Here is a 122,909-nt window from a genome sequence, read left to right on the forward strand (position 1 = left end):
CCGCCATTTTAAGTTCCCATGATGCCTGGAGTGATACTAAATTGGCTGCTTTGGGCCATTATGAGAAATTCAAAATGGTGAGTGGATTGCCAGCTGTTGCAGCCAGATAAGCCCATGGCTGGAAGACCAGGCGAGTGGGTGAACCGGATCTTCATTCCATCACTCTAGCCACTTTTCTTCATTCCCAATTAACTTCTCGTATCTGAGCCAGGAAGGGAGAACAGTCAAATCGAAGTGGTTGGGGCAACTGATTGTGAGGAAATATGTGGGAACCAATCATTTTAAGCTAAGGCTGTCAATCTCTTTTGCGGATGCGGCCTCTGTGCATGCTAGGGTGGCGAGAAGGGTATGAATAAACCTATGTTCCAGAAAGAAGGGATCACTAAGCAAGAGAGACAGAAAATGATGGCGTGATTATGTAAGAGTCACCAGATGATAACCTGGCTTTGAAAAAGTGGCCTTATCAGACTCCTTGGAAACAGAGAGAAGAGCCAGAGAAATCTGCATAATAACCATTGGCTAAGCTGATGGGGCATGGCATCATTGCTCCTCATTAGCTCAAAAAATCTGAGTTTGTAGTTTACAGTGACAAAATAATCCACACAATTCAGAACTAAATTTGATAATTAGTACAGTCAGAAGGTATCTTTGTGTCACAGCTGCTTGCAGTGCAACTGCCTGGGCAGATGGCGTTTCACATGTTAAGCTGTTTGTGTGAGCAATTCTCCTTGTGGTTCGAGCATATTTTAACCATGGAAATGCAACTCATTTGGGCATGGTTAACCCCCCCCCCCCCAAGCCACACTGGAAAGGGCGGGGGGAGGAATTGCTTACCCAGTTGGTTTCCACATGGAGTTCTTCATGTGGCTACGTTGCAAGCAGCCCCACAACCAAATTTGCACAACATATATCCCATATACTATAGGTTAGACGGTAGGCAACCTGGTGCCATCCAAATGTTTTGGACTACAATTCCCACCAGCCCCAGCCATCATAGCCAATGGTCAGGGATTGCCTACCCCTAGAGGAAGCAAAATGGAAGTATATAATGCTGTGGCTTTGGGGATTTGATGGGTTTGCACTGGTGTGTGCTTAGTAATCAAGGCAGAAACAAGAGTAAACATCAGATTGGTACTGGATGGAGAATTGATTGAACCAAATGCAAACGTCTTACCTGTCTTTATAAACTTGTCTTCTTCAAGAGCAATTATATTAATTTTATGCATTCTCCTTTTTCAGCCAGGAGTTTGCTCAGAGTTCTAGCTCTTAAAAGGAGTGTTTTCAATATTAAAATCACGTGAAATTCATACTGTCTCACAGACTTAGCCACCATCAGCTGGCTGCCTTTGCTCTTATAAAACAAGGCTTACCCTCTCAGTCTGTTGCAGACCAGTACAATCTTGTGTTATTTGTGCCCCTGGAGCAGGGCTAGCATGAGTACCTAGCTAAAAGAAAACAGCTTTTTTTTTTTTCATCTGGAAAGGTTCTTAGTTATATCCTCCTTACAGGAGGATATAACTAAATTAAGACAAGTAGCAACCTTCTTTAGCTGCTAAAACAGCCTCTCCAGTTCCCATACAGATAGATGGCAACACAAAATTAGGCTCATCAAAGCACTCCTTGCCAGACAGAGGGTCCATTCGCATGACACGTGGGTGACAAGCTATGCACTGTGGGTTGTTTTGTGAACAACCTACTGTGTGCGGTTAGTGTACCGGACAGACAATCAGGGTTGTCATGGGTTGTTTCCCCGCTCCTTCCCCCTCCGTCCTCCAGCCAGCTTCACCTGGCATCCCAGGGGACTTGGCAGCAGAACCTGTCATGTCTGCTGCCAAGTCAAAGTGCTGTCAAAAGTGCTCTGTACAGTGGGATTGGCAGGACGAAGGGGGCACAGTTGGAAGGGCTATCATTAACAATGGGAAAGCGGCACTGCAAGCAGCTTGGCCGCGATTGTACAGGAAAAGCAGCAGGCGTTTCTGTCATTCTTGCTGAGTGACTCCTTGATCACTGCCCTTTACCCACAATGGGTTGGCATGTCTGGGTTCGGATGACACGCCAACCCATCATGGGTAGAACAATCCCTAGAACAACCCCATGGGTTATCAGAGTGGCTTGTTTCCAAAAAACAACCCACCCTGCGGAAAGCTGTCCAGGTTCGGACAACACACTGACCCACAGTGGGTTGTTCCAGACAAGAATCCACAATGGGCTGGGATGTTGTGCGAACCCAGTCAGAGCATTAGTGTTTATATCTTGTAGGGAGTGGGGAAACTACGAAGTACCTCTGCGCGGGACAGCACTACCAAGCGACTTTCTCTATGGGACTAGCGCATCTTGCTGGAAGGAATGGGGAGCAGAAGGGTTGCCATCGCCCAATGCCTATATTCCTGGCACTGTTGTTTGGTCTCATCCCTCTTGGCTGAGCTTCCATCTATTACAGGAAGCTGCCCATCTGTCCAGGGGTTATCCAGCTGACATAAATCTCATTTATTTTCCCTTCTAAGCTCTACATGCCAAAAGCTGCTGGGCACCAAAATGTGTTGGGTTTTGTCTCCTGGAAGCTGCCTGGCCTTGCATATAACACATTCCACAGGCAGTGAGTTCATCCCAGCTGGGCTCTGATGGGCTCCAGGTAACGTGAGCCAAGGCAGGCCTGTGTTGTGTGCCTCTTCCAGCCTTTTGACAGCACTCAGACTAAACCTTGGCTTGCAGGCTTTGTGTTTTTCTTTTTTGCAAAGTATAGTTTTGTCTTGAGCCATTCAGCATGGAAGTGCATGCATGACAAGGAAACAATACACATGGATACAGCTGAACATCAGGAAAAACGTCCTGACTGTTAGAGCAATACGACAAGGGAACCAATTACCTAGGGAGGTAGTGGGCTCTCCCACACTGGAGGCATTCAAGACGAACCTGGACAGCCATCTGTCGGGGATGCTCTGACTTGGATTCCTGCACTGAGCAGGGGGTTGGACTCGATGGTCTTGTAGGTCCCTTCCAACCCTACTATTCTATGATTCTACATACACACACAACTCCATGGTAATGTGCATGCACACACATCCAAAGACATCACATGCAAATATCATGATGCCTGTATATATATGCACTATGACAGTTGCATTACACTGCAACATACTACATACACAAGTAGAGATGGGGGAGAAATTCATTCGGTTCACATTTTAATGCAAACTTACCTAATTTTGCACTTTCAAATCAATATGAAGCGTAGTTAGCCTTTGAGATATGCACATCTCCGAATGTTGCAATGGAGCTCTCCGATCACAACATGAATAGAAAAATGCATATATTGGGGGAAAGTGCTAATATTGGTGAAAATAACTTTTAAAACTGCATTACATTACAAAAGTTGCTTGCAAAATACGTTAGGCAAAATTGCATGCAAAAATGCATATATTACAAGAAATGTGCACAAAAATGCTTATGAATGTAAAAAAAAAATGTTTGGGATGACCTGAACTTAAGACTGGAAAAATGAGAAACAGAGAGAAAATGAAATTGGCGGATTTGGCCATCCCCATGCCAATGAAGCTGCATTCATGAACAGATAAAGTGATGTACTGGCTGGCTGCGCAACTGCTGGCATTGCCAGTGGGCCCAGCTGCTTCTGTCACTCATGGCAGAGTGATGTGATGTTGAGAGAGAACCGCTCTGGCCAGCCAAGGGGCTGAGGAGATAGGCCTGTGCATGTGCCTTTGAATGCTCAGAACAGTACCGCCTTTCCAGAGAAAGCGATCGCATGTCATTCTAGCATCCACAGGAGGATTAGCAACAGCCTTCTTCCCGGCAGAGGCCTGTTTATTGATGGAGCATTTCTCTGCACAGTGTCCCTGCTGCTGCCCCTGAAACTCCCTGCCTTGGGAAACAGCTGCAATCCCAATGCTGCAGCTGCCAAGTGCTTATAACAGACTTCAAAGAAGAAAAGACATTCCTGGAGGGTTGACCTGCCATGGCTCTTAGCCAAGACATGCAATACAGGCAACCTTCTGAACCTCTTCCTCACTGAAATGGGCCTGTGTCTCCATCCTTCTTCAGAATCAGGTTTTCACCATTCTTACAGATAAGGTGTAGGACTGGAAGGGCCACTGGTTACGTCAATAGCTACAGTAACTGCATGGCAACATTCTTATTTCCACAATACAGAGTTAAGGGTTGACAAACTCTGGCATTATAAAATATGAGACTCATGGGCAGGGTTTAGTGATGTCATGGGGCTGCAGGGCCGGCCCAAGACATGTTGCTGCCTGAGGTGAAGGACAAGATGGCGCCCCTCCCATTCCATGTACAAAATCTGACTGGACAAGCAGATGAATCTGTCTTCAACACTAATGATGAGGTAATGTCCTCCACTGAACCTGAAGGCTGCAGGCTAACTTAAGGGGAACAGAGTAGGCTGCAAGGAACACAGCTCTCTCCTTGAGCACCTTGCTGCAGCCTTCCAGCATCTGCCACCTGAAGCAACTGCCTCATCTCGCCTAATAGTAAGGCCAGCCCTGTGGGCCTGCGTCCAGGGGAACACCCACAATCTGTACTTGGTCCTTCAGGGGGAGTCAAAATAGATCTAATAAAAATAGATGTATTTAATCAAAAAGCCATTCAAAGCTTACCCATCATAATGTCAGGAGCGCCCTAGCGGCCTCTTTCAGTACACTCCAATAGCCAACTCAAGACACAGATGAAAGGATTCTTTTCAAGGCTTTAATCCTTTTACAACTTAATGACTCTTTCAGATGCTAATCACCAGCGACTAAGCAATGAACAGCAGAGTAGCCTATGCTCCAGGTAGGCAGTTGGTCCCTGTTTGAATGAGAATCACTTGAAGACCCTGAACTTATGGGCTAGGGAGAAATCCTCCCTCTTTCCCTTGGGTCCACAGGACACGGCCATTGCTTGTGCGCCAAACGGGCGCTACACCTCCTTTCCACACCCTCCATCGCTCATCGCTCCCTGCGTCTGCGTCGAGCGTCTAGCAAGCCCCCCTCCCGCACTTTCTCACTGCCAGGGTCACTATCTCAGGAATGCTGGCAGGAGGAATCTCTGCCAGCTGCTGTGCCTGTGAGGGATGAGCTGGCTCCTCTCCCATGGATTGCTGATCCTCCTCAGAATCAGAACTGCTCTGGAGTTCTATCGGCTCAGTTTCCACCCTGACATATAAACTGTAAAACTAGGCAGTGATAGGAATCACTGGAAACATGGCAGTGATAGGAACATGTTTCAGGGGAGAAGCAACCATTAGACTTTTAAAAGCCTGTTTAATAAGTTGTCAACTCTCATCTAAACATAGGAAGAGAGCCCAATGGATCACCCGAGGGAAGAGAGCAGTGGAGGCTGGTGGCTCCGATTTCAGTGGGGCTGTGAATCCATTCTGGGTATTAGTCAGAACCAGCCAGAATTCTGAAGGAGCTATCCAAAGTGCTGAACCTATTTTGGGCCTAGGCTTCAGCACCTTGGATATCTCCTTTAGAGTTCTCTGGCTGGTTCTGACAGAAAACTTCACAGCCCTACCAAAATAGGAGCCACCAGCCTCCACTGGAAGAGAGTCTTTTGGCACCACCAACAAAAAGGACCCATCTTTTGTACATGCCTACTGTATCTCTCATGGTGATGGGCCAGAGAGCAAGTCCGTTGAAGGTGATCCTAGGGCAGAGACAAGTTCATAGGGGAAAAGATCATTCTTGCCATAGTTCCTAATCTTGCCCCCATGATAATAGAAAGCAGGCAACAGTAGAGTCATGCATGTAAATCCAGGGCCCAGAATAAAGCTGCTGCCTGAACTATATAGCAACTTTCACCCCAAAAGGATTGTTGACTTCCAAGAGATGGCCCTAAACTACAGGTTGGGTGGATCATAGCTCAGTGGTAAAGTGTGTGTTTTGCATGCAGAATGTTCCAGGATCAATCCCTGACATCTTCAGTTAAGAAGAAGAAAAAAATCAGGTGACAAGAAAGACCACTTCCGGACACCCTGGAAAGCCACCGCCAGAGTAGCCAATACTGGGTTAAATGTTCCGGTGTGTTATAAGGCAGCTTCCTATGTTCTTAATATTAAATGTATGACTTGGTTATAAATTATAATATTATAACTGTGTTTGCCTTCTGTTTACAAATGCAAGGGTTAAGTGTAGCACAAATATAGACTTAACTGTTTTAGTGGTTCAGATATTTTAAGAAATTAGCATGAACTTTTGTGCATGACAACCCACTTCATCAGATGCTTTAAGCATAGCACCTTGAAAGCTCATGCTAATTTATTAAAATATCTGAACAACTAAAGCAGTCAGTCTATATTTGTGCACACTTAACCCTTGAATTGGTTATAAATCCGTCATTGTAACTCAGGGATAAGCCAAACTCCATCAGGAGGGAATAATTACTATAGCATCGCAGCATTCAATGCAATGTAACCATGTGTTGTTGCATTTAATTTATATCAATATGCAAACCATGTCGACGTAATACCGAAAGTGAGAAGGAATGTCATGAATGATGCAATTGCTATAAGTAATGGTGTAATAATGTACCAACTCATAATAAGGCTAAGACTTGACCTCCTTGGAATCGTATTTAATAAATCTCTCATCCCCTGGATGCCTGCTGAACATTAAAAGAGAAGCAGGGTGAAGGGGGTGTGTGTGGAATGACAACACAGAGCAACGAAGTAAGCATGACTCATCCTGTGGCAGCAATGGGAATGATAAAGGGGTTGGAGGACACAAAAAGGACAAAACAGCAGCCGCACATGTTGGCAGAGTGTGGGAAGAGAAAGTTCTCCCTTTCGAGGAGAAGGAATTTCTGCTCCCTGAGAGGAGGGGCAGCCTGTCTACAGCCTCCACACGAAGAGCGTGAAAACAACCTGAACACAACAACAGACTAGCTGTTCGTTCGTTCGTTCTTTTCTCTCTCTCTTTCTTTCTCTCTCTCTCTCTTTCGATTCTGCGCTCTTTTCACAACACTGTGCTTGCATGCTAATTCTCTACCACAAGATGTGCCAGGGCCAGCCCAGGGCATTTTGGTGGCTGAGGCAAAGGACAAGATGGCGTCCCATCCCGTCCCCTCCCCCACCCCATTCAGAAGCTGAGCAGAGTGGCGGTTGAATCTTACTTCAACACTGGTGATGGGATGGCCTCCTCCACTGCTCCCGAGGGCAACAGGCTAGGTTAGGTGGTGCAGGGCAGGCTGCATGTTGCATAAAGTTCTATTTGCCCCTGCCCCTCAGCACTGGCTACCTGAAGGGGCTGCCTCACTCTGCCTATATCACACTGCCCTATATCACATAACAAATCTATGGTGTGACCACACCTGGAATACTGGGTACAGCTCTGGTCACCACACCTAAAGAAAGATATTGTAGACTTGGAAAAAGTGCAGAAAGGGGCAACTAAAATGAAGAAGGAGCTGGAACAACACTTCCTGGGAATCAGGCTTCCTGCATTGAGCAGGGGGTTGACACAATGGTCTTGTAGGCCCCTTCTAACCCTGTGATTCTATGATTCTATGAACTCCCCTATGAGGGAAGTTTACAACAGCTGGGATTGTTTAGCTTGGAGAAACGGGGAGTAAGGGGAGACATGATAGAGGTGTACAAAATTATGCATGGCGTGGAGAAAGTGGATAGGGAGACATTTTTCTCCCTCTCTCATAATACTGGAACCTGGAGTCATCTCATGAAGCTGATTGGTGGGAGATTCAGGACAGATAAAAAGAAGTAATTCTTCACACAGCACCTAGACTATGGAATTCACTCCCACAAGACGTGGTGATGGCCACCAATTTCGATGACTTTAAAAGGGGTTAGATAAATTCCTGGAGGAAAAGGCTATCAGAGGCTACTAGTCCTGGTGGCTATATGCTACCTCCAGTATCAGAGGCAGGATGCCTATGTCGCTGGGGAACATGGGCAGGAGGGTGTTGCTGCACTCATGTCCTGCTTGTGGATTTCCTGTAGGTAGCTGATTGGCCACTGTGTGAACAAAATGCTGGGCTAGATGGACCCTTGGCCTGATCCAGCAGGGCTCTTCTTATGTTCTTATGCCTAATATTAAGCCTGGCGCTGAGATGTGCTGATGGCCACTGTTTCAAATGGCTTAAACAAAAGAAAGTAATAGATCAATTCAAGGAAGCAGAAAGATCTATTAGCCATGACAGACAATTAAAGTCTCCATCTACAGAGGCAGTAAGCCTCAGAATATCAGTTGTTACTGGTGTCATGGGGCAAACAATAAAGAATGAACAACATCTTGATGCCTTGCCTATGAGCTTCCAGAGGTATCTGACTGGTTGCTGTTAGAGACAGAATCTTTGATAAGATGGACCTTGGTAAGAGCATAAGAGCCCTGCTGGAGAAGCCTGAAGGCCTGTCCATCTAGTGTAGCAAGCTGTTTCCCACAATGACCAACCAGATCCTCCCAAAAAACTCCAAAGTAGAGCATGAGGAGAGTAGCCCTGTTGCCTGCCAGCAACTGGTATTCAGTGGCATACCGGCACTGAACGTGAAGGTTAAATTTAGCTATCCGAGTTAGTCGCCATCAGTAGATGTACTCCATGAACTTGTCTGATCTATCAATTCATATTTATTTAACATTTTCATTCCCCCAAAATGGATTCCAGGGCAGTGTACAAACAATACAAAAGTTCAATGTTACAAATACAATGCTAAAATCAAACAATTAGGTATCATAACAATAAAACAGAGGCAGTAGACAATAAAAATATAGAATCAGCAAAACAATACCGTCAATTAAAATGTCTGGGCAAATAATTACGTTTTGACCTAGTGATGAAAATAATGTAATGTTGATCCCAGTTGAACCACCCTAGGGAGGGCATTCCAGTCAGGGTGCCACCACAGGAAAGTCCATCTGTTTGTGCATATATAATTTATCTCTCCTACTAATGATACTTGGAAAAAGGTCTCACCTGACAATCGTAAGGCATGGGCAGATTGGTAGGGCAGTTTTCCTTCAGGTACTTGGGTCCCAGGCTGTTTAGGGCTTTAAAGGTAAGCACCAGCACCTTGAATTGGCTTTGGAAGTAAATAGGCAATATGTTCTTATTCTTGTCCCTTTTTCTTCCCTAGGCTCATGCATACCATTGCACTTCTCATGATTGCTAATTTTCCTCTGACAAATGGTGGCGGTTTCTGAATTGCAGAGAATGGGGCCATCTGGTTTCCTCTGACAAATGGTGGCGGTTTCTGAATTGCAGAGAATGGGGCCATCTGGTTCACATACCATGAGGAAAAAGTTGCAATTAAGCAAACCAACACTCAACCTGTACATTGAAGTATCCTAGGGGTGCCCAAGCTGTGGCCTTCTAGATGTTGTCGGACTACAACTCCCATCATTTCTGTCCATAGGCCATGTTTGCTGATGTGAGTTGCTGGTGTGAGTTGGTGTCCAACAAAAACTGGACCGAGGTGTTTGCTTGATGGATATTTATTACTTGCTGCTGGCTTTTCTAGGTCTAAGTTTTGTGGTGTTGGCTGCATTTTTGTATTTCAGATTTTATATTTTTGGATGAATGTTTTATTATCTTATGTAAGCTGCCTTGTGCATCAAATTTTGATGCACAAATTTTGTGCATCAAAAAGGTGGGAGTAATGTTTGTTTATTTAACAAAACACATTAGTTAAGATGACATTCTTAAACTTACAACTTTAAATGGTGAACAATAGATGTAAGGCTTCGTTGTTTTTGTTTGCCAGTTCTCACCTTAAGTAACTTACAGCTGACTGCCTGCTTGAATGGGTAAAGCTGAGTTCAGATTTTGCAAAACGAAGTTTGCTTACAAGCAGAGAAACTGAGGTTTTGCAATATGTTTTTGTTTTTCAGCTAAAAGCTGTCTTGTCAGCCTGGGCTGAAATGTCCTCCTAACCACTGCCTGTTGTGATTTCATTGTGATCCATCTGGTGCCTTAAATGAAACCAGTACAGCTGAAAGATACCATCTCTCTGGTTTAGAAATGGGTGAAACTCCTTGAAATTACAATTAGGTTACCTGGGAAACAACTTGGGAGGGCTGTAACAACATCAGGGGTAGGCAACCATTTCTGTCGAGGACTGCATTCGCTGTTGTAATCCGTTGGGGGCCACATATTGGTAGTGAGTAGGGCCAGAGCCGTGGAGGCTGGTGGCTCCGATGTCAGTGGGGCAGTGAATCCACTCCAGGTTTCAGTCAGAACTCTAAAAGAGCTATCCAGGGTCCGAAGCACTGATACCAGAGCCACCAGCCTCCCCTGGCCAGAGCCATAATAAGGTGGGTCCTGCCCTTTTCTCTCTCTCTCTCTCTCTCTCTCTCTCTTTTTCTTTCCTGCCCAGCAGGCTACCAGGGACCACTTACCAGAAGTCTGAACTGACCATGTGCAGAGGGCCTGTGAAATTAGTCTGAGAGCTGCAGGTTGCCGACCCCTGTGCTACATAATTAATTATGCCAGAATGATGATGGCCCAATCCTCAGTCCACAACTGCAATGTCCTTTTCTTCCCACCATACTCAGCTGCCCTTTGAGGAACCATGTGAGCATCTCTTTGGGCCAAGTTTTGTTAGCCTGCAAAGAGTTTATCTGGAAAAGCACGGGGGTGTAGACCAGGGTGGCCTTTCTTGGATGCTGCCCTCCCCCAGAACAAAGGCCATATTTTTGACCTATGCAGCTAAGCCACAAGTTCCACAGGAATAATCCACCCCAGAAGCTCACAATGTCTCTCTTTGTGTTCTGGCACTGTAGCAACATGCTCTGTAGTTTGGCTCAGTTGTTGGACATCTGCTGTCAATCAAAATTAAACACAGACACCATTCCACCCCCTCTGTGTTATAATCAGCTAACCAAGCCAAGCCCCTACTGGGCTGCTGTCCAATGGGAGAAGCGTCCTTTTTCCTGACCGTGTGTAGGAGACCTGCCGATTGGATGAGGGTGGAAACATGGAAACCGTGGCAGCAAATTGCTGCAACAACAAAGCCAAACCCTTGGAGGCTTGTTCTATAAATAGAGATGTGTAGCAAGGATGACAGAAGTGTGTGCTTAATGTTTATTCCTCAAAGGGAAAAACCTTGGTAACTCATTGGAGCTCTGGACCTCAAAGGTGCCACAGCCTTCTGGGATTGCGAGACTGTTCTATTCTGGCTGTGAACATTAAAAAGCTCACCAGCTCTAAGTGGTCTTAGAGCAAGGGGCTGCTCTCAGTTCTGTGTCCCCCCCCCCAAAAAAAATCTGTAAGTTTGAGCTTCTATATTTTAATATACTAAAGCTGTAATGCTAACCACACTTACAAGTGAGCCCCATTCAAAACATTGAGATTTACTTCTGAGTATACATGCATAGGATTGTGTTGCAAGTGACTTTAACGTTTTTGCAGAAGTTAAGCTTAAATAGCAACCGTGGCATTTACATGCTGCTTTTCTGCCACTCAGCAGTCCTCAAAGCCTACAGTCAATACAATGCAAGAGAAGAACACAACACAGCTCAACAAGTCAGTTAATATAAAATTGTATCTCCATCATAATGAACAAGCACCTGTGAGGATGCTTACATGCTGCCTGTGAGAAACAGTCTCAATAGAAAGTGCGAGACCTTTCCCACCGTGTGGACTCTGGCATCCATGTCCTGGGATAGCAAAAACAACTGGGTGCTTTCACACATCACTTTGAGTCTAAAAGTACTGTGTGTGCGCATGCACGTGTGAATGTTGTTAATGCAGGCAGGAAGTGGAACTAAGGCATTTTATCACCAAAAGGGACATTCTACAAGAGAGAGAGAGAGAGAGAAACTAGCTTTTTACATTCGAGCGACCAATGCTGGGAAAGCGCTTATACAGTCCTTTCATATCTCCTTGGAAACAAGCCTGACAGATGTTTTCAATGGTAATTATTCCGAAGTAAGAGCATGCAGAGGGTTGCAAGGCCTTGATACCCGTCCCACTCGTGGAGTGTGTTCAGGGACCTATTTTCTTTCCCATGACCCAGCGTCAGGGCCGGTGTCAAAGGTAGGCATAGTGGGGCACCTGCTGAGGGCCCACACCCCAGCAGGGCCCAGCCCATTTGTCCCCCCGCCTCTCGCTCTGCCCCAGGCCACGGTGGGAGCTAGGAGGAGCAGATGCCCCTGCCTACTTCCTCCCTGGCTGTCTGCCAGTGAAGCAAGCAAGTGGTAGCAAGGATGAGAAAAAGGCCGAGGCGCAAGAACAGCTGGTGGCAACGGATGTGAGACGGTAGACTCATTGAGGGAGGGGGTCTTGCCCAAGAGCCCTCAAAAAGCCGGCCCTGGGGCCTGTGCAAACGTGATGCACCTAAAAAGGCCGGTAGGGAACGGGGCCGCGTCCATGGCCCCTGCGGGTAGTAGCCAATGGAACCGGGCCGCGTCCATGGCCCCTGCGGGTAGTAGCCAATGCTAGTCCTACTTAGAGTACACGCACTGAAGTGAACGGGGCTTCAGTTAGTCATGACTACCAGACGTCCTGCTCATTTCAATGCGTCTGCTCTGAGGAGGTCTAACGCTGGGCTCCCGTCCCCTCAAGACGCTCGGCGAAACTTGGGCACGCGCGACCCGGCGCGCAACGCCTGGAGAGGAGGCCTGGTGGCGGCTGTAATGGGCACTGCGGAGCGGGAGGAGCGGAGTTCCTCCCTCGGCCAGAAAACGCCGCCCTGCGAACGAAGATCTGCCTTCTCCCTCTTTCTCCCTTTCTGGCGCGGCCGCAATTGCTCCAGGTCTTTCCCGGCGGGAGGCGCTCCGCCCCTGCGCTCCGCCCGACGCTTCGTCCTGCGCCGGCTCCTCCCCGTCCTGTTCCCCTGCGCCGCGGTGGGCGGCTGGACTGGCGGGCTGTGCGGCGCGGCGGGGCGGATGTCCGACGGCGGGGGCTCAGTTGGCAACCATGTAAGTGCGGGACGGGGGCGAACCGGCGGCGGGCTCCCCGCCTCATCCTGCGGCGTCTCTTGGCTCTTTGCATCCTTACCCCGCACGGCTGGCCGGCCTCAGGGCTTGGGGTCCTTCCTTCTCCACCCCCCGCTCTTCCTCGGCGTCCTTTCCCCACATACTTTGTGAGGAGAGACACTCCCCCGCCTCTCCCTGGGGGAAAATCGAAGGCAGGCCCCTTCGCAGTTTTCCTCCTCTCCCCTGAGTTGCGCCTAGATGGGAACAGGGCAGTTTTCTTCTTGCCTCGCCTTCCCCCTCCACCCCCCCGGACGCGGAGATACGTGGGAATGGTGTATGTGTGTCTCGTGCCGGAGACCCTTCGTCCAGTTCACCTTCGAGGCTCCCCATCGGAGGAGGATCATAGGGGAATATCTCCCCCCACCTTGAACCCTCCTTCATTATGTCCCCTTATGAATAAGAATATCAGAAGGCAGCCTTCCCCACCTGGTGCTCTCCAGATGTGTTGGGTTACGACTTCCAGTATTCCCAGCCACCCGCCAGGGGATGCTGGGAGTTGTAGTCCAACACATCTGGAGAGCGCCAGGTTGGGGAAGGCTGCTATAATACAAGGGGTTGGTTCCTCCAATTTCCTGACACCATGGAATGGAAGCGGTTAAGGGATATCTCCGTTTTCTGTATCCTCTGGGATGACTATCCTGAAGTGGGCCCTCAGAGTCTTTGTTGTTGTTGTTGCTTTGCTTAATGGTAAGTGGAATAATGTGGTGGGACTTGCTTTCTCTTTCCCCCCACCCCCAATATTCCATCTCCTGGAGGCTTCAGAGCATGTAGTGGCGGCAGCAGCAGGGGACAGGGAATGATTTCCAGACTGGTATTTCTGAAGACCTGATCAAGGGCTAACTGGGAAGAATCATGTAGCTGCAGTGGCTTGTCAGAATTCCACACCTCCCCCTGTTTGCCACTTGTGGGACAAACCGTGTTTGTTTCACTGGTTCAACAGGCACTATGCTTAACTTCTACAAAGAGAGGCTGTTGGAAGTCACCCCCTCAACCCTAGAATGTGGGCCAAAATAGACATTATTGTATATCTGTGTGTAGCAGCTATGTTGTTCCTCCCCACCCCCATTTTTATTCAAATATAGGTGCAGGGTCCCCAGTTCTGATCCAGACCCTACTGTGGGGAGTAGGGCGCCTTTAAGATCTGGATTGCCCCCCCTGCCGCATCTATTGTAGAGTAAAAATTAAAACAAAGAAGTAGCTGCTAGGCACAGATTTAAGGTAATGTCTGTTTGAGCTGTGTGTGTGATATGATATATCTCCGATCCATTCTATGCAAGATGTATATGTGTGCGTTACTACTTTCACCACTGTGAATAGTACTGTGCATATGTTCAGAACTTGCATGTTCTTATTGCATCATGTGTTGCAGCACTAAGAACAAATTCTAGGAACTAAGGCCTCTAGTTTAAATTGATGGTGTTTTTAATGGGGTGTATATGCAGCTTCTCCTATTTCAGCTGTGCTGAATGTTGGGAAGAGAAGGTAGAAGCCTGCAATAGCGGCAAAAAGTGTGGAGAAGATTTGGTGATTGTGGTAACAACAGGAAGTGAAGGGATCTGAAGATGTGGAGTTATGGGTGAGGATGGCTAGTATGTGTGTGTAGGTTCCAGAAGGTGGGAGAAGAGGGATGCAGAGGTGAAAAGATTTGTGAACCGTTGGCAATGCAATCTGTTTTCTCTTGCATCCTTCTGGTTCATCTGTTGTGGGCAGTAGCCATGTTGGTAATACCAGGTAATCTTCGTTTTCCATTTCATGGCTGAGTAGCCATTCTCTGCAAATGCCTGATTAAATTTCCAGTTCCGGAGAGCTCTGTCTGGTTTCCAGTTGGCTGTGATTTGCCTGCCGCCTGCCCGTTTCTGCCAGCAACTTGTTGCATTATTTGTGTAATTTGCAGTGTGGGTTTCACAGCCTGAAAGTTCTCCCGAGAAGGTTAGCAGGGTGTAATTTTCAGATGAAAGGGTTCTGCTCCCTGCCACTTGCCTTTCCAGCCTGGAAATTCATGCTGTGACTTTGATGGGTTTGTGTGTGTGTGTGTGTGTGTGTGTGTGTGTATGTATTTTCTTTTTTCTGGTGTTGGGGTGGTGAACACAAGAGGGATGAGGAAAGAGCAGCAAAGCACAGACTGAAGGTGGCCTTCTCCTGTGCTCCCCCTTCAATGTGTAATAGAAGTGCTTAATTAAGGAACAGAAAAAGCTAACGGGGAGCCTGTTTCAGACACGACTTCTGGAAAGTCAACATTCTGAGGTTTTGGGTACCTTGAAGAGTCTTGCTATGGGTCAAACTAAATCAGTCTCCTGACACTTAAAAAAATGAAAATCACCCTTAGGGTGCAATCCTATGCGTGTTTAGACAGAAAATAGTCCTACAACTCCCATCACCTCCCAGGCTGGGGGATGCTGAAAGTTGTAGGGCTTTTTCTCTCTCTAAACATGCTTAGGATTGAACTCTTAGATGCAGAAATTCAGAGTCAGGAATGTCAGTGGGAAGTGGGTTAACTCTTTCCTTTCTTGCCCACTAAGAATTTCCCCCCTCCCTCAGGCTGCTTTTCTCCATATGGAAATAGAGGCATATTCTCTCTCTTTCTACTTGGATAGGAAAACAGGTTGAGGGAAGGGGACGGTATTCTCTTCCTGCTGTTTGTCTGCTTAGAATCCTCCCCCCGCCCCCAATCAAGCTGTTTTCCCATCTGGGGGGGGGGAGGATTATGCAGTGTCCTTGTATTTTCTGTGGGGAGAACAGCATGAGGAGGGGGAAAGTTCTGAGTGTTCAAATGGCTGGAAGGGGAAGGGTTAAGCAGCCCCTCTCCTCACTATAGATTGTTGCCTCCAAAGCTGCTTGTCTTCTAACTTTTTATTGTTTACATTCATTTTTGTGTTTATATCCTGTCTTTCAAGGCTAACTCACATATTAAAACAGGTGAACATGTTAAAATATAAAAATAATTACAAACAATGTATATAATCTTAAATGGAGACTGATTCACACATCTGGTTTGCCTGTTGCACGCTTTCCTGTCTGCATTGTAGCATGCCTGTGTTCATGTTTACAAGTGGAGAATGTCCATAAATACTTATGTGGTGCTAATTCAGGAGAAAATGTGGTAATTTATTGAGGAGAAGATACGTTACCATTGTATTCTTCATGCTCTCGCTCTTATCACCATACACTTCCTCGTAACAAGGTTTGTGTTCAGTGAAATCATATGAAGCTATCCTGCAGTTCACTTCTCCTTTCTAGAGAGGAAGTGGCTGTTATCTCTATGGTGGGCAGAGGCACTTGCTTGTAGTGATCTCTGGATCAAATTGTTTCATAACTGGTGGTAACCCTCCTCTCTGTTGCAGAGTATCTGCTCCTACATTCTCCTCGGTTTAACAAACCCACACTAAGTTAAACTGTTTATCTGAATGTGGCCTCTGGTCCTGAACATCTATGGATGAGGGGAAGGTTTTGTTATTATTTGTTACTTTTTTATCCCACCTCCCCTCTAAAGGAGCTCTTCACCCACCCTTCAGAATTTATCCTCACATAACAACCCTGTGAGGTTGGTTAGATTAAAAGAGATTGGCCCAAGGTTAACCAGTGAGCTTCATGTCCAAGTGGGGTTTTGAACCTGAGTCTCTCAGGTCAGGTCTTATATTCAGGATATATATTTGGGGCAGGGAGGATGGATGTGCATAAGGCAGAAGGATCTGTATCATATTAGAATACATGTGAGCAAAAAAGATTAAGACAAACAGAATATTGCCATAAACTGCCTTGGAGATTCAGAATGTTAAGTTAAAGCTGAGTTTGCCCATGGTAACGTATAATTTGTTTGTATTATTTCGAAATTTTTGTATTTCTGTATATTCTTTTCCCTTGATGTATTTGTTATGGCCTTTGGGTAGTACAATAAACTTTGAGATTGACTGGTATTAGAATACTTTTGATATCCAGTTTCATAGCTGTACAGTAGGGGCAGGAATATTTCCCCACCCTGCACATACAATACCATTTCCAGCCATCAGCCAGAACATATACTGATGTTTCTGTCTAGCCTGCAGTAGATTAAGGGCACAATCCCACTGCGATAATCGTAAACCTCCAAACTCTGAGGCATGCTGTCATCCTATGCAGGGCAGGAGGAGTGGTGGAGCTGATCTTCGCCTCCCTGTCCTCCTGCCCTGCATTTTTGCTAGACAGGCTTTTTTGCCCATCTAGTGAAAGCCTCTCAGAGGGGGAGGGAAGGAGGCTAGAGAGGTCTCAGGGTAGCTTGTATCTTGGTCTCTCCAGTCTGCTCCCTTCCCCACCCACCGAAACACCCCCTCTTCCTCCTCTCCAAATTTGCATTCCTGACCTGGAGAGGCAGCCAGCATGGTTCTTTCTGTCAGGTTTTTCATGTTCAGGATGTATGTATCAAGGTTGGGAGTCAGAAAGGTATTCTGTCTTCCATCTCTGATCGGGTGGCTAGAGACTTGGGGATATCCCCCCCCCCCCCGGTCAGTTTGTGATGGTATGTTTCTAAGCTTCTTCATTTGTTTGTTACACATGCTTCTGGTCTTCTGATGCATCTTTATCTGTGTTTTTCTTGCTTGTGTCACACTAATATATAAAGCACGTTATAAATTAGAAGGGCTGCTTTGGAATATCAAGGTTCTTGGGTTTGCAATAGGTGATCTCCAAATCTCTTGAGAGTCTACTCTACAATAATAAAATTGCTTGAATTGGGAAGCCAGTGTATACCAAATGTCCTCAAGCTCTCTCATTCCAACTCATTACATCAAAAATAAATTGTTTTGCCTTTTTTAGGTGTGACCTAGGGAAAGATTCCTCAACTTATACATTTGGCTGATCAGCAGGGGAAACAACGCAGCACATGCCGGTTGTGTGTCTGGGATTACCCTAATTACCCATGCTGCAGGTTGCTGTGTTGTCCGAACCTGGCACGCAGCATGGGCAAGTGACTTTTCACCCACTCTACAACTCATGGCTTGCAGTAGGGGTTGTAGGATGGGTGAAAAGTCACTATGGCTGTGCAGCGCGCCAAGTCTGGATGACACAGCAACAGGTGGCGTGGGTAATTAGGGTAATCCCAGTTGCATCACCAGCACACGCAGGGGTGGGGGAAACAACTGACACACTGTAGTTTTCCTTGCTGTTCATCGAAACCCGCTCTGTGTATAATCAGTGGTACTCCCTGGGCCAAGTAGACCAATCAGTCACCTTTTAAAAAATCAGTCTTTTAAGTAGTGCTAAAGCAGTTTCCCAGCTATATGTATTTTTTAAAAAGATTAAAATTATAGCAAATACCATAAAATGAAAGCATTATAGTGATATACCCCATTATAGTGATTAAAATATATGACATTTTAAAATAATAAACACCTTTTCCAGTCACTGCCATTTTAGCAAGGTGTGATGACTGGAAATGCCTTGTTAAAATGATTTAATACCCCTGTGATGCTACTTTAAAGAAAAAGTCCTATACCCCACTTTCCAGTCACTACCATTGACTGCCTCCCAAAACAGCAGTGAATAGGGAGAAAATTAATTATAGCATTATATGGGTTTAGTGTCTTTAATTTCAGTGGTACTTCACATTTCAATCTTTCCCCCCCCCTTCTCTTTGGAGAGGTTGTGGGTATGCTAGACTGTGTGACTGCAGTAATGAACTGGATGAAAGCTAACAAACTGAGGCTCAATCCAGACAAGACAGAGGCATTATTGGTAGGTGGTTACTCTGGATTAGTGGGATTCACCTGGTTTTGGAGATGCTGGTTTGTAGCTTGTGGGGATTGTTCTTGGATCCATCAGTGTCATCAGAGGGTCAAGTAACCATTGTGGCATTGGGTAACTTGACTGCAGTGATTCATTGTCTGGTAACTTTGGACTACTGTGGTGCTTTGTACGTGGGGGCTCCCTTTGGAGACTGTCTGGAAACTGCTGCTGGTGAAAAGTATGGCAGTGAGTTCTAACCAGGACAAGGAGGTTTGAATATAAAATGCTGTTCTTTTCTTGCTTGCACTGGCTCCCAGTTCATTTCTAAGCCAATTCAAAGTGCTGGGTTTGACCTATAAAGTTCTTCACGGACTGGGACCTTGATACCTGATAGAACACCTCCCATATGTGCCTGCCCGTGCCTAAGGTCATCTATGGAGGCAGAGTGCCCCCTCATCCTGAAGGTGGCTACTAGAGAGAGGGCCTTCTTGACGGTGCCCCCTGATTATACAGCTCTTTCCCTAGGGAAATATGCCTGACACCAACACTGTTTTCTTTAGAACACCATGTTAAGACTTTTTTTTGTTCTCCCAGGTCTTTTAAATTTTTGCTATTTTAATCCCTATTGCATGTTGGTGGCTTAAACTCCTGCTTTATTTCTTAGTTAGTTTTAGCAACTCATTTTTTCCATGTTTTATTAGGTTGGCTTTGCATTGAAATTTTTAGCACATTGGCTTTTCTATTTGGATCTGTGTTTGGATCATGTTGTTTTTGTATTGAGTTTTTAGATCTTTGTTTCTATTTTATTATATATATATATTTTTAAATAATTTGTGTGCCACCTAGAGAACCTGTTTTAGAGGCATTTAATAAATACAAATTATATATATATTGTTGTTCAGTCATTCAGTCGTGTCCGACTCTTCGTGACCCCATGGACAATAGCACGCCAGGCCTTCCTGTCCTGCGCTCTCTCCTGGAGCGTGCTCAAGTTCATATTCATTGCATTGGTGATGCTATCTAGCCATCTCATCCTCTGCCGTCCCCTTCTCCTTTTGCCTTCAGTCTTTCCCAGCATCAGGGTCTTTTCCAGAGCGTTTTCTCTTCGCATCAAGTGGCCAAAATATTGGAGCTTCAGCTTCAGTATCTGTCCTTCCAATGAGCACTCAGGGTTGATTTCCTTTAGGATGGACTGATTTGACCTCCTTGCAGTCCAGGGGACTCGTAAGAGTCTTCTCCAGCACCACAGTTCGAAAGCATCAATTCTTCGGCGCTCAGCCTTCCTTATAGTCCAGCTCTCACAGCCATACATTACTACTGGGAAAACCATAGCTTTGATTAGACGGACCTTTGTCGGCAAGGTGATGTCTCTGCTTCTTACTATGCTGTCTAGGTTTGCCATAGCTTTCCTCCCAAGGAGCAAGCGTCTTTTAATTTCATGGCTACATTCACCGTCTGCGGTGATCTTGGAGCCCAAGAACATAAAATCTGTCACTGCTTCCATTTCTTCCCCTTCTATATGCCAGGAAGTGATACGGCCAGATGCCATGATCTTAGTTTTTTTCATGTTGAGTTTCAAACCAGCTTTTGCACTCTCCTCTTTCACCCTCAACAAAAGGCTCTTTAGATCCTCTTCGCTTTCTGCTATTAGGGTGATATCGTCTGCATATCGGAGGTTGTTGATAATTCTCCCAACAATCTTAATTCTGACCTGTGATTCATCCAACCCGGCGTTTCTCATGATGTACTGTGCATATAAGTTAAATAAGCAGGGTGGCAATATGCAGCCTTGTCGTACTCCTTTCCCAATTTTGAACCACTCGGTTGTTCCATGTCTGGTTCTTACTGTTGCTTCTTGACCCTCGAACAGGTTTCTCAGGAGACAGGTAAGGTGGTCTGGTACTCCCATCACTTTAAGAATTTGCCACAGTTTGTTGTGATCCACACAATCAAAGGCTTTAGCATAGTCAATGAAGCAGAAATAGACGTTTTTCTGGAATTCTCTTGCTTTCTCCATGATGCAGCGAATGTTGGCGATTTGATCTCTAGTTCCTCTGCCTCTTCGAAACCCAGCTTGTACTTCCGGTAGTTCTCAGTTCGCATACTGCTGAAGCCTAGTTTGTAGGATTTTGAGCATCACCTTGCTGGCATGTGAAATGAGCACAATTGTGCGGTAGTTTGACATTAGTTTGACATTGACACTCTTTGGCATTGGCCTTCTTTGGAATTAGAATGTAAACTGACCTTTTCCAGTCTTGCGGCCATTGTTGAGTGTTCCAAATGTGTTGGCATATTGAATGCAGCACTTTAACAGCATCATCTTTTAGGATTTTAAATAGCTCAGCTGGAAGACTGTCATCTCCTCTGGCTTTGTTGTTAGTAATGCTTCCTAAGGCCCACTTGACATCACTCTCGAGGATGTCCGGCTCAAGTTCAGTGACCGCACTATCATGGCTATCAGGGACATTAAGATCTTTCCTGTATAGTTCTTTTGTGTATTCTTACCACCTCTTATTAATCTCATCTGCATCTGTTAGGTCCCTGCCTTCTTTGTCCTTTATCATGCCCGTCTTTGCACAAAACGTTCCCTTGAGATCTCCAATTTTCTTGAAGAGATCTCTAGTCTTTCCCATTCTGTTGTTTTCCTTGATTTCTTTGCATTGTTCATTTAAGAAGGCCTTCTTGTCTCTCCTTGCTATTCTCTGGAACTCTGCATTCAGTTGGATATATCTTCCCCTTTCTCCCTTGCTTTTCGCTTCCCTTCTTTCCTCAGCTACTTGTAAAGCCTCATCAGACAGCCACTTGGCTTTCTTGCATTTCTTTTTCTTTGGGATGGATTGAGTTGCTGCCTCCTGAACAATGTTACGGACCTCCGTCCATAGTTCCTCAGGCACTCTGTCTATCAGGTCTAATCCCTGAAATCTATTCCTCACCTCCACTGTATATTCATAAGGGATATGATTTAGGTCATACCTGAATGGTTTAGTGGTTTTCCCTACGTTCTTCAATTTAAGCCGAAATTTTGCAACAAGAAGCTCATGATCTGAGCCACAGTCAGCTACAGATCTTGTTTTGACTGACTGTATAGAGCTTCTCCATCTTTGACTGCAAAGGACATAATCAATCTGATTTCGATATTGACCATCTGGTGATGTCCATGTGTAGAGTCGTCTCTTGTGCTGTTGGAAAAGAGTGTTTGCTATGATCAGCGTGTTCTCTTGGCAAAACTATTAGCTTTTGTCCTGCTTCATTTTGTACACCAAGGCCATGCCTGCCTGTTATCCCAGTGATTTCTTGACTTCCTACTTTAGCATTCCAATCCCCTATGATGAAGAGGACATCTTTTTTTGGTGTTAGTTCTACAAGGTGTTGTAGGTCTTCATAGAACCGATCAACCTCAGCTTCTTCGGCCTCAGTGGTTGGGGCATAGACTTGAATTAGTGTGATGTTGAATGGTTTGCCTTGGATTCGTACTGAGATCATTCTATCATTTTTAAGATTGTACCCCAGTACTGCTTTTCCTACCCTTTTGTTGACTATGAGTGCTACTGCATTTCTTCTAAGGGATTCTTGCCCACAATAGTAGATATGATGGTCACCTGAATTAAATTCACCCATGCCTGTCCATTTGAGTTCACTGATTCCCAAGATGTCGATGTTCAATCTTGCCATCTCATGTTTGACCACCTCCAGCTTACCTTGATTCATTGATCTGACATTCCAGGTTCCTAAACAATATTGTTCTTTACAGCATCGGATTTTCTTTTCACCACCAGACACATCCACAGCTGAGTGTCCTTTCGGCTTTGGCCCAGCTGCTTCACTCTTTCTGGTGCTACTTGGAAATACCCTCTGCTTTTCCCCAGTAGTATATTGGACACCTTCCGACCTGAGGGGCTCATCTTCCGGCGTCATCTCTTTTAGCCTTGTGATATGTTCCATGGGGTTTTCTTGGCCAGAATACTGGAGTGGGTTGCCATTTCCTTCTCCAGTGGACCACATTTTGTCAGAACTCTCTGCCATGACCTGTCCGTCTTGGGTGGCCCTGCACGGCATAGCTTATGGCTTCACTGAGTTACGCAAGCCCCTTCGCCACAACAAGGCAGTGATCCATGAAGGGGATATATATATATATATTTAATTCGCCCAGTAACCAATGTTATCAATAAATGCACAGTGTTACTTAATAATGTGGAAAGTCAGTTGCAATTCTGCTTGCAGCAGAAGAGTAATGATTTATTAGAACTAGGAGCCTTCTATCTGGAAGCATCCCAGGTATGAGGCCTGGCATACAATGCCTTTAAAATATTTTAACAAATGTGCCAAGGTTAAGGCCAGCACTATGAAATGTGTAACACTTTAACTAGACGTTTTTATATCTGTGGAGAGAAAGGGTTGAGTGACATTATTTTTCCCCTATTCTCTTTGTCATCTATATAACAGCTTTTTAAATGACAAGGGGAATTTGATCCTGCAGGCTGAATATTTTACAGCCATCTTAGTGAGCCAGTCGGAGGAGTCCTGGATGGCATTTTTTGCCCTTTCTTTGGCACTTCAGCTTTTCATAACCTCTCGATTATGCCTGTCTTTGAGGTGTGTCCAGGGGATTCTGGGGTATTTTTCAATTTGTCAGCCTTCCCCAACCTGGTGCCCTCCAGGTGTTTTGGACTGCAACTTGCATCAGCCCCAGCCAGACTGATTAAAGGGGTGGTGGGAGTTGTCATCCAAAACATCTGGAAGGAACCAGGTTGGGGGGGGGCTGTTCTAGATCCTTGGGCTCAGTTTAGGTGTTGTTGTTGTTCAGTTGTTAAGTCGTGTCCGACTCTTTGTGACCCCATGGACCATAGCACGCTACGCCTTCCTGTCCTCCGCTTTCTCCCAGAGTGTGCTCAAGTCCATATTCATGGCATCGGTGATGCTATCTAGCCATCTCATCCTCTGCCATCCCCTTCTCCTTTTGCCTTCAATCTTTCCCAGCACCAGGGTCTTCTCCAGTGAGTTTTCTCTTCGCATTAGGTGGCCAAAATATTTGAGCTTCAGCTTCAGTATCTGTCCTTCCAATGAGCACTCAGGGTTGATTTCCTTTAGGATGGACTGATTTGACCTCCTTGCAGTCCAGGGGACTCGTAAGATTCTTCTCCAGCACCACAGTTCGAGAGCATCAATTCTTCAGCGCTCAGCCTTCCTTATAGTCCAGCTCTCACAGCCATACGTTACTACTGGGAAAACCATAGCTTTGATTAGACGGACCTTTGTCGGCATGGTGATGTCTCTGCTTCTTACTATGCTGTCTAGGTTTGCCAAGGAGGAAGCGTCTTTTAATTTCATGGCTACAGTCACTGTCTGTGGTGATCTTGGAGCCCAAGAAAGTAAAATCTGTCCTCTGCTTCTGTTAGGTCCCTGCCTTCTTTGTCCTTTATCATGCCCATCTTTGCACAAAACGTTCCCTTGAGATCTCCGATTTTCTTGAAGAGATCTCTAGTCTTTCCCATTCTATTGTTTTCCTCGATTTCTTTGCATTGTTCATTTAAGAAGGTCTTCTTGTCTCTCCTTGCTATTCTCTGGAACTCTGCATTCAGTTGGGTATAATTTCCCCTTTCTCCCTTGCTTTTCGCTTCCCTTCTTTCCTCAGCTACTTGTAAAGCCTCCTCAGACAGCCACTTTGCTTTCTTGCATTTCTTTTTTTGGGGGATGGATTGAGTTGCTGCCTCCTGAACAATGTTACAGACCTCCGTCCATAGTTCCTCAGGCAATCTGTCCATCAGGTCTAATCCCTGAAATCTATTCCTCACCTCCACTGTATATTCATCAGGGATATGATTTAGGTCATACCTGAATGGTTTAGTGGTTTTCCCTACGTTCTTCAATTTAAGCCAAAATTTTGCGATAAGAAGCTCATGATCTGAGCCACAGTCAGCTCCAGGTCTTGTTTTGACTGACTGTATAGAGCTTCTCCATCTTTGGCTGCAAAGGACATAATCAATCTGATTTCGATATTGACCATCTGGTGATGTCCATGTGTAGAGTCACCTCTTGTGCTGTTGGAAAAGAGTGTTTGCTATGATCAGCATGTTCTCTTGGCAAAACTCGATTACCTTTGTAGAACCTTTGTCCTGCTTCATTTTGTACACCAAGGCCATGCTTGCCTGTTATCCCGATTATTTCTTGACTTCCTATTTTAGCATTCCAATCCCCGATGATGAGGAGGACATCTTTTTTTGGTGTTAGTTCTAGAAGGTGTTGTAGGTCTTCATAGAACCGATCAACCTCAGCTTCTTCGGCCTCAGTGATTGGGGCATAGACTTGAATTACTGTGTTGTAGAATGGTTTGCCTTGGATTCGTACTGAGATCATTCTATCGTTTTTGATATTGTGCCCCAGGACTGCTTTTCCTACCCTTTTGTTGACTATGAGTGCTACTCCATTTCTTCTAAGGGATTCTTGCCCACAGTAGTAGATATAATGGTCACCTGAATTAAATTTGCCCATGCTTGTCCATTTTAGTTCGCTGATTCCCAAGATGTTAAAGTTCAATCTTGCCATCTCATGTTTGACCACCTCCAGCTTACCTTGATTCATTGATCTGACATTCCAGGTTCCTAAACAATATTGTTCTTTACAGCATCAGACCTTCTTTTCACCACCAGACACATCCACAGCTGAGTGTCCTTTCGGCTTTTGCCCAGCCGCTTCACTCTTTCTGGCGCTACTTGGAAATTCCCTCTGCTCTTCCCCAGTAGTATATTGGACACCTTCCGACCTGAGGGGCTCATCTTCCAGCGTCATCTCTTTTAGCTGTGTGATACGTTCCATGGGGTTTTCTTGGCCAGAATACTGGAGTGGGTTGCCATTTCCTTCTCCAGTGGACCACATTTTGTCAGAACTCTCCGCCATGACCTGTCCATCTTGGGTGGCCCTGCACGGCACAGCTTGTGGCTTCACTGAGTTATGCAAGCCCCTTCGCCACAACAAGGCAGTGATCCATGAAGGGGTCAGTTTAGGTACCTCCTTTTAAACTGTCTCTGCTAAAACAATGCCAGAAGCTTTCATGGTCTTCCTTCAGTCTTCTGATCTTAAAGATCACCTTATTTCTCAACAAGTGTTGCATTCAATACTGCAGCCTTTTTCAACCTAGTGCCCTGCAGATGTGTTGGACCTCAACTCCCAGAATCCCCCAATTCTCAAGTAAAGGAATTCCTTGCTGGCTATCCCCTTTTCCTCAAGAAAGCCGATGAGCCTCTTCATCACTGGGACATACAAGTCACACTTTTGCATTATGGGATACTGTTACATCTGTACAGAAGTAGGCAGGACACCGAGAGAAGTAAAGATTGGGGGACAGGCTGTAGGCATGAATCTGAAAGTGAAGTTATTGCTTGCCTAATATAAACACAGGGGCCGTGGTGGCTTAGTGGTTAAGACGCTGAACTGCAGACTGGAAGGTCAGCAGGACAGCCGTTCGAGACCCGAGTGCCGCGTGACCGAGTGAGCTCCCGTCTTCAGTCCCAGCTCCTGCCAACCTAGCAGTTCGAAAGCAAGAAATTGCAAGTAGATAAATAGGTACCGCTTCGGCGGGAAAGGTAACAGCGTTCCGTGCACCTCGGTGTTCAGTCATGCCGGCCACATGACCACAGAAGCGTCTTTGGACAGCGCTGGCTCTTCAGCTTAGAAATGGAGATGAGCGCCACACCCTAGAGTCGGACACGACTGGTTGGGGACACCTTTACCTTTTACCTTTAATATAAACACACATTTTATTAACTGAGGGAACATATTCCAGGAAGCAGAACTTTAATGCCCGATACAAAATATCAGGAAATACAGTGGGAGAACACCAAAAGAGTGATATACCCACCCTGTTTCTTCTAGCAGTGAGGCCTTAACAGCGTGTGTACAGTGTTTCTACAGTGTTTCTCCTTAACAGTGAGGTACAGTGCATGCTTTGGTTTTCTTTGGAAGGAGGTCACTGGAAGGCTTATTGGCATTTTGTAATATTTGCATTTATTTGCAGATATACAGGTTGAGAACATTGGGAGGCGTAGCTTAAATACCCAGTACATTCAAAGCCTGCTGCTGCCACATCAGATCTGCTGGGGAAACAGCCAGCACCTAAGATGCTTTTACAGGGCTCAAACTCAGCTCTCAGTGGCTTTCTGTTCAAACTGCATTCTGAAAGATCGAAGGCAAAAGTAGAAGGGGACAGCAGAGGATGAGATGGCTAGATAGCATCACCGATGCAATGAATATGGACTTGAGCACACTCCGGGAGAGAGCAGAGGACAGGAAGGCCTGGCGTGCTATGGTCCATGGGGTCATGAAGAGTCGGATACGACATAAGGACTAAACAACAACAACCTGGATTACATTCTCTGATGGTTCTTTCTATCCAGAACATTCTCCAAATTACCCTGTATCAAGAAGCAATTTGTTCCCATGGCAATATATTGCCAGGCTATTGACACTCTTTTGTCAAGTTCAGATGTTGCCTCAGGACAACCCACCTGGCCTACCTTCCTTGCAGAAATCTGATAGGAAACCCATAACAGTATATGAGGGGTGGGCAACTGGTGGCCCTCCAGAGGTTTTGGCCTACAACTCCTATGATCCTTCTCCATTGGCTATGCTAGTTAAGGCGGATGGGAGTTGGGACCCTCCAGATGTTTTGGCCTACAAGTTGCTCACCCCTGCATTATATAAAGGGATCAAATTCTAAGACCAGCCAAGTTGTTTTAAAAGGCATACTGACATTAGGATGACAAAAGAGTCTTGTGGCACTTTAAAGGCTTACAAATTTATTCTGGCACAAGCTTTAGTAGACACTGTCCACTTCACCAGATGCATGATGTGTTTTCAGACTGGCAGATCTATATACACCTAAGGGACACTGGAGATGTAAACGGTGTTGTCAAAGGGAATTGAAATGCAAAAACCTACAGACAATTATGATTATCTTAACAGTTACCATTCACAAAAACAGATATAATTGCAATGGTGAGTGGATTAGCATATATAGTGTCATTTTTTTTTTTTAAATAGCCCTTATTCAAACCACAGGAGATAAGAGTTGAATCTCTTGATGATTGTACTCCAGCAATTTCATCTTGGTATCTCACTTAGACATTCTTGAGCAAAGAAATTTCAATCTTAAGGTCATTCCCAGAGTGTCCTGGGAGGTTTAAGTGTTCCCTCTGCCTACCACTCTGGGACTTATGTTAAGATGACACCATATTAGCCTGTATTAGGCATGCCTGACCCCCTAACCCCTGGAAGGGGAACCCAGATGCTAAGTCCCTCATTGGTAAAGGTGGCCATCTGCGGACCAAGGGTGTTCATCTTTAGGACTGCATTTGAGTGTTGCGTCTTGCTTTTTGTTAAAAACAAAAACATTAACAGGATAAGTCATGTTTGCCTGATCCTTTAAAACTGATGTTCACATTTCTAGGGGCTGTTATTAAGATATAACTCATCAGCTTCCTGTGTGACATGCTGTGTTAGCCCAATGCACAAGTTCAAGTAGAAGTGCTGGAGGAATTAGGAATCAGTGCAGTGCAATTGTGGAGCACGCTTACGCAGATGTCATCCCTATTGAGTTCAGCAGGGCTTATTGTTCCCTCTTCAGCTTGTTCAGGTTTGCAGCAGCTTTAGAGGCAGCCTTTTTGGATCTACGATACATTGTAAGCAGGAAGAGATGTAAAGTGTCGCTGGAAGTGCAGACGGCATTGCAGCCTGCTCTGAAACCTGGCATTTTTTGTGCTTGCTCTTCTCCAGGTGCTGCTTAGCATTAGTGTTGGACCACTAAGGTGGGCTGGCTCTTGTCTGGTTTTTCACATGTGGCAGCTGTGTCTAGATTTTCTCAAGCTGCTTCTGGTGTCCAGTGAAGCAGAACTTCGTAGGCCTCCAGAGAGAGCATATGAAGCAGTAACCTTTGGGAAGGTGGGTCTGTTGTGAACTTGACTCCTAAGGAGCCTGTTTCTTCTTTTACTTGCTTCTTTCTGGCTTAGCCAAATGTGGGCATGTGTGTGTCTGAGCCTATAAATGATTTCTTGAGCAGCTAAACCTCGGTTTCCCTCTGTCCCCAGCATCTTTGGGAACTTCTGCCAAAAGAAAAAGAAAAGTGTGTGTTTTGTTCCATGACATGTTCCCCAGGCCACGTGACTTCCTTCTGAGTCTGCAGTTTGGACATCTGCCGTCCAGAAAGAGTCTGGAGGTTATTAAAAGCCACTTCCTTTTGCCATGCTGGATGGTGTGTTTGTTCCTCCTGCATTTTATCTAATACTGAATAGAAGCACTTTTTCGTGTTTTAGGTTGTTGTTGTTGTTGTCATCGTTGTCATAATCTAATCTGAAAGGCCCATTTATTCAAAGGAGCAAGGAAAAGCAGTACTTAACCTTCCTGTAGAAGGTCTGGCTAAAATCTTGTCATGCACTGGACCTGTGATTAATGGCAGCCTTCTCCAATCTGAGTTGTGTTGGACTATAACTCCCAGAATCCCCAGCCAGCATAGCTGGGTTCCAGGTTGGGGAAGGGTGGTTAATGGGAACAATTCAGATTAAACAGCCATTCATTGAATTTTAGCCTGGGGCCTTTACAACCTCTTGTGTGTCCTTCTCAATAGACTGCTTAGGGCTGTTTCCCCCAGTCTGGGGCCCTCCGGATGTGTTGAATTACAACTATGATGGCAGTTGTGATCCCACACGTTTGGAGGAGGCTGGTTTAGGGCCCAGAGAAGTGCAGGTGGGCGCTGGTGGAAAGTATGCTCAGTACTGAGTGGCCTGATTCAAACGGCATGACATTTTTGCATGGCGCCCGTGAGCACCCACCTTGACATGGCTTGTGTTATGCAAACCCAGGTGGCAGGGGTTGTTTGAGAGTTAGACAGCCCTCAAATAACCCATGGCTTGTTTTAGGGTTCTTTGAGGGTTAGACAACCCGCCGCCTGGGTTGGCACAACACAACAAGCCACAGCCATCTGGGTGCCCACGGGTGCCATGCAAAAATGCCATCCAGCATAGTAATTTAAGCCATGGTGGGCTGTCATGTTGTGCGAACTAGGTCAGTCTGTTAAGTACTGGAAACTGAAACTAGTATGCTCTGAGCCTCTGGGTTTCTGGGGCTTGTGTGGATTCTTTTGCCTCACTCCTGCTGTGTAGAGTGCCCTCTCCCTATCAGAGGGCTACTTGTACTCTGCATTACAAATAAAATGCATCAGAACAGATCTTGTGTTATGGATAAATTAGGCAGATGAAGCAGATTTGTATATATTTAGCCTAACATTCTGCTTCAGCTGTGGAAGGCAAGCGTCTCTACCATTCCAGCTATGGTTTCATGAGGAATTTGCCATACATTTTGTTGAGCCTTTCTCTGCAGCCGTAGGAATTGGATTTGGGGGGGTGGGGGGTTCAAAATATGAAAGCCTAGATTCTCAGGGCAGCTCCACTCTTTATGTATAGATCTGCAATACTTTTATGGCATTACTACACACATACACGCTGCAGCTGCCAATGCTGCAGTATGAAATGGAAGATCAATGTGGGAGGAGACGGGCTCCTTAATTCTTTCCCCTCACATTCCTAAGAATCCCCTCTCCTCCCACAGTGATCTTACTTGTTTCAAAAATGTATATGCTGCCTTATTTCCAAAACAAACTCAAGGTGGCTGACAAATCATCATCATCATGCAATATTTAAAACATGTATCACATCCAGCCTTGCTAAAAGCAACAATGGAAAAATAAAAATATTGACGAAGTAAACCAAATTTAACAACAAACACTTTTAGGGGGAAGAGCTGAGAAGACAGGGATAACGTTACACAAAATAAATTTAAACCTAGAGAGCATTCAGTCGAAAGCCTTTCTGAATAGCCATCTTTTTACCAGATATATGGAGCAGTAGAGCAGCTTTCCCCTACCTGGTGTCCTCCATACAGGTGGGACTACAACTCCCATTATCCCCTGTCAGCTGGCATGCTGGCTGGGGATGCTGGCATTGTAGTCCCACATGTCTGGAGGGCACCAGGCGGGGGAACCTACAATAGAGTGCCAGAGCCCGGTAAATTTCACATTGCAGGTTATTCCACTAAGTGTGTGTCCCACTTCAGAAAAAGCTCCAATCTTGTGGGCTACAAGCTGGGCTTCATGGGGTTGAGGGATTTGGAGTAATGCTTCAGATGACTAATTGAGTATACAGAGAGGAACATAAGGAAGAAGTGATTCTTAAGTTTCCTAGGTCTTCCACTTTATATCACAACCGTGGTGCTAAGAACATAAGAAGAGCCCTGCTGGATCAGACCAAGGGTCTATCTAGTCCAGCAGTCTGTTTATACAGTGGCCAATCATCTGCCCACAAGAAACCCACAAGCAGAACAACAGCACCCTCCCACCCATGTCCCCCAGCAACTAGTGTAAATAGGCATACTGCCTCTGGTACTGGTGGTAGCATATAGCCATCAGGACTGGTAGCCATTGACAGCCTTTTCCTCCAGGTATTTGTCTAACCCCCTTTTAAAGCCATCCAAATTGGTGGCCATCACTACATCTTGAAGAAGTCCTTCCTTTTATCTGTCCTGAACCTCCCACCAACCACCTTCATGGGATCTAGTATTATGAGAGAGGGAGAAAAATGTCTCCCTATCCACAGTCTCTGCACCATGCATCATTTTGTATACCTCTATCGTGTCTCCCCTTACCCGCCTTATTTTCAAGCTAAACAATCCCAGCTGTTGTAAACTTCCCTCATAGGGGAGTTGCACCAGCCCCGTTGTTTTAAATGCTCCCCCAATCCCCAAATAATAAAACTATAGGAACAGAGGAAACTGCCTTATATCAGGTCAGAGTACTTATCCATCTAGCCCAACATTGTCTGCTGTTGACTGGCAGTGGCTCTCCAGAGTGTTAGGCAAAGAAAGATCAGCTACCTGATCCTATCCTTCTCACTGGAGATATCTGCGATCGAACCTGGGACTTTATGCGTGCACAGCATGCGCTCTACTGCTGAGCTGTACTTTATCCCCCTATGTGTAATGTGTAGCATGCCCCCCTCTGGATGCAGAATTCTGCCTTCCTGTACACTTGTGGAATTGCAGAATTCATACGGCCCTCACCTGTCATTCTTCATCAGTCTGTAAATAAATGCATGCATGTAAAACCACACGTATCTGTTGAAGCATAGTGGAAGCTCACCCAACAAAGGTTGTCCTGTGGTTCTGAGTGAATGCATTGCTCTGGCTGAGCTTCTTATAGTTATGAGAAACAGTTGTTGTTGTTGTTGTTGTTGTTCAGTCGTTAAGTCATGTCCGACTCTTCGTGACCCCATGGACCATAGCACGCCAGGCCTTCCTGTCTTCCGCTCTCTCCCGGAGTGTGCTCAAGTTCATATTCATTGCATCGGTGATGCTATCTAGCCATCTCATAGTATCTGCATTTCCCATTTTGCAGATGTGGAACTGAGAGAGATAGAGATGCCACTAAGTCTGCCCATTGAGCCCCCCACTGTGAAGAGCAGGCCACAGGGTGCCTGGGTCTCTGATGTCCGGGTCAGATGAGGACATGGAAGGGATGAGCCAAATTGCGGCCTGGGTAGCAGCCACCACCGCCACCTTGCAGTACCACATTACAGATTTGCCTTGTCTGGTTGCTGCCTTCTCAGCACCATATGTTACTATCTGGTTAACACACACCGCACACCCCAATTGGGCCAAGTCTGAATTAGTTTCCAAAAGGACAAGAAACATTTGGAGCCAACTTTAATACCATCTGCCTTTTCTATTGCTGAAGGTCAGAAAGTGAGTGTGTGGGAAGTGCCTACTCAGTGATGATTCAGGGCTGGCCTTTGTAGCTCCAGAACCAGGGGTGGGGGCGTGCCCAGATGACCACCCAGAGAGGAGCACATGATGAGGGCACCAGGGTAGTAGAAGCAAACTCCATTGTATTCCTGTAGTCATGATGGTGCTTTGATTTACAAGACTTTAAAATGCAAACCTGTACATGCTCAGAGTATGTTTTCTTAAAATCAGGATTGCCAAACAGTTTTGCTGCTGTTGTTCTAACATCAGGAATATAGAAGCAGATGTAAAGCATGGAATGGTGGTTTTGGCAGGGTCAAAAAGAAATTTTGGTGGTGTGCTTCACAACTGAAGTAATACCCACGGCTATCTAAACACGGCTCCCCATAAGACCATTAAGTCCAGGGCCCAAAATTGCCACTGTGCCTACTCAGCTGTACACACGTGATGCCTTTGCTCTTCTGTACTATAGCTTGCAGGCATGTGTACTCTCACTCCCCTGCTCACGTGAGGGGAGAAGCAATTAAGCACTTATTATGGCAGCCTTTTCTCTTCTTGCACCCTGGGCTGGGTCTTCTGTGTGCTGACTGTTGTTGTGGAATTCTGTCCCTCGGCCCTTGGAATGCTGGGAGAATCACATTCATTGCGAAGCCCCCATCACTCCCAGAGCATTTATCTGGGTGGGCGGTATTTCTTGCAGGGCTGGTAAAGGCCTGGAGCGGGAGGAGGAGGATGACAACAGTATGGAAGGTCAGGGTAGGCGTGGGGCTTGGATTATTCTTGGCTATTAGCGTGCTGAGGCAGCAGCCAACTTGTTTAGACATTATACCTCCTGAAATATTGTCCCTTGAGGCCTGAGACAGCTGTTGGGGTAAATGTAGCTTTAGAAAATGGGATGGGGTTGGGAGGGAAGGGAAGGGAAGGGAAGAACAGAGGGAATGTGGAAGTGCGGCACAGGAAAAGTGATTCTCCCCAGGAAAGGAAGTTTATATCGCAGGACATTTCTCCACCCACCCAAAGCCAAAAAGACCTCACTTCCTGTCAGATTCTCTTATCTTTTTAAAAACTGTGGCTCTGTATGAATTTAACTGCATGATAAAGTCTGGGAATGCACATAAGAAGGGAAGACCGCAGAGTGTGAAGAATGAGAGCCAGCTTTAACCAGCCTAGGGGGAAGGGCCGTGGCTCAGTGGTAGAGTACCTGCTTGACATGCAGAAGCTCCCAAGTTCAATCCCCAGCATCTCCAGGTAGGGCAGGAAAACTGTCCAGAGAGCTTCGGCTAATGGGTGGTATAGAAATATAATTAATGAATTCATGCATGCGTGCTCCTGCCTGAAACCCTGGGGAGCTGCTGCCAGTCAGTATCGATAATATTGGGGTAAATGGATCAGCCGTCTGACTTGGTATAAGGCAGCTTCTGATGTTCCCAGCCAGGCCCTGCAACTGTGTTTGTCTGGCCCACTTTAACTTCTTGCCCAGTCTTGGGCATTATTTCATATAAGTGGGTATAATTTGGGAATATTAATTTGGGGACTAATACGGTTTTTAAAATTAGAAACAAATCATCTTACATTTGCAGTATACACCCACATGCAAAGATGCGATAACAACATGGCTATCCGTTTAGATCCACGCTCCAGTACATGGGATGACTATTAGATAGATTTACCCTAGATACGCATGGTCCTGCCACTAAATTATAGGAGGAGTCTCCTCATGCCACAACCGCAGCCACAGTTTCTGCCACTGGCATGGCGGCAGCCTTTCTTTCTCATGTGTGCTGATCCCTGCAATTTTGGCATGATCATATTTTACAGAGCTTTTAGTGTTACATCAATTTTGGGTCTCAAGCTCTTGGGTTCTTTGATACATTAAAGTAGTTAGAATGAACAGGCTTAGCAAGTGTACTGTAGAACACCAGTCTAGCATTCCCATAGACTTTTGTCCTTTTGGCTTCTGGTTCTCTTCCTTATCACTGGGCATTTCTGTCTTCTTAGTCCGCCAATAGGTTGTTGTCCAGAAACAATGGTTTCCCAGTTTGGTATGCACAGATCTGGCTGGTTCAGAGACCATGGTAAGACTGCTATATCTGCTTTGCTGATGGACATGGGTATAATTTGGGGTGTAAGTAAATGGGAAGAGGATCACTGATGCTGTCAGGTTCCCAAATAATATTTTAGGGCTATTCTTAGAAATGTTGTGCTGCAAAAAACTGGATTCTGTGACCTTGTCTGTGAAGCAAATGATATTTTTCTTTTCTGCATAATATAATCAGCTTCTATTCGTCCATAGGGAGAGAGGGTAGACTTAGGCAGGCACCCAAGTCCCACCCCTAACATGGTCCTCCCAAGCCATGTAAAGCATATGCTTTGCATTATTATTATTATTATTATTATTACTATTATTATTATTATTATTATTTCCATTTCCATATTGCCCAATAGCCGAAGCTTTTTGGGTGGTTTACAAAAATTAAAAAAATTAAAAATACAAGATACAGAGATTAAAAACCATTTACATAAAAACACATGAACAGACAATATACACAAAAGAAATATATATCTAAAACAACTTCAAACAAACAATCTCAAAAGCAAACAACCATACCATAAGACATTCCAGGATTGATTAAAACTTATCATATGCTGCTGAATGCCTGGGAGAAGAGAAAGGTCTTAACCTGGTGCCGAAAAGATAACAATGCTGGCACCAGGCAGGCGTCATCGGGGAGATCATTCCATAATTTGGGGGCCATCACCGAGAAAGCGCTCTCCCTTGTCGCTGTCTTCTGAGCTTCCCTTGGTGTAGGCAGCCGGAGGAGGGCCTTAGATGTTGAGCGTAGTATACATAGGTTTGTGTCAGGAGAGGCACTCCATCAGGTATTGTGGTCCCAAGCCATGTAAGACTTTATAGGTTAAAACCAGCACTTTGAATCGCACTTGGAAACATACAGGCAGCCAGTGCAAGCAGGCCAGAGTCAGTCTTACATGTTCGTACCTTCTGGTCCCCGTTATCAGTCTGGCCGCCACATTTTGCACGAGCTACAGCTTCTGAACCATCTTCAAAGGCAGCCCTACATAGAATGCATTACAGTACTCTAACTTGGAGATTACCAGAGCATAGACAACGGAAGCCAAGTTATCCCTGTCCAGCTGGGCCACCAACCGAAGTTGGTAGAAGGCAGTCCATGCCACCGAGGCCACCTGAGCCTCAGGTGACAAAGATGGCTCAAGAAAACCCCGAAGCTATGAACCTGCTCCTTCAGGGGGAGTACAACCCCCATCCAGAACAGGTTGAGCACCCTCCATCCAACATGACCTATGTTGGGAGAGAGACAGGTGGAGTGTGACCTTGTTGATTCTCCTTGATCTCTCGGTGGCTTTCCATACCATCAACCATGGTATCCTTCTGGGTACCACCAACAGTCTTGTCTGGATTGAGTTTCATTAGCCCTCATCCAGTCCATTGTCACAGCCAGGCACCGATTTAGCACATCCACAGCCTGAAGAAGATGAAAAGGAGAAATAGAGCTGTGTGTCAGCATACTGATGACAACGCGCCCCAAAACTCCAGATGACCGCACTCAACGATTTCATGTAGATGTTAAATAGCATGGGGGACAGAACTGACCCCTGTGGAATCCCATACTGGAGAATCCACGGGGCCGAGCCATATTCTCCAAGCACCACCTTCTGGAGCCAAGCTTCCAAGTAGAAGTGAAACCACTGCAATGCAGTGCCTCCCACTCCCAGCTCAGATGATCATCCCAGAAGGATACCATGGTTGATGGTATCGAAAGCCACCGAGAGATCAAGGAGAATCAACAAGGTCACACTCCACCTGTCTCTCTCCCAACATAGGTCATCATACAGGGTGACCAAGGCTGTTTCCGTACCATTAGAAGGTCCATAGTTTAGTCTCTGCCATCTTGAGTTAAAAGGATCAGATAACAGGTAGTGGGAAAGCCATTTCTCTGCCTCAAGTCCTGGAGAGCCTCTACCAGTCAGAGTACGTAATACCAAGTGAGATGGAGATCCAGACCTGATATGAGGCAACTTCCCATGTTCCAAAAATCCTGACAGTGTGAAAGCCTGCTCAAGCACCACCCACGATACCATTTCTGAGATTTCACTTGGCATTGTCTAATCCACACATTTTCAAGCCCATTGCAGCACTCCATAAGGGCTAGAAACTTGTGTGTGTCGTTGAATTCTGAAATATGGTGGGCTAAGTTAGCTGCTGCAATATAGTGGGCTTTGGGCTTTGTGTCTTGCAAGTTAGAACCACTTCAACAAAGACAAAAATGTTCTTTGGCTGGGTCTTCTTAATTAAAAAACATGGCAATTGATGCTTTCATTACATGGCAGTACATTCCACATAAACATAACAGGTGTATTAGAGAATTGGAAGGAGTCCTCATTGAACAGCACGGGACTTAGCATTTCCTTCTAGGATAGAAGTAGGCAACTCTGGGCAGTCTGTGCCTAGTCCCCACTCCCACCCTGGACCCATTGCCTACTGCTGCCCCGTGCTATCAAAAAGGGGAAAATATGCTAAGTTTGTCCATTCCAAGCCTCCGTAGTGGTTTGCTACTAAATTTTAGAGGCAAAAGTGACTTTTTCTCCCTTTTCTAAAAAGAAAAAAATATATAGGGGTAAGCGGGGGTGGGGGGCTGTATGTTGCCCACGGATTGCATGTTGCCCACCCTTGTTCTAGGGCTCCGAGGTCTCTGCTGCCTTAGCCCTGAGCCTGGCTGAGCAATTTTACAGCATTGGCTTGCAGTCTAGTGCAACTCAGCATTAAGTTCCTTTTCAAGTGCCGCCACCCAACACAAAGTGGAAAATGCAGCAGCGGCATTGACGTAGTTGTCCCCCCCACACACACACAACCCCTGGTGCTTTCCACATGCGATCACTTAGGTGCGTCTCAGCTGTGTTCTTCCCCAGGCTTGCTTAGAATTTGGAAGGCTGGGTTGAGAGCTTGGAATGGCCTGTGCTCTCCACTGGTGCCAGGCCAGAAGAGAGAGGCCTCTGCAGAGTTAACGTTTACCCAGGGAGAGTGACTGCTGCAGTTGGATTTGGGACTCTAGGGCAGCCTTTCCCAATCAGGTGCCCTCCAGGGGTGTTTGTTGGTCTACAACTCCCATAATGCTATGCTGCCTGGGGATTATGGGAGTCGTAGCCCAACCCGTCTGGAAGACATCAGATTGGGGAAAACTGCTCCAGGGCAAGTGATTTGGGACCTTCCCCATAGGCACGGAGAGTAGCAAAGCTGCCCAGATGACTGGTGAAGGTGTACTACCTCTGCAGGTGCAGTGCTCGTCATGCATCGGAAGAAGATTTGTGCCCAAAACATAGTGCTAGAGCTCTTCTCTTGGCACACAAACTACTCACTTTCTCTTAACCTCTGCATCAGAGATGGGCAACTTGGTGCCTTCCAGGTCTCTTTTCGGACTGCCACTCCCACAATCCCTGACCGTTGGTCATACTGGCTGGGTGTTATGGGAGTTGTAGTCCAAAACATTTGGAGGGCACCAGGTTGCCTACCTCTGTCCTGCATCTTCTCCTACGAAGCTTCTCTCTTCCTATTAGGTCCAGGAGAGTTCCTTACATCTGATCAGGCGGGACAGGGGGACTGTCTGTTCTTTCCTAACCCCCAAGTTTACAGGGCCAAAGTTGTCATGTGAGGGGCAAGTCTGACAGGGAAGGATGTTCTTGTGGAGCCAGTCCCTTCTCCTGAGCAGTACGTGGTACAATATTGTTGCACAGTCTACCTTTGAACAAAGCTCAGCTGTACTGTGTGATGACAAGGTGGTCCCATCTTCATGTTCCTGTTCTCCTGTTCATGTTCCTATTCTAAGGCAGCCTCCTTCAGCCTGGCAGCCTCCAGATGTGTTGGGCTACAACTCCCATCACCCCCCCAGCCAGCATGGCCATTGGGGATGATGGGAGCTGCAGTCTAACACATCTAGAGGATGCCAGATTAGGGAAGGTTCTTCTAATGTCAACAAAGCCAAGATAATAATAGAGAGGGGCTGTTAGCCTTGCAGAATAACAGGCTCAGAATGTACTCCCTCATGCAGAGTCTGGCAGGTGGTGTGGTACAGCAGGAATCTAAAAACTGCTTTTTGTTCTAACCCTTATCATTGCAGGGCTATATTTGCAAAGCACGCAGGCAGTGTTTGAAAAAGGCTTCAGGGAAGCTTATGTGGTCTGAATGGCTCCCTCATGGCCTCAAGTCACTTTTCTATAACTATGTTTTGAGATATTTCCCTCAGATTATGTGTTTCAGTGGCAGAGTGCATGCTTACAGTCATAGAATCATAGAATCATAGAACAGTAGGGTTGGAAGGGGCCTACAAGGCCATCGAGTCCAACCCCCTGCTCAATGCAGTCCTAGGTTCGATTCCCGGCATTTCAAGTAGAAAGTAGCAGGACTAAGGCCAGGCTATTCATCTCGCGTGGTATTGTCTACTAATCTCAGGGTCAATGACCAGGCACGGGTCTTGCTCCTTTAACCTTTTACTGGGATACTCTGCATGCAGAGCAGGTGCTGTTCCCCTGAGCCAAAGCCTTGGAAAAGTGCTACCAGTCAGAGCAGATGATCCTGGGCTGGAAGAAATAGTGGTCTGACTCTGCACCAGGCAGCTATGTATGTTGCCTATCTCACAACCACCCATCTCTCTCTCCCTCTGAAAATATTATGCTGTGGAGGGTGATGCTGGTAGAGAATCTTAACTCCAGAAAAATGTAAAGATCAGGTTCTGGAATAATACGGGACACCAAATATTTATGCAAAACATTTATAGGTTGTGTTGATTTGCAAAACTGTAAGTGCAGAATTTGGTGTTCTTGCTGAAGGGTTGTGGTTTCTTTGACACATGATTTTCTCTGCTTCCATGCATAGGGTGGGGCGGGGGGGGGAGAACACAAACAAAGAGGTCTTGTAAATCACTCAATACATACCGTTACCTTATAACCTTCCTGTTCAAATGCAGTGCTTCAGTTCAGCAAGTACGTAAACACGATTTACAAATTCTATTAATGCAGAACTGTATGATTACGAAAAGTGTGTGTTTGCATAACTGAGTCTTAATTTGCATGGTATGGCCTTTTCTTATAGATGTTTAGGCTGTTCAAAGTTAAATTAACTGTTGGTTAGTCCTAACAGGAGGATTTTAATGCAAGCTGAGTTGGCACAGCATCCAGCGGCTCATACCTTTCTCCTAGTTGAGATGATGCCTACCCGTGTTGGAATGGAAGAGAACCTTGACAGCAGGGCTGCAGAACCCCAGCCTGACGACCAAATCTAGCCTGCTGGGATTCCCCAGATGACATGTTCCTTTCCCCTTCCCCTTGATCACCGATCATGTGGTGCTTTCCCAGCTTTTGTGCAGTTTGTTCCCCATTCTAAAATATTGAATCAGCTCTCCTAAGGCTTTGTTACTGACAGTAAGAGCTATAAGCTAAAATACACTGGTATTTTGGGCCTTGCCCCCGTTGCCTTCAGCCCCACTGGAATGCGGCCCCCGAGAGCTTCTCCAAAGTGGAATGCGACCCTCAGGCTGTAAGAGATGCAACACCCCTGCTTTACATAATCTCATTTGCCTGAAGTTCATAACGGCAGTGTGGTCCATTCCATGTCAGAGGAACACCGAAAGCTGCCTTAGGCTGTTGTAGAAACAAATCCAGTTATCTGTTGTGGAGTACAGTTCCTTCAGATACTTTATTTTGGCCAAAATCAAATGAACTCAACACCTGTTGAGGAGGAAACCAACGCAGCACCGAAGGTCTGGGTTTCAGTACAAGACTCCTCCCACACAATTCACAACCTGCTTTTCCAGCAACAAGGCCTAGCAGCCCTTAAAGCCTGAACTAAAGTACTGAAGCTTGAACCACTATCTCTTTATCTCTTGCATGTTTTCTTCCTCTACAACACTAGCTTAGACTGTTGGACCATTTAGCTCAGTATTGTCTGCTCTCCAAGGTCTCAGACAGGGGTCTCTCCCATCACTTGCCACCTGATCCTCTTAAAAGCTGCCTTCGGTGGGCTTTTGCCCTTGAAGGCGTCCCAGAAATATTTTTAATAAATAAATGGAGGTGCTAGGGATTGAACCTGGGACCTTGTGCATGCAGAGCATACGCTTTATTCACAGAGCTGAGTCATTTGGAGCAGATGATTAAATCACACCTTAGCAAAACTTAGCATCTTTCCTCTGGTGAAGTGTGGCATTGAAGCAAAGTATCTTGGTTCCTGAATCCTTTAAATGTCCCCAGACTTCTCAGGGAGCTGCTAATTGCACGGAAGGGAGCAGGCTTAGCAATGCTGTACTGATGCCCACGGAGTCCAGCTGCCATTGTGTATAGCGCAGGAACAGCGGGTACGCTACATCCTCCTCCAGAAATATGTTCCGAAATTGCATCCAGAGAACTGGGCAGCAGGCTGCTCAAGCCTTCTATTTAACTTTTGCTTCTATGGGGGGGCGGAGGCGGGGGCGGAGAAAGACTAGTGTTGTTTCTGCCCACAGAAGATGTGTGTTGTAATTGGGAATGTCAGAGAAATCTGCAACAGAACCAAAAGGGCTCAGATTTTTGTGAATCTGACCTGCAGATTCTGCAGCGGACGACTTTTCCCCTGTCAAGTGGATTCTGTGGACTTGCAGACCATTTTTCTAACCCTCGGGACTTTTGTGCCGATAGAAAAATACACAAACATTTTAAAAAACAGCCAAAATGCACATTTTCGCCCATAGGCTAAAGCGTGAAAATGCACATTTGAGGGAATTTGTGCATGTTATCACATGTAAATGTATGCAAACATGAATTTGCACAAATTCAGAAACTAAACAAAAAAAATCCAATTCCATCAATGGGCGGACGACAGAACAAAAGGCACCTGAGAATCCACGAAACACAGACGGAATGGATTTTACACAATCCATACATCCCTAATTATAATGATCACATTCTACTTGTCATTGTTCAGCTTTCAGGCACAATATTGAACTGCCCCATTCCCTATTTGCTTGTCCTTTTCATTCACCATATGTATGGATGGCGTGTAAAGGAGAAAAGGGGCAAGCATGTACACTCAGCTGCTTTACCCTGTAGTTAAGTAGCCAGTGTTGTTGGGCTGAACACCACACAGCACAGCGACTCACTTAAAAGTGGGCTCCTCTTTGCCCAGGCACACAGGGGTCACTCGGAGACTGCCCGTTGCCAGACTCTTTGAATAAGGTAAACCTTCTGTGTTCATAACTGGGGAGTATTTGCTATTCCGGTCGTTCCTGTTGACACTGCTCTTTGTTGGGCGCCCTTGAAGTGGTAGTCGGCATGATAGACAGAAACGCTGCCTTTCCACAACATCGCTCCATCCTGGAGAATGTTTCTCTGGGTACAGGAGCTAGACTGACTCACTTGGAACTCAGGCACTCTAATAGCATATCACCTGTTGCTCTCCAGATGTTTTGCACTACAGCTCCCATAGTTCCTGACCATTGGCCATGCTGGCTGAGGCTGATGGGAGTTGCGGTCCAAAACATCTGCAGGGCACCAGATTGCTTACCCTTGGATATCATAATGGGCTATAGGCATACATACGTACATGTGTGTGCGTGCGTGCGTGCATGCGTGTGCGTGTGTGGAAGAAGGGGGGAGGATCCTGGAACATAGGAAGCTGCCTTATACTGAATCAGACCACTGGTTCATCTAGCCCAGTATTGTTGACACTGATGGCAGTGGCTCTCCAGGGTTTCAGGCAGGAGCATTTCCTGCCCTACCTGGAGATGCCAGGGATTGAACCTGGGACCTTCTGCATGTAAAGCAGGGGCTCTACAACTGAGCCATGGGCCCTCCTAGTCCTTTCACAGTGCAGCCTGCATGCAGCAGTACCCTGGAGCCTCCTGGTTAGCACTGATCCAGTAACATGATATCCAGAATGCACTTATTTCTGGTTCTTAAATTTGCCATTGTTTTCCCTGGCTAGACTCCAGCTTGAAGTCTTGGGATAATACCAAAGAGGCTTCCTCTTGGGTTTTGCAACCCCAGCTTCCATTGTTGTTGTCACTGGGTATATATGTGATGAGAGAGTCTGTCTTGGCTTTGTATGTTTCACTGTGGTAAAGTTGCCCAAGTCAGCTGCATCACTGGATTATCAAGAGGTTCCTAGTGTTGGCTTCCTCATCTACAGAGGCAAAGAGTGTGATGGGGAGATAACTTTTGCTTTAGGAGCTGACAAAGGTCCCTTTTCCACATCAGGCTCATTTGGCACTGCGGAAGTATTTCTCTTCCGCAATCAGCTGGAAGTGGGTGTATCTTTGTGGCTGAACACAGCACTTAAGATAGAACTATATTCCCCATTACAATCCTGCAGTGCCATCCTCGATGCAAAGATAAAAGTGGGCGGCCTGTAACTGTGGCAGCCATAGATACCCCAAGCAAAAAATTTACCAGTTTTATAGCATTTTATCTTTTACTGTTGCACGTGCGCTCTAACTCAAAAAGGAAATCTAAAAAGCAAAAAATTTGTGCAGGCCAGTATTTACTGTTGAAGATTGTGTGTGTGTGTGTGTGTGTGTATGTGTGTATATGTGGTCACCCTAGGGACTGCATTGCAGGACATGCAAAGGTAGACATGAAAGCCATGTAGGTTAAAATGCTGCTGATCAGCACTGGGGGTGGGGGAGGGAGGTTGAATCTAGTCCCTTACTCCCTCTCCCAAACAGCTGATCTACAGAATTCTAATACTTTTTTGAAAAGTCCCTGTGGAGTTCCTGCCAGTTTACCAGTGTGAATACCTTTTCTATAAGGCCTTTCCCATAGCAGGCAACACCTTCCACCACACATCCAGTAACGCTGCCACTAGGACTTTTACCTCAGGACCAGCACCTTTACTTCTCGAGAAGTGAGGACACACTGGCTTTTTATTCTGACATATATTATTATTACTCTTATCACTGTTACCCCTTGGTAGCCATGAGCTGTAGGCATGGAATTTTGAAAAGCAGAGAAATATTTATTATTTACAGAATTAAGGCATTAAACAGTAAATAACCACTTTACTCTCCTGCACATAAATAATTGAGTACAGTCATAAGTCACTTTAAAACGTTCTATATATCCTTTCACACACACACACATGCGCGCGCGCGCACACACACACACACACTTATCGCCATTCTAGTCCTATAAACACAGATCCTAGGCACTATCTATCGCCTCACAAGCCCCATCTCTTCCCTATTTATCTAGAACTCCAGAGGCACTGCTCCCTGTTAATATATCACACACCATCCCCCTTCCACTTAGCCTGTCATCTCACATGTGCAAATACAAGGTACCTCCTGTCATTCATACCACTCACTGTCTAGATCTACTTACCAGAAAATACAGAGTCATAGCATTAATGCATTAAAATATGCAGATTCATAACATATATGCATGTGACATCACTGTCTCCATATGTGCAGGATGGGTAACAGTGGCAAAGCAAAGTGGGGCTTGCCAGTCACATCACCAACTGTTCTGTGGACCGGTCCTCCTGCCAAGTCAGAAAAAACAAACCGGGCCTTAAAAAATACCGGAGGACACAGGAATGAAACAGTTTGGCAGCAACATTGTCTGGACTCTCAGTAATAATGTTTTAATGGCTTATGTCAGTTCCAGAAAAATCAGCTAGCATGGAAGTGCCTTATGTCACAAAGGAACCAGACACTGTTGGCCTGGTTGGTGGGGAGGGAATGGCCAGGTCACAGTGAATCATGGCAAAACTGGGAATGAGATCCTAGGGCTTAGTCATGCTGCCTCCCTGGTCTTAGCTAGGTTGCACCAGCTATATTCCCCATTAGAAGCTGTGCAAGGGTCTGCAATTCTAAAGCTTCCAGTGGATTAGAACAGGCAGGCTGGAACAAAGGAAATGCTCGGGTGTAACCACTGGAATGCAGTGTGTTCTCTGCTGCAGCCCAGGTTCGGCACCTGGGGCCTGTTTGAGAGTAAAAGCAAAAGGGATGTATTTTCCATTTCTATATGTACATTTAAAATTGCACTGCAAAGAGTCTCAATCACAAACATTCAAGGCCTCAACCAGCTGCATGGCAAACAAACTTTAGCAAGTCCAGTGAAAAATAGGCCATGCAGCTTCCTTGTTTCTGAGCCGAGAGGGCCAGTTTTGTAGGTAGCCTTTGAAGTGGTCAAAGGCCACCTTCCTTCCAGTATGAGTAAAGCTGGACTCTACCTCCAGGATTGCAATCCTCTCTTCTAAAAATTCTGCTCTTCTAAAAATGTCCATTGTTCATTGGCTGCATATGCACTCATGTCTTCTGAGCTGTAGGGTACAAATTCATAGAATCATAAAGTTGGGCAGAGCCTTTTAAGCCATTGAGCAACCCCCTGCTCAGTGCAGGAATCCAGTTTAAAGCATTTCTGACAGATGGCTGTCCAGTCAAGCCTTGAATATCTCCAGCAACAGAGAGCCCATCACCTCCCTAGACAGTTGATTCCATTGCCTGACAGCTCTGTCCGTTAGGAAGTTTTTCACAACCGAAACCTGCTTTCCTGTAACTCAAGTCCATTATTTCATGCTGTACAGTCTTGGATGATAGAGAAGAAGTTGCAGCCCTCTTCTCTGTGGTAGCCCTTTAGGTACTTAAAAAGTACTCTCATATATCCCCTTAGTCTTCTCAAGGCTAATCGTACACAGTTCCTTCCATCTTTCCTCATAGGACTGAGTTTTTAGTACCTTGATCATTTTTGTTACCCTTCTCTGAACTCATTCCAATTTATCTGAATCTTTCTTAAAGTGTGGTTTCCAGAAGTGGACACGAGTATTCAAACTGAGGTCTGGACAACAGTATTCAAGGTGAGGTCTGACTGGCGCAAATTCCGCAGACATAAGAAGCTGCCTTCTGCTGAGTCAAACCATTGGTCCTTCTAGCTTTGCATTGTCTACTCTGATTGGCAGTGGCTGTCTGCAAAGGCTCTTTCCATTACCAGCCACTTGATTATTTTACCTGGAGACACGGGGGATTGAACCTAGGATTTTCTGCATGCAAAGCATGTTCTTTGCCACTAAGTGATAGCTCTTCCTTCTCCCTGATGCATCCCTAGGTGCCACTAGCCAAGGGGTTGGATCCATACTTAGAGTAGACCAATTGAAACCAATGGGATTAAGTTAGTCACGACTTATAACTAACTTATGTCCCATTGATTTTGGTGGGTCTACTCTAAGTATGGATTCAACCCAGATATTTTTGTAAGGTCAAGAAATAGGATGGTTCCTGCCCCTTCCATGAAAGGCTGGGGAGAAGATTTTTTTTAAAAAATCCATTGAATGGTCCATGTAATTCAATCCTTTGTCCGAAGGAAAGCACATCTGTCCACTAACCTAAACAATCCAGGTGACCATGTACAGTAGAGAAGAGTTGCACTGCAGAAAGATGCCAACAGAGTAAATACAGCTGAAGAGCATTAAGGAAGTGAGTCAAGCCACATGCTGCAGTGGGAGGCCAAACACACACACACACACACCACCCATAGTCCTAATTTAAGATGGGGCTTAAAGTATTTCGTGGCCGCTAATGCAGCAGTCAGTCAGACTCTGAGCAGGAGAGGAGCCCGTCCAATGAAGCTTCCAAAAGAAAAACTCGGCCACGCTGGCGCTGAGCAAACTCTTGTGCAGCAGGAATATGCCAAAACATCTCCACATCGTTCTCCTAAGTCAGGGAAGTTTGCTGCCATGACAAAGGGGACCAAGTAGCTGGAGTCGAAAGGAAGGTGTTGAGCACTGCCTTTAAACAGTTTGTCCAGTGTTGAGGTGAACAGTTAGGGGTCTCGTGTGTGTGTGTGTGTGTGTGTGTGTGAGAGAGAGAGAGAGAGAGAGAGAGAGAGACAGAAAGAGATGGGGACCCGCCTTAATGCTGCCTCCCATTGTTATATAGCACCCAGCGTGGCAGCCGTCTCCTGTCTCCTTCCCGTGTGGATGGGAAGGAGGTGCTTCCACCCCTCAGTTTCCTGCCTCAATCACATGGCTTCGGCTGGTTTCCATGGCAAAGGCAAGGAGGGGTGGGTGCTCCAAGAGCAAGCGCCTTTAAGACTTCAGTGCTTTCGCTCTGTCCATGGGAGTGGAACAAAGAAAACGCGACAAGCTGGACATGCTTTCTCTCCTTGCTCGTTCTGCCCGGCACCTGGACATGTAAGTCCCCCAGGGCTCTACGGACGTTTTTGCCTGATGAAACTTAAGAGTGATGCAGGCAACTCCAGCACAGTGGAGTTATTCCCCCGCCCCCGACTTTATATTGGGTGAACCGTGTGTGTGTGTGTGTGTGTGTGCGCGCGCGTGTGTGTGTGTGTGCGCGCGCGCGCACACACATTTAGCCTCTAGCTGGGCTGGCTGTGATGCAAACTCTTGAGAAGGTGCATCACCCTTCCTGAACCTGGTGCACCCCAAATGTTCTGGACCTCAATTCCTATCAGCCCCTACCAGCATGTCCAGTGGTCAGGGATTATGGGAACTGGAGTTGAAAATATCTGGAGGCACTAGGTTGGAGAAGGCTGTGGCACATGGTCTCAGTTGCAGGATGGGGTGCACGGGGGGGTGCTCAGAGGGAGGCCTCTCATCTGGGCCAGTGAGCTATATGGTTCTTGGAACTGTCAGCTGGGCTGGTGTTGCCTTTTGTGAGACCCTCGACTGGTGATGGGCGAAGAAAGCTTTGTTTTGCTCCTGAGTGTTGGTGGCTGAGCAGGAGGGACTCCAGATCTTTCTGCTTTTTACTGGCCAGGGCTTAGCTGGCATTTTCTTGTGCTTGCTGTGTTCTAGGGTGCGGGCATAGGTGCCTGATGAGGGGTGTCCCTCTTGATCCAATTTTGCACTCATTGGATTAAAAACATAAGAGATGGATCTCGGAGGTTTCCTCTCTACCCCACCCCCATAGTAAGCTGACAGCCAGTGTGTTCAGACATGGTTTCTGCTTCACCAAGAGGGCAGTTTTAAAGATCTTTAAAAACAGGCTGGTTACACCTTGGCACAGTTCAGCCTCCCTGGTTTTCTTTGCTTGCTGTCATAGTGGTTGAAGAGTTGTGAGACAAAATCTGTCTGTTTCTCCCACACGTGTTTATAGGAGAAATGGGGATTTCAACCCATGTGAACCGATTGTTAATTTTTTAAGATCACCTCTCTCTCTCTCTCTCTCTCTTTTCCTCCAGGGCAGTGACTCAGGCAATGAACATGGGGTTATTCCATTTTCACCTGTCAGCAGTCTTTAGAGAAGGGTGTTAAACTGAGATATGGTAACTTTTCCTAGGGAACCTCCCGTAGCGAGCTTCCTGGCTAGGGGGGCATTTGAACCCTGATCTTGGTCGAGGTCTAGCACTGTGGCCACATTCAGCTGTCATGTACACCAGGAATAGGCAACCTGCTGCCCTTTAGATGCAGTGGACTGCAGCTCCCACAATCTTGATCGTTGGCCATGCTGGCTAGAGCTGATGGGAGTTGTAGTCTGAAATATTTGCAGGGTGCCAAGCTGTCTATCCCTCTGCTAAGCAAAAGTTTAGCGTGACAAGAATGAGCCTAGGAGAGCCTCAGGTTCGAATGCTTCCCTTCCCTTCTCCTGCCTTTCTGACACAGCCGTGAAGAGGAATTTGGAGGCGTTTTTGCTTAACCATAGCTTTTTGTGTTGTCCAAACCGAGAAACTGTGGTTAATTTTAACTATGGTTTGTTTGAAACCAAGACTCATTCACAGCTCGCTAAACTACGGTTTAGCATGTCATCTGAACATGGTCCCTGGCTCTTTTGTCAGGACCAGTGTACATGAAGCGGAATGAGGTTGTGGAGCTGTAAGGTGATAGAATGGACTATACTACTTCAGACTGAATGTGGCAGAACACAGTTCTGAATGTGGACAATATCTTTGCAAGTAGAAAAGTAGCACCACAGGAAGAGGGCTAGTCTAGGAGCATTCATCATTAAATGCTGTGGTTTTTTTAATTGCAGGAAGTCTTCTTTTTGCATTCTGAAGTGGTACAGTCCACTTCAGGATCATAGGATTCACACCATCTCATTCCACTGCAGGTGTAGATGGGTCCTTAATGTCTTATCAGGGAGTGGTGGTTTGTTGTTGTTGTTCAGTCGTTCAGTCATGTCCGACTCTTCGTGACCCCATGGACCATAGCACGCCAGGCCTTCCTGTCCTGCGCTCTCTCCCGGTGTGTGCTCAAGTTCATATTCATTGCATCAGTGAGGCTTTATCGTAGTCAATGAAGCAGAAATAGACGTTTTTCTGGAATTCTCTTGCTTTCTCCATGATCCAGCGAACGTTGGCGATTTGATCTCTCGTTCCTCTGCCTCTTCGAAACCCAGCTTGTACTTCCAGTAGTTCTCGGTTCGCATACTGCTGAAGCCTAGCTTGTAGGATTTTGAGCATCACCTTGCTGGCATGTGAAATGAGCGCAATTGTGCGGTAGTTTGAACACTCTTTGGCGTTGCCCTTCTTTGGAATTGGAATGTAAACTGACCCTTTCCAGTCTTGCGGCCATTGTTGAGTGTTCCAAATTTGTTGGCATATTGAATGCAGCACTTTAACAGCATCATCTTTTAGGATTTTAAATAGCTCAGCTGGAATACTGTCATCTCCGCTAGCTTTTTTGTTACTAATGCTTCCTCAGGCCCACTTGACTTCACTCTCTAGGATGTCCGGCTGAAGTTCAGTGACCGCACTATCATGGCTATCAGGGACATTCAGATCTTTCCTGTATAGTTCTTCTGTGTATTCTTTCCACCTCTTCTTAATCTCATCTGCTCCTGTTAGGTCCCTGCCTTCTTTGTCCTTTATCATGCCCGTCTTTGCACAAAACGTTCCCTTGAGATCTCCAGTTTTCTTGATCTCTAGTCTTTCCCATTCTGTTGTTTTCCTTGATTTCTTTGCATTGTTCATTTAAGAAGGCCTTCTTGTCTCTCCTTGCTATTCTCTGGAACTCTGCATTCAGTTGGATATATCTTCCCCTTTCTCCCTTGCTTTTCGCTTCCCTTCTTTCTTCAGCTACCTGTAAAGCCTCATCAGACAGCCACTTGGCTTTCTTGCATTTCTTTTTCTTTGGGAAGTATTTCGTTGCTGCCTCCTGAACAATGTTACGGACCTCGGTCCATAGTTCCTCAGGCACTCTGTCTATCAGGTCTAATCCCTGAAATCTATTCCTCACCTCCACTGTATATTCATCAGGGATATGATTTAGGTCATACCTGAATGGTTTAGTGGTTTTCCCTACGTTCTTCAATTTAAGCTGAAATTTTGCAACAAGAAGCTCATGATCTGAGCTACAGTCAGCTCCAGGTCTTGTTTTTACTGACTGTATAGAGCTTCTCTATCTTTGACTGCAAAGGACATAATCAATCTGATTTCGATATTGACCATCTGGTGATGTCCCTGTGTAGAGTCGCCTCTTGTGCTGTTGGAAAAGAGTGTTTGCTATGATCAGCGTGTTCTCCTGGCAAAACTCTATTAGCCTTTCTCCTGCTTCATTTTGTACACCAAGGCCATGCCTGCCTGTTATCCCGGTGATTTCTTGACTTCCTACTTTAGCATTCCAATCCCCTATGATGAAGAGGACATCTTTTTTTGGTGTTAGTTCTAGAAGGTGTTGTAGGTCTTCATAGAACCGATCAACCTCAGCTTCTTCAGCATCAGTGGTTGGGGCATAGACTTGAATTACTGTGATGATGAATGGTTTGCCTTGGATTCGTACTGAGATCATTCTATCGTTTTTAAGATTGTACCCCAGTACTGCTTTTCCCACCCTTTTGTTGACTATGAGTGCTACTCCATTTCTTCTAAGGGATTCCTGCCCACAGTAGTAGATATGATGGTCACCTGAATTAAATTCGCCCATGCCTGTCCATTTTAGTTCGCTGATTCCCAAGATGTCGATGTTCAGTCTTGCCATCTCATGTTTGACCACCTCTAGCTTACTTTGATTCATTGATCTGACATTCCAGGTTCCTAAACAATATTGTTCTTTACAGCATCGGATTTTCTTTTCACCACCAGACACATCCACAGCTGAGTGTCCTTTCGGCTTTGGCCCAGCCGCTTCACGCTTTCTGGCGTTACTTGGAAATACCCTCTGCTCTTCCCCAGTAGTATATTGGACACCTTCCGACCTGAGGGGCTCATCTTCCGGCGTCATCTCTTTTAGCCTTGTGATACGTTCCATGGGGTTTTCTTGGCAAGGATACTGGAGTGGGTTGCCATTTCCTTCTCCAGTGGACCACATTTTGTCAGAACTCTCTGCCATTTCCTGTCCATCTTGGGTGGCCCTGCACGGCATAGCTTATGGCTTCACTGAGTTACACAAGCCCCTTCGCCACAACAAGGCAGTGATCCATGAAGGGGAGTGGTGGTTATTCCAGATCAATTAATCAAGAGTTAGGAGAGCGTGGCCTTTGTGTATGGAGTAAACCTGGGCCAAATGGGAACAGGTTGCCAGGTCAAGCAAACCATGGATTCTCAAGGAACAGGGCATCAAGGTTTCTGTTGAACTTGTGCTTAAAGTCACGCACTGACAAGTTTAAGTGGAGAATAGAATCCCCCTGTTTGGTACAGCACTTGTTGCTATGGCAAAGCAACCAGCCTTTGTGGAGAGCTGTCATTCTGCCAACTGCTGTGTTTATAATCTTTGCCACCTGAACCTGGCCCCGGCGATGGAGGCAATTCTTCTATCACATTCCACCAAATATCTGTTGTTGGGAAGGGAAAAAAAACACTCCTTGGATAGAGATTTGCTCTGGAAATCTTACAGAAATTTCCCCCAATGAAGTCTAAATATGACTTGAATGTGCTGGATTTGCAGTTTACAGACTATTTTATAGCACCTTGGATTTCTCTCTCTCTCTCTCTCACACACACACACACACACACACACCCTTTTCTTTCCTTTGTCTGAGGCTGTTGATTGTAAACCCAACATGCTGTTAGCTATTTTGGGTTCTTTCCCCTGCCTACAGTCAGCTCACAGTCCACCTTGGTGTGGTGTGGTGCAGATGGCAAAACAGATAAGTTTCCAGCATCATTTATCGTCGGGCTGCTTGGCTGTGAAGGAACTGATAGAAAGCACGTCCGTTTTGTGGATCCCAGAGAGAGGCACACTCAGAAGGTGCCAGACAAGTTTGTCAGGCTTGAAGCTGGCCAGGTGGTATTTCCAGCGGAACCCCTCCTGATCCTGACCCCTGGCACGTACACACTGGGGATTGGAAGAAGCCGGCAGCTGGACCATGTGTCAGCAGTGGTGGGGAGGATGGGAACGATTCCTTTGCCCCACAGTTGGATCCGTAACAAGAGTAGTAAAGGGTCTATCAACCCCCCCTTCTAGATGTATTGGACTGCAACTTCCATTAGCCCCTGCCAACATGGCCAATGGTCAGGGGTTATGGACACTGTAGTCCAAAGCATCTGGAAGGCACCAGCCTGTGGTACGTGGTCTCAGTTGCAGGATGGCATGCAAAGGGTGGTGCTCAGAGGAGACTGCTTCCCTGGGTCAGTGAGCTATATGGTCCTGGGGAGGGGACTGTCGTCTGGGCTGGTTTTGCCTTTGTGAGACCCCTGACTGGTGTTGGGTGAAAAGCTTTGTTATACTCCTGAGCATTGGTGGCTCTGGCAAGAGGGCTAGCTCTTTCCACTTTTTACTAGCTGGGGCTAAGCTGGCATTCCCTCATGCTTGCTGTGTTCCAGAGTGTGGCTAGGAGTTGCTGGGACTTGCAGCCCAACACATCTGGAGAGCACCAAGTTGGGAAAGGCTGCCAGTGTTGACCATCGCATTGCCTAACATCCATATCCATCACCACCCGCCCACCTTCTGATACACAAGGCTTTATCATAGGGCTATTAGCTAGTTCATTGATTGTGCTGCTTCAAATAGGATAATCAGTTAATAAAGCAATTCAGTAATTCAGTATCTTGCTTTAGGTGGCAGTTGAAAGATAAGATGTGCCGTTGGGAGTGAAGCTCTTCCGTGCGGTGGGTGGAGGGGAGGTGAAGTTCTGATTACAGTCCAATGAATGTATTGAGTTCCACTTTTCTTCTTTTGCTGTTTCTGATTTGGGGAAGGAATTAAAAGGATAGGCCTTGCTTTGTCCCTCTACTAGATTCTCCTTTGTATCTCTGCCTGCCAAAGAAGACAGCTGTGGGGGAAGGTGGGGGCTTAGTTTGTCTGAGCAAATGTCTATTTCCAGCTAAAAATTAACCAGTTCTATCCTGAGTGACATGGCGTCTGTCTTGTATTGCTTGCAAAAGGGGAGATCCTGATGGAAGAGTAAAATTAGGACCTGAAGGCTTTGGAAAACAGTTTGTTTCTGCCATAGCAGCTCCTAGATAAGAAATTGTTTTTTGTTTCGTTCTTTTCTGAAGAGGTGCATTATTGGGGTGAGGATTGAAAGAACCAAAAAACTAAATGCCCTATAACCCCTCACACACACCACACACACACACACACACACAATTTTATCTGGGAGAAGGTGTTTATTTATTTATGTTTATTTACCTATAAAATGTATTGATTGTCTTCTGCAAAACTGAACAGCAACCAAAATCAAGATGATTTACTATAAAATAAAATTCAAGTAATGCATATAAAATGGAAGCATGGATCTCTTATCACAGAAGAATGCTTGATTCCTGCAACCATTTGCTGAAGTTTCTGTATTTCGTTTGAAACAGAATGCCCAGAACAAGGCATCACACCAGATAACAGGAAATTTTGTCAAGGCAAAGAATTGTGCGCAAGTCTTCATCAGGGAAATGAAGGGGGAAGACAAACAGGAGAAGCTGTGCCTAGTTTTCAATGTAGTGGTAAACCTGTGTAAGGCCTGTATCACTTCACATTACGGATGAGGGCTTATGTAATTCAATACTTCCCCCTTAAAAAAATTCCCTGCACATATAAAGCTAGCATGTCATGGAGAAGGCTACACTATAACTCTCCTTCATGACATATCATTCACAAAACATTCCCACCATGCAAACAGCTAGATTTCAGGGGAAACAGTTCTAGTGTAGCCTTCTCTCACACATGCTAGTTTTCTAAGAGCAGGGATTTTTTTTCTTGTATGGAGGAACCCTCAATTGTGTGAGCCTGCCCCTTTCAGTTTTAAGTGGAACTGCCCAGATACAGGTTTACTATATCTGCAAGAAATAGGCCTCTGTCTGATGAGTCAGGATGAAAAGGTGAACCTCTTTGCTTATAAGTACGTGTGTGTGTGTAGTCTTGATTTGAATGATACAATGGACGCTCAGTCCAAAGGCTTAGATACAGAGAAGTTGGGATGAATGGGAGCAATTGTTTACATAGGATTTCATTGACAGGTGTGGGGAAATACGGCTATTTCAGACCATCAGACAGTTTGAATAACTGAAGTTTGGACAACAGGGGTATATAGTATGGAGTTTAATAACCAGAACCAATGGGAACAACAGATATTTAATGCAATTTTGGGGGAACTATGTGGTTGAACAGAGACCAAAGCTATATAGTTGAAACTATCTCGTGTTTAATAGAGGAGGCCATCTGTTCAGTCTCTTGGCTACTTGAAGGCCTGGCTTTAAGGATTCTATTAACCTGAGTTCGTTTCCCTTCCCACTGGCCCCCAACCCTTAATGGGAGGTCTACAGAATAAATTAGACTGCAGTAGGTTCCTGAGCCCCGAACAGCAAACAATGCCAGCGCTGGCTGATTATGTAAAAAAGCCACATGGACTCTGCCAAATGACAGCCTATTAGCTGAAATAATTGCTGCAAAGCTGTTAGTGGGCCAGGCTGGAACTGGAGGTGGATATTTCAGGAAAAGTGAGCAATATGGGAGGGAAGGAACAGACTTAGTGTGCGCATGTGTGCATGCGCATCTGTGTATGGTTATTGTGGGCAGGAGCCCTCCAAAGAAGTAAACTCCAGGTTAGGCCAAGTTTCATAGAGTGCAAGCATTCCAGAACGCCTTGAGTCTGTCTTTTGCAATGGTCTTTTTGGTGTGTGTGTGTGTGTGTGTGTGGCGGAATAGTGCTCCACAAGAGCATCTGCTGTTCGTTTGGTAGGTGCCAAGTCTCTAGACGTGCCTCCAGCAGATGAGCTGCAATAATTTCAAAGTGATGTCTTAGAACAGGGGTAGGCAACTTCGGAGGGTCCGAGGCCAATTTTGGATACCTAAACTCCACTAACGGCTCCTCACTCCCCCGTTCCACCCCGCTGCTGAATTGCTGCTGAATTTAGGCTCAGCGGTGGGGTCGAAATGCCACACTTCCGCTTAAAAGCAAGGCGTGTGGTGAGCGCACACCTTTTTAAGAGGCAAATCGTGCTTCCTGGAAGAGTGCAACTTGTCATTAAAACAAGCTGCATGGTCACTATGCGCCTTGTTTTAAAGGGAAGATGTGGGGGAGGGGATGTTTTGCCACTGCTGCACCGCCAGCATTTTGGGGAGGCTTGGGGAGGGCGGGTAAAGCAGGCCAGAATGCCGCATGCCGCTACCCCTGTTTTAGAATCTTGCTTGATAATTCAGCCTCTCCCACCAGAGGAGCTGCTGTACTGCAGTGGAGTTGAATGGGTTAAGTGACTCCAGTTGTGTGTCAACGTGTGATGGATTTGTTGCTTGTAACTGTGGTGTTGGGACCTGTCCCTGGGGGAGTTGGCAAGTCGCACCGGCAGCCACCAGTGCTTCTGGTGCCAAATGCCAGGCGCAAAAGGCAGAAAGGATGGATGTTCTGCATTGCAGTTCTCCATGGACAGAGTCCAGGTTAAGGCCAGAAATAGCTGTCTCATCGCTTTTGACCTCTGCTTTGAGTTCATTCCCCCAAATGCTGCTTTAAAAATGTGCCCTTGGGAAGCTGCTTGTGCTCTTCACTCCAAATCTGCAGCAGACAAGCAGCATAGTTTTAAATATAGATAGATACACACACTATACAGAATGCAAAAAATTGTCCATGCTGGGTGAGGGTCATGGATGCTGTAGACTAATGTATCTGAAGCACATTGGGTTTATGTATTGATTTGCTACATTTACATCCCACCTTTCCTCCAAGGAGCTCGATGCAGCATACATGATCCTCCTCCTCTCCCTTTTTATCCTCATAACAACCCTGTGAGGTAGGTTAGGCTGAGAGTCAGTGACTAGCTCAAAGTCACCCAGTGAGCTTCATGGCCAAATGGGGATTTGAACCTGGATCTCCCAAGTCCCAGTCCAACACTTTGACCACTACACCATGCTTGGTCTCGGCCACTAATCTCACACTTTGGAGGTTAGGGAAGGCTGGGCTAGGGAATGGGGAAGTATCACATGCCCTGTTTATAACACTGTGCTAACACTACAGGGACAAATGCCAGTTTTAACAACAGGAAAAGGAGTGACATGTCTATCAGTTTATTCAGCTTGAATAGCCTCCTCTCCAGGATCTGTCATCATATCTGTCGGTGTATATTTGTTTCATCTTTATCTCCTTCTTCCTTCAAGGAGCTCAAGTCTTTATCCTTGCACAACAACCCATGAGGTATGTAGGGCTGACAAGTGGTGATTGGCCTAAGATCACTGAGTGAGTGTCATGGCTGAGCAGAGATTGAATCTGGGTACCTCCAGTCCCAATCGGGCATTCCATATATTGAGCCACACTAGTTCATATAGATCTCAGTAATTCTTACAACTACCCTGTAAAGTTGGGCAGTATTAATATCCCCATATTGTGGGGTGGAGTTTGGAGAAAGTGAGAAAATGGTGCCTTGCCTTTAGTCCAGAGAAGGAGCAACCCTATGCCCCCCAGACAGCATCTGGAGGATATAGGATATTTCGGATTCCTGTATCTGAGGCCGGAGTCAGCACTCTGACCTTGGAACCAGGAAACCGAGCTCCCTTCCCCTGCCCCCTCGCAACTGGCGTGGAGAGAACGGTGCCGGCTGCTTCTACGAGGTTGCAAACACAAAGGGGCGTGCCGGTGAGCAGGGAAGGGAGGAAACTGGGGATGCAGGGATCCAAGGTATCCTCAGCCATCCCCAGCCTCTTTCCTCCCGATCCCTGAAGCCTCCGCTAAATGGGAGAAAATGCATTGGATACTTGTAAGCCTCCGAGTGTGGAGGCTTACAAGTACCCAGGGCAGGTCCAATAGGACTGCATCCTTAGTGATTTAGTGGCTGAGGTGAGACTTAAACCAGAGGCTTCCCGGTACACATTCTCAGCGGCTGCCACCTTCTTCTGGTCCATTTCAAAGCTTTGCAGTAAGATGAGGCTTTAAAGCAGCTGCCTCCATTTAAAATCAGTATCTTAATGGCTAGCCGAATTCAAGAAACGAGACGATCTGGATTTTTTTGGATTCTGGATTTTTATTTCTATTTTGAAATCTGGTGTTACTGACTGGAGATGGGCATGAGCCCTAGAAGATTGCCCCTTTCTTGCCACTCATAAATTCATAAATATCATGCATGGGAGAGATCAACCTGGCCCTATCTAGAGAAGGAGCGGCTATGGGGAGCTTGCTTCCCCTGTCTCTGCCAGAAAGAACACTTGACTCTAACTACCAGTTGCCCTAGGACTGGGGAATGGGTGAGGAATTCGTGGAATTGGCATTTCAGTGTGAACTTACCAAATCTGCACTTCCTGAGCCTAAACGCAAACCAGGACACCATCTGCCACTGAAATCCATACATTATCAAAGTTTGCAATGCAGTTGGCAAAAAAGCATACCAAAATGCATACATTTGCAAAAATGCTCACAAAACACTTTATTCAATAGTGAAAAATTACACAAAAGCGCATACATTTGGAAAATATTCATACAAAAAATGCAGGTTTTTCAAAACTGCGTACAGATGTTCATGCGGACTACCAAAAAATGCAGTCCAATGCAGAATCTGGATGGAATGAAGTTAGCATTGGAAATGAGAGTGTAGGCAAAATCAGGCATGATGGATTCACCCATCCCTACCTAGGACTGCAGAATCAAAGGGAAACATGGCCGTATCCATCGCTGTGTGCGTGTTGCTTGCAAACTGACTTGAGCACTGTTTGACTGAAAGTCAAGATATATATCTTCAGAATAAACAACAGGCTCCCTCTGTTGAGTACATGTTGAGTATGAGTTCCATGGATGGCACTTCCTTTGAAAGTGAACTGTAGTAGGAAACCTTGAGGGGGCAGGGTGGGATTTCTGGATGTATTCAAAACCTCTGTGCCTCCTACCCCCTCGGGGTGGAGAGAGGTTAGGGCAGTGAAAGTACTAATGGGTTTGAAAAAGGAATTGAGACTACAACTGCCACTGTCATACTGCCTTTATACAAACCTGTGGTGTGACCACACTTGGAATACCGTGTCCAGTTCTGGCCACCACACCTAAAAAAAGATATTGTAGAGCTGGAAAAAATGCAGAAAGGGGCAACTAAAATGATCAAGGGGCTGGAGCATCTCCCCTCTGAGAGATGATTACAACAGCTGGGATTGTTTAGCTTGGAAAAAGGAGGGTAAGGGGAGACATGAGAGAGGTGTACAAAATTATGCATGCTGTGGAGAATGTGAATAGGGAGACATTTTTCTCCCTCTCTCATAATACTAGAACCCAATGGGATCATCCCATGAAGCTGATTGGTTGGAGATTCAGGACTGATAAAAGGGAGTACTTCTTCTCACAGCGCATAGTCAAACTATGGAATTCTCTACCACAGGATGTAGTGATGGCCACCAATTTGGATGGCTTTAAAAGGGGGTTAGAGAAATTCCTGGAGGAAAAGACTATCAATGGCTACTAGTCCTGATGGCTATATGCTACCACCAGTACCAGAGGCAGTATGCCTGTGTTGCTGGGGAACATGGGTGGGATGGTGCTGTTGCTCTTGTGTCCTGCTTGTGGGTTCCTGGCCGACAGCTGGTTGGCTGCTGTGTGATCAGAATGCTGGACTAGGTGGGCCCTTGGTCTGATCCAGCATGGCTCTTCTTATGCTCTTAGTAGGGAAAGGTTCAAGTACCCCCTTTTTGCAGGTGTCCCCCACACCTGCCATATTGGAAAAACACAGAATTGGGAGTCCCACAGCCCTTCTCTCCACACACGCACACCTCATGTCATTATGCTCATATTGAGGAACCCCTGATACTGGGACTGCGAAGCTGAAGGGAGGCACATTAAGAACATATGAAGAGCCATGCTGGATCAGACCAACGTCCATCTAGGCCAGCATTCTGTTTACCCAGTGGCTGACCCCATCTACCCATGGGAAACCCCCAGGCGAGACATGAGTGCACCATCCCGCCCATGGTCCCCTGCAACTGGTGTACATAGGCATACTGCCTTTGATACTGGCAGTAGCATAGAACCATCAGGGCTAGTCGCCATTGACAGCCTTCTTCTCCAAGAATTTGTCCAATCCTCTTTTAAAGCCATCCAAATTGGCAGCCATCACTACATCTGGTGGAAGTGAATTCCATAATTTCGCTATATGCTGTGGGAAGAAATTCTTCCTTTTAGCTGTCCTGAATCTCCCACCAATCAGCACCGTGGCCTGTGCCGCCAGCTGGGAGACCAAGGGCCGCAGGGAGCAAGGCCGGTGCAAGTTATTTTGCTGCCTGAGTCGAAGAACACAGTGCCCCCCCCCCCCATGTACAAGAACTGACTAGACTGATGATTAAAGCTTTCCGCAACACTGGTGATGGGACAGCATCTTGCACCACATCTGAAGGCAGCAGTCTAGCTTAGGGGTTGCAAGGCAGTTTGTGTGGCATTCAGCTCTCTCCAACACCTTGCTGCCGCCTCTCAGCATCTGCCACCTGAGGCAACCGCCTCACTCTGCCTAATGGTAGGGCCGGCACTGGCTGGGAGGCTGCTCCTCCTGACTCCCAGGAAGAGCATCATGGCAAGGGGGAGACCAAGCTGGCCACATCAATCAGCCAGGGAAAAAACAGCTGCCCTGATGCTTGCTTTCCTCTTCCTTCACCATTCCTTTTCCTTTCTTTTTTTCTTCATGCCTGTTACATCAGGAGTAGATAAACATCAGGCTTGCAGGATCTGTGTGTGTGGTTTTTTTTAGTAGAACCATGGGATTCACCAACTGAAGGTTGTTGCAAAGGGCACACACTTAGAATTAAAGTATTCTGAGCGTAGGAATTTCTTTTGAGTACCAGAGCTGAACAGACCTCTGTCCTTCCACACAAAAAGTCCACTCCAGGTTACTTCAGACTTTCTTCATCTCAGCAGTTTGATGGGGTGGGTGTGGGAGTATTTTGTTGCTGCTATGGTTAAACAGTTGGGCATCAGAAACTCTTGCCCATCTACTGCAAATCACCCAGGCGAATTGATCCAGGGCTGCCGCCTTCTCATCCCTGGGTTTAGATAGTTGGGCCTGCAGACAGGGAACCATCTTATCTTTTAATCGCTGTAAAGTGCTTAGAAAATTTTAGGTGCTTTATAGGCATTTAATAAATAAATAACTAAAATTCATCTTAGGAGCATAGCAAGCTGCTTTATACGGAATCAGTCCACTGGTCTATCTAGCTCAGTATTGTTGACACCGACTGGCAGTGGCTCTCCAGGAGTTTTTCAAGCCCTACATGGAGGTGTAGGGGATTGAATCTGGGTCCTTCTGCATGCAAAGCAGGTGCTCTACCACTGAGCCACGGCCCCTCCTCAAAGCCACTTCCCTAGACAAAGAGAAGAGGGTGTAGCAGAGAGAGATATCAGGGCAGGTGAGTTTGAGCATAAGAAATAAGGCATTTATTTTCTTTTTATCTTCCAGTCTTTTCAGACAGGTAGAATTACACTTTTCTCTCTCTTCTGTCCCGCCCCTCCACCCCCGCGATCCTTGCATGTCTCTTTCCATTGTTGCTTTCTCTCCCATGTACAGTCTGCTGTCTTCCGTAAGAAGTCCCTAAAAGCTCAGAACAGGAGGCAGGCAGCCAGGGGGATTGGGGGGTGGGGGTGCAGGCAGGAGGCAAAGTGTGCCAGGCTTTCTTCTTTTTACCCATGAATAAATTCTTTCTTGTGCTCACTTTGGAGTTCCCAAATGAAATGAAAGCTTTTCGTATCAGATGATGCTGGGAGCAGCCTTTGTAAAGGGGGAGGGAGAGCGGTAGGGCAGAACCAAAGGCATTCTCATTCTTCCAAAGGGTCTCTTCTCCAGCTGGAAAGAAAAGGATGGGAAGGGGCAGAGGAAAGCCCAAATGAGTCCATTAACCTTAGTTGCACCTCAGCGCATGGCCTCCATGCATGTCTGTCACCATGTTCTCCCCAGAGAGATGGTATCGCCTGCTTCATTCCAGAGCAGTCTTCCTTGGGTTTGGGGCAGGGATGAATAGCAGAGCTGCAAAGCTTAACATACTGTATGAATAAATGGTTTATTAGCTTCTAGTCCAAGGCAGACAGGCCCGAATTCAGCACTTAAAATAAATTATGCAAATATGCATGTATATTTGCATTGTTTGCTCTGATTGCAATAGTCTCAGTCTTTCCCCCCCCGCCATTCCAGTTTTTATCAAGCCAGTTAAGAAAAAAGAGGCTTTCAAAACAAGCAACTCCACTTCTCTCCTGCAACTGTTATATTGCTTCATCATCAATTTCTTTAAGAGTAGCTCTGGTGGGTAGATCAGAGACTTAGGGTGTCCCTACATTAAGCGCACACAAAAAATCCCCCGCATCCTTTCCGAGGCTTTCTGCTTTCACTTTCTTTGTGGGATTAGGATGGGTTTCTCTGCACTGCAGACACATGGTTTGCACATAGGAAGTTCTTCCCTCCCTCCATGGCATGTGTTCAAAGGAGCAGGGGTTGGGGGAGGCTTGCTTTCATGGCTTACCTTGTGCTGTACTGTTTCCTCGCAGCCCTAGGCACACTTACTTGGGAGTAAGCCCCATAAAGTCAGTGGGACTTACTTCTGAGTAGGCATAAGATCATGATGTGAGTTTGCAATACTCGGCATGCTTACTTGGGAGTAAGCCCCACTGAATTTAAGGGGGTGCTCAGAATCAACAGAGGACATGGTTTCTGAGCTTAGCAGGGGATCAAAGCTGTCTCCCTTTGTTGCAGGGAGGTATTTTACTCTTCTCCCAAGACACATGGTTTGAATCGAGGAAAGTCTTTCCTTGGGAAGTTAATGGCACTAAGCTGGCATTACACACTGCTGATATGGTGCATTAACATTTATTACTAGTTTATCTCCGATCTTTCGGAAAGTGTGATAAAGGGGAAAATGTGTGCGGGGCGTCCTGGAGGCTGATGGTGTCATGTAAAGGACCCGCAAAATTCCATGAGTGACAAATCACTAGAGTGCAATAAATCACTCATGTAGAGGCACCTAAGCATCCTTACTTGGAGGAAGTTCCACTGAAACTCAGTGGGGGCTTAACATCTCCATAAACATGCTTAGGATCAGTCTGTTAAGAACTGCTTGGACCAGAAACCTGAAACGAAACCTTCTATGGCAATGTTTTCTTGCAGCCTTTCAGTTGTTGGAAGGAGACTTTTAGTTTCAATGACTTTTTTCCCAAGATAAGAGGAGGAAAAAAAAAAACAGGTTGTGCTGCCAGAATATTGATTATCTAACAAAGCCTGCTGTTTGATAGGCTGTTGGGCATTATTAATGAAAAGCAGCCTTCCCCGTGACCATGCTGGCTGGAGAGGATGGGAGTTGTAGTCCAACACATCTGGAGCCCACAAGGTTGGGAAAGGCTGATGAGAAGCAATACCATGCATGGTCCTACCACCCCCTGGATTTCTTAGTTACTCACTTGATGGTCTCTGTACATGTAGGTCAGCCTTCCAAAACCTGGTGGCCCTCAGATGGGTTGGACTACAGCTCCCATAATCTGAGTTGTAGTCCAACCCATCTGGAGGGCACCAGGGTAGGGAAGGCAGATCTAGTTGTATGACCCCTTGTGACTGGGAAATGTTACCAGTGAAGCTGATTTGCCGTTCAGGAGAAACAAAAGCAAGTAGGACTTCACGTGTTGTATAATTAACTTGTAGAATCCACTGCCGCAAGATATGTTGTGGCTCTGATAGATAAATGGAATTTCTATATTTTTTTTGGCCATAAACCAGCAAGCAATATAAGGATGGGTGGGATGGACCACAGCACATATTACCACTGGATTATTGAATACCAGCCTATCCATCTAATTATTATCCTCCATTTTGGCCTTGCATTTATCCAGGCAGAGGCTGGGCCTCCTCAGTTTATGGCTTGGTTCTTGGAAACACTGGCTTGTGGGGAAGCCCCTAGGAATTGTGGGAGACTAGGGATGTACGAAACACTTACCTGGCTCCGTGCCCGGCAATCTGCGGTGGGGGGGAGGCAGTCCGTCCCTCCCCCCGGAATCCTCCCAGGAATCCTCCCAGGAATCCTCCCAGGAGTTCCAGCTGCGGCCAGGCTGCTGCAGCAGCAAATGGCGGCCGTCATAGCGGCCGTCATTTGTGTCCTTGCAATCAGCCATGATAGGCTACATAAGTATTTACATAGCCTATCACAACAAAGAGTAGGGAAGCAAATGGCAGCCCCTACGTAAATACTTACGTAGCCTTTCACGGTAAAGGCAGCCACGCAAATGACGTAGCGGCCGCCATTTGCGTCCCTGCTCTTTGCTGTGATAGCCTATGTAAATGCTTACGTAGCCTATCACGGCTGACTGCAAGCACGCAAATTTGTGGTCGCAGCAACCCAGCAGCAGCCGGCCGGGAGACCAGCCGGAGCCGCCACCGCCGCCAGGTAAGCTCCGTCATAGGGGGATTCCGCGGGGGGGGGGGAGGCCGTTCCGCCACTGGAGTCTGTGGCGGAATTCTCTGACATCCCTATGGGAGACACCATCTTGGGCTTGGGAGCGTTGTAGCAGCTTGACTTGCTCTACACTGCCCTCTACTGCCAAACTGGAGTTTAGGTCCATTCCTGAACTATAGAAACATAGGAAGCTGCTTTTTAACGAGTGAGACCATTGGTGCATCTTGCTGAGTATTGTCTACACCAGGGATGGGCAGAAGGTAGATCTTCAAATGTTTTGGACTTCAATTCCCAGAAGTCCCTGCCAGCATGGCCAGTGGTCAGGAATGCTAGAAGTTGAAGTCCAAAACATCTGGAGATCTACTTTCTGCCCAACTCTGGTCTATACTACCGTTCACAAATCCAGTTCCCTCTGGATATGTTGGACTACAACCCCATCAACCCTGGTCAGCATTGCTATGTTGGTTGGAGGTGATGGGAGTTGTAGTCCATCTGAAGGGAGCTGCTTTGGAGAAGGGTGGTCTGTACTGTCTGGCAGTGGCTCTCCAGGGTTCCAGACGGGTCTTTTCCATCTAGAAGTGGCAAGGATTCAACCTGGAACCTTTTGCATGCAAAGCAGGTGCTTTACCATGGAGTTATGGCCTTTTCCCCCATGCTGCACCATTTTGGGAGATTGGAATTGGAAGGAACCCAAAACAGCTCCTCAAATTTTATCTTATCTTTGTAGATTTCCTACCCCTCTCCTTATCCGAAAAGGCGTTTGGTAGGTAACAGCCTTATTAAAAACAAATTACCGGCAAGGGGGCAGGGGAGAATTTATATCTGTTAACACAAAGAAAATTTAAACCATGCCACTGAAAAATATGCCTTATTCACAGCAACTGAATATTTGGAGAAAGAAAAACGAAACATCTTTTTGCAACACCTCTGCATGGTGCTCCATCTTCAGGGAAAGCTCAGGAAGAAGACTGTTCCAGAGCTGGGAAAGGGACATACCCATCGAGAGCGCCACCCTAGTGTTCCAGTTTATTGTAAAAGAAGAGACCTGCTGGATCAGACAGGGGGTCCATCTAGTCCAGCAAAATCCTTCTTCACAGAGCAGCCAACCCAGATGAGGTTGCGCATGGGGGCCTTCCCTTGCTCTTTGCCTCCTCGCAACTGGTGGTGTTCAGGGGTATACTGCCCCTGAACACAGAGGTTCGATTTAGCTGCCGGGGCTAATAGACCTAACTATGGCTATCCTACATGGATAAGGATGATCGCAGAAATAGTATGCTTAAGAGGGCATGCTTGATTGATCCGAGAGATGGTGGCATGAAGAAGGCAGGAGCGGGCAGAAGGTAGACTGGGATCTTATGGGTAGATCAGGTGATTTGCAGTAGATCAGCAACAATTTTTTACCCCCAATGGTTTCAGAATTGCAAAAGAAAAGGGGAAGTGGGACTGTTATACCAGCCCTGCTAAAAGAATTAATTTTTGCCCTCCTCCCTCCTTTTCCCTTGTGTATCTTGCTTTCCTAGATTGTAAGCCTGCATGCAAGGACAGTCTTGTTTGACTGATTGTATGTAAGCTGCTCCAGGAGCCTTTTTGGCTGAGGAGCAGGATAAAAATACTTTACATAAATAAAACAAAGCAAAACACCACATTCCCCTCCTAAATCAGGCTTTTGAAATCAAGGAAGCTTGGGAGGAAACAGGAGTAGATTTGTTTAGGTGTGGAAGGGTCTGTGTGCAAGGTCCAGTTCTGGTGCTGAAAACCAATTCCTGGGCTGAGCATGTTCTCAGGGGCACCTTGTTCCACACTTCTGTGTCTGCCTTCCTGAGCCCCTATTTTGCACTTGGCTCCAGGGCAGAGGGGTTCTTGTGGAAAAGCCTAAAGTCTGCCTACTCTCAATATAGGGGAGAAGTGCTCTTCAGTCTAAGGCAGAAGAAGGCAACTTCTGGGGGTGCGGGGGCCAATTTGCCCCATTGGGGGCTGACGCCGCTACACCACCGAACTTGCTGCTGAAATTTGGTGGTGCAGCAGCAAAAAAGGGACCATTTTTCTTTAAAAATTGCCCTTTTTTTGTTGAAGTGCCACCAAATTTCAGTAGCAAACCCAGAGGGGGAAGGGAAGTAGGGCCGCAAAAAAGGCCAGGGGGGGCCACATGCGGCCCCATGGGCCACGTGTTCCCCACCCACAGTCTAAGGTATGTAGGGCTCTTATCAGTTTAGGAATTGAAATTCAAAACCAACAAGTGACAAATAGCCAGGACTGACTTGCCCATTGGCCTCCTACCATAGCCGACGTGGCTGGTAGATTGCAGGTGCTCCCTACCATCTCAACACACATGCATTACAGAAGTCCAAAAAACATTTTTTTAAAATGATTGTCTGGAAGTTACAAAGGCTTGGTGTATTGCATCTTGTTCCACATCCTACCAGATGTCAGGCCGGGCCATGCGTAATCACGCTGGAATTTTTGTTCTGATCTTGGCTAAGCTTAGCATGCGCTGGGGAACTGGAATTCCAAGTGTTTGGCACCTGCCCCTACACAGAGAAGCGGCATGTGCTATTGTGCACCTAGCAATACCTGTTTCTCTGGCCTGGTGCATCATCACCCAGCCATCTGCATCAGACAGGGCAAAGTTAGAATGCTGTAACAGTTAGACCAGCCTTCCTCAATTTGGTGCCCTACAGATGTTTTGGACTACAACTCCCAGCATTCCTGACCATTGGCCATGATGTCTGAGGCTGATGGGAGTTGGCCCAAAACATCTAGAGGGCACCAGGTTGGGGAAGTCTGGTTTAGACTGCCGTAACATACTCTTCATGGGGCTGCCCTTGCAGTATTCGGAAATTTCAGCTAGGGCGAAATGCGTAGCCAAACTATGCGGCTGGCGTGCACTTTAGAGCCCTTATATTGCTTAAATCAACTACACCGGCTTCCAGATTTTTCTGAGCTGAATTCAAGATGCTGGTTTTGCCCATTAAAGCCCAAAACAGTTAGGGACCCAGATATCTGAAAAACCACCTCCTCATGTATTTGCCTGCCCATAATTTGAGACCTTCATCAGAGGCCCTGTTGCAAGTCCCACCACCAAAAGAGACCAGGTTGGCAGATATGCATGACAGAGCCTTTTCAGTAGCAGCACCACCCGACTCTGGAACCCCTTCCCAAGGGAGGTCAGGTTGGCTCCATGCCTATTGAGTTTTGGACAGGTAGTGAGACTGTACTCTTTTGTCAGGCCTTTGGCTTTTAAAATTGTTTTGCCTGTTTTCAATAATGTTTTGTCTTTGTTTTTATTCTGTTTTGATCATATTGTTTTGGATTTTATGTTACTGTGTATTACTTTGAAAGTGCTGTGGTAGTTACAAAAGCAATTCATATATATTTTTAATAAAATAAATGAATAAAATGTGGGATGCTGAGGGCTCGGTGCTGTGCTTCTAGTGCTGAATGGGTTGGTGATTATGGTGGAAGGCCAAATAGAGCTAGTGTGTGTGTCAGTATTTCACATGAGGATTTGGCAGGGGGCTGCTTTTATCTGGCTATATGCACTATGTTCAGGAGGACAGCTTTGTGGGAGGGAAGCAGGGTGTCCTTGATCCTTCCTGAATGGTTTGGGTCTTGCTGGGATCTGAGGGAAGAAAGCAAAGGGGTCAGTGCAGCCCAGAGAGGAAGGAGGGCTGCAGGGGCTCAAGGGCTCTCAGAAAGGACTTCCAGCTTCTTCTCTGGCTGCGTATTAAAAGAAGGGGAATACAGATAGGAAATGAGATGGATTTTTCTGAATTGCAGTGAAATATTCTACTGTTGGAACCAGATTCAAGGAAGAGAGGGGAACGCCTTTCCTTTTGCTGAAACCAGATGAATGGAGGGGATCCTCGTCCCAGATGCATTGAGCAAGACAAAGCCCAGGCTGTGCTTTTCTGAGATCTGGTTCTTAGCAAAGAGGTTCCTGGTTTCCATCTCCGTGTATGTCTCTGACATTCCTCCTCTGTAAGCAGATATGTACACCACAAAGGCGACAAAAGGGGCTGGTTATCAGGATAGATGGGAGAGGCGCATCCCTTGCAGGCCCTGGACTCTGAGAATAACTGCAGGCATTCATATTTTCAGAGGAAGAGCAGCAATTGCTACTTTGCCCCAGCAGCCATTTAAATAGAAATGCAGTCCATCACACCATAGTGTGGAAGACTGTGACCAGCTGACCTGCGTGCCTTGCTCAGTCTGCTGTCCAGGTGCTGTTGATGGGCAACTTCAGGGCCCAGCTCTTCCTTCAGAGGATTCTTTATCTTTAAACTTGATTTGGACTGGACAGCCCTTCAAATAGAGGATGCCTTCAAAGTAAAGAACAGTCCTCTGGCAGCTCTTCAAAGGACTGTCCTCTGTAAAAGAGGACACATGGCCACCCTATGTAAACTAGAATCTTTTTTTGTACCTAGCGTTTGGTGTAGGTACACCAAACACTAGGCCTAATTAAATCTGCAGAACACCAGCTCAGCTTCATCTTAATTATCTACCTACCATTTCCACTTCATCTTAAGACCATTGCAAACAGCAGACTGTGCCTTTTTCTTCACATCCAGCAACATTTTTTCTCTTCTCCCCCCCCTGCCCCCCAGTGGTGCCATCAGGGCAGGATTTGGGGACAGAAGTCCAGGGCCCTGCTGAGTGAACGAGCAGGAAGGCTCTCAAGCATAACAGAGCTGGTTTAACACATTTTAAAGTAAATGACAGAATGCTCATTTCCATGTAAAGAATGGAGGCTTCAGTTAAGACCATTAAGACCAGAGTCTAAAATTACTGAACTGCACCATTCCCCCCCCCCTTTCCGCCCCGCCAACCTTTTTAACATCCAACCTGAAGAAGAGTTCTGGTAAATTCAGACTTGCTCAACACCTTGTGACGCTTTAGTTGGTCCTTTAAAAGGGGGTATTAAATACTGTTGTTATGCCTTTAGCTTCCTAAAGATGGTGCCCTGCGTGAGAGAGTTGTTATTTCCTTCAAAGAACTTGAAATGGGGCTGCTTGAATCCGTTCGAATTTCATTGCGTTACTTCCGGACAACACTGTGCTTTCTGAATGCGTTTCCATCCTGTCTTGGGGGAGACGACTTCTGATTAAAGCTGGGCTCGCACAGAGAAGGTATGTGCTGGGTTAGGGGTTGGGGCAGTTGCTAGGCTTTGGCTGTGATTGCCTGGTTAGCTGGCTGCAAGATTCAAGACTTGCATTTTGCAGATACGTCCCTGTGTGCCAGCTCAGCTAGAAACTTGGGGCATGGATGTGCCTGTATGTCTCTCGGGTGATGTGGCTTGCAAGCTAAAAAGGAGTGGGCTCTGGTGTCTTCTGACTCAGCATGCTGGAGATTGCAGTGGTTGCCCTGGGCTTCAAGTGTGGCTTGCATGCTCCTAGTTGTGGAATTAGCTACACAAGGGACAGTTGTGGAACTTTATATCACCGATGCATTGCTCCATCCTTTGTTGACAGGAGGACCCCTGGCATCTCCAAGAGGAGGCAGTGAGCTGGGCCGTCCCTGTGGCACATAAACAGGAGTAAAGGCTGTCACTTGAGTAGTTCTCCCCCACTGTAGTATACAGGGAGGCTGCGACGGGGGGGGGGGGTGCTTTTTCCTTCTGCAAGATGACAAAAGCTTTTGCTTGAAAGGATTTGGTTGTTTGCCAGAAGATGGTTGTGCATTCCGGGTAAGGCTTAGTGGCATCCCATTGTTGCCTTCTGCCTGGGGGGCAGGAGTGCAGCCTGTGTCATCTTCCCATGAAAGCAAGACTTTTAACTGCACCCTCCTCTCCTCACTCCCTGCCTTCATAGCTAAGAGACCACCTATGCCCTTGCTCTATCATGTCCTGCTGAGATCTTTATAAGACCAACCAAAAGCACCGTTTTAAACAATTCCATCTCTGAGTCACAGAGCTAATCCCTGTGGTAAAGATGTGTAGCTGAAGACGTGAGTGTGTGAGATGCAGCTGTGTGTTCTTTAGCCTTCAGACCTGACTTACAACCATCTCTTGAGTAACATTCCCAGCGAAGGCCTGGACTTCTTAACTTTGCCAAGCCATAAGGAAGCAGAATTGCTGGTAAAGAAGATGGTGTCAGCCTGACACCTATGCTGTTTTTCTTGGATACCTCCTTCCTTCCCAGTCCAAGTTGTGGTGGTGGGTGGGAGCAGTGGAGAATCTAACTGTGGCGGCACTCTGCTTATACTCAAAAGACTCCTTTATTAGTTGCAGTTCTAGATCATTGGTTTTCAACAGGTGGGTCTGGGCTGACCTATATTTGAAGGTGGGGTGTGGGATGGTTTGGGGTTTCTTCTTAAAGAGAAGGAAAGAGAGATGGGGAGAACAAAAAGGGTGCAAAGGAGGACAGAGTTCCTTCATCTTTCATCATTGTGCAGAAGAGGATGTTTCGCTAGGTGTGGCTTTCTCACCCCTGTGTGATGAGCTACCTCTGCAAAAGAAATCCCCCTTTTATGTAACTAATAAAAATATAGCAGCCCTACACACCCTGAAATGGGGGTGGGGAGAGAGAGCAACGGACATATATAGTAAGAAAAATTGAAGTGGCGCCTATGGTACAATTTGGGAATAAAGGTAGTTTGGTGTCAGAAAAGACTGAAGGCTCCTACACTTGGGCTATGATCTTCAGGAGAAGGAGGAAAATAGCTCTGTAGCAGAGCTTATTAGAAGTCCTTGGGCAGCCTTCTCCCCCTTCCTGATGTGTCCTTTCCTTTCTCCTCCTCCTCCTCCTCCTCCTGAGGCAGGGTTTCCTCCTTTCCTCCCTCCATGTCTGTGTGGCTTTGACTCACTCTGGGAGCAGCAGGAACTGGTGTGGTGATGTCAGGCTGCAAGCAGGGAAGTGTGGGAGGAGACACACTGCCCTGTTTGGCTGACTGGCTAGAGACTCTTGCCCCTGCCGCAGTTCATGGGACAAGGATGAGAGCCAGTAGCAGCAGCATTAGCCACTGCCGTGACTCCCCAGAGCGAGTGATGCACTAACCCTAGCTTCAAGATGAAAGGGAAATACAAAGGTAACCTTGATCCATGAAAAGCATAATCTTTTCTTCCCGGCTTCCAGACCAGTGTGGTGGAATCCCTAAAACGTAAGTCTTGGGAAGCACATTCCAAGCTGTTGTAGCATCGTGTCGAGGCTGAGAGACTTGTAAGCCAGGATGTTCTCCACTTTGAATATTTTCTCTGCCGCGAACCTGGGAAGCTGGCCTTAGGCAAGCTACAGCTGCTCAGCACCCCCAAATTTGCAATAGGGAGATGATACTGACCTGCCTGACAGGGGGATGGAGTGGTGGTGGCTGTTTAAAGGTTTACTCAAGTAATGCATGTGAAGTGCTTACAAAGCTCTCAGTGATAAAGAAGCATTATAATGTAGGAGCTAGACAGGCTTTTGAGCCTGAGATGGGGCACTGGGTGGGATGTTTGCCTATTTGGTTCATTCCAGACTGCTAATAAGGAAGGAAAGGCTTGGAAAGGAGAAGGGTCTCCTGCCATTGTGGGTGAGCCAGGCATAGGGCCTTCTCTGTCATGGTACATCGGCTGTCAAATTCCCCTCTCCAGAACAATTTGCCAGATGCTGACACTGTAAGCGTTTGGGTGCCAGGTTAAAATGTCTTTCGTGGCATGCACGTTATTATCTTTACCTCGCTTAATTATAGGTTTGTTGTATGTTATTACTATTTTAATGTGTGTTTTCACTTTGCAAGCTGCCTTCTGGTTAGAAAAGGGGGTATAAAATGTTATAAAATAATAACATGGAGGGGGAGAGTCCAGTTTAGGCCCCGGAGGTATTCCAGAATTGCCTCACTCACACTCTCTGGATTTGGGGCACAAAGATAGCAGATACCCCAACACTACCTAGGAAGCCTGTCAATAGGCACAAGGTCAAGTGGCAAAACTAGGGGCAGGGGAACTTGTCTCCCGTCCGTGAAAGTGTGTGCTGTAATAAATTGCTTAGTCTTTGAAGTTGCCTCAAGAGTCTTCATTGTTTTTTGTAAATCTGGAATGGTTCTGGTGGCCACCTGGGTGCCACACTTCTCCACCCCCCACCCATATCCCTGCATAATATCTAGTTGAGCCACTTTGAAGTATCGTGGGAGTGCTGGTGATACTAGCCAGGCCCCATTCCTGGCCCTGTCAGATAGTGGGCAGGACACCCGGGAGGTTGCCAGAAGTGCTCCCAAACAGGCAGTGATTGATGAATGGTAGGAAGGGGTGTGATTCTGTCCAAGAAATAGTTGCTCAGGTGAATGCAAGGCAATGTGGTGGTAGTAGGCTGGAAGGGGAAAGATTCAATGTAGTGTTGTGGTTCAAATGTTACACTTCAGACCAAGGAGGCTTGGGTCCCTGCTCAGCCACAAAGCATACTGGGTGACTCTCTCGAGATCTCTCAACTCACAGGGTTGTGCAGATAAAAATACATCTCCCCAAACTCTTGGGTAGAAGGAATGGTAATGTTATCTACCTTGCCAATGGGGCAGAGCTCCTTTGTTGACTGCCACACCATTGTGGCGATGTTGGTTGGATGGTGACAGGAGGACAGTAGGATTGAACAGGGTGCTAGGGAGGCAGGGCTTGTTGCCAGGGTCAGCGTCAAAAGCTGCCTAGTTTTTGCATGACATTTTTATTTTGTTCTGGTGTTTGCTCATTGGCTGATCCCACAGTTCTATATATGTACATTCCACAAACACAGACTATAGTACTGGGCACAGAATCCAGCTTGCTGAGAATCACAGCTTTCATTATGTGTGTGGAGAGGAGCAAGTTTCTAGCCCTTATGTCTGAAAAGATGCTTGAAAGTGTATAAGCAGTATATGTTGACATGAGATAAGACTAAGTAAAGGGGCTTCAGTGCCCTACATTTTTATCCCAACCTTTCTACTGGAAGGTCTCCAAGGCAAGTTACAAAATAAATAATTTACCAACAATAGTAATATCACAAGGATCATTAAGCAAGAGTATCAGTACAATGCAATTAATAAGTAGATACTGCTGTCACAGTTTTATTATGCTAACATTGCTGTAGGTGTAGATATCAGGATAGGTGTTCAAACCTGTTAAGCAGAGGTTTTACTGACAATTACCTAGGGTTAACAACAGATAAACCTGGTTCACATGACATGACAGCCCACCGTGGTTTATTTTACCTGTAGGGGTTGTTGTGTTGTACTGGGTGCCCACAGGCATCATTATTTCATGGTGCCTGGCTTGCCATGGCTTGTTGTGTCATGTGAATACAGATGGCAGGGGTTGTTTGAAGGTCAGACAACTCTCAGATAACTCTAAAACAAGCCATGGGCTATTTGATTGTTGTCCAACCCTCGAACCTCCTGCTGCTTGGGCTCACATGACACAGCGGCTGGGTTTACACAACATGATAACCCACACCTAAGGTTTGAGTATGGGTTGAGTGTGGGTTGTTGTTGGACTGTGGGTTGTTGTGCTGTCTGAACCCAGCTGGGCTAACAAACCATGGTTTGTTAACCATGAACAACCCACAGTTCACAACCCAACAACAAGCCATGATTTGTTAGCACAGCGGGGTTCAGACAACACAACAACCCATGTTTCAACAACCCACAGTTCAAGGACAACCCACACTCAACCCATACTCAACCTTAAGTGTGAGTTATGGCAACACAACGCAACAGACCCCACAGATAAATTAAGCCACGGTGGTAGGAACAATGGGAAAACAAATTCACAGTCAACTGAATTCTGGGATGAATGGGATTAGCTCTAGTAATCTCCTCAACCCCATTCCCACCCAGCTAGTTCCCTCTACCTTCCACCCTCTTCTTTCTCCCTCTTCCAACTGTGAACTGACAAAATTCCTACCCATCCCAACTGTAATTCTATACTTCCTCCCCACTCTCCCACTTATCGTTAACATCTCATATTCTGAGTGATCTCCTCTTCCCTTCTCTCCAACGATAAACCTCAAATATGGTTCATCTCATCATTAATTGCTATGCGGGATTGGGGAGGGGAGAGAGAGAGAAGCAAGCTTTTGATATGGTGCCTCAACACCAATATTGTTGGTGATCAGGTACTTCTTCTAGGGAGGGAAGTTCTACAGCCAAGGTTCCACCACAGAGAAGGCCCTGATGGACACATCAGCTGCAAAGGTGGGGGCATCCAGAAGATGGCCCCTGTAGGCATGGCCAGCTCCAAGTTTGAGGGGGCCCTGGACAAACCGCCCTCCGGTGGGCCTGCTGCTCTGTTGGTGGGCTGTGGTGGCAGTATTTTAAGAAGTGCTGAGTGGCTGAGTCTAGCCATTCCCCACAATTCCCCACAATGCACCAAAGCGGCAGTAAGTTGAGGCATTGTAGGAAATGTAAACAGGTGACTTGATGCAGCTACCTGGAACTGCTCAGAGTGCTGGGGAAGGGGGGGGGAGGTTAAAGAGAGTCCAAAGCAATGGGCCCTGCCAGAGTCCTGGGGTCCTGGCAGGTGCCCAAAGATACCAGATACTGACACCAGCTCTGCCTAGAAGATCTTAACAGTCAGGCAGGCTCATATAGGAGCAGGTGATCCTTCAGGAACCTTGGTCACAGACTGTTTAGGATGTTGATAGGTGAAAAACTGCATTGCCCCCAGAAACAAACATATGCAGATCTTTTAAGCACGTTGGCCCACCTGGCAAAAGAATATTTCTGAAAATAATATTTCTGGAAATCTCTTGCTGCCTTCCCCAACCTGGTAGCCTCCAGACGTGTTGGACTATTGCATTCCAACACGTCTGGAGGCTACCAGGTTGGGAAAGGCTGGTCTATTGTCATCTATAGAAGGGTCCCAGGATTCAGCTTTTCTTGCTTCAGAATTTTAACTTCTGTTTATAGAAAGAAGAGCACACAAGCCCTTGTTATGCCCTTCCTTTGGTTTGCCTTCTGACCGCAACCCCCACACTAGCTGAGCTCGAACAGTGCTTCAGTTTCATCTCTCTCGCTTCCCATGCCAGCTGTTTGGCAAGTGCCGTACTCCTTGCTGTGCGTCTGCCTCTGATCAACTCGTTCTCTCTTGGTTGGCTTACAGCCTGCTCTCAGGGTGAGAAGGGCAACTGCAGGGTCAGCAACACACATTTGTCCCTGTCCAGGCAGGTGGGAAAAATGATCCTGCCTCCACCGCAGGCCGCCCCATGGCAGCCTGTCTTATCTGGCTTGCGTGGCTGTCTTACGGGTTGATCGCTTTAAGGTTTCCTCCCTGTTACACTCCCACGGTTTTTCCATTTTAAATTGCTACTTACTGATAATGAGAACCCAGAAATAAACACAGGCGGATGCCATGCAGCTGGGGAGGCCTCAGCAGGGACACATGAACGCTGACTGGCTCTTTGGTCAGGGGAGGGCTTGAGGCCTGTGCCCGTCCTGGCTGCAGGAGAGCCCAGACAGCCTCCTTGCCGTGACACTGGTTCGTTCCTGCCTCACCTCTGCTGCCTGTGCAAAATCAGGTGAGCATAAGAAAAGCCCTGCTGGATTAGTTCAAGGTCTGTCTAATACGCCTTTCTCTTTCCCACAGTGGTGGGTCAGATGCCTTTGGGAAGCCCACAAGCAGGACATGAAGGCAGTAGGCCTCCCCTGTACCATTGGCCGCTGAACGGAGGTTCTGTATAACCATCGTTCTTGGCTAACAGCCACTGGGGCTGTTGACGTAAGACGCTAACCCACACTCAGTGGTTGAGAGTGGGTAGTTTGTTGAACTGTGGGTTAGCGTGTTGTCTGAACCCAGGACATTTTCCGCAGGGTGGCTTGTTAACTGCTCTGAACAACCCAGCAACAAACCAAGGGTTCTCGAGGTGTTCGAGAAAAATAAGCGACACTGCATGGTTAACAAGCCACCCTGTGGAAAATGTGCACGGTTCAGACGACATGCTAACCTGTGGTTCAGCAAACAACCCACAGTTATACAGCAACCCAAACTCAACCACCAAGTGTGGTTTAGTGTGTTGTGCAAACCCAGTCATTGGTTGGCTGTTCTCCTCCTTGAATTTGTCTGATCCCCCTTTAAAGCCATATAAGGAGGGCTCTGGATAGGGGTGAATGCTCCTTCCTTGTTCTCCTCGACCTCTCAGCGGCTTTTGATACCGTTGACCACGGTATCCTCCTGGACCGCCTGGAGGGGTTGGGCATTGGAGACACTGTATTGCGGTGGTTCCGGTCCTTCCTCTCCGGCAGGTACCAGAGGGTAGCACTGGGAGAGGAGGTTTCGGACCCGTGGCCACTTACTTGTGGGGTGCCACAGGGTTCCATCCTCTCCCCGATGCTATTTAACATCTATGTGAAGCCACTGGGGGCTATCATCAGGAGGTTTGGGGTGCAGTGTCATCAATATGCGGATGACACGCAGCTCTACCTCTCATTCAAATCTTCACCAAGGTTGGCCGTAGAATCCCTGTCCAAATGTCTGGAGACGGTGAGTGGCTGGATGGGGAGGAATAAGCTGAAGCTCAACCCTGACAAGACCGAGGTACTTTTGGTGGGAGACAAGAGGAGGCTGGGGGATGTTGACCTGGTGTTGAATGGGGTACGGCTACCCTTGAAAGACCAGGTCCGCAGCCTGGGGGTCATTTTGGACTCCCAGCTGTCCATGGAGGCTCAGGTGTCAGCTGTGAGCCGGACAGCGCTGTATCAACTCCATCTGATACGGCGGCTGCGCCCCTTCCTTCCCGACCATCTGCTCCCATCAGTAGTACATGCCCTGGTCTCCTCTCGTTTAGACTACTGTAATGCGCTCTACGTGGGGTTACCCTTGAAGACGGTTCGGAAACTGCGGCTGGTACAGAACGCGGCGGCTCGCCTGATTAAAGGCAGCTGCCGGCGAGATCACATCACTCCAGTGCTGAAGGAGTTGCACTGGTTACCAGTTGTTTTCCGGGCCAAATTCAAGGTGTTGGTTTTGACCTTTAAAACCCTATATGGTTCCGGCCCAGCCTATCTTAAGGAGCGCCTCCAGCAACACCAGACAGGCCGCTTAACAAGATCAGCCTCGGATGGCCTTCTCTCTGTCCCATCAGCCAGGACAGCTAGACTGGTGGGGACGAGGGAGAGGGCCTTCTCTGTGGTGGCCCCCACTCTGTGGAACTCCCTCCCTAGGGAACTCCGTCATGCCCCCTCTTTAATGAGCTTCCGTCGTGCATTAAAAACGTGGTTGTTCAGGCAGGCATTTGGGGTGGGTTAGGGTATTTAAAAAAAAAAAATTATGGTAAAATTTTATTGTTTTAAATTGTTTTATGGTGGGTTGTACATCGCCCAGAGTGGCTGGGTGACCAGTCAGATGGGCGATTAATAAATTTAATAAATAAATAAATAAATAAAAATAAGGACCAAATTATTTATTTGTTATGTTTACATCCTTCAAGGAGCCCAAGGTGGCGTACATAATCTTCTCCATTTTACCGCCACAAGACCCCATCAGGTAAGTTGGGCTGAGAGTCAGTGGGCCAGGTCACATAATACAGGGATTAATTTACCCACAAGGAGCTGTGGCATGTGCCAGCTGCCAGTATGAATATGCAAGCCCCAGCCAGGGGTTGCAGTGGCTTGTTGTGTCATGCAAACCCAGCTGGTAGGATTATTGAGGGTTAAAAAAAACCTTGCATAACCCTAAAACCATAGGTTATGTGAGGGTTGTTTAACCCATAAATAACTCCTGCTGCCTGGGTTCGTTCAAGACAACAAGCCACAGAAACTCCTGGAAGGGGCTTGCATATTCATAATAGCATGTGCTGCAGTGCCCCAAGGGTTAATTAACCCACGGTGGGCTGTCGTGTTGTCTGAACCAGGTCAGTGACTGGCCCAGAGTCGCCCAGTGAGCTTCATGGCCAAGTGGGTACTAGAACCCTGGTTTCCCCAGTTCCGGTTCAGCAGTTGAATAATTACAGCACACTGGCGTACTCTTATTGTTAGTGTGTAGCTATGTCTCAATTTTTTTTTAATAAATTAATTACAGGGACACAGTTGGCTAAGGGAAGCTTATCTCTTCATTTCCCTGTCATGTTTTGACTGAAAATCACTCCCCCCTGCACCTCTTGGAGCTTCAGGGGAAAAAATCCCATTGGCGATTCCATGCAACACAGGGCAAGTGCAAGGTTTAGTATCTAGATCAGACTTTTCCAACCGGATGTCCTCCAGATGTGTTAGACTGTAATTCCCAGCATCTTGATGCTTACTCTCAGTGCTGGGAGTTGTAGCCCAGAATACCTGGAAGGCACCAGGGTGGGGTAAGCTGATCTAGACTCTAGAACAGGAGTGGGCCACTTGTGCCCCTCCAGATGTTTGGCCTACAGCACCCATCAGCCCTAGCCAGTATAGCCAATGCTGTGAGATGATGGGGGTTGTAGGTCAAAACATCTGGAGGGGCACAACTCCCACCAGCCCTGGCCATCACAGGCAATGGTAAGGCCTCCCAGCTCCAAATCATTCACTCTGGGGCTGGAACACCGCAGTGCCTGGGGAGGCGCATGGGGAAGCAGACTCCGAAGGGATCAGCTTCTGCTAACAAGGGTAGCCGAATGTAGGTGGTGTGATTCTTGCTTGGCGTGGCAGGAAGAGCCCATCCCAGGCGCCTTAGCTTTGCACACCCTCCTTTTGAGATGCTTGACGGGTAAGGAACCATTTCCTCCCATTGTTTCTGCTTTTCCTTCCAAGGGCTTTGCCAGACAGGAGGAGGGAGGCCCCTCGTACCTTTTTTTTAAAAGCTCAGCCACCCTCTGCTAAATGCAGACTTTCTTTTCCTCCCAGGGACTTGGCCCATTTCTTTGGTTTGTTTTCATCTGTGATGTCATTGCAGAAAATGCTGCTCTATAACTGGGAAAACCAAATATTTTTGACTGGAATACATGATGCAGACATGCATGGATTTCCCCACGCTGCTTCTCCGGAATTCTCTTTTGTTTCAGTTTCAGTCAAAGACTGGAGATGGGCGCAGAAAAGAAAAGGGAAGCCAGGGATCATGGACAATGAGGACAATAAGGAAGGCAATAAGAAAATTGTGATGGCAAGGATCCCAGGGGGTGGGTTGGGGCCTGGAAGAAATTCTATGACAGGCCTTTTGGGGGTACTTCCACATGGAGGGCTCCTAGCACTACCGATCAAAAGATACTGTGCAGCTATTCCATTTTTTCTTCCTTAACCTATCTTTTGTGTAAAGAAAAAAAATGGGAGAAGCAGTGGGAAAACACGGGGGGGTTACAACTGGAAGTTGACAATGTTTCAAGCCCCCGGCAAAAGTCCATGAGTAAGCCAGGGTCATTTTGAAAAAAAAAAAAAGCCTAGTCTGGAAGCACCCCCGATTTCTGAGGTATATGAAACCCGTGGCAAACCGGTTTTGTGGGATCGGTTCCAGCTTCTTCCTCCTGATGAAGTGGACAAGGTGCTTTCATCTGTAAGGCCGACCACCTGCTTACTTGATCCTTGCCCATCTTGGCTCATTATGAGCTGCAGAGAGAGACTGGGTGAAGGGATCAGGGCGGTGGTGAACACCTCCCTTGAGGAGGGAGTGATGCCATCAGCCCTCAAGGAGGCAGTGATAAGACCGCTCTTAAAGAAGCCCTCCTTGGATCCTCAAGTTCTGAACAACTTTCGCCCAGTCTCAAATCTGCCATTTTTGGGCAAGGTGATTGAGCGGGTGGTGGCAGTGCAGTTGAAGGCACACTTGGAAGAAACTGATTATCTAGACCCATTTCAGTCGGGCTTCAGGCCTGGGCATGGGACAGAAACGGCCTTGGTCGCCTTGGTGGATGATATGAGGAGGGCTCTGGATAGGGGTGAATGCTCCTTCCTTGTTCTCCTCGACCTCTCAGCGGCTTTTGATACCGTTGACCACGGTATCCTCCTGGACCGCCTGGAGGGGTTGGGCATTGGAGACACTGTATTGCGGTGGTTCCAGTCCTTCCTCTCTGGCAGGTACCAGAGGGTAGCACTGGGAGAGGAGGTTTCGGACCCGTGGCCACTTACTTGTGGGGTGCCACAGGGTTCCATCCTCTCCCCGATGCTATTTAACATCTATGTGAAGCCACTGGGGGCTATCATCAGGAGGTTTGGGGTGCAGTGTCATCAATATGCGGATGACACGCAGCTCTACCTCTCATTCAAATCTTCACCAAGGTTGGCTGTAGAATCCCTGTCCAAATGTCTGGAGACGGTGAGTGGCTGGATGGGGAGGAATAAGCTGAAGCTCAACCCTGACAAGACCGAGGTACTTTTGATGGGAGACAAGAGGAGGCTGGGGGATGTTGACCTTGTGTTGAATGGGGTACGGCTACCCTTGAAAGACCAGGTCCGCAGCCTGGGGGTCATTTTGGACTCCCAGCTGTCCATGGAGGCTCAGGTGTCAGCTGTGAGCCGGACAGCGCTGTATCAACTCCATCTGATACGGCGGCTGCGCCCCTTCCTTCCCGACCATCTGCTCCCATCGGTAGTACATGCCCTGGTCTCCTCTCGTTTAGACTACTGTAATGCGCTCTACGTGGGGTTACCCTTGAAGACGGTTCGGAAGCTGCAGCTGGTACAGAACGCGGCGGCTCGCCTGATTAAAGGCAGCCGCCGGCGAGTGCTGAAGGAGTTGCACTGGTTACCAGTTGTTTTCCGGGCCAAATTCAAGGTGTTGGTTTTGACCTCTAAAACCCTATATGGTTCCGGCCCAGCCTATCTTAAGGAGCGCCTCCAGCAACACCAGACAGGCCGCTTAACAAGATCAGCCTCGGATGGCCTTCTCTCTGTCCCATCAGCCAGGACAGCTAGACTGGTGGGGACGAGGGAGAGGGCCTTCTCTGTGGTGGCCCCCACTCTGTGGAACTCCCTCCCTAGGGAACTCCATCATGCCCGCTCTTTAATGAGCTTCCGTCGTGCATTAAAAACGTGGTTGTTCAGGCAGGCATTTGGGGTGGGTTAGGGTATTTTAAAAAAAAAAAAATATGGTAAAATTTTATTGTTTTAAATTGTTTTATGGTGGGTTGTACATCGCCCAGAGTGGCTGGGTGACCAGTCAGATGGGCGATTAATAAATTTAATAAATAAATAAATAAATAAATAAATGTGCATAGTGCAGTTTTGAGCTTTGGCATATTAGTGCAAGAGCAGAAATTGAATCTACCTGGACACTACGATCAACATCAGAGGCCTTCCTCTGAGTGCTTCCACTGAGGGAGGCTTGGAAGGTGGCAACAAGGGTAAAGGCTTTCTCGGTGGTTGCCCCCCCCCCCAAATTATGGAATGCTCTCCCCACTGAGGTCCACCTGGCATCTACTCCCAGGTATATGATGGCATATGATGGGGCATTAATGTCAGTTGTTTCTATCAGGTCCAATATCCTATTGTAAATGTTTTACCTATTTAAATTGTTTTAGATTTTGTATCTTAGAGATGTTATGTTACATTTTTATTATCTTGTATTGTGGTGTGCATTTTTTGTGAACCGCTCAGAGAGCTTCAGCTACTGGCCGGTATAAAAATGAAAATAATAATAATTGGCAACCTTCTCCATGCAAACCATGCGCTCTACCACTGAGCTCAGAGTCAAGGAAGGCAGGGGACAAAAAACAAGAGATCTGCTGGGTGCATAATTTGCCCCTCTTTATAGCCGCCATGGGGACAGTTACAGATTACATCTTGGTAGAAACTGCTCCTAAAAATTTCCACTTTTTCGCAGCACCCATGAAGAGTATTTATGATCACTTCATGCATATTCCTGGACCCCTACTGCTCAGGCACCACTGGTGGATTTTTGATGTTTAGGTGGATGTGAGATCGTCATCTCTCCCAGATTCCAAATTCAATCTTGAATTGATTTGGGGGTCATTTCTGAAATGCAAACTTAAAACAGGTTTAACTAACACTTCTCCAAGCCCTGCACTATATTTTTTTGAGAGGACTGGGACCTAGGGATTTCTAACATGCTACTCACCACTCTGGGAGAAATCAAACCTCAGAATTCCTTTTGGAGAAACCATGCTGTTTCAAAGCAGTATTCCTCAGTAAAGTAAATGTGCCCATCCACTGAGAGAATGTGTGAGGAGTTAGCATGATCCATTCCTCCCAAAATGCTCCATTTTTTTCAATCTCCCATTTTTCTCTCTTAGGACTTACAGAGGTTGGGGTGTGTTTGCTCAAGACTGTTTTGCTGGGCATTGGGAGCCACCTTATCCATTTTACTGTGTGTGCACAAATCCCCAAAGAGCTGGTAAGGGAAGCCCAGGGTGTGGTGGAAATATGTGTCTCAGTGCTTCGAATCCAATTTCTCATGGATTTGCTTACAGTTGATCATTCTGTCATAGAAAGCTTTGCTCGCCAAAAAAAATTCCTGGGTGAATCATGGCAGACTTGGATTAAGTTGGGGGCTTGTGATTCATCCCTTGACATCACAAAACCTTGTCATATTTTGCAAGCTTCTGGATCAGCTTGGTCCATTCTAGAATTCAGAGGATCAGCAGTTAACTTGGAACAAACTGCTTTGTGTATACTTTGGACAGAAAAGCAGGATAAATATAATAAATCTAATCCACTCTAATGCTTCTGTTCTCCTTGCATAGACAGTGCCAGTCTGTTGGGGTGTTCATAGTTGCCCCATAGTTGCTTGTCCAGAACAATTTTAACTTTGTAGACCTGATATGGATCTGCATAGGTAGCGGAATGAGATGCTATAGTCCTGAGGTGATAGAATAGACTGTACCACTTCAGACAGCTGGTGTGAGTGGGATCACATTTTTTAATGCTCCCATGGGTGAGCTAGAACCTTTCTCCCAGAAATGTCTGGGTGTTTCATTTTTTGTTTAGTTGCAGGGATCCTTATCCCATAGCCAGTTGGCTAATATGAGGATCTAGGGAAGCCACACTTGCTTCCCTTCGGCCGTTCTTGCATGTCTTCTTGGTGTTTGGCCCTGTAAATCCTGAAGCTAGTCCTAATTCTTCAGGCAAAACCCAGTTTCAGGTAGGATCTGTGTGTCTCTGGGTATGCCCATCCAGTACTAAATATACTTTTATTTCATTTAAAATATTTAGATCCCCCATTTTCAATAAAATATTCAAGGTGACTCACAACACAACATTAAAATACAAGAAAGATAAAAAAATAAGCCATAATAGCTTAAAAAAAGGAAGTTGGGACAGCAGTTGGGGTGGGGATATGCTTGAAACAAAGGTGTTATACACTGTGTGTCCCAAATCGTCAGGGTTGTCGTTCTCCACCTTTCCATGGGTATCTATTAGTTTACAAGCAGGCCAAGTGTTGGTAAACATACCTTGCTGGTTTGACTGCATTCATTATGAAAGGTGCTGTTTATCACTCCTTTGCAGTTTTTGTTTGCACCCCTTAAGGAACAGGTTTTTAAGTCGGAGATGGCTTTAGGTTTGCACTTTTATTAAGAAGGTTTAAAAACAAACAAACTGATGCCCAGTTTGGGTGGAAGGACTGGAGCAGCTGGGTCGTTTTCCAGCTCATGGGAGTCCCTGTAGATTTCTACATCTATTGCAGCTTTAAAACACGTGGGAAAACCAGAACACAAGCTAGCAACCTGAGCGGGGAGATGCCAGTGCAATTCCAACAGGTTTCCTGTCAACACCATGTCAGTGTAGGAGACATAGAACTGAATTTCTACCCATTAAACTGCAGCAGTGGCTTCAGTAATCTTCTCTGCCTGAGATAATTTTTGAAAATAGTGCTGAGACAGCAGTGCCAACCTGCCTGTCTTGTAAGGGGTTCCTCCACAATGTACCCAGCTCCTCCTGGATTATATCTGACACCTCTTTTGCTGCTTTCATGTGGTGTAGTGGTTAGAGTATTGGGTTGGGACTTGAGAGACCCGGGTTCTAGTCCACACTTGGTTATGAAGCTCACTGGGTGACTTTGGGCCAGTCACTGACTCTCAGCCTAACCTACCTTACATGGTTGTTGTGAGGACAAAATGGAGGGGAGTATCAATATACGCTGTCTTGGGATTCTTGAACGAAAGGCAGGATATAAATGTGTGAAAGAATAAGTTGGCAAGCAGGCTGAAAATACAAATCTCTGTAACATGGGAAGGGCACAAAATCTGTGTCTAGCAAAATCCCCAAGACAGACTTGGGGCATCACTGTTTGTTTTCTGTTCATCTTCTTACATTAAAAAACAAAACCAGAGACAGGGAAAACTAATGTAGTCGCCTAAAGTACCAACTCCATTCCTCCCTAACATGTCTTTGCTGTAAGCAACAGTATTCCTGTGGGATTTCCTCACCTGCCCTCAGCCAGCCTCCCAGCAGCACCTCCTGGACTCCCCGCCTCTACTGTTGGCAGTACCAGTTGCTGACTATCTATGAAATGCTAGGAATGCAAGAGTGGAGCCCAGCCCTGTAGGGAAAGCACCGGGAAACGTCCTGCTTTGCTGAACAGTGTGTCCATTCTGGTTTCCAAGTATTTTTCTCAACTTTGAAGACCTGGGTGAAGTTGGTGTACCCCAGATTTTGGCCTTCAGTGACAGTTGACTCTCTCTCCATGTCAAGCTTCCACGCTCTACGGTCCCGAGGGTCTCACTGATATTTTCGGCATTAGGCACTAACTTTGCTGACCAGGTAAGTTCCTGGGACTGGCATTTCCTCCCCTTCTGTCGGTGCCTGGTACCTTTATGGACTCGGTGTCCACGCTTGTCTGGAAAGGCTGTGCAGGAGAAGACTGGCACCTGGTCTTGTCACCTGCTCTGCCCTTGGCAATGGCACCTTTGCCTTGGCCTGACAGGGGCATCCTCCTAGTTCCGGAGTGGGCCAGCTGGCTGGATCACGCTGACTTGGCAAGAGCTGCCGCTGCATTGTCACCCTAGCTTGCAATCCATAAATACCCACTGGGGTTAACTGGGCGCTGGCAAGGCATGGCTCACTCGGTGATCTGATTAAATGGCCCCAACAGAGAGAGCGATCTGCCAATGCCCTGCTTGGGATTACAGCTCCTTCGTAATGAGTTTAATTGGGCCAACGTTGCCCTAGAAACAGAGCTGGAGCCGATAGAGAGGTGGTGGAGTCAGAGGGCTAGCTCTGGAATTACATGGTACTTTGGTCTTGTGTCACATGGACAGGGGATGCCCAGTGTGAGGGTCCTCTCCTCTAGCTGCTATGGTGCTACTCTGAAATGCTTTTGGCCCGGGATCCACCATAGAGGCATTGGAATCTTGCGACCAAGATCCATGGTGGGAAAAATGCTGCAGCTCCTATTGGCTGGATGCTGATGCTGATGCTGACTAACTTGGATTGGCCATTGTTCAGGTCTGTATGACTTCAGGGGCAAGACAACTCAAGTCTCTTTCATACGGGCTGCTCTTTCTTCTGCCTGTTACGCTGGCTAGCAGACTGATAGCTGGATGACAAGACTATGGACCATGGATACATTGACAGCACAATTAGTATGTATCATGTGCTATGCTCTCCATTCCCCTCTTCCTCCCTCTGTTCGTAGAGGAAATGGATAGAAAGGATTCAGAATGTCTTTCATAATACATCTCTTGGGTGCTGCAATTGTGGTAGTAGGATTGCAAGCTTTTGAGTTCCACAGGATTCCTCTTCTGGCAGGAAGACCATATATTCTGCCATGAAAGTTTGCCATGGCTTTTCCAGCTCCAAAATAGCATTTCTCTTGAAGCGTGTGTATGTTTTCTGGAATTAATAGCCTTTGTACTTTGCTATGGTGTTGGAAACTGTGGCTTTTTCCAACCCTGAGTGATTTGTCCCATGCAAGGTGGACCCCTTGTTCTATTTCTGCTATAATTCCCCCAAGTGCCAAACAGTGATGCCAGTCCTGCCAATGTGTGAATAAAATGGCCATGCTCTTTTTCCTTTTTGTCTCTGCTTGACAAATGTTCTTTTCCCTTCCCCTAACTAGCCACAGCCAATTAAGATGCAAAAAAGGGGGAAAGGGTAATCTAAACAGAACCAAAAGAGAAAAGAAAGAAGGTAATCCAACAGAGGTACCCCGCTCATTAGATTTATTTATTTATTTATTTATTTATTATTTAAAACATTTGTATCCTGACATATATCATTAAGATCTCAGGGTGGCATACAGATAAAATCAATTTAAACAGTATGGAAGTGTTTATGATCAAATCAGTTATAATCATATAATTGATACACAGAATACTGATGTAAACAACTATAGATATAGATATTATATTGTCAGACTAGCATCAGTCAGAGAGGGTTTTAGCTACATAGATCAAGCGAAGACTTTCCATTGGGCTATATTATTGTCTGCAACACCAGAGGGTTTACGGCCTATGCTTGATAGTATTCCATGAAATGTTATACTCTCTGGAATAACACATGGATATATTTTAATGCTTTTTAGTAGCATTATGGTTTATTTCATTGATTTATTATTAGTATTATTATGCTGGCTGAAGCTCATTTGACAATACATATGGTGATCTCTTATTTTTTGGCAGTCAGTTTAATTCACAACATCACACATTCATTTATGGATTTCTGCTTTTGTTAAGTTTCTAGCCCTTAGGGTTGTATAGATAAGTTTAAATATGTATGAACAATGCCTATTAAAGTCTCAGAAGTCAGAGAGGTGGCTGAATGGGACATGTAGTGGTCGGGGAGGGGGTTTCAGTGCCCTGTGTAGCTTTTCCACTCTCTTCCCCTTCCCATCCCCACAGTTTGCAAAGCCAGAATAAATTAATGCAAAGTAAAATAAATTAGGCAAACTTGCTACATTTGTATAATGAATGTATAGGGGCCGCAAAATTCAACTTCAATTAGTACAGAATCAAATGTGCCTGCGTTTGTGAGATTGCAGAGTACTAAAACAGAACCAGGAGAACGAACAGTTACTGAGAACCTGGAGCGCCAAATAAACCAATTACGAAGACACCCATCTGCTCCGGTCTTTGAGCGCTGCCTTTGCACGGCACTTTATCCCTGCCCATCTGTTCCATGCCGTCTGCTTGTTGGCAAGCTGCTAGTCCTACCCAGCAGGTAGCCCTAGAAGGGGTGGAAGGAGCTATGGCTGAGGAACACTGTTTGAATACAGTGAGGGCAGGACACTGGGAGGCGCTTGGGTGTTTCCTCCCCATAGACTGGTCTTCAAACCCTTTGGGTCTGAGTTTTCTGCACAGTGTGAGAGGTCAAGGACAGATGCCTTTAAAACCTGAAAGACCACTTCTCCCATATAAGCCTGCCCAGTTCTTAAGATCTTCTGGAGAGGCCCTTCGTTCAAGACGTCCGCCTTCAGAGGCAAGTTTGGTGACTACCTGAAAGAGGGCCTTTTTGGTGGCTGCTCCAAGGCTGTGGAGCTCTCTCCCAAGGGAGGCTAGGTTTGCTCCTTCTCTGCTGTCCTTCCATCAGCAGGCAAAGACCCCTCTATTTAAGAAGACCTTTAGCCTGTAAGTGGTCTACAGGCTAAAGGTCTTCTTCTATTAAATTTTAATAACATTTGTTTTCTGTAATTGTTATGTTTAATTGTATTTGAATGTATTGTTATTGTTTAATGAATTTTAATTGTGCCTGCAAGCCGCCTTGAGTGCCCTGGTTTGGTAGAAGGATGAGGTACAAATAAGATAAATAAATAAAGCTGGCAGGTGGTTTTTTTCTGGAGTTCGGCCCATCTGGGCACAGCACAGCCCTTTTCCAGAGAGGATTTGGCCTGCTCCTGCCCCCTCTCCCTCTTTCTTCGGCCTTTAGTTTAGGCTTCATAGCCACGTTCACAGCCATGTTGGAAAGACTATGCTGAGGTAAGTGGAAGCAGCTCCAAGCTATCACGTTCTCTCTTGTCCTCAGGAGAGAGGCCCTGTAGAAAGTAGACGGGATGTGAACAGTGGGAGAACTTGTCTGCGATGTGAGGGTTTCAGGGCAAAGGTGGTTTGTGTTGCGTGGTGTTTCGGATAGAGTGTTGGACCAGGTAGACCTGGGTTGAAATCATCCAAGAAGCTCATTGGGTGACTTTGGGCTAAAATCTCTCTGCCTGGCCTACCTCACCGAGTTGTTGTAATGATAAATTCCAGGGGCGGGGGAACCATGTGTGCTACCAGAACTCTTTGAGAGAAGAGTGGGATAGAAAAGCAATACATTTCGCCAGAAATACCCTCCCTGAGGACTTTTCCCTTGTTTGTGTTGTGGGCTGGTAAGTTGGCCCTGAGGCCTGTTTTACTTCTTCTACACATGTGTAAGCGAACACTAAGATGGAGGAATGGACTGTACCACTTCAGACTGCAGGTGGCAGATCACTGTTTTTGTTAATGCTGCCCTACGTGGAAAATATACTGCAAGTAGAAAGCTAGTACAATTTGGAGCAGGCTGAGCTAGAACCTTCCTTCTCAATGTGCTCGGTTTCCCACCTGTCCTCCACCACTTTGCACTGAAGGTTTGTTTTTATATGGGGGAGGAATGTTTAATATGGGAGAGTATCAAAAATGACATCCCCCACCTGCAGTCTGAATTGGTGCACTCCAGTCTAACACCTGAGGATTCTACCATCTCATCCCACCTGGTGTAGACTAGGCCAAAGTTCTCTGAAGGGTGGACCGGTTGTGCATAACACAAAGGAGTTCATGGGGAGGATTCTGACACGTGCATCTCTTGTGCTGAGCAGGACTTCAGCAGTTGCTGCTTCTCCTTCTGTGCAAAGGGTTGTGTTGGACCTGAGGGCTACCTGAGTCTGTCTGGGGAACGGTGACAGTGCACTTGGGCTTCAAGCAGCTAGTATTTGAAGGATGCTTTGGCCCTCATGGAAGTTGGGCGTGTGAACTCAGAGGCAGTGGTGCAGCTAAGGCTGGATTTGAGGCTAAAGTCTAGGACCCCGCAGCCCAAGAGGCCCCCAAATAACTCCCAAAAGAGCGGCAGGTGGTGATGGCAGCAGAAGCAAATATTGTTTTATTCCTGTAGTCACGGTGGTGCTGTGATTTAAGTGAATTTGAAATGCAAAACTGCACGTGGCCAGAATATATATATTAAAAAAAATCAGGAATGGGAAACAGTTTTGTTGTGGTTCTTCTAATGTATCAGGAACGTAGAAGCATTTGTAAAACATGGAATGAATGGCGATTGTGTGGGGGGAAAGAAACGTCAGTTGTGTCCTTCGCAACGGAAGTAATACACGTGGCTGTCTAAAGGGGGGGAGGGGGGATAAGACCATTAAGTCTAGCTGCACTACTGCTGAGAGGACCTGTGGCTTGTCCGCATCTTGCGATGAGGAGAGGGTCTACCATGAGGTCGCAGTTGGAGTCCCTTCTCAGAGTGCCACTGCCTAGTGAGATCTGGTGGGTGGCCACCAGGGAGAGGGCCTTCTCAGTGGTAGCACCCTGGTGGTGGAATACCCTCCCGAGAGAGGCTTGCCTGGTGCCTACTTTAGCTGATTCTGAAAAGAATACAAAGACTTCTTTATTCTCCCAGGCCCTTTGGGGACTCTTATCGATATTTTTAAAGTTTTTTGGCTTTTAAGTATTTAAGACTTGTCTCTGTTGCTTTTATTGATCTATCTCTGCTATGACATTTTTATATGGTAATTGTATTTTGTATGTTGCCCAGAGAACTTTGGTTATGGTGCAGCATAAAAATACTGCTGTTGCTGATGGTAATGACATAGGACTTTCCCTTCAATGGTTTGGATCCTAAGATAAGTTAACTTTAGGAAGTTAAGTTTAATATTATGTTTTATCATGTTGTATTTTAGGGTTTTAATTTTTGTGAACCATCCACAGAACTTAGCTTATTGGACAGTACAGAACTATAATAAATGAAATGAAGTTCATGGAAGGAGTTTTTCCCATACCCTCCTTTCCCCCCTGCAGCTATCTGTGTCTCCTGAAAAGTCTTTCCAGAAGTTCAAGGTATGGGGCTTGTAAACAATGTAGGATGAGGTGTGAAGGATTTCTGGGGAAGGGGAAATGGCTGAAAATTAGGTGGATAGCTGCCTCATCCTACATTGCCCAGGATACATCCATCACTCTCCAGAGAGGCTTGGGCGGAGGGTGGGAGGCAGGTGACTGTGGGTGGGGATGGACTTTCCTTCTGTGAACTTCCTTAAATTATGACCCAAGCCATAATGTCATAAGATTTGAGAGTAAAAATAGGTGTCCTCAAGCCCAAGAGAGGTCCTTTCTCCTAGCAAGAGCTTTAGCAGCATTCTTTCTAGGAGAAACCTGAGGTCATCCAAGATTTGTATTTCTGGTCTGAGCGGAAACCAAGAACCCACAAAAAAAAGCAGTGGATGTAAAGACTTGGGAATTTATGACTTACTTACAGGCTAACCCAACATGTTAGGCTGGCTAGGAATCCAGTGCTGAATATCAATATAATGGCAATCTGGTTACCTTTTAGATCTTGTATTGAAGGTCTTTGCCTAAGTGAGTGTGTACCTCCTACGTACAAATGTATATTTTCTTAATCTGTTATGGTTAGCGTTACTCACCTACTCTTTCCCCCTACCCACAGACCTCACTTGATTTATAGCATTTGAATGTAAAAAGTACTTTTTTCTTAGTATGCAGTCATTCTTACTGTTTCTGTATTATTTCTTTTTGTGTGTATTTGTATGCTTTCTCCTTGGGTATAACCTTCTATTGTTTTTGGAGAATGAAATTTTGTTTAGTAGAGTACATGTTATTAAGAAGAAAAGACAAAGAAGGACGGGTCTGCATTGCTCTAAAGAAAATGCCAGGTGTGGGACATGCCCTAGGAATGGCCAGGAGATTCTTGCCCTTGCTGCAAGAGGTGAAACTCTGCGGAGGATAGCTCCTTGCTCCTAGCTTGAGCTCAGGCCTTTTAGGGAGAATCTTGGTAAAGTTGCCGTTGGCATGGGGCTTGCGGATGTGCTTCCTGCCAGACATGCTTGTGCGCCCAATTTTCTTGTGCCTGTGTGTGTGTGTGTGTGTGTGTGTGTGTGTATATATATATATATATATATATATATATATATTGCCGTAATTGCCCAGTCTTGCAGGCTTAGCGCCAGAAACACATCCTTGTGTTATGTGTGAATCCTTACAACAACGCTGCAAGGGTATTTGACACAGTCCCTGTTTTACAGAAGTGGGAACTGAGAGCAAGTTGTTCAGAGATGCTTGTATGGGATCCATGCCTGAGTTGGGACTTGAACTTATCCAGGTCCAAATCTCTCTACCGATTTTCTCCCTGTCGGTACATTCTTGAGTGTCTGAGTCAGAGGTCTTAACCCTGAGCCACTCCTAAGGGAAGGACATTTCAGTGCATTCTGTTCCTGAGTTTCCATCCAGGCACACACATTGTTCCCAGGGGTTAGGAGGAATCACTGCCTCTCACCCTCAGCAAGCATTTACACTGGGCTATTTGGCTGTGTCGTACTGGCTAGTCCTCGATTATAGAAATCCGCTAGTGTTCGAGGTGCCACAGGGCTGTGTGTGTGTGCACGCACATGTGTGCCCTTTGGGTGCCACTTTTATCCAAGAATGTGATTTATAAATATTTAAATAGCTATGCAGAAAACAGGGATAGCTTTCAGGGACAGGTGGATTCTAAAATCTGCTGCATTCAGTAAATTAGAAAGAAAGAGAGTTATGCGTGTCTCCCCCACCCCTCTTTTTTTAAAAGGCTGTTTCAGTGTGCCACAAATTATTAACATGAGTTAATGAGTATGTGTGAGTGGGGAGGCTAGTAACTTTTGTGATTGATTTACAAGGCTCAACTAAGAATTGCTGTGAGGGTGAACTGCTGGAACAAGAGATGGGTTTTCTCTCTGATGTTCCTAGAGCATAGCATGCCCATTTTCTACAACCATGGAGTGGGGTGGATGGATGCTGGATTAGTTTCCCTATACACAGGGACTTATACACAGGGACTGGAGGAAGGAGGGCTCTTAGGCAGCCAATTCTGAAGGATCTGTTATCTCATAGCGACATCTCTCCATCTGTGCCAGCATTTGGACAATAAGGTGTCTTCCTTGCCTTCAGCCTTTTGCTGCCCTCTGCTCTGTATTTGGGAAGCTGCGTCATCTCAAAAGTGAGACCTGGGTTGAAGGATGCAGACAGAGGGAAGCCAAATCTGTCTGTAAATCTCCATGGTAGACTCTCAGAATCGGAGTGTCGCTTGGCTCACTGGCTGTTGTGATGGGGAGGTGGTGTAGGCAAGGTGCTGCTGAATGGGAAAACAGAGGATCTACCCACTCCCCACAGTACATCACCCTCCACTGTACTACTCTGGAGTAGCCATGCTCAGTGGTAGAGCATGGAAGGTGCCAGGTTCAACTATAGGCATTTAAAATCTAAAAGGAACTTGGGTAACAGCCCTGCAAAAGATTGTGATCCTCTCTTATTGGATCATAACTTTGTGATCTGCCTCTTCACTTACTGAGACGTTGTGGCTCACCCCTGCAATGGCATTCTATTTTCTGTATTGCATTTGTCATTGTTATTGGAGGTATCACATTTATGTATGACTCAGTTATTGTTTTGGAATATATTTAAAATACATTAGCTCCATCTCCTGCAGCTTTGATTGCTCTCTTTCTCCATGTATTGTTCTCTGCCACAGTGCCTTCGACACCTCACTCTTAGTCACTGATACCATGTTCTGCCAGACTGCCACACATATTCACTTTGCTATCCTCTTTTGCAGGGAGTCCCTCCCGGTGGAGCTCGACCATGTCGCTCTCAGTGCGGCCCCAGCGGCGCAGTCTGGTGGTCAGGATAAATAGGAGCCAGTCGTTTGCTGGCGTCAACTCCACCCAGGACAAGTCTTTCAGGTAGGCCCAGGGCAAGTCTTCCTTGATTGGGATGAGGGTCTGGGCATGCTTAGGATGGGGTGAAGGGTAATGTGATGCTCAGCTGACTAGTTCTGCTATGACATGATGCCTCTCTCTCCTATGCCTTTCCCTCCCACCCCTCTGATTGAAACTTACACAGATAGAAACATCTTCAATGATCATGCATAAAATATTTTCTTTCTGCTAGTCATTGGGTGGGGCAAGGAGGACTAGGATTTAGGCGAAATATCAAACCTTTGGCAACTGGAAGTCTTGCTCAGCCTCCATCACATTTCTGAGATGTGACTAGGCACCGATCAGATACTCTTGAGCTTCATCACCACAGTTCATAAGGACTTGAAATATTTATTTTAAAAATGAAAGCTGAAATGCATATAGGTTTGCTTGTGAGGCAGGGCATTTGTCTAGCGGGAGCTGGGGGTGGCTTTTTACCTTGCAAGTGACCAGTATGCCCACCCGCTGCCTTTGCTCAAGGGATCCTTCGGGAGGTACCCTACCTACACCTTTCTAGTGACCGTTATTGCTGGGACAGTGGGTTTCCTCCTCTTCTTATGCTCTTCCCCAGACTTGCACCCTCCCTCTCTCTTAATCTCCAGGGGCATAAATTAAACTCCACGTATCCAATAGGTTCTTACCCCTCCAGAGGAAAGTAACATTCCTTCTGCAAGGGTAATAGTGGGAACAGGTGGAAAAGTAGTTTCAGCAAAGGCTTGCAGGAGGGAAGCCAGTACTGCTTCAGAAGCTATTCTTGGCAGCTACTGGGTCTGCTGTTTCTTTTACCTTGCAGCCAAGCTAGGACTGTATATGTAGTCTGGTTGAAGAGTGCTTCTGAGCGTGTGAAAGGTGATACTTTCTGTGAATTCCAAGAAAGCCCCCAGGTATATCTGGGATTAGGGAGCAGAGCTGCTGGATCAAAAGGCCTAGCTCCTAGCAGTCTGATGCTTTGTAAGTTAACTACCCTAAGACCTGGTTTGCACATAATGCTAAGCCATGGTTTATTTAATCCATGGTTAACCCATTATTTATTGCTGTACACAGGGTTTGTCTGGCAGATGATTGAACAAAGCATGGCTTGTTTTCTCAATCCTTGGGTTGATTTCTTCCTCCTTCACTCGCTCCTTCCTTATATCCCAAATACTTTTGCAGTGCTGTAGTATTGACATATAGATTGGATTGTTCTTTTTTTTACCACTCTTGCCCACTGCCTCTGTAGCCTGGTGAAACAACCCATGAACAACCAACAATTCTGGGTTCACACATAATGAGAGCCCATGGTTTAAACAAACCAGAGTTAACCCAAAAACAAACCATTGGTTCTCTTCCTGGGTTGTTTGTGTTTAACAAACCATGGTTCGTTTGCATGGCTGGGTTCACACATTATGGCAACCCAGAATACAACCACCCATGGGTTAAATAAACCATGGGTTAGCATTATGTGCGAACCTGGTCTAAGTGTGTTATAGCTTTTCATGAGGTGAGAAGTAAGTGTGTGTGTAAAGAGATAAACTAGGTGTTCGAATGTGGTCCTCGGTCAGCGCTGTGTTTTATAGCCACAGGTTTAGAGTGGGAGCAAAATGCTTTGTAGGAGGATGGGGCAGGAGGCAGCCTGTCCAACAGGCTCATCCATAGCATAGATGCAGACCAATATTAGGAAGCCTTCTCTTACTCCTGTGGAGGCATTTGGAAAATGCATAATTCTTGCATTGTTCCTTGAATATGTGAGTCTTGCGTCTGTATTCCTGAAGTACTGACCACCGTGACCCAGGCAAGGTGAGAGGACATATCAGAAGACTTGGTGGTGAATGCCCATCTTTGTATAGCACGTAAACAAGAGGGGAGGTGGGCCAGCAAACAGACGTCTCCAGCCCATCACTCTCTGTGCATTTGTTGCACATGGGCAGTGCTGGGTCAGTTAGGTTTAGGTGACAGAGTGAGGCAGAAAGAGCAGGAGTGTTAAAATCCATACGATTTCCAGAGAGGCAGCTGGGTTTGTGTGTTGCAGCAAAACCAAGAAAGAGTCTTGTGGCGCCTTAAAGATAAATGAATTTATTCTGGTTTATGCCGCATACATTTCATCTTTAAGGTGCTGCAAGGTTCTTTGTTGTTTTTAAAATCCCCCAGTGTATTAAATGGTTCTGCAAATCAATATTTTGACTCAGCGAACATTTTTGAAGCACTGAATTGCTTCAAAATAACATTTCTAGTTTCTGCCAGCGATCCTGAAACTTCTGTGAAGAAGCAGTACCTGTTGGCTTGGCAACTGTTACCATCTCAGCACTGAGAATGTTGATGTTTAGAATCCCTGTATCTGCCAGTTCCTCTGCTTGAAAGTTTAGAACTATCATTAGAATTCCAGCTGCCAGAATCGTTTTTTGCTCTTGAAATACAGTATCTAATCTGTAATGCCGTTGCTTGTAAAGGATTGTGAGAAACCTCAGCCTTTAAAATGAAGTAACAAGCTTCTAGTCCTTACTGTAAAAGAATAATAACTTTGTTCTTTGTAAATCCAGAGATTTAGGTAGGCCTTCTAGAAGCTAATGGACTGGGGGACTTCATACTAGTGTACATCTGTTGATCTCTACCCATTAATTTATTTTTACTTATTACATTTCTATACCACCCAATAGCCAGAGCCATTGACTTCAGTCTCCTGACCTCGCTTTTCCTCCAACTCGTTCATGAATACCAACTAAAGGACTTACGCTGGCCTTAGCATTCGAGTGCCACAGGCAAGCTTAGTATACAATTCTGAATCATGGAGTTGCTGGGCTCCCTCGACCCACCCACTGAAAGTGTCAGCCCAGTCTGCTAACTCCACAACATCTTACTTTGCTTGGGGATTTTTGTTTTGGTAGGAATTTCCCTGTGTTCAGCACACCAACGGTCTCCAGGAAGTCTGGCTCCAGAGTCAGTAGGATGTTTTCAATGTCCCACAAATCCCCTCCACCCAAGGTGCCCCAGCCGGAGCGACTCGACGAAGTGTACGAAGCACTGAAGAAGGGACTGACGTACGTGGTTGCTGCACCCAGCAGGCGCTTCCCTCCCCGTGTTGGGGGTGTTTTGTTTATTCATTCAAAATATTTGTGTGCCACCTTTCTTTCTCACATTGGTGTATGTTTCTGGTGGCTCACAAGAAACAGCATTGAATGTAAACTCACTAGCAGTACAAACCCAACAGCATTAGATAAAACCCAGATATCAAAAGCAGCAGTAAAAAGACCAGTGTCAGCCACCTGCTGATCATAACAAACAATCGTAACTAAAAACAAGAAGTCTACAAGCTATCAGCCAAAAGCTTGGTTAAACGGGACATTTCCCCTGGCGCCTAACAGACAGCAGACTAGGTGCCAAGCAGATCTCCCTTGGGAGAGAGTTTCATCATCGAGGTACAACCACTAAGATGGTTTAATGATGATTTAAGTTTAATGCCTCCAGTGCTGTGTATACCACAGTATTTCTTCCCATAGATTGATGCATGTATATGCTTGCATACCCTCTTTCCTTCCCCTCCACAATCTGTGAGTGGGTGGGGGACACATGCAGGCCGTTAGTACAGTGGCCTCCTCAGCTAAGCCTGTGAACCAGAATCTCTGCCGGCCGCAGCTGTGCCAGGTGCAGACTGCTGGGAAGCTGGAGCAAGGAAAGCATTCTGTCTGTGGGCCTTGCTGCCAAGGATAACATCCTGCAGGAGCTGAGGCGACTTGAATGGGGGGCCAGGCTGCTGTCTACCCTAATCTCTACAGTTAGTGTTTGTTTGTTTGAAGGAGGGGGAAGAGTCTTGCCCCTTCTCTGCTCACCCCATTTCTCCCTACAGTGCTTATCTGGAGGTGCACCAGCTGGAGCTGGAAAAGTTGAGTACCCAAATCCGTGAGTCCAAGAGGAATTCTCGCTTGGTGAGTGAAGGGTTGAAGTCAGCCAAAAACATTCCTGCCTTGGGTGTGTGCACTTAACTCCCCTGAAGTGCAGGACTGGTGACCGCCCAGGGAGAGAAGGGAGCCTTCTGTTACCAGGGGCTTTAGAGTCTCAGCTGTGCTGCTCAGCAAGAGCTTCTGCTTTGCTCTTATTCTTGCAGTATCTCTGATGTTGCCAGCACCTTTCCTGGGTCCAGGGGTTGCTATACTAGTGTCGGGCATGCAGGATGGCCATTCCCCCCCCCCCACACACACACACACACACTGCACAAAACACACTTTCTGGAAACATGGTGCATCCCTTGTTGGTATGGTAATAGTGGGCATGACTTTGGTGGATTGGCAGTGCCATGCATAGCACTTTATGCACAGCAATCAACCCTGGTTTCTGAGCCCAACCTAAGCCCTTACCTTCTCCTTTCTCCTTTAGGGCTTTCTCTACGACCTTGATAAGGTAAGTCTGAAGAGTAACCTTGGAGGCTGCAGCCAAGAGCACAAGAGTTGGAGGGAGGGGATGCTTAGCTCTGCAGCGCTGCCCCCAGGCTGCTTTCCCACCCACAGGTGAACCCTTGTAGGGAGAGAAGAGGTTTGGAGAGGGCCATGTTGAGGTTTGAAAAATAGCTGTAGGGCAGGGGTGCAGAATCTCCATTCCCCCCAGGCCTAATCCAGCCTATGGGGCACCCCAATCTAGCCTGCACCGCGTCTTAGGGTTCCTCCAGGGGCCTAGGCTCCAAGCCCCATCCCTGGAGGAAACCCCTCGGAGAGCATCCTTTGCTGATGCAGGGTAGACGATCAAGCAGCTTCACCCCCACTGGCCCTTCCTCTATTCAGGCTAAGAGCCTCCAAGCCTGCTTTGGATTTAAAGAAGAAAAGATAACAAAAGAAAATATAATAAAATGCTGAAGGGGTGTGGCAGATTATTTTTTTTCACCCAGAGGGTTGAAAGTGGTTCAAGAGAGGTATTGCTACTTGTGTGTACACCAATCACATTTTTTTTGCATCTGGTAAACAGGTTTTGCAAGTTTTTGTCTCTCTTGCAAAACCTGTTTCACCAGAGGTGACAGTGGGACAAAATAAATAGTTGAACAGCATGGGAAGCAAAGGTTCTCTTAAAAGACTTGCAGCTGTCTTATAAAACCTGTTGTCTATTTCCAGTCCGAGGATTAGCTGCAGCAGCAAATTCTGAGTGGATCCAGGAGAACACAGTTAAATCAAGGGAACAGCCTTTTCCCTTGAACTCCCCACATGGTTTTCTTTGGCATTTTTGATTCAGCCATTCCCTGGCTCTTTGAGGTCGTAAAGGGTTCCCTGGCCTTGCCAGAGAGATACAGAAAGGGTTAACTGGTTAAACAGATGATGAATGTTTGAGGCTACTCCTTGGATCCCTTTCTTTCCCAATACTTAACATCAAGGAAATTGATACTAGGTGCTGGGGTTCCAGATGTGTTAATTAGATGGGGAAAAGACGATCATGTAACTAGCCCTTGTTATGTTTTGTATGGATCCCACTACTACAAGCAGTGAAAACACAGGGAAGCAGCTTTTTCCTTTGATTAAGAGGAAAAAGCTTTCCTTACCTTTGCATAGTGGTAAGGTCAGATCAAGAGGCATTTGGGCAGCAGGGTGGTGCTGAAATTTGTAGTACAAGTATTATTATAATATCTTCCCGTATTATTTCTTCTTAGGGAGCAATCCAGTGGCCCCTAGACAGTGTCTGAGGGGCCATAGGATATTTTGGATTCCCTGATCTGAAGTTGGAGACAGTGCTCCGACCTCGGAGGGGGGAATCAGAGTTCCAGTCCCCCTCCCCGTTGTAGCCAGTGTGGAAAGAATCGTGCCACCTGCCTCCAAGTTTGGGAACTTGACCTCGGAGAGGGGAAAAAGGGAGTGTTTCAGTCAGTGGGGAGGGGAGCAGACTGGAGATACCAGGATACAAGCTACCCTGAAGCCTCTCCAGCTTCCTTCTCTCCCCCTCTGAGAAGCTTTCATTAGACAGGCAAAAAAAGCCCATCTAGCAAAAATGCAGGGTGGGAGAATGGGGCAGCGAAGATGGGGGACTTACAGTCATCAAGGATGCAATCAGTAGGATTGTGCCCTTAATAGGCTAGTGAAGTCAGGTAACCTAGACTTCTCTTTTTCAAGATAGCTGATGCTTAAAATGATATGTATGACAGGTCTGTAATTTGATGGAAATTAAATAGATAGATAGATAGATAGATAGATAGATAGATAGATATTATGTATGCTTTTTGATTAAATGATCTCCAAGGCAACTTTCCACAGATTTAAGCAATATGGGGAGAAAATATCGGACATTTAAATAAGCTTAGTAGCAGAATAGCATCTGTATAATAAACAGCACAACTTTATATTCTGTTAACATCAGGAACAAACAAAACAGCTTTAAACATGATGCCTAAAAGAATACAACCATGCCATTTCCTCCCGCCTCCAGCCCTGAACAATTTCCTCCTCCCCCTGAAACAGCAGTGAAATTGAAACGACCCTGGCCAGTTGCCCAGGGATTCTCTATGGTTAACCTGACCTAGGCTGTAGCGCCCTGGTTTAAAGATTTTTTTCTTATACCAATGAACATTCAAATAGTTTGTCATCCAAAAACAGATCAGCAAAAAAGCCCGTTTAGTCTGCAGGCACTAATGCAAACTGTTACTATCGCTTTTCAAATAGAGCTTAGAGACCCTGTCCTTCTCATAGCTATCTTGGGAGCATGGAGGACCTATGTGGTTCTGCACTCCTTTGCCAGTTGGATTTCCACTTCCAATCTAATGGGGTTTTTTTTAATTATTTCACAGCAAGTCAAGTCAATCGAGCGGTTCCTGCGCCGTCTGGAGTTTCATGCTAGCAAGGTACCCGTTGCTTTCAAGTTGGGCATTGAAAAGAATTTCTGTGCCAAGAACAGCTGAACTTTTTGCAGCCTTTGTTAAATTATGCAATTAGGGTAGATTTGCATATGTTTGCTTATTTTGTATAGCTTAGGCAGGGAGGTATGCAGGAAACAGGAGTTCCAGGCCTGACAGCTAGGAACCCTGCTCAGCCTCATCTCTGGCTTCTAAGATTCCAACAGGCATTGCAAGCACAGTTTTAAACCATAAGGACTAGAAACCTTTCTTTTAAATGTTGGGGTGCGGGGAGAGTAGATTATGGCTTGTGTGCCCTCTGCCAATTTCTGCTCTTGCACAGTGCAGTTGTGAATATACATAGACTTCTCTTTCCTCTGCCTACTCTAGCTTTCTTCAGGAATCCCCCAAATGAAAATGCACATTACACATACACACAAGTTCCAGCATCGTATCCCCTACTGTTCTAGTCATTTATGAGTTTGTGCACATGTGTGTGCATTTGCATAGTTTCTCAGGTGTCTTCCGTAACTAACTCTGTACAGGAGAAGATGCTGATAAATGTAGGAAGCTGTCTTAAACTCGGTCAGACTATTCTCCATCTAGCCCAGTATGGTCTGTTCTGACTGGGAGCTGCTTTTCAGGGTCTCGGTTAGAGAAGGGTCTTTCCCATCACCTACTATATGATCCTTTTTAACAGGAGTTGCTAAGGACTGAACCTGGGACCTCCTGCATTTATTTATTTCATTTATACCCCACCTTTCTACTAGGCAGTAGCACTCAAGGCAGCTAACAACAATGAAAGACAACATTTAAAATAAAAACAGAATTAAAACAATCAGAACAAATATATTAAAAACGCAATTAAAAACACAGCAATGAAAGAAGAGAAGCAGCACCCATCTCAACTGACTAGCTTACATGCCAGAGGCCATCTTTGTCTGCTGGCAGAAGGACAGCAGAGAGGGAGCCAGCCTCGCCTCCCTTGGTTCAGAGTTCCACAGCCTGGGAGCAGCCACTGAGAAGGCACTCTCTTGTATCCCCACCAAGCATGCCTCTGATAGCAGCAGCACCGAGAGATAACCTTAAAACCCAGGCAGACTATGGAAGGCGGCAATTGTTCAGGTAGACTGGTCCCCAGTTGTGTAGCGCTTTATATGTCATAACCAGCACTTTGAATTGTACCTGGAAACTGACCGGAAGCCAATGGAGCTGGAGCCAAGGGAGTTGGACGCTCACTGGATGCTGTTGGACACTCACTGTGACATGCAAAGCATGTGCTGTTCCACTGAACAAAGTGGAACAGCACTTCTCTCCCAAAGGGAGGAGAGAAACAAAATAGGGTAGGGAGGGTCACCTTACAAGCCAAAGCAAAATGTTCTGTGGGACAGTGTGTGCCATGGGGAGATCACAGGCCTGCTGGATGCTTGAGGTGTTCCAGGTTTGTGGCTGCCCACCTTCCTGCTCAGTCTCCCTACAGTGTGTCACCTCTGCTTTGTGGGTTTCCTTTTGACAGATAGATGAGCTCTACGAGTCCTACTGCATCCAGCGACGACTCCGGGATGGAGCCCACAACATGGTTAAGGCCTACACAGCTGGTTCACCTGGCAGCAAGGAGGCCCGCGAGAGCTTGGCCGAAGCCGGCAAGGGCTACAAAGAGTACACAGAGGTGGGTCAAGACGGCCAAGTACTGAGGTAGGCGGTGGGCGAGTGGGGTCTAGGTTTCTTGGTTGCTGGCATTAACAGGTGGCGGTTTGGTGTCTTCCCCTCCAGAACATGTGTCTGTTGGAGAGTGAACTGGAGAGCCAGTTGGGAGAGTTCCACATCAAGATGAAAGGTATCAAGGGACAAATAACATGTTATACACAGCTCTGTTGGCCATTTTAAAAATTGAAAAGTAGGTTTGGGAAGGCAAGATTTTGAGGGGGCAGGGGAGGAGAAGACTACTTAACCCTTTTCCTGCCGGCTGATCCCCCCCCCCTTTTTAAAATAAGGTTTACCTCATAAACATGCATCTGGAACCCCTCAGGAGGAAACCAGCTTGGGAGGTTCTAGATCCTCTCCCCCTTCCTGTCATTTCTGTGGGTCAGAAAAACTGGGGATGCCCTGGTGGGTCGTGAGATAGGCCATGATACCCGCTCTAACTCTTATTTCTCTTGCAGGGCTGGCTGGCTTTGCTAGGCTTTGTGCTGGGGACCAATATGAGGTTTGTGAGGGAGAGATGTATGTCGATTATGTTCCTGTGTAGGGTGTATGTCCAGGTGGGGAGCAGGGGACTTAGGTTCCATGGTTTGGGAGGATTGTGGGAGATGACTGGGCTTGGCTGGTGGCGGAACTAGCCAGTTTGGTTGAGAGGAGCCTAGCTCCACACCACTGATAGTGTTAGCTGTCGTCCAGCTCAGCCGGACCACAAGGGACAGGGCCTCCTATAATGAGGTGGATTGGGCCCCTGTCTCACGCAACCCTCTGCTCACCCTCTGAAGAAGGTTTCATTTGGCTGGGCTGGCTTAAGGTTGTGAGTGGGTGTCTGAGAACAAGGCAGGTCTTGTTGGTGTCTGTCCATCTGGTCGGTACAAATGTTTCTTAAATTCCTCATGACAGATCTTCATGAGGTACGGGCGCCAGCGGTGGAAGCTGCGAGGCCGCATTGAGGCGAACAGCAAGCAGGTGTGGGACAGCGAGGAGATGATCTTCCTGCCCCTCATTACAGAGTTCCTGTCTATCAAGGTAACCGGTGTCCCCCACTCGTTGGAAAGATGAGGCCTCTCTTTTTGGAAAGACGAGGCCTCTCCCGTTCTCAGTAGTCCTGCCTTCTTCCGTCTCTGCCCAGGTAACAGAGCTCAAGAGCCTGGCCAGCCACGTGGTGGTGGGGAATGTCTCTTGTGAGACCAAGGACCTGTTTGCGGCACTGCCCCAGGTGGTGGCCGTGGATATCAACGACCTGGGCACTATCAAGCTGAGCCTGGAAGTGAACTGGAAGTGAGCGTTCTGTTTGTTTCTCTGTTGTAAAGCCATGTTGGAAGATGCTGGTGGGTGACCGTGAGGAGGGCTGAGATTTTACAGTCTGGGGAGAAGAGGTGGGGATAAGTGGAGGAGAAAGGGACCACTGTGCCCCAGCCAACCTAGTGCCTTCCAGGAGTGTTGACCTACAACCCCCATCATCCCCAGCCAGTACAGCCAATGGTTGCTCTAGATAATGACTCCCCAAATGGGTTCAGGAGAGAGTAGGCATTCATCTCTCTGAGCATCCTCTTCCAGCAGCAAATCAGGGGGGGGACGGGGGGACGGGACGGACCTTTTTTTTTGCTAATCATTGTATATTCCTTTGGCCAGCCCCTTCGACAAAGAGGACCAGCCATCATCTGCCAGCACTGTGAATAAGACGTCCACAGTCAACAAGAGATTCTCAACGTACAACCAGAGTCCACCTGACACGCCCTCCATGCGTGAACAGGCCTTTTATGTGAGTGCTCCTTTGGGGTGCAGGGTTATTAAGATATGGGAGTGAGGTAGGGCTCTTTCTCTCCCCCTCCCCAACCTCCATCAAGGATTTAGAGTGAATACAAGCCATTAAGGCATCCAATCCTATGTACGTTTAGGCAGGAAAAAAGTCCTACCATTCCCAGCATTCCCCAGCCAGCATGGCTGGCTGGGGAATGCTAGGAGTGGTAGGACTTTTTTCTCATCATTTTCATAATGAGCTTGCATTATGGTTCCTAGGAGTTTGCAAATCTAAGCAGCCTATAGGGCTAGACCTGTTTTGCGTTAGTACAAACGCATTAACCGCCTCCAGACTGTTCTCTGGATGGGGCTGTTCTCAAACACCCTTCTTGGTTAAGTTAGCTTCCTTTCAAGTTGAATAATGTTCCTTAGCTGTCCAAGAATAATAACTGAGAAGAGAGTTGAACTGGCAGCCTCCTGAATCACAGCTGATTCTTTCAGCCACTGTGCCATATTAGCTAGACACATCTGTGGAGCAGGTCCTGCTTTCATCTGAGTTGAAGCTTCCATTTTGCCCTCAGCTGCTCCTAATAATAATAAAATAATTATGAACAAACTTGCTCTTCGTGCCCAACTGATAGGAGGTTTGGCAGCAGTTGTTGAAAAAGACGTTGAAAATTCTATTTTAGGAACACTCCTAGGCACAAGGAGTTTGGTACTCTCTGACTCGGTTCACACATAACAATCATAGACCGAATTATACCATAGTTTATTGGATTGAGAACAAACCAGGTGTCTGCACAATCCTTCCTCCCTTCTCCCTAGTATGTTTAATGCAATGCTGCCAGGTTTGTTTAACCACAGTTTCATCTTACATCCGAAATGGAAAACTGTAATTTTATCTCTCACTATACTCCTGGCTTGCAAATCAGGATCAAACTGTTGTTTGCAATCCTGGTTTGTAATTGAAGTCTGAATCATAGTTCCTTTGTTTGGATGTCACAGGAAACTGTAGTGTAACAAACTCTGGAGGTATTACCTTAAGGCACACAAGAGAATGGAAGGGGTGGAAAGAGCAGGTGGGCACAATACTTTTTCTTGATCCAATAAACCATTGTTCATCAGACCAGGACTGTTACATCTGAACTGGGCCTCTGTCTCGAGCAAGAGAAGTTGAGGAAATTTAAGGAAAGGGGGCAGGGAGGACAGGCATCTCATTGGCAGGAGAAACTACAATTACATCTGTTCTGAAGACCGGGCCGGACCTCATTGCCAGAGGGGCTGGACAGGATGCAGGGCCGGCCCAAGACACTTTGTTGCCTGAGGCACAGGACAAGAAGGCGCTCCCTCCCATTCCATATACATAAGCTGACTGGACTGGCAGATGAATCTGTCTTCAACACTAACCTTGGGACAGCATTTTCCACTGAATTTGAAAGTAGCAGGCTAACTTAGGGGGTGCAGAGTAGGCTGTAAGGCACACGGTTCTCTCCTTGAACACCTTACTGTTGCCTCCCAGCATCTGCTGCTGAGGCGACTGCCTCACCCTGCCTAATGGTAGGGCCGGCCCTAACATGATGGTCTATCTCAGGGATGGGGAACCTCCGTCCAGCAGGCCTAATCTGGCCCGCGGAACCTCCTTGGACTCTTTGAGGGGGCGGGGCTTGGCCTCCAAGCCTCACCCACTGGGGGAATCACCATTGTTCCTGTAGGAATTCCCTGCAGGAATCACAGACCGGCGATAACAGCGGGGATGTGGGTGGTGGGGAACTTGACTGACACCAGGAGGAGTGGTTGCTCTTCCCACGCTGGCTCAGTCTGTTCACGCATTGACCCCGTTGCAACAACGCACAGCACACAAAGCCAGGGGCTCGTGGAGGGCCTTGCGGGGGGCTCTTCAGGAGCCCCACCCTAAACATGCGCCACAGCCCTGGTCTGCCTGATTCCCTGTCAGGCAAGTGGCACTAGCATGATGAAACTGGGGCACAGGCTTGTGATGACCTCACTGGTGCTGATGGTTGCCTCTTTCTTTGCCTAAGAGCCTGCCCCAGGAGGCTGCCTCCAAACACAGGTGGGCCTTGCTGGACATCTTCCGGGAGACTCTCCTGGATAGGCTGGCATGGAGCTGCTCCTGCAGCGACGTCTCCTCGGTGCAGCTCGGCACGAGGGCACCTCGGGGCTGTGTAAGTGCTGGCTCCCTAGCTGCGCTCCGCCTCCTGCGCGCTAGTCTGTGTCCCCTGTTTTTAAGGCCTAATCCAAAGCTGGGATACGGCAAGAGGAGTAACTGGAGAACCTTTCATGGCCCTCTGCCATTTTGCACTAGTGAGCCTAATCAGCTTGTGGTGTTCTGTAGGGGCCACGTGCTTGCTCGCTGCTGCCCCTGCAGGTAGGGTGGGATAGTGCCGGCTTCTGTCTCTTCCTTTGTGTAGCCATAGATGCCTTTCCCACACTGATCTGCCTTCTGTACTACCATCCTTTTGTGTCCAGCCCGCATTCATCATGAGGTTATGCCTTGGTGCTAGGATTTGGGTCCTGGGAGCTGCAGATGAGGAAGAGGGCTCTCCTTCCTTGAGGCTTACCAAGCAGACTTGTGTGTGATGGGTATTTCCACATCGGAACAAATATCTCTAGAAAGGAGGTACCGTGCCACCTGGAGCGAACTGCAATTTTCCCCTGGTCTGCCATGTGGACTAGTAGAAGATTGGCATAGTTGCCATGTGCTTTGTAGCAAATGGTCACTTCTGAGCCCTAGCAAACAAAAAAACCCACCTGTGTGGGCCATCTCCCTGCCCATTGGCATCCCCATCCATCGGTGGTTGATGTAAGGAGGAGAGCTGGAAGCTCCTCGATATTAGGTTGCTTCAGTGGAAGTATAGTTTTCATATCACCGGAGCCCACCCACCATCTTGCTTTCCAGCCCGGGGGGATTCTGTTGAAATGAAGTTCACTCCGCAGCATGTCTGGTCACCCCGTGAAAATGCAGAAAGAGAGAAAAAGGGACCTCTTCCTCCCCACCGCCCCCAAGCTGTTGAGCTTGGGGGCGATGGGGAGGGCAGTGGAGCAACCAGGGCAGGGGTTGGAGGGAGGAGGAGGAGGAGAAGGGAGGTGTGTGTGTGTGTATGGGGGTGGTGTGCGTAGCCGGGCTGCTGCCTTGGGGGTTTGTCACTGTGTGTGAAACATAGAGCAGGCTGCTATTTTCTGCACGAGATGCCAGCATCACCTGCCCTGGGCCAACTGGTTTCTCCAGGTGGCAAGCTGAGCCATAACATGGGAAACGATGGAGGTGGGAACCAAACGTCATGTGTTGAAACAGTCCCTTTTTCTCCCATCAAACTTGCACAACCTCTCTCTGTTAACTCACTCTGTCCCACCCAAAACGAACAGCCTCCCAAGTACATGTTGCTGGTTGGAATGGGGGGAGAAGCAGTTCAACTATGACCTGGTATGAGAATGGGTGTGTTACAGCTTGTCTTGTTGGGGGAGGGGGTGTCAAGGAGGGACAAATGATGATGCTTCAGTGGGCAAGGGAGAGAACAGGGTTGGGGCCATGGAAGGGAATTTGTAGTGTGGAGTGGCATGGGAGGGAGGGTGTTGAAGACTGTTTGCTCGCACGCACGCACGTGAGTCCTCTTGTGTCTCATCTGTGCTGCCTTCTCTCCAGAACATGTTGCGGCAGCAGGAGGAGCTGGAGAATGGGGCAGCCTGGTCCATCTCTTCCGAGTCATCAGATGATTCCTCCAGCCCTCAGCTGTCGGGAGGTGCCCGCCACACGCTGCCCAGGCCTATCGTGCAACCCGCAGTGCAGGCCACTGCGCCCGCTATAGAAATTGCCTTCACTCAGCCTGAGGACAAAGAGCCGCCAGCCCTCCGAGAGGAGGTGGCCATGGCGAACGGACTTGTGCCCTATGCCCGGACTCTGAGCCAGATCAGCGAGGCCAGTGTGGACCTCCCAGTGGCTGAGGACCAAGAGTGTGCTGTCCCCAGGGACTCTAGCTCTAGGGAGCTGCCTGCCCTGGAAACAGACTCCTTGCCCCAGAGTGTGGGCTCAACACTGGATGCTCAGATCAGTGAGGGTGAAGAGCAAGAGGCTGATGGCGCCACCCCCGTTGCAGAGGGGAGTGATGGGGATACCACCTGTCAGGCCACGGAAGCTCAGGAGCCTCAGTCCTCATTGACCCTGCCAGCCCCAAAGGAGCTTCTGCCCACAGGAATCTCAGAGGCACCAAGGCCCAAACCTGTAGATTGTGGGCTGGAGGAGGCCATCAGCTCACTGGCCTCTGCTCTGGATGACTACCGGGGACAGTTTCCTGAGCTACAGACCTTAGAGCAGGAGCTCAAGCGCCTAGAGGAGATTCTCTTGGTAAGTGACAGTGGGACCACCCCTGGGGGAAAGGGACTGAAACATTTTTGGGACTAAAAATTGTGACCAAACATGGTGCCAAGGTAATGCAGCTTCTGTCACCTTGGCTTCCAGAATTCAGCCAATCCAAGCTGAATTCTGGGAACCTGTATGAATGGTGCACGCGAATTCATTTTGCACTTATTCGCTTAATATGGAGGGCAGGGGGGGATTGCACATTTTTTGCCAATCGTGGGAAGGGACAGAAGCATTGGGTGGACCAGTGAAGTCTCACTCCCTGATCACAGTAAATCCTTCATAGCTGCCCCCTTCCCTGTCCTCCCCCTCCCCCCCCCAAGGTTTTGAGGGCAACTTCGGATATTACAGGAAGCACACATGACCTCTAGTGCAAAATGAGTATCCCACGCCCACAATGGGAGCACATGCTTCTTACCCAGGGAAGCACCCTCTTCTCACTGCCACTGTAGGGCAGAGGAGGCAGGCGTTCTGCAACCTTGCAAAGAACTGCAGAGAGCAGGAAGTGTGTCTTGCTGACATTTCATATATGTCTGCAACAGCTTCACCAAACACTGCGCTTTCAGACCTCAGCTTCACAGTCACCGAGGATGATAGAAATGTGCTTTACTGGGACGTGTTTTGTTGTTTTTGCTTTAACGAAAAATGAGATTGGCAGGATGCTGAACTCTGAATCCGGTACCAGTTACCTACTGAATTTTCTACAGACACAGACCCCACACATCTGGAATTCGTGGACAAGACCTCCAGATTAGAAGATGTAACTTTCAGGTGCCCTCCACCCCCATTCTGCATCTTCCTTTTTGGAAATTGGTCACAAGGTGTTTTTTTGTTCTTCTGTTTTCCATTCTGAAGCTCAGGTTGCAGCCGCAGAGGCAGGAAGCGATCAGGGTGTGATCATACGACTCAAGAGATTTGCTTGCAGATAAAGGGGACCAGCTGCCAGAGTGGACAGCAAACAGTATGTGATATCTGCTTTTTCTCCATCCCACAGCAAAAGCAGGGTGTGTGCCTGAGTCGGGCCTCCAGCACTAGCCTGACGGTGGAGCATGCTCTTGAGAGCTTCAGCTTCCTCAATGCTTCTGATACAGAAGATTCGGAGGGAGATGACGACAGGTGAGTGAGCATGGGAGCAGCTGAGACAGGTCGCTGGGGATTTGAGTGTAGGCCCCTGACCTTTAAACTGGGGTACGTGGGATGTGGTGCTCGGGAGGGATGCCGGCTTGTGTGTGTGTGGTGGGGCAGGGGGGAGGGGTGTTGGATTTGGGTCAGTCTGGGAAGTGGGAACAAAGCAATATCCAGTTTGGTAGTGAAGAGAGATTGGAGTTTGCAATTGAGAGGGGAAGGACAGGAAAACTGAGGTTTTAACTAAGGGATCCTGCAGCTCTTAACTGCCGTGGCTGGCTACTGGTCACACATTTGGGGCTTGCTCTCACAACTGAAGTTTAAGAGTCCAGTGGCCTACACTCAGATGTCCCAGATGGTTATCCTGAGAGAGCAGCTGTCTTAGAGGAACAAGGAGTTCAAGAGAGGTAGATGCAAGTCTGTTGCCCCAGATTTATCATGGCAGTAGAATCCATGGAGTGTTTCGTGAGCATCTCTTTGCTTGTCCATCTTGGGTGAGATTATGCGGTGCAAACGGTGCCCACCAAATAACATCCTTGCTATAGTTGTCACTGGGATGACCCTGTATTCTCAGGAGCCCTTCTCTCTGTCAGATACTGGCCCAGAACTATATTTTACCACGCTTTCCAGCTCTGGCACAGGTGGTCAGATCCTCTGAGGCTGGTGCCCCTTTTGTGAGAAAGGCTTCGTAGGAAGCCGCCTTATGCCAAGGCAGACCATTGGTCCATCTAGGTCGGTACTGTCTGTTCTACACTGACTGGCAGCGAGAGTTTCCAGAGATTCAGACAGAAGTCTTTCCTGGCCCTATCCAGAGATGTTGGGGATTGAAGTTGTGACCTTCTTTCTGCATGCAAGGCTTGCGCTCTACCTCTGACTTGCAGCCCTTCCCTTCATAATTACAAAAACTATACATTCAGGGCTGACAAGGAGCATTGCGCATAAAACTCAGTGTGGAGGTAGTGTGGGAATATCTCATCTCTTGCATCTTTTGAAACTTTTCTCCTTTTGTAGGGATTTTTTTTAACGCCCATCTTTATTAAACTTCTCTGTTGGCTAGATAAAACTGCTTCATGGTCCTGCCTGTTGGCTGTGCTCATGCCATGATGGAAGGGAGGAGAGCAAGTGCAGCGAGCAAGGCATCCTAACTTGAAGAATGATACTTATGGCCCCAGGGTTTCCATTCATTTCCTATGTTGAGGCACTTCAAGCTTTTGATGAAGTTCCAACAAAGTACAAGTTGCCTCTATTTTTTCTGATTGATACGCACAAACACACAAAATGGCACACACTTGCACACGCTCCTTTTGTATGTTGTAGGACTTGTATTTTTACTTTCATTAGGTACTGAGCTCCTACTTAAGCTGTTTCATTGTAGATGTTCCATATAAAATAAAATTTCATGATGAAAAAAAAAGAAAAGGAGGCGAGTTGGGAGCCACAGACCTTGCCTAGGGCTGCGGACTCTCCATTGGTTTTCTTCTGTGCCCCCTTCTTGCATCAATGAATGAGAGCTTGAAAGAAGGAGGAGGAGCTCAGAGGCGGTTACCACAGGATAACTGGTTCTCTAAACAGGCCCGCTGTTTCGCGGTGGCTTGACTTCCCAGTGGCTTCTGGTCTGGCTGGGGCTTATGCTTGTTCCAGGCTAATATTCCTGCTTGGCACGCCAAAGGATACAGATGGCCTTTCCCACACTGCTGATGCAGCTGCCGGAAACAAGCATAAAACCTTGTGGCCTGGCCTGACAGGTGGCTCCCAGCGGGATGTGTGGCCACAGTGCCACTCTGTGGCCATTGCCTGATATTGCCTGCAGCAGCCTGCTCTCTCTGCAGGGAAAGCTGGCCAGCCCAAACAGAATGCCAGCTGAGGCAATCTCCAACAAGACCGGCCCCTCTCCAGATATTTCCTCCATACAGCCAGCCTCGCTTTAAATTGGGGGTGCAGAACCTCAGGCCCAGGGGCCAAATCTGGCTCTCCTGAGGTTCCAGTCCAGCTCTCCAGGAGTCCCCAGATGGCCGTACCCCTCTGTTCTCCCTGCCTTCTCTACGTACAAGTAGCCCATTGCAGAGGGAGTAGTGTGTAGCTCTTGGAGCATACAAGGGAAAGTGTTTTGAGGAGCTCTCTTGAGACACTGGCAGTATTAAGCTGCCTTGCGAAACGTTTTCGACTAGGTCTGTAAGGGTGCAATGCTATGCGTGTTTAGACGGAAAAAAGGGCACAATCCTATGCATGTTCAGACAGTTCTGGCTGGGGAATGCTGGGAGCTGCAGGACTTTTTTCTGTCTAAAGATGCATAGGATTGTGCCTTAAAGACATTTTAATGATTTTAATCACATTTATTTTATTGCTACGTGTGTATCACGCCTTTTTTCCTCTTGCAAGGAACCCAAGGCAGCTTACATAGTCCTCCTCTCCACATGAGTTTTAGTCAGTCCATTCATCTATCAGTTAAACTTTGCACGTGGGTAAAACGGTATTTCTGAAGCAAGAAGCATTCTTTCTTTGTTTAAAAAAAATCTGCTGCTTGATGAATTGGGAGACTTCTTTTGAACTGATAAACAGTGTGATTACTCAAGCAAATGATCAGTTGGACCTTGCAGCCCTAGGTTAGGCGTGTTCGGGAGCCTTCTTGTCTTGCATGTATGTTGGGTCCAGCCACGTTGCCCTTGCTCGCATCCAGTGTTTAAGGCAGGGATGGGGAACCCCTGGCCCGTGGGCCAAATTTGGCCCACAGGACCTCAGGCGAGGCTCCTCCCCCTCCAAAGGGGGAGGGGCGGGAGAGCAACATTACATGCAGTCACTTCTCACTCAGCCGGAGCTTCCTGGAGTTGGCCGAGTCCCAAGGTCAGGACTCAGCTGTGCCAACTGAGTGCATTTCGCTCCTCCTTTGCCTTCCCTGTGCAGGGACAGTGAAAGAGGAGTAGGAGCAAAGTCAGCTTCCTGGGCGAAGCACCATCTGGAGGTGCTCCAGACAGTGTTTTGCCAGGTAACCCAATGACATCAGGAGCAGGGCCCCACCCCTGATATCACGGGTGGCCCCTGATGTCATCCAGCCTCCAGGGGGGCAGTCCAGTCTGCAGAATCAATATGGTTCTCCACCCCTGGCTTATGCCTTGCTTGTTGCTAGGCTGGGGACAGTTGGGCTTACAAAGGTCTGGACACATGCTTATTATCTTGCCTGCTGCCTCTCTTTACAGGAAGGCCAGGAGCTCCCAGCCTGCAGCCTTGGCCAGGGTACCAGGAGCCGGTGAGGTTGTTGCCGAAGACACTGCTGGGTGTTTGAGTTCGGAGGGTGGCTCAGAGCCAATGAGCACCAGCAATGAGTTCCTCGACCGAGCCTTGGTCCTGCATCTGAACCGTTGCAATGGCTTGCTGCTGGTGAGGGCAAAGCGAAGACTTTCAGATGCAGCAGTGTTTACTTTAAAGGATTTTTTATTTTTGAACCCTCACCTTCCTGTCAAACTGGGAGCTTTCCACTGCAAGGGAGCTTACAGGAATGTAGAAATAGATGCGGAATGAGGAATGAAACCAAATTAAAATGCAGTATGGATGTAAATTTGAAACGGCAGTATCATAAACAGATTGGAGGGGACACACAATGTCCAACAGCCATCCATAATTAAAACTCGCCAAAAGCTTTAGTAAATAGAACCGTCTTTTCTTGCTGTCAAGAAGAAATAGATGTCAGGTGTCACTGTGGTTCAAGGGGAAGGGGTTTGGGGAGGACATTTTACAGTGGGAGGACCACAACAGAAAAGGCCCTGGTAGTAGGCCAGCAAGTAGGAATACCTTGTAGATGAGTACAGTATATATATGGGCAAGTTGGGATGGGAGAAGACAGCCCTACAGGTGCAGTGCTCCCAGGCTGCTTAGGGCTTTGTAGACCTAACGCATCGTGCCTGGAAATGAAATGGGAAGCCTTGCACTGGTCCCGCTTTCTCTGTAGCAGCCTTCTTGAACCTGGTGCCCTCCAGATATTTTGGGCTACAACTCCTAGCATTTCTTGACCATTGACCATGCTGACTGGGGCTGACAGGAGATGAAGTGCAAAAGAGCTGCAGGGCACCAGGGAACCCAAGACTTGGCCCTTTCCTTGACTTGGAACCTTCCCCCCCGCTTTTGTTTTTCTTTTGGCCTTCCTGACCCTCCTGGCAGCGTGACCTCACTCAATTTGTTGCATCTTCTCTTTGCTGCCCTGCGTGCCTGCCCCTCCGCCCCCGCTTCATGCTGCCTTCTAAATGTGACATGCTGTAGCATGTCAGAACAGCAACTTGTTCTGCCCTCTTCCCACCCCCACCCTGCTTTAACAATGGATGCTTGTTTGCCTTGCGCCGTATGAACTGGGATTGGACCTTCTCCCCTAAGAATCTTTGCCATCTGTTATCTGCTTCCTAGAAGCTGGGCAATTTCGGACCCCTCCGCTGCCGGGAAATGTACGCTCTCGACAGGCTGGCAAGGGAAGCTCAGGTCCTGGAGATGGTCTGCTGTCTGGTGGAGGAGCGGGCAGGGACTGCCAACTCTGCTGAGGAAGGTAGGAAAGGGGGGGCACACACTGGGAGTGAATCTGGGGTTGGCAGCATCAATGCCTGTAGCCTGTTTAATCCCAGAGAAGCAGGGCTTCCCTTGCAGCCCTTGAGAATCAGCATCTGTTGGCTAGGCGCAATGGGGAGCAGTTCAGCCAGGGAGGGAGGGTCCACTGTGCACACAAATGTACATGAAAACATGTAGTCAGACTGTGTTTCTTTCTCCTGTGGGTTGAGTTCAACTTCCTTCTACCTTCTCTTTGTAAGAGATGGATGTGTGTACCAGTAGCTGTTGTTAGTCTTTCCCTTCCTCCGATGCATCAGATGAGCTGCTCGTCTTTTACTTTAAAACTTCTCTTAAAGCACTATATGTGCTTTTATTCAGTCTAACATTTTTGAGTACTTTTCAAAAAGCACAATTGGCTTTTTGAAGGGTGTAAAACTAAACACGGGGGTGTATGACCCCACAGCTGCTAGCCAATCAGTGTTGTTCACAGTCATCTTCTGCTGCAGACCTGTACAACTGCTTTTGCCCAAGCTCAACCTGGAGAAGAATAGGGTATGTGTGAGTAGAAACATGACGGGTCTGCTTCCAAAGCACAGTTGACAGCTGTTTTAATGTACATTTGTAAGCACCCTGTAGGACACTGCAGTAGAAAGGGGGACAGTTGAGGATAGCATTTCTTCAGATTCAGACTGTAGTTCAAGGGGAAGGCCTCCCTTCTGGGGCTGTCGTCGTAACCAGAGGCCTAAGATGATTTTATGTGCTCTTCCTGTTCTCAGTGGTACAGTTCTCTACGTGGAAGGAAGGAGTCCTGCCTTTCTGGGACAGCTGTGTGGCCTTCCCTAATGTGTATACCTGCCCTGTAGAAAGCTTCCTGCAGACACTCAACTCCCAGTATGCAGCACGGATCAACGAACGCCAGCAAGGCCTGGCAGATCCAGGTGAGTGTGCTTTGGGCTCAGGGCAGTACCTACTTTCTACTTTGTCTTTCCCCTCCTACCATTCCAGATTATGTGCCAAGGTGGCTCACATTCTGTCATCTGAACAAATGCTGTGATTCAAGCATGGATCTGCTTGTTTTGCATCGTTGGTGCTTCAGATACTCATGTGGCAAGGGCAAGTAGCTAATTACTTAAGACTACTAGACGTCTTTTTTGGTCCCCACCCTATCTTCTCATTGCATCAGGCACTACTCATGTTCTGTGCTGTAAGGGGCTGCATTCTTGGGATTCTCTTAAGACCTAACCTGGCATTACCCAAGTGCTGAATTCTGGGCCAGATACCCATTTTCATGCTTGTGTGGTGTGCATCTCCTACGAGCAAGATATGCATGGCCAGAGATAGGGAGAAGTCACTTTTATAGAGCAATGGTTTCTAGAGCAGCTTCGGGCATTTCTTTGGCACAGACTTAGTTCAGCATTCTTGCATTCAAAACTAACATTGCTCCCGAGAACAGTGTTTCGCTGTCTCCAGCATCTGCCCTCGGCAGACATCTGGGGGCTCCTTTTCTCTTCTTGGTGGATATGACTGATCCATGTTCTCTTGGATGTGGTTGCTCTTTTGCTAAGGTTGAACTTTTGAGGGTGTAAGTTGGAATGAACGCCTATTCGACTGCCATCCCTCAAAAGTACAGTCAATTAATTGAGAGCCAGCATGGTGTAGTGGTGAGAGTGTTGGACTAGATGCTGGGAGATCTGGGTTCTAGTCCGCACTCTGCCATGGAAGCTCACTGGGTGACTTTAGGCCAGTCACAGACTCTCAGCCCAGCCTACCTCACAGGGTTCTTGCTGTGAGGATAAAATGGAGAGAAGGAGGATAATGTAAGCTGCTTTGGGTTCTGTGCAAGAGGAAAAAGGCCGGATATAAAATAAATAAACAAACAAACAAACCATCAATCATTCATTCATTCCATTTCTATACTGCCCAATAACTGAAGCTTTCTGGGCAGTTCACCACAATCATAGCCAAAGAGCAACCACCCCACCCCAGTGCTTGGTCCTCGTGCTGTATCCTTCCATCCAGTCCCTGCCACCCTCCAGTCCCATCCAGAAGCCTGGGCGTGGCCGCAAAAGCCTTGATTTTTGGTGCATGTATCAAGGAATTGGACACCACCCTGATGCCCATCTTCCCCTGTCACAGTGTGTGTGAAGCTGGTGGAGGAGCTTCTGCAACGCAGGCTGCCCAGGCGCCATGGGAGCTGCCAGACTGAGCAGGTCACCCTCTTCCAGTATTGGAGCCACTTCGAGGTTCTGCCTGTCTTAACGCTGGACTCGTACGTCTCGGAGCTGGCGGAGGAAGGTATCTCATATGACTAAGCGAGGATGCAGGGAGAGTCCCCACATGTTGTTTGTGATGCTTCATGGCTGCAACATCAGGTGATGGCTTGTAGGTGTGACGCAGCCAGCATGGATCAAATGCCACAGAGAGCCTTTGATCATCAACCTGCATCATCTCAGACAGGACATTTTCTCAGTGGAGGCAGTTCCTTGTACCTGTGGGAAGAGAAACATCAGCATTTAAAAGCCACCTGGAGGGACCTCCATAAGCTTTGGCATACGTGGGAACATAGGAGGCTGCGTCAGACCATTGGTCTGTTTATGCCAGCATTGTCAACACTGACTGGCAGCAACTTCCCAGGGATTCAGGCACAGCTTTTTTCCTAATCCTACTGGAAACGCTGGGGACTGAACCCAGGACCTTCTGCTCTACCACTGAGCTACAGGTTACAGCGCCCTGACTGGAATGCCATGTATTCCCTCAGGCCGAAAAGCAGTATGCGATGTTGCTAAGGGTGGTGCGTGTTCTGTCATCCCCCTGCAGTTTTGCTAGCACAGAATCTGAACTCTGATGACCAAGATGTGGTACTGAAGGCCCTGAAGCGTGTTCCCGAGGGCCGACTCCGCAAGGACGGGCTGAAAGCCTTGAGCCTGCTTCTCATCGAAGGAAACAGCAAAGTCGTTGGGGCTGTGTCGGCGCAGCTGCGCAACCTGTCAGAGAACCCCAGCTTCCGGGAGCGGGCAAGTGTCTATTGAGACTTTCCTGTTGTCGAGAGGGAATGTTTAGGTCAGGAGATACCTGGTTTCAGTCACAGCTACAGTTCAAATGTTTAAAGTCTGTTGGAGCCAGTTTAACCTTCTTGACTTCTCCCAAAGAACTCTGGGAGCTGCAGTCTTGTGATGATGCCAAGTTTTCATTAGCCATTGATGGCCACTGTGTGGGACTACAGTTCCCAAGGTTTCTTGGTCAAGTGCCGTGACAGATTTTAAACAGGTTTAAAACTCATGTAGTGTATAGAAGGGGGTTGTTTTCCATTGAGCACAAGCAGGCTGACTAGTGTGTCTTCCTCAGGCCCTGATTTGCTACCTTGAGCAGCTAGAGGATGAAGAGATGCAAACGCGGATTGCTGCCTGTGCAGCTCTGGGCTGCCTTAAGGTGAGGGCCGGACGCTCTGTGTAAAATTAGCTGAAAGTCTTTTCAGAGGCCAGCTTTTACCGTATTTACCAACTGGCATTTAGGAGTCTTCTGAAAATACCTTGCCATCTGTATTTAAAACAGGGGTGCAGAACCTCTTTCTGCCTGAGAGCCAAATTCCGGGGGGGGGGGGGGACATTCCAGTGGTGGGCAGGGCCAAAAATGCCAGCATATTTTAGGGTAAAGTTTTTACTGCCAAGCCTTAAGAGAGGCACATCAACCTTCTAGAATTGTGCAGGCAAAAAACTGCACAGGAGCCAGGAAACCACCAAAACATTGGCAGTCAAGGGGAAGAGGTGTGGCCCAAGAAGGAGCATGGCCATCTGGGGACTTCGGGGGGCTGGACTGGAACCCCAGGAGAGCCAGATTTGGCCCTTGTGCCTGAGGTTCTGCACCCCCAATTTAAAGTGAGACTGGTTGCATGGAGAGGGGCAGGCTTGCTGGGAATTGCCTCTGTTGGCCTTCTGTTCAGGCTGGCCTGCTTTCCCTGCAGTGGGCTTCAGTACCCTGTACTTGTGTTTTCACCCCGCCACCTTTGTGGCTTTGGCTTTTGAGGCTCAGTGGAGAGCAAGAACCGGAACGTGATAACCTCAGCTTCTTTAACTTCCCCCAATAGGCCAAGGAAAGTATTGAGCAGCTGGTGTACCTGTGCCAAACTGACAAAGAGGCCGTGCGGGAAGCAGCCAAACAGAGCCTCATGCTGTGCGGTGAGTGCCCATCCTTTGTCCTGCTCACAGACACAGCCCTCTTCCGCACCTAGGCAGGTGGCTCCCCTTATGGCTTTCTGGGGAGTGGGGTGGGAATCCAGGTGCATGAGGTGCAATGTAAAGCTCCCTTTATACTGGGTGGGTAGGCAGAGCTGCTACTAGCCTGTCTGGGCATGGGGTATAAAAGGTTTGGGCTCTGCTTTACCCCATGACCTACCCCTTGGCCTCTGCTAGGACTTATAGCTGAGGACAGAACATCCAGTTTGCCCTGTATCGCTGCTCGCTTAGCAAGAAAGCATTGAGACCGAAAAGCGCTAAGCCGTCGTCGTTGTCATTTATTATCATTTGCTAGATGGCACTGAGAGAACCATCTGATTGGCTAACTAGACTTCCAGGTCATGACAGCAGCTGCACAGGTTGGGATGTGTTAGCCAGTCTGTTCTTTCCTTTCCCCACCCTGCTGCATGTCTTGCCAGTGTCTTTTGTCCTGGACCCCGTGGGCCCTTCTCTCGTTGGGTCTTTGTCTCAGCTGTACTAGTCGCCCAAGTTTATAGGCACCTTCCTAGTTCCCTGGTGTGCTGGCTGTGTGTGTCTGTGTCTGTGTTGCAAAGAGAATGGCACTGCTGCCGACAGGCTACGATGTTATGTAGTTACATAGAAAGCTGCCTTAGACCAGGTCCGACTATTTGTCCAACTAGCCCAGTATTGTCCGCTCTGACTGGCAGCAGCTTTTCCAGGGTCTTAGGCAGAGGAGGGTCTTTCCCATCAGTTGCTCTCTGACGTTTTTACCTGGAGATGCCAGGGATTGAACCTGAGGTCTTCTGCCTGCAAAGCATGTTGCTCTATCCTCTCCAGACAGGCCCTTTAGCTCTTGGGCTTGGCACTGATCATCCCTCTGTTTTATTTACAAGATTTATCTACCACTTTACATCCAATCAAATTTTGAAGTGGTGAATAATAAAAAGGATCAACATTCAGAATTAAAATCTTTGAAATAAAATTATGCCAATGAAACCGTGGTTGGTCAGTCAGAGAAGGCTTGTTTAAATAAAAATGTATTCAGCGCCCAAAACACAAAAATGTCAGTGTCTGCCTGACATTAATACACAGGGGATTCCGTAGAGAGGGAGCCAATACACTGAAGGCTGAACTCTGAGTGGTCTCTAAATGGACCACAGGGCCATGCAGAACCACCAGGAGTGCCTCATCTGATTACTTCAGTGTCAAGCCAGGCTGATAAGGGAGAAGGAGTGCTCTCAACTTTTCCTCCTTTCTGATCACGAGAAGAGCTTAGTATAGATCATCTCTGTTCTGGATGACACCTGTCTTGTCAGCTCAAAAGTATTTTGTGTCTTTAAGAAGGTGGAAGCCCTGGGTGGATTAACCTTCTTCTGCAGCCCCACGGTGTTGGGGAACTGATTTCTGAGAGCTTAAAGGGCCTACTGTAAGGATTGGGTGATGGCCAGTTGACCACCTATTTTTTGGCCATGATTATATGTTGTTAAGAACACTCATCGAAGGGGCAGCTTGCTTTTTATTTCATCATGGGGTCATCTGATAGCAGTGGCAAGAGTGAGGGTCCCTTGCGCCCAGTCCCATCTGTGCAGGATCAGGGTTACAGGCACACCTTTCACCGAGGAGCAGGGACCCCCTACGTTGCAACTTTCTCCAGAGCTCCTGCCCACTCCTCTCCCACTTGAACCATATGGCTTCGCTTCTCTTGGTGGCAGTGCGCTATAAATGCAGGCACTTCCGAATGGGAAGATCGGGTTCAGGAGGAACCCACAGTTATCACAAGGGCCCAGGAGTTAAGGCTACCACAGAGCTGATTGCATTTGCTGTAGAGAGGGGGGGCCTCCACATGATTCGGTATGATAGGGTGTAAAGCTTCTAAAAGGATACTGGAGTCTTGTCAGGGACAATAGTTTTTGTTTTAATTTTTAATATAAGTAGAATCATAAGAGTTGGTAGGCACTCAAAGGTCATTTACTCCAGCCCCTGCTGATACAGGGAATCTGCTGCTACTGGTTCCCCGATGATCTCCCTGTCCTCTGTCAATGTTCTAACATGCCAATGTTCAGTTGTGTCGAAAATACCCTCTCAACTTTTGTAGGCTCATTCACAGACCACAAAAGTGGGAGAGTGCAATTTTTGGATGGGGCAGGAAAAGTATGGCAGATCTTTACCTGAAAAATGGCAGCAGTGACAAAAGCTTTTCCCGTAAAAAAAAATTCCACAGCAGCGGTGCTCCTCCAAGCAGCCTGGCAACCATGTCTTTCCCACAATGCCTCCCTTGACTGGCAATTAATTAATTAATTAATATTTATTTGATTGATTGATTGATTGATTGATTAGCCACCCATCTGGCTGGCTACCCAGCCACTCTAGGCCACATACAATACTAATAACAAATTTACATAATCAACTGAACAAAAAACAAACAAACCCAACACTGCTTTAAAAAACCCTAACCCACCCCAAATGCCTGCCTGAACAGCCAGGTTTTCAAAGCCTGGTGGAAGCTCATCAAAGAAGTTCTTCACCATGTGTAAATTATGAAGATGAACTTATTGTGAATAATTGATTTGCCTTCTGCTGGGGTGCTGAATGAGTTCCCGTGCTTAGAGATGTTACTGTGTATTGTCAGCACACTTTCAGCCATCCCTCTGCATCCATAATGACTAGTCCAGTGGAGGCTGGTGGCTCTGATGTCAGAGGGGTGGCGGATCCACTCTTGGATAGCTCCTTTAGAGTTCTGACTGAAACCCAGAACAGATTCACCGCCCCACTGACATCGGAGCCACCAGCCTCCACTGGACCAGAAGCTTGGCATTTAAAAAAAAACCCCTGTCATGATGTAGTGTCATTTCAGATGCATTGTTGGGAGGGGGGATGAAGCCACTGTGATCCCCTTAGCTGCCATAGGGTGTTTTTTTTTCTTTCAACAATGCACCAGAACAGTCCAATGTAGCACCATTCAGGGGAGGCATTCTGGGGAAGACATATCCATTGGGCTGTTTTGGAGGAGTTCTGCTGTTGCCACTGTTACAGCAAAATAAGTTAAAAACAACAAGGGGAGGGAAAGGCTTGTCACTGCTGCTGCTGCTTTTCAGGTAAAGCTCTCTCACCCCTCTGAAAATGTAATAAATCCCCACCACCAAGAAAGATGTATTGCTTTTTCACCTCCCGCAAACCCCCTTGAAGTTCTGCAAAAATGTTCACAGAACTTTTGATCCAGCTCTAGTTCTAATAAATTACTGCTTTAAATATTTGACTATTAGTTGACCATTCAGTTAACTGAGGGTTATGTTTTGACCAGTCAGGTGCCAGCCCTAAAACTGCAGTGATGGCAGTTTGGGTTGCGTTATGCTGCGCTTGCCCAGTTAGTAAGCTTCTTCTTTTTCTTTTCCCCGCCCTTACAGCTTAGGACTTGTCATCTCTATTGTCAACATGGACCACATATGATCATTTCTTTTTGAAAGAAACCCACATCACAAGGACCTGTAGCCTCCATTTGTGTATCTGACGGTCATGTACTGCTGCCTAGGCCACTTCTAGGTAGAGGGGTTTGGGGGCGCTGGAGTTGTTGGCACCTGCAAGTCTCAAAGTCTGTGTTGACTCACCACTACTTCAAGACTGTGGGAATAATTGTGGCTAGCATGACTAGCATAGCAAGTGCCCGGGGATGAGTGCATGAAACTTGCTCTCCTAGGGACTTCTTGTTGAATCATAACTTGCACAACCAGCAGGTTGTGAAACTGCTGTCTAGATATAGCTTTAGAGAAGTTTGAAAGCTGTCCAGAGAGTTTGCCTACAAGGCAGTCAAATGACCCTTTTGAGCTTGACCTTTGATTGTGGAAGAGCAGGAATGGAACGTAGCCATCCAGATGTCTCCAGAACTCTGTGAGGCAGCAGGATGAGTTAATTGGCTCTGCAATAAGCATTACCTGTCCCATATTTGCACCAGTTTTTCACAGCAGGATTGAGAAACTGTCTTAAAAAATGGCTGGTATAGTTTACATCACATCGAAGGTGGTGCCCTTGATTAGTTTTGTCTCTAAAGTGGACAGTCATTGTGTAAACGGGTCTTGTAGATAGCCACTCACCAGCTTGCTCATGGCAAGTGAGGATCACGCCTAGGCATCCAAGCAGTGAAAACTTAAAGTTGTTGGGGTTTTTTCCCCATTTCAGGATACTTTGTGTTGCCAAGAAAAGCTAATGTATATTTTTGTGGCCTAACCTTTGTGGAGTTGTGTGCAAGGTTGGGGCAAATAGTATCCTAATTCGCAGCTGATTGCTATATGTATTTGCAGGGGAAGATGGGAAATCTGCTCACCGAAGGCTGGAAGAGTCTCTTGACAGTTTGCCACGGATCTTTGCCCCGGGGAGCATGGCCAGCACTGCATTCTGAGGGGTGCCGTACCGATCTACCTGCAGATCCTTCGTGTGCACAGACCTTGCATGCCGCAGAACTTCAACCAGGTCATGCAGACTGGGTTCCAACCAGTGTGACACAGACTGGGCAGCCCTTTGCCCCTCGGCGCATGCCACACAGCAGTATTAGCACCGCCTGCACACTGCCTTATGCAGAGGATGCCTTTTCTTAGCCCCACTGGCTGCTGCACCTATGGAGTTAACGTGAGCACAGGACATTGAGAAAGTCCCCCGTTTGTTTCTTTTGGGGGAGTTTGGTCTCCCCATCATTAGCCAGGACCACTGTACCCCTTTCTTGGGGGAAACAACAACAATTGAGCATCACTGGCTGTGACAAAATGTCCTCAGTTGCAAAGGCCATCTCCCATTTGAGATAAGCTTGGAAAAATGGTTGTTTGAAGTCCCACTTGGTGTTTAGCTTGTTCTCATCTTGCCCATGTCCTCCACCCTCTGGGGCTATAAACACTGCAGGAAATTGGGGGCAGGTATATTCTGCTGCTGGTATGCTGCAAATTCCTCTCTCAGCTGTGAGAGGCAGAGAGCACAAAGATTACAGGAGGGAGTCCTCTACATCCCAGTGGGGAAGGGGAAAGATATTGTTTTCAGCAAGGATGCTGTGGAAGACAGAAGGGACAAGGATAGGCAGAAGCTGCCACTTCTTGGGCTATTTTATTATTTTTTATTTACACACGGGGGGGGGGAGGTTGCAGACAAATGAAAGCAAAAAGTCCCTTTTCTATAAAATATCTATAAATTTATCTGTATATCTTCATAGATATATAAATATATATTGTAATTATCAAGAGGTTTGGCTAATTTTGACTTTAAACCTGAAATAAAAAGAAGTTTGAACAAGTGAGTTGAGTGTGTGTCATTTTTTGAATGCTCTTTTGGGGCTTCCTTAACCATCTAGGGAAGTGAGGTGTTGTGAATCTTTAACTGGACAAAACCATCTTGGATGAGGCAAGTCAGCAAAGTACAACATTGAGGCGTTGGCCGTTTTATTTCATCACCTGTAAAACAGAGAAGATGGGTTGAGCTTTTTCCAGAAACAAAAAGGGGAACTTTGAGGACTATGCATGCAACAGGTCACACTGTCCTTCCTGCAGTAGAGAAAAGACATGAAAAAAAATATTTTCAAGATTCATAACCGGACTTCCTATAAAATATTCAAAGCAGCCTAATAAAAAATAAAACAATACACCATAATAAAGACAAGATATCAAATCAACAATCATACAGAAACTGAAAAAGTAGTGGGAGGATAAAACAACTCAAGGAAATCAGTCTTCACTGCCCATCTAAAAGCAGACCTCTGTCGGGATGCTATTCCAGATCTGAGAAGGCCCCTGGAAAATGAATAGTGTCGTCCAGACTCATATGAAGGAAGGTGATTCTTGAGATAGCCTGTGTCCCAGGCTGAGAATTATTTGTGGATGTTTCCTGAGAACACTAGCTCAGTGTATTTGCCACTCTCAAACAGGCTAAGAGAATACTTAGGATTAACATTCCACAAATGGTCTGGGAATGCCTGATGCTGTAGCACTGTTGAATCAATGCCTGAATGGAAAACATTGGGAGCAGTATGTAAGCTGTTAAGAAGGAACAGAATATACAATGAATTTTGGAACGCTATAAATGTAGTGCAGGGTATAGGCGAAACGCGTATACAAAATGTGCCTCTGATTTTCCCTATGCCACCTCTGGCTCTGAAAAGCTCCTACTCCCTGAAACTAGCATGAACGTGCCTGGACTGCAGTTACCAAAACCGTGGAACTCTGACCAAGTAGCAGGCAGAACCCTCTAGAGCTGCTACAGTGTTTTGCAGTTCTGCTGATGGAGCACATCCTGAGCTCTTGACATCTTGGGCCCCTAAGATACACCATCCCATCCATACTGAACTGTGTTCTTCAACAACACCTCTGAAGACACATAATCCTTACCCTAACTGATGTGAAACAAGTTTTTATGTTGAGGAAAATGAGTTGTATATTTATGTAATATAAGAGAAAATCAAAAGGCCTGTATAAAAAATAAAGCAAGGTTGTTCCTAAGTGGACTTTTCCTGAGCTTGCCATATCAAGATGGTGATGTGTCTTGGAATCCTTAAGTTGGGAACCTTCACCCTTATGAAGGACTCAGCCACTATCCTGGTATAATTATTTTATAGAGTTGCTTGTAAGCACATCCTTGGGTATACTTTCTATATGATGAGCTTTGCTAAAATGCTTCAAAAGC

At 46.9% G+C, this 122,909-nt stretch overlaps 1 protein-coding gene across 5 annotated transcripts; it reads left to right on the forward strand.

Moving 5' to 3' along the window:
• Positions 1-12,582: 12,582 nt before the first annotated feature.
• On the forward strand, positions 12,583-121,529 carry RIPOR1 (RHO family interacting cell polarization regulator 1). Of its 5 annotated transcripts, XM_084813155.1 has the most exons (23): positions 70,033-70,146; positions 91,678-91,804; positions 94,681-94,833; positions 95,640-95,718; positions 96,167-96,190; positions 98,550-98,603; positions 100,111-100,263; positions 100,368-100,431; positions 100,757-100,800; positions 101,196-101,321; positions 101,425-101,573; positions 101,928-102,057; positions 105,697-106,395; positions 107,405-107,526; positions 110,730-110,910; positions 111,928-112,063; positions 112,839-113,000; positions 114,199-114,357; positions 114,880-115,076; positions 115,408-115,491; positions 116,147-116,237; positions 116,590-116,653; positions 120,551-121,521. In XM_084813155.1, the coding sequence occupies exons 1-22, from the start codon at positions 70,128-70,130 to the stop codon at positions 116,610-116,612; spliced, it is 2,976 nt and encodes a 991-aa protein (XP_084669281.1). In that variant the 5' UTR covers positions 70,033-70,127; the 3' UTR covers positions 116,613-116,653; positions 120,551-121,521. The 5 variants fall into 5 exon arrangements, with proteins under 5 accessions (XP_084669283.1, XP_084669284.1, XP_084669280.1 ...); XM_084813157.1 differs by lacking the exons at positions 70,033-70,146; positions 116,590-116,653 and adding an exon at positions 12,583-12,884 and having other exon boundaries at positions 120,551-121,529; XM_084813158.1 differs by lacking the exons at positions 70,033-70,146; positions 116,590-116,653 and adding an exon at positions 46,333-46,608 and having other exon boundaries at positions 120,551-121,529.
• The last annotated feature ends 1,380 nt before the right edge of the window (positions 121,530-122,909 follow it).

Source organism: Heloderma suspectum, chromosome 8 (assembly GCF_057233095.1).
Source record: "Heloderma suspectum isolate Gila_16-S chromosome 8, 16-S_ref, whole genome shotgun sequence".
In the NCBI taxonomy this organism is placed as follows: Eukaryota; Metazoa; Chordata; class Lepidosauria; order Squamata; family Helodermatidae; genus Heloderma; species Heloderma suspectum.

Bases quoted from the DNA above. Each gene is read 5' to 3' on its own strand.
- RIPOR1 (XM_084813153.1), top strand. The intron at 91,805-94,680 runs GTAGGCCCAGGG...TTGTTTTGGTAG, and splicing joins ACCCAGGACAAGTCTTTCAG to GAATTTCCCTGTGTTCAGCA. The intron at 98,604-100,110 runs GTACCCGTTGCT...TCCTTTTGACAG, and splicing joins TGGAGTTTCATGCTAGCAAG to ATAGATGAGCTCTACGAGTC.